General features: G+C 45.1%; 4 protein-coding genes across 10 annotated transcripts; 1 reads left to right on the forward strand and 3 right to left on the reverse strand.

Annotated features, from left to right (window-relative positions):
• Window positions 1–4,237: 4,237 nt before the first annotated feature.
• On the reverse strand, window positions 4,238–99,533 carry NHEJ1 (non-homologous end joining factor 1). Of its 3 annotated transcripts, none has more exons than XM_061385485.1 (8): window positions 99,513–99,533; window positions 92,846–93,022; window positions 91,706–91,918; window positions 84,134–84,272; window positions 83,147–83,205; window positions 6,418–6,535; window positions 5,502–5,620; window positions 4,238–4,752 (listed from the first exon to the last, which is right to left on the reverse strand). In XM_061385485.1, exons 2-8 carry the CDS (start codon window positions 93,020–93,022, stop codon window positions 4,678–4,680), a joined length of 900 nt encoding a protein of 299 aa, XP_061241469.1. In that variant the 5' UTR covers window positions 99,513–99,533; the 3' UTR covers window positions 4,238–4,677. The 3 variants fall into 3 exon arrangements, with proteins under 3 accessions (XP_061241469.1, XP_061241473.1, XP_061241467.1); XM_061385489.1 differs by lacking the exon at window positions 99,513–99,533 and adding an exon at window positions 96,255–96,356 and having other exon boundaries at window positions 91,775–91,918; XM_061385483.1 differs by lacking the exon at window positions 99,513–99,533 and adding an exon at window positions 96,255–96,355.
• Window positions 96,567–104,565, reverse strand: SLC23A3 (solute carrier family 23 member 3). 3 transcript variants are annotated; one of them, XM_061385393.1, is made up of 12 exons: window positions 103,585–104,565; window positions 103,313–103,470; window positions 103,111–103,208; window positions 102,853–102,926; window positions 102,317–102,498; window positions 101,875–101,998; window positions 101,614–101,728; window positions 100,586–100,839; window positions 99,981–100,086; window positions 99,513–99,680; window positions 98,148–98,243; window positions 96,567–98,053 (listed from the first exon to the last, which is right to left on the reverse strand). In XM_061385393.1, the coding sequence occupies exons 1-12, from the start codon at window positions 103,747–103,749 to the stop codon at window positions 97,767–97,769; spliced, it is 1,827 nt and encodes a 608-aa protein (XP_061241377.1). In that variant the 5' UTR covers window positions 103,750–104,565; the 3' UTR covers window positions 96,567–97,766. The 3 variants fall into 3 exon arrangements, with proteins under 3 accessions (XP_061241377.1, XP_061241388.1, XP_061241398.1); XM_061385404.1 differs by having other exon boundaries at window positions 103,087–103,208; XM_061385414.1 differs by lacking the exon at window positions 100,586–100,839 and having other exon boundaries at window positions 101,614–101,659; window positions 101,875–101,967.
• Window positions 104,566–105,710: 1,145 nt separating this feature from the next.
• CNPPD1 (cyclin Pas1/PHO80 domain containing 1) lies at window positions 105,711–111,046 on the reverse strand. Of its 2 annotated transcripts, none has more exons than XM_061385452.1 (9): window positions 110,261–111,046; window positions 109,936–110,022; window positions 109,373–109,481; window positions 108,744–108,825; window positions 108,461–108,581; window positions 108,247–108,375; window positions 107,613–107,674; window positions 107,131–107,248; window positions 105,711–106,914 (listed from the first exon to the last, which is right to left on the reverse strand). In XM_061385452.1, the coding sequence occupies exons 2-9, from the start codon at window positions 110,002–110,004 to the stop codon at window positions 106,369–106,371; spliced, it is 1,236 nt and encodes a 411-aa protein (XP_061241436.1). In that variant the 5' UTR covers window positions 110,005–110,022; window positions 110,261–111,046; the 3' UTR covers window positions 105,711–106,368. The 2 variants fall into 2 exon arrangements, with proteins under 2 accessions (XP_061241436.1, XP_061241446.1); XM_061385462.1 differs by having other exon boundaries at window positions 110,256–111,046.
• A 17-nt stretch (window positions 111,047–111,063) lies between these two features.
• On the forward strand, window positions 111,064–116,702 carry RETREG2 (reticulophagy regulator family member 2). Of its 2 annotated transcripts, none has more exons than XM_061385437.1 (9): window positions 111,064–111,139; window positions 112,047–112,153; window positions 112,928–112,958; window positions 113,320–113,455; window positions 113,865–113,949; window positions 114,238–114,381; window positions 114,537–114,631; window positions 114,804–114,939; window positions 115,194–116,702. In XM_061385437.1, the coding sequence occupies exons 5-9, from the start codon at window positions 113,931–113,933 to the stop codon at window positions 115,814–115,816; spliced, it is 1,017 nt and encodes a 338-aa protein (XP_061241421.1). In that variant the 5' UTR covers window positions 111,064–111,139; window positions 112,047–112,153; window positions 112,928–112,958; window positions 113,320–113,455; window positions 113,865–113,930; the 3' UTR covers window positions 115,817–116,702. The 2 variants fall into 2 exon arrangements, with proteins under 2 accessions (XP_061241421.1, XP_061241411.1); XM_061385427.1 differs by lacking the exon at window positions 111,064–111,139 and adding an exon at window positions 111,370–111,766.
• Window positions 116,703–142,143: the final 25,441 nt, after the last annotated feature.

A 142,143-nucleotide genomic window follows, 5' to 3' on the forward strand; every position in this document is an offset into this window, starting at 1 on the left:
AAATTAAAAGACAGAAAAATACTTCTGGGTAGAGCTCAGAAAAGCATATCATGATTGCATGAAAACCCAGTTAACAAAAAGCGGCACCCTTTAGTAGTGTAATACCAGCACAGTGCTATTTTTTGAGTTAGCATTAAAAACTGACCCTGTTCTCAAACTTATACTCTTGAGTATAACCCAGTGTAAGGATGGAAACAAAAAGCCCATAGGAAATGTGTATATAAATGCCGATTATGTTAATAGCACAGTGAGGAGGTGGCAAGAACAGATAAAATGAGCGTACCACGTCACGAGGAAGGTTAATTAAGAGGATTTTAGGTTTCCCCAATACTCTGTGGAGCAAATCCCCTTAGCTTTGTAAATAGGAGGAAATGAAGGACAGAATAATTGAGAAGAAGGAAATGCCCCTGATGACAATGTCAAGTGTTAGTTGCTCAGTCATGTCCAACTCATTGTGATCCCATGGACTGTAGCCCGCCAGGGTCCTCTACCCATGGGATTCTCCAGGCAAGAATACTGTCAAGAACGAGACCAAATCTAGGTGGCACGGCCTTTCCCATTCCCATTCCCACCACCTCTGTAGAGAATGAGACCCAGGCTCCTGCTTATCTCCCAGCCGACCAGGGAGGAGGAGGTCAGGAGGTTTATGTGAACAGGAAGGCAAGAAAAGGGAGTTCAAATGGACCACAGGACAAAATTTAAAAAGCATTGTGCTGAATGTTCAGGAGACTTGAGCATCTCTTCCTCCCCCAAGTGCTCCTTGAAGGTGAACCACATCAGACCTGTGGAAGGATACAGTCCAAGAGGAACAGATTCTTTCCAGTCCAGAGTACAGGAGCTCAGATCTCACTCTCTGCCACCTTACACCCTAGGGACTCTGGGATTCACTGGGCAGAGACTAGAAGCTCCTTCCTTCCTTTTCCCTAACTTTACTACCCTATGGAGACCCTTCTTTGATTTGGAGGTCCACCTTATACCCTAGGGACTCCAGGATTCAGTGGGCAGAGACTAGAAGCTCCTACTTCCCTTTTCCCTAACTTTACTACCCTTTGGAGACCTTCTTTGATCTGGAGGTCCACCTTACACTCTAGGGACTCCGGGATTCAGTGGGCAGAGACTAGAAGCTCCTTCCTCCCTTTTCCCTAACTTTACTACCCTTTGGAGACCCTCTTTGATCTGGAGGTTGGTTGAACGGTGACAGAACAGAGAATGACCCTCGTGGGGTTTTCCGGGTTCTGGCTTGGGCTCTGCCTTTGGGGGGCTGCTGGGGAAGCCCTCAGTGAAGCCGGAGGGGAGGAGGTGCTGCCCAGCTGCAGTGCTAAGGGATGAAGATTTGTCTTCCAGCAAAGAGCTGGTCTGCCTGGGCTGACTGTGGGGGAGGGGTGAACCACCAGCAAGGCCAAGAAGGCCTTGCAGCCTAGGTGGCGCTATTTCTCTACTTTTTAGCTCAAGTTCCTGCAGGAACTTCCTCGAGGTCCCTAGTCCTGCTCCTGGTTTGCTGGCTTGCTGCTGTAAACCACCTTATATTATTTTTTTTTCTAAAAATACTCCAAAGCAATTGAAAGAGTCCCTTCTCCCACCAGCCAGCCCTGGCCCCAGCCCCGGCCCCGGGGAGCGGGCGGGTAGGCGGGGAGGTGGGCCACTGCTTTATTAAACACAGGGAAAACTAATATTTACGGAATAAAATTTATGGAGCAGCCACGAGAATTCGACCCTTTTATGTGCATGCGGAGTGGGGGTTGGGCCAGGCTGGGGGCCTCAGGGAGGGGCCCAAGCCAGGGGGCAGGGCTGGAATACAGCCTGGCTAGGCCAATTTGTCAAGGCAGGGGTTTCCCTGGAGTTGCCCTGGGATGAAAGATTTTCAAACACCACCCCTTGCTTTGGGGGGCAAGGGCTTCAGGGCAAGAATGCCCGAGGCAGAGCCGCGGGGAGCAATGTTTCTCCTAAGGATGTGCCTTTGGGCAATAGTCCCATGGGGGCAGCAAGCTTTGGGGATACAAAGGGCAGTGGGCAGGGAAGTCATTAGGCATATTCTCATTTAACCTTTTTAAAAAGTTACACATTCTTTTGAGAATATGAAAAAAAAATGCTCTTAGGATTTTATTTATAATTTTAGGGGATTCACAAGCCCCTGATCCCCACTCTGATTAAAAAATGCCTTCTCTTGAGACTGTGCTTTTAGGGCAGAGGGATTACCTAGCGTGAAGAACCCTTATTTTCTTCCAGTTTGCTGGGGAAGTCTCTCCATTTTCCATGTGGTCTCATACCTTGAAATCTGTCTATCTATACTATGCCAAGGGAAACTAAACAACAAAGTGAGTCATCTGATAGATTGTTTTTACATAGTTCCCTATGTACTTCAATGACAGTCACCACCAGGGCACAGACGGGGGCACTGGCCTAGAGGTAAAGAAACTTATCAGCAGCAACTGGGAATGAGCCATGGTGGAGCTCTCAGACTCTGCCAGCAGGTGAAGGCCTGGGGTAAGTCCTGGAGTCTGCCAAGGCTCCTCTCTTGAAGAGCTAATATGCTTAGTCGCTCAGTCAGGTCCACTCTTTGCAATCCCATGGACTGTGGCCTGCCAGTCACCTCTGTCCATGGGATTTTTTTTTCCCCCCCAGGCAAGAATACTGGAGTGGGTTGCCATTTCCTACTCTAAGGGATCCTCCCAACCGAGGAATCGAACCTGCGTCTTCTGCCATGCAGGCAGATTCTTTACCACTGAGCCATTGGGAAAGCCCTGAAGAGCTAACTGGGAGTGGTAAGAATATCCTCTTAAAAACAGGCAGGGTCATGGGAAAAGAATGGTCACAGCTGAAGACAGAAAAGAATGACTTTACATCCTTCCTGGAAAATGTTTTCAGTGAGGTATATAATAATGCAGTTCAGAACTCAGCAGTCTGGGCTCAAATTCTGGCTGCTACTTATTAGCTGTGTGACCTCTCATAGGGGGGTTTCCCAGGTGGCACAAATTCAAAAGAACCCACCTGCCAATGCAGGAGAAAAGAGAGACGCAGGTTGGATCCCTGGGTTGGGAAGATCCCCTGGAGAAGGAAATAGCAACCCACTCCAGTATTCTTGCCTGGGAACTTATGGACAGAGGAGCCTGGCAGGCCACAGTCTATGCGGTCACAAGAGTGAGACACACACACTAAACCACCACTGCCACTTAGCAGAGTGGCTGGTACTCATGAACTGCTCAGTAGATGGTAACTGTTTGTTGCTGTTATTATAATCATCATTACTTTCTTATTACTTGGATGGTCCTCTTCCTCCCAAGACTTGACCTGGGGACAGAAACTCCAGTCCTATGTGCTTCTCTCTCAGTGCCAAGAGAGACCATGTGACTGAGGAGCCTTTGACCATCATAAGCAAATAAACCAGAAAAGGCCTCTGTGGGTTCTGCCCCGACCCCTTCCTCTACCTAACAGCTCCCAGTGAACGTCTGAGTTCTACTTTCCTTCCTGTCTCTCCAAGGTAAAGATTCAGATGGTATTACCCATAGAGGAAAACCTAGTAGAAGGCCAAGGAGCTTTACGAATGCTGGTCTGTTAAATCCTTTTTTTGGCTGAGCCATGCAGCTTGTGGAATCTTAGTTCCCTGACCAGGGATTGAACCTGGGGTTGTGGCAGTAAAAGCACGTAGTCCTAACCACTGAACCACCAGGGAAGTTCCAAATTTTGCTAGATTTGTCCAAAAAATTGACCTTATAACTGAGAAAGTCTATTTCATACAGGCTTTATATCTTTTCCTGCTAAGCACTATTCATTCTATAAGTCAATTCTGTTGGTCCCAGAGAACTGTGGCCATTTCCTATTCCCACTCATCCTATCTTTTCTAGTTCTTCTATTTACTCTGCCATCTGAAGTGAAGGATGGGAGAGCAAAATTCTTTTTTCTCCCACTCCAGGAAACTAACTTGGCCCTAGGGCTCACAGTTCTTTGTCATTTCAATCCCATGTTGTGCTTTAACCTGTTGTCTATGCCTCAGAAACAGATTAAAAAATACCCCATATCAAGCTGGACCAAGAAGCACAGAAGCCATAGGGCACAAGACTATGGAAAGAGGTTTCAAGATCAGTGCTCCCCAATGGAGGCTTAGCACAAGCCACAGAAGAGAAGCATAAAAAGAATCCTGAAGGATTGGACAAGGGCCTTGACTTCATCCAGAGACATCAGTGGGCTGGGATCCAGTAATGGGTTGGTTATATGTTCCACAGGTAAGCAATCTCAAAAGCAGGAGTGTGAGCGCTTTTTATTCTGTGCTAGAGAAAACAGTGTCTCTGAGGAGCATCTGGGAGTAGCTAAGGACTCTAGAAAGACAGGCAAGACTTCCTTAGTATGTTGTGCCTTTTTGCTGACCTGCCCCATATACCTAAAATCCATGGTAGATCCTAAGTCTAGAGAACCTTCCCTAAAAGAAAGGAGGGTGTGGGATTCCCAGAAACTGTCTTCCACTCAGACAAGGAAGGCCAGTGCCCAATGGATTGGAGCCAGGATTCCCTTGTTAACAGTAGCCATGCCTGTCAACATGAGCTTCAGTTATCTGGCCCTTACGGTGGAGTCTCTGACTGTATAACTCTGTGTCAAAGATGCTGCAGCCACAGGAGCTCCTTCCAAGGTAACACTAGGAAACTACTCTCCGAGTCCATCCTCAGCAGTTGAGATGGTGACAAGTTAACTGAAAAGCCCCCTTAGCTTCTTCCTCTTGACTTTCAACAGCTGAGGTTTCTGCATAGGGCCTGAAGAGACCTAGAAAAAAAAAGGAATCCAAGTTAATAGTGGTTTTGAACAGTTGCACTTAAGTTAGGAAAAGAATTTCCTTGCTCCCATGGCTCTGGCTAAGAAGGGGGTTTTGATGTCCATGTCAGGCTGTGAATGCAATGGAAGAGTCTATGCAGGAGAGGCACACCGCATCCCTTTTCCCCTAGGGAAAAACTTTATAGACCATCACTGGAAGTGCAATAAGGCTGAAAGGGTGCCAAGGTCCATCATTCAGAAGAACTGCAGAGAGACGACAGCAAGGGAACATGGAAAAGACCATGACTCTCCATCTAGAAATCCACAATCCACAATTTGGACGCCAGGTCACAAATATCCCCCCATGTTGGGTTAAGGCAGGGTCAACTAGGTGACAATTCCAGGGACCACCAGCTTGGGAGCTATGGATGCAGATTCTCCCAACTCTTTTTTTTTTTTTTTTTTATTCGTTTATCTGGCCGTGCAAGGTCTTAGTTGTGGCACACGGGGTCTTCAGTCTTCACTGCGGCACAGAGGATCTTTAGCTGCAGCCTGTGGAATCTTTTAGTTACAGTGAGTGGGGTCTTCAGTTGCAGCATGCAAACTCTTAGCCGCAGCATGTAGGATCTAGTTATCTGATCAGGGATCTAACCTGGGCCTCCTGCATTAGGAGTGAGAAGTCTTAGCCACTGGCCCACCAGGAAATTCCCCAGACACTCTCAACTCCTGAAATGCTATCTAGGAAGCTGCTCATGACTTACTGTGGGCTCTGTCTCAGGTCCGGGGAGGGATGGTGTTGAGGAGACGGGCTCTTCTAGCTGGTTCAAAAGTTGGTTATCAGTTCCCTGTGAGAAAGCACTGCTTGAGGTGTGGGGATCTCCTGAAACCAGAAAGATCAAAGGAAGATAGTGCTAAATGCCTTCTTCTTACCAGGAAGGCATTAGCATTTACAAAGCATTCTGATAAAGGCCTGGCCTTGGTTGTTGTGGTTGTTTAGTCACTAAGTCATGTCTAACTCTTTGCAACCCCGTGGACTGTAGCATCCCAGGCCCTTCTGTCCAAGTCTTGGTACTAGAATGTAAACAGACACAAATTCACTTCCAATTAACTTTTGGAAAGCTGTTTCTACTGTGAATATTCCCCAGGCCAATTGTAGCCATGTAGGACAAGAGTCTCTGTGATTCAAAACAGCTAACTGTTCTCCGTATTGCCTGTCACATCTCAGGTAAGGGGATTAACTTTTTTTCCTGGTTCTCTAATTCTCCATTGGGTGGCATCACTGATTCAATGGGCATGAACTTGGGCAAACTCCAGGAGATGGTGAGGGACAGGGAAGCCCGGTGTGCTGCAGTCCATGACGTTGCATGTGAAGAGTTGGACACAACTTGGTGACTGAACAACAACAAAATTCTCCTAGGCATGTAGACTAGTCCTAATAAAACTTTCTATAGTGATAGAATGAATACTTGTGATCTGTGTTGTTCAACCTGGTAGCCACTGGTCATATGTGGCTACTGAGCACCTGAAATGTACAAATGAGATGAGCTTTTCATTTTATTTAATTTTTATTTATTTAAATGTAAATGGTCACTATTGCCTAGAGCTACCATAATGGACAGCACAAACCTAGACCCTAACTCTAACCCCAGGGAGACCAACACCTCTAGAGCTACGTACCAGTGTCATGATGCTTCTGTCCCACCTGGATCGCTTGTCTGGCAACTGCCATATACATACTCTGCAGATTTGCGACGAAGGGTCTTCCATCACCAACACTGCATGCCTCTGGTAGTTTCTACAGGGGAGAGGAGATGCTATCATGGGTTACATGGGATTGCTAGGGAAAAACTCGATATCCCACTGGCATTAACCCCAAAAGAGTTTATATACAAAAGTTAGATCCAATATGGGGCTTCCCTAGTGGCTCAGTTCAGTTCAGTCACTCAGTCCTGTCTGACTCTTTGTAACCCCAGGGCCTGCAGCACGCCAGGCTTCCCTGTCCATCACCAACTCCCGGAGCTTGCTCAAACTCATGTCCATCAAATTGGTGATGCCATCCAACCATCTCATCCTCTGTCGTCCCCTTCTTCTGCCTTCAATCTTTCCCAGCATCAGGGTCTTTGCTAATAAGTAAGTTCTTCGAATCAGGTAGCCAAAGTATTGGAGTTTCAGCATCAGCATCAGTCCTTTCAATGAACATTCAGGACTGATTTCCTTTAGGATTGACTGGTTTGATCCCCTTGCAGTCCAAGGGACTCTCAAGAGTCTTCTCCAACACCACAGTTCAAAAGCATCAATTCTTCGGTGCTCAGCTTTCTTTATAGTCCGACTTTCACATCCACACATGACTACTGGAAAAACCATAGCTTTGACTAGATGGAAATTGTCAGCAAAGCAATATCTCTGCTTTTTAATATGCTATCTAGGTTGGTTATAGCTCAGATGGTAAAGCTATGGCTTAGATGGTAAAGAATCCTCCTGCAATGCAGGAGACCAGAATTCGATTCCTGGGTCAGGAAGACCCCCTGGAGAAGGGAATGGTTACCCACTCTTCTATTCTTGCCTGCAGAATTCCACAGACAGAGGAACTTGGTGGGCTACAGTCCATGGGGTTGCGAAGAGTCGGAAATGACTGAACAACTAACACACTAGATCCAATACAGACATACATAGCCAAACCCGTTGGGACTGATATAAAGACCTCTTGGGAGGTCGTCTCTTCTGAAAGGCAACTCCAAACGAATATTTTTATTTCTCTCAATACTTACATCTGTTATGCCTCCCCATGAATACCTCATAGGTTTGTAGGTTCTCGCCTCCAAAAGGATAACCTTTTAGAGAACGTTCTTAGAAAATCACACTCTTTAAATTATCCCTGAGTTGTAGATTACTATATTATTTATTTATCTGGCTGCATCTGGCCTTAGTTGTCATGTGGGATCTCCCATTGTAGTGCATGGACTCTCTAGTTGTGGCGCATACCGGCTCAGCAATTGCAGTGCACAGCCTTAACTGCTGCATGCCATGTAAGATCTTAGTTCCCTGACTAGGGATGGAACCCCCGTCCTCTGCATTGCAAGGAAGATTGTTAATCACTGGACCACCAAGGAAGTTCCCAGACTACTATTTTAATCAAATTTACTCTGAAACTTCTACACTGGAGAGAAAAAAGAATGAAATCAAGGAAAAGGGAAAGAGAGCAAAATGGAAATGACAGACTGAAAGACAGGAATAAATGATGGATAATGATGTTCAGTCAGAGGAGATGGGAGAAACAAAGTTTACAAAGTTGGGAGGCTTGCCTGCCATTTTACATTACTTATGCAATCCCATTGTGCTTTACTATAATCAGTGAACTCACCATAGGGGTGATATTCTCCCCCCAGGGAGGAGCAAATTTGCTTTTGGTGGGAGGGATAAAAAAATCGTACTCTTTTCATGTAATGGCACAGATACACAAACAGTACATGAACAGAGTTCTGGTATACCCACGGTATTACCATTCTCTTAGGGGAGATAATTAGGGGGAAATGTCTTAAAAGGTTCCTCTGGAAGTTGATAATGAAAAAAAGTTGAGAAACCCTGCCATAATCACACCATATTTATCTGTTTCCTTCACTATGGAAGGAACTCTGAGTTTACATTCACAGCAAAATGTTTTGCCTAGTTCAAGTTTCATACACTTGGCTGAACTGAATTTAAGTAATGGCTGAAAACTGAAGAAAGTACAATCAAAATGAGATGAAAGAGTATGGTGTCCAGTGGACCTAAACCTGGCTGTACTTTAGGATCTGGGAAAAGGCCCAGAGCCACTTCATCTGTCCTTGTGCATGCAGATTGTCATGGTTCCCAGTCAGGTGAGCAGGTCTCAAAGGAAAGCCATGCCAGCAGCTCACATGGGAATAAACCCGAGAATCTTGGATTGCCCACATCTCACATCGAGGGCACTTCTGTTGTGCTAGAAAAGCATGCATTTCTGCAAACCCACGGTGGGAGAAGGATGGAAGAGAGAGTGGGAGAAGCAGTGAAGTAGTTGCTGAACCATGGTCAAGATTACACAGCTCTTTCCCCCAAGCATGGTGGTAGCTGAAAAACTGGTTGATTCCAGGAAAGATTTCTACTCCATAGATTTCTATTCCAACCCAACCTGCAAAACACTGTGTCAGTCTTGACCTTTCACTGGAAACCACAGACAGTGAATCAGGAGCTGCATGCAGACTCTGCTTCCAGCAGCAATCACACTCAGAGTGTAACGTCCTCTTCAGCAGCATTCCCTAAGGAATGAACTGAAATAGGTCACGGACCTCTGCCTCACCTCATTTTCGTTCCTAAGTTCAGCTCTCCAACCCCCAAGCCATCTGCTCCAACAGAAATCCTCTATCCCATGGCCAGAGAGCCCTGACAGCAGAGAGACAAACAGGTGTTCTCTGTCCTCACATCTCATGTCTCTGGGATGTCCCTTCATGCTGCGCAGGAAGCATGGCCTCTCTTAGAGTCACCCACACATGGCTGGGTGGGCACTGTGCTGTCTGTACAAAAAAGCCAGCCGGAATCTAGGTAGTCCATGGGGGCATCTTCTCCTGCCCTTTCTACAGAACTAAACAGACTCATACAATTTCCAGAGTGACCTTTAACCAGTGCATGTATTTAGTCTCAAAAGAAAGTGCAAGAAATAAAAGGCCATTCAAGCTATTGCTATCCTGGAACTAAGTCCAAATCCAGAACCTGTATCTTAGCCCTTCCTCCAACCTTCCCCTTCTCAGAGAGATCTGATCCTGCAGCTTCTGCCAAAGGTCATCCCATCTGAGTATCCCTTCTCAGAAAAGCACTAGGAAGAGAACACATATTTACTATGTGCTAGACACTGTTCTAGGGCTTCCCTGGTGGCTCAGCTGGTCAAGAATCTGTCTGTAACGCAGGAGACCCTGGTTCAATCCCTGGGTTGGGAAGATCTCCTGGAGAAGGATATGGCAACCCACTCCAGTTTTCCTGCCTGGAGAATCCCTACAGACAGAGGAGCCTGGCGGGCTACAGTCCCTGGTGTCACAAAGAGCTGGACACGACTGAGCGACTAAGCACAGCACAGACACTGTTCTAAGTGTTTAAATGTTCAATCCATTTTGTCTTATTCACTGCTATCTCCTTGGCACCTAGAACAATCTGGCTCACAGGAGTGGCTCAGTAACCACGTGTGAATGAATGGACATGGTAGGCATGAGGATGACCCTACCCTGCTGAGAAGTTACTCAGTCACAGATAGTAACTGGTGGGACAGGATTAGAATCCAGACCATGAGGCTTCAGGGCCCTCACATATAACAACTACCCTAGGGACCTCTCTGAAGCATAGAATTTCAGTCCAATGGACAATACAACCTTCCCTAGGATTACAGGCCCTTATTCCTGGCATCACAGATCATCTGTATATATTCCCTTCCAGCTCAGAAACAAGATCCCTTGGGGGACAAGGAAAAGAAAAAAGTGAGCAGATAACAAGGAGGCAACTGGCCCTACCTGGGACCCTCAGAAGGCTGAAGGGTCACACCCATAATCCTGTTCTATCTGTTCCCCATCATCAAGGATTCCTTGGGCATCATTCTCAGAATATTCGAGGGAAGAGTTGGTGAGGCCTGAGCCTGGGAAGGAGAAACATTATTTCCCTGGGCAGGACAATGGGAGGGGTGAGCTGGGGCAAGCAGCACAGATCAAAGGGAGAAGCTGGAGTCAGGACTAAGAAAAGCAAACAGCAGTGCCTCCTGCTATAGTACACTTGAGCCAGGAGCAAGGTGTACCAGCCACAAGCGGGTCACTGCCCAGAATGGAGAGGGGAAGAAGAGCCAGGTCAGTCTACTGTATAATGTGTTCATCTGATTAATCCAGAATCAATCCTACTTGGCAAAAAGGCTACTTAGATTCTATCATGAGCCAGTTACTACAGGACTGGGGGAGGGGAAGTGGATGCAGTCCTTCCTGCCTCAGAACAGGACAGAGTTAGTACAAAGATAAATAAGTCAGAAGCCCTGCCTCCAAGAGTTTACAGTCACACATAGGAAATAGGACGATTCAGGTATCCCCCACTTTTTGTAAATTTGCTTTCTGCCACTTTGCTTTTGGCTTCCCCAGTGGCTCCACTGTTCTTGCCTGGAGAATCCCAGGGACAGGGGAGCCTGGTGGGCTGCTGTCTACGGGGTCGCACAGAGTCGGACATGACTGAAGTGACTTAGTGGTAGTAGCAGTGGCTCAGAGGTAAAGAGTCCACCTGCAAGGCAGGAGACATGGAGACCCAGGTTCGATCCCTGGGTTGGGACGATCCCCTGGAGGAGGAAATGGCAACTCACTCCAGTTTTCTTAGGAAATCCCATGGACAGAGGAGCCTGATGGGCTACAGTCCATAGGGTCGCAAAGAGCTGGACATGATTCAGCAACTAAACAACAACTTTGCTTTTAGGAAAAGCCTACATTAGTATCTGTTTTTGCTAACTAGAAGACATCCAAAAAAGATTTTCACTTTTATGAAGAAAGGTAAGTACTTCTTCACTTTACACTATTTCAGTTTATGAAAGTTTCATAGGAATGCTCTCACTTTCAGATAGAAGGAAACTGTATGTGTTTTTTTTTTTTTTCTTTCAGGCATTATGCTATAAGGGAGCTATAAACAAAGAGCAATAAGAACCAGCGAAGAAGAAATGGACAAAGTCTCACTGAGACTCCTGCAAAACACTTCAGAGGTGATGGAGTTAAGCCTTTGCAAGGTTAGACTTTGCAGTGGAAGTCTTTGAGGCACAAAGGTGTGAAAAGATAGGCCAGGTGGGCATGTGCTCAGTCATTCCGTTGTGTCCGACTCTTTGCGACCCCATGGACTGTAGCCCACCAGGCTCCTCTGTCCATGGGATTCTCCAGGCAAGAATACTGGAGGAGGTTGCCATTTCCCACTCCAGAGGATCTTCCCAACCTGGGAAGATCTGTGTCTTGGATCTGTGTCTCTTGCATCTCTTGCATTGGCAGGTGGATTCTTTACCATCTGAGCCACCAGGGAAGCCCATACATAGGTGGGAATATCTGATGGGAAATGAGACTGGACAGCTAATTCATAACCACCAAACTGCAAAGGACTTTATTTTCTGAATTAAGGATATGCCCATAGGAATTCCTTTTGTTTCATAAAGTGGATTTCTCTGCTCTACAACTACTTGCCGAGGCTTCCCTGACTTCGAACTGTTACTGATACAGGGTAATATAGTATTGCAGATGTCACATTGAGTAATCAGGCGTTTCCTCTAGGTTTGCATTTCTAGGTTTTCTGCTACACTAGAACCTCTTCTCTACTTCCTGCTAGTACTATGACTAAGAGCCACATCACACTCTAGTCCCAAGAGCTCTGTCACTCTCTTACCTCCAGCCCACCAGGACTTTGGCCCCTGCTTTATGGCCATATCAAAAGCGTTAGGAAAACCAAAGTCACAGAAATCACAAAGGGCATTTGATCGTCCTTTCTTGTCCCTCTGGCGGCTCCTCTTCGTTGCTAGGCCCCAAACTTCCCCCCTGTTTAACAATAACTCCCACCTTCACTGAGTCTAAAACTCACTCCCAGTGGTCTGGAAATTCTAAGACTCCCTCCTACCCCCTGACCCCAACAGGATGTTGGAGCCATCCCAGTTACCACTTCCAATTAGAAACAAAAGGTTTGATCCGACCCTCAGACCTCACCCCCATTTCATCCACTCTTTCCTCTGAGGCTGCTTCAGAAAAAAAAAAAACAACAACATTTAGAAGTCTGGGTCAGGAAAGGCTGGACCTTGAGACACTGCTCACTCTACTCTATATGGACCCACAGGTGAAGTACACAGGCTTATAAGACAGAGGAGAAAGAGGAAAGGAGCAAACTGGAGCTCCCAGGACCAGCTGAGTAGGTCCTTGGTTCTGGCACAGCCCCAAGATCTGACACTGCCTGTCTCAGTATCATAACTTCCAGGGCAGGGCCCCAAACATGTGACTTCCCAAGGGTAAAAATCCTCTTCTCCCTCTTGTACAAACTTCCCTCCCTAGGGGGCCCAAGTCAGGTTAGGAAAGCATGGTGTGTGTGTTCCATCATGACTCTGCAACCCCATGGACTATAGCCCCAGGCTCTTCTGTCCATGGAATCTTCTAGGTAAGAACACTGGAGCGGGTTGCCATTTCCTATTAATTGCATCATTAGCTCCTCATAGGGGTAAGAGCACACTGGAAAACCATTCTAAGGTCTCAATTTACTCAAAAACCATTCTAAGGTCTCAATTTAAGGTCACCAAAATAAATAGAAAGGAATAAGAAAACTGGTTTAGGAAGAGAACTCCAAGGAGAAAGACTCTTTAGAACAGAATTCTTGCTTCCTCATCCATTCATTTGGCAAATATTTACTGGTTATCTACAGTATTTGGGATTATGTAGATGCTGGGGATACAGTACATTGAACAAAAGAAATAAAAATCCCTTGTCCTCCTGAAGTTTACATTCTAGAGAGGGGAGAGTAACAGTAAATATAACTAATTAAAACATATAAAGAGGAGAATGAAAAAACTGGAATGATACTCAACATTAAAAAAACTAAGATCATGGCATCCAATCCTATCTCTTCATGGCAAATAGAAGGGGGAAAAGTGGAAGCAGTGGCAGATTTTATTTTTGGGGGCTCCAAAATCACTGCAGATGGTGACTGCAGCCATGAAATTAAAAGATGCTTGCTCCTTGCAAGAAAAGCTATGACAAACCTAGACAGCATAGTAAAAGGCAGAGATATCACTTTGCCAACAAAGGTCCTTATAGTCAAAGCTATAGTTTGTCCAGTAGACATGCACAGATGCGAGAGGTGGACCATAAAGAAGGCTGAGTGCTGAAGAATTGATGCTTTCAAATTGTGGTACTGGAGAAGACTTGAGGGCCCCTTGGACTGCAAGGAGATCAAACCAGTCAATCATAAAGGAGATCAACCCTGAATATTCATTGGAAGGACTGATGCTAAAGCTAAAATTCCAATACTTTGGTCACCTGATGCGAAGAACTGACTTGCTGGGAAAGACTGAAGGCAAAAGGGGAAGCAGGTGGCAGATGATAAGATGGTTGGGTGGCATCACTGACTCAATGAACATCAAACTGAACAAACTCCAGGTTCAGAGGAGCCTGGTGTGCTACAGTCCATGGGGTTGCAATGAGTCGGACACAACTTAGCAACTGAACAACAAGCAACAATTAAAACATATACTCTTAGAGTAATGAAAATAAAAATAAACAAATGGGACCTAGTTAAATGTAAAAGCTTTCGCACAGCAAAGGAAAACATAAACAAGATGAAAAGACAATAATTGCAAATGAAGCAACTGACAAAGGATTAATTTCCAAAATATACAAGCAGCTCATGCAGCTCAAAATCTGAAAAACAAACAACCCAATCAAAAAATGGGCAGAAGACCTAAACAGACATTTCTTCAAAGAAGGCATACAGATGGCTAGTAAACACATGAAAAAATGTTTAACATCACTTATTATTAGAGAAACACAAATCAAAACTACAATGAGGTATCACCTCACACTAGTCAGAATAGCCACCATCAAAAAAATCTACTAACAATAAATGCTGGAGAGGATGTGCAGAAAAGGGAACCCTCTTGCACAGTTGGTGGGAATGTAAATTGATACAGCCACTATGGAGAACAGTATGGAGAGTTCTTAAAAAAATCAGGTATAAAAAATACCATGTAGGTTTGTATGTGTGTGTATGCTCAGTCACATCCAACTCTTTGTGATCCCATGGGCTATAACCCACCAGCCTCTTCTGTCCCTGGAATTTTCCAGGCAAGAATACTGGAGCAGGTTGCCATTTTCTGTATGACCCAGAAAACCTACTACTGGGCATATACCCAGAGAAAACCATAATTCTAAAAGATACATGTACCCCAGTACTCATTGAAGTGCCATTTACAATAGCCAGGACATGGAAGCAACCTAGATGTCTATCGACAGATGAATAGATAATGGTACATACATACAATGGGATATTACTCAGCTATAAAAAGGAATGATTTTGAGTCAGTTCTAGTGAGGTGGATGAACCTAGAGCCTAATATACAGAGTGAGTAAGTCAGAAAGAGAAAAACAAATATTGTATATTAACTCATATATGGAATCTAGGAAGACGGTACTGATGAAGCTATTTGTGGGACAGCAATAGAGACACAGACATACAAAACAGACTTGTGGACACAGTAGGGGATGGAGAGGGTGGGACAAATGGAGAAAACAGCAGATTCAGATTGAAACTTATACATTACCATGTGTAAAACAGATAGCCAGTGGGAATCTGCTGTATGATAGTGTTCTGTGACAACCTAGAGAGGTGGGATCAGGTGGAGAGTGGGAAGGAGGTTCAAGAGGGAGGGGACATACGTATACCTATGGCTGATTCATGTTGATGTATGGCAGAAACCAATACAACAGTGTAAAGCAACTATCCTCCAACTAAAAGTAAATTAAAAAAAACTCTAGGGACGTCCCTGGTGGTCCAGTGACTTAAGGCTCTGCCCTCTGAATGCAGGGGGCCTGGGTTTGATCCCTGGTCAAGGAACTACTAATAGCTCCTACATGCCACAACCAAGATCCAGCGCAGCCAAATAAATTTTAAAAACAACAACATACACTCTATCAGATGGCGTCAGCACCACAGAGGAAAATAAATCAGCACAGGCAATATGGGGTTGGGGCAGGAACGTGTTGCAATTTTAAACAGTGGTCAAAGAGGGCCTCACTGTGAGGTGACACTATAAAGACGTAGGGGAAGTAAGAGAATGCTCCATGTGGCTCTCTAGACCTGGTGACCAGATTCCTCCCAGTTTGCCTGGTCAGCCTCAGTTTGCGTTTACTGTAATTTATCAGTAGAGCTCCTTTTCTCTCTTACGAGTGTCCCAATTTGAATGAAAAATTAGGTGGTCCCCCTATTATCAGAGGAAGAGCATGGCAGGTATGTGGACACATGTTTGTGTGAAATCATAAGATAATACAGCATATGATCTTTTATTCTGTAAGATGGGAAGCCACTGGAGGTTATAAAGAAGAGAGTAAAACGATCTGACATACATTTTTAAAAGATCACTTTGAGTGCAGAAAGACAAGTGAGCAGATCTGTTAGGAGGCTGTTGCACTAACCAAGTGGGAGATGACGGTAGCTTGGGCCTGGGTGGCAACAGTGGATCTGATCAGATTCTGGATATATTGAAAGTACAGCTGTTCATTGTCACCCTGCTTGTTTAAACTTCTATGTAGAGTACATCATGCAAAAATGCTGGGTTGGATGAAGCACAAGCTGGAATCAACATTGCTGGGAGAAATATCAATAACCTCAGATATGCAGATGACACCATCCTTATGGCAGAAAAGAGCCTCTTGATGAAAGTGAAAGAGGAGAGTGAAAAAGTTGGCTTAAAACTCAACATTCAGAAAACTAAGATCATAGCATCTGGTCCCATCACTTCATGGCAAATAGATGGGGAAATAATGGAAACAGTGATAGACTTTATTTTTGGGGCTCCAAAATCACTGCAGATGGTAACTGCAGCCATGAAATTAAAAGACGCTTGCTCCTTGGAAGAAAAGCTATGACCAACCTAGAGAGCATATTAAAAAGCAAAGACACTACTTTGCAAAGATCCATCTAGCCAAAGCTATGGTTTTTCTAGTAGTCATGTATGGATATGAGAGTTGGACCATAAAGAGAGCTGAGCGCTGAAGAATTGATGCTTTTGAACTGTGGTGTTGAAGAAGACTCTTGAGAGTCCCATGGACTGCAAGGAGATCCAACCAGTCAATCCTAAAGGAAGGACTGATGCTGAAGCTCCAATACTTCGGGTATCTGATGCAAAGAACTGACTCATTGGAAAAGATCCTGATGCTGAGAAAAAATGAAGTCAGGAGAAAAAGGGGATGACAGAGGATGAGATGGTTGGATGGCATCACTGACTCAGTGGACATGGGTTTGAGCAAACTCCAGGAGATGGTGATGGACAGGGAAGCTGGGCGTGCTGCAGTCCATGGGGTTGCTGCAGCCCATCGGCATGACTGAGTGACTGAACTGGATGAATGGCTGATAGGATTCAGTGATGGATTGGGTATATAGAATGTGAGAGGAATCAAGGATAAGTCTATTCCAGGACATAAGGCAGAGGCTACAGAGTGATGATCCAGAAACCTAAAATAAAATCAGAGATAACCTGAAATGGCCCCTGGATCAATAGCACAGACACAGTGTGGATAATAAAAGGGGGAGACTGAGTAAGAAAGGTGAACCCAATGACCAATGCAAGTATCAGAAAGTTTAAAAAGAAGAAGCCCAAAGTGGCTTCTCATTCAAAGAAGAAGAAGCAAAACTATTAGGAATTAGGACAAAAAAACTCTCTAAAAGAAAAGAGAAGTAAAAACAAGATTTAAGTTCTGGCTTTAGAGCCCCAAAGACTCAGATTTGTACCTAAGTTCTTCTATTTGTTGGCTGTGACATTTTGGGCAAGTTGTATTTAATCAATGTCTTATCTTGAGAGAGAAACAGATGGAGGGATGGGTAGATATGGGGGCTGGGAAGGGAGGACTGAGACAGACAACATCTACATCACAGAATTTGTGAAAGGATTAAAGGAGAGAGTAGAATAAATTGCCAAGAAATGCTGTTCTCTTCCTTTGCAGGACAAAGGAAGCTCAAGAAATGCCCTAATGCTCTAGGACATAGAGCAGCCAGCGTCTCACCCAGTTATGAACCTCTCCCCAGTGCATTCCAAAATATATGATCTTCCAACAATTCAGTGACTAGTCAAAGCTTAGGTCATGGGGATACAGTTAGGTCAGTAACCTAGCTCGTAACCTCTGGGGAGCTCATCGTCCACTATCACCACATAAGCCCAATCCTCAGTCTCTAGTAAGGACCAAGGTTCTGGCTTTAAACCCTGGTCTTGCCAGTTAGCAGCTATATTATTAACCTCTTTTAGCCTCTGTCTCCTCACCAGAACAATGAGGAGACCAGTATCCACTTTTATGAGGCTGTTAGAAGGACTGCATGAGATAACACATGTAAGGGTTGCCTGCTCCTTGTAAATGATGTCTCCTGACCTCCCCCCAAATGCTCTCATTGCCTCTCAAAGATCCCCCTTACTCTCCCAATGTACAGGACCTACCCACAAGGCTAGGTTTCACTTCCATTCTCCTTACCCTCTTTTTTGGGGAGGTGGTGAGTATAAGAGTATAGAATAAAGCTTCCTACTTCAGAAGCACACAAAGCACAGTTTACTCTCTGAAAAATTTTAGCTAAAGTATTCTACATGGCCCAACCTGTCCAACAACGGTTCCACCAGGAACCTTTTCTCACCATTGTTTCCTGCTCCCTAGTGAGGCCTGGGCAAGAGGATCTGCTATGGTGTTTCCATTGTGAAGCAATGTACACTCACAAAAGGCTATTTGGAAAGTAGAAAAACATGATCTGCAGATAGGTCATCCAAATATGGGGTTTTTTAAAAATATTTTTTAAATTTATTTATGTTTGACTGCACTGGGTCTTTGTTGCTGAGTGGGCTTTCTCTAATTGTGGCGAGGAGGTGCTACTCTGTTGCAGTGCGTGGGCTTCTCGTTGCAGTGGCTTCTCTTACTGCCGAGCACAGGCTCTAGGTGCATGGCTTCAGTAGCTGCAGCACAAAGGCTCAGCAGCTGTGGCTTTCGGGCCCTAAAGCTTGGGCTCAGTAGTTGTGGCCCACAGGCTTAGTTGCTCCCCCGCACTGTTGAATCTTCCTGGACCAGGGATCGAACCCATGTTCCCTGCATTGGCAGGAGGATTCCACTGCGCCACCAGGGAAGTTCCAGTAGTCATATATATATATATATTTTTTAGTCATATGTTTTTGATGGGATTAATCTCACAGTTTCTTCAGAGTTTGAGGGAAAAAAAAAAAAACAGTAATAGGGCAGAGAAAAGAGAAGTGGTGGTGATGTCTAGGTTTTTATTTTTCACTTTTTTTGGTGGCACTGTGTGGCATGTGGGATCTTGGTTCCCTGACCAGGGATTGAGCCTCTGCCCCCTGAATTGGAAGCATAGAGTTTTAACCACTGGACCACTGGGTAAGTCCCATTTAAAAAAAAATTTTTTTTTTATTAATGTCCAGGTTTCTAAAAGACAACCAGCTCAATCTCTGTTCGCCTCCCTTGAAACGTTTCCACAGCACTGTGGAGTGAGCACTTGGATGCAGTGTTTCAGGCGATTCCTAGCCCAAGGGGTCCCTGTGTGTGTTGACCCTCACAGAATACCCCTCTGAATTCCCTCAGTTCAGTGATCACAAACCTTGGTGACTTGGGAGAGATCCGGCACACTATGGATACAAGGCAAGCTGCCCTTGAGATCGTCTGTGAAGTTGTTGAGACAGCTGACCTGCTCCTGTGTTTGGTCTGGTCTGGTTTTGTTGGGTCTGGGTCGCCTGACCACCATGCCCCACCAAGACTGACCTCGCCAGGCTCTCCTGTCGGCCTCTGGCTCCTGTGCACCCACCCCCACAGCACGGGGCTTTGCTAAGGAAAAAACACAAATAGGCCTGAACCTAATCTTCTGTTTGAGACCTTACACATTCATTATAGCTCACCTCTGTCCTCCCTACCTTTACAACTAGGTGGGAGAATGGACACATGCGTACACTCACCCATCCAAGCATGGATATAGTCCAGTCAAATCTACTTCACTATCTTATGTGGCCCGCTCTTCAAAATGGGGTCATTTTGTGCCTCACTCTCCCTCACGGAGCTGGAAATGCAACTGAGATAAAATAGGTACAGAATTCAAAACAGTTTAAGATAAAGTCTAGATTTTTCTGGTTTTGCTTAAGGAAGGCCTAGGTATCTCCCTGAACTGCACAGTCAGAAGAGAAGGGAGATGGAAAGCAAGACTATAAAGAGAGGTCCAAACAGAAAGCTTGAATTTTATTAGTAAGATTAACATTTGGGAATGCTTTAAGTGTACTAGGCACTAGGCAAAACAGTAAAAAAAAATTTTTTTTACTGTGGTAAAAGTCACATACTATAAAATATACTATTTTAACCATATTTAACTATACAAATCAGTGGCACTAAGTATACTCACACTGTTGTATAACTCTCATTTATGTATAACATACGTGTATACATACAAATATATAACATACATTTCCTGAAATTTTTACCTTCCTAAACAGAAACTCTGTCCCCATTAAACAATGACTCCCCATTCCACCCCCCAACCCCACCGCCCCCACCCCGTCTCCTCCCAGGCATCTACCAGTGTACCTTCTAACTCTATGAATTTGACTATTCCAGGTACCTAGTATAAGTGGAATTAAATAATACTTGTCCGCACCTAATGTATATTGGGATGCCTTTTCAAAGTTAATACATGTCCTACAAAGCATTTTAATGTGTTATTTTAATTAATCTTCACAGTAAACCTATTAAGTAATCTGTTAATCTAATAATCAGTCTCATTAATTTATACAGGAAAAAAGAAAGGCTCAGAGAGGTTATGAAACTTGACCAACGCCACAGCTAGAGAGTAGCAGAATGGGGCAGCAAAAGGCCCAGGAAGCTGAACCTCAGAACATACACACACTTGCACCACTCCACTATGTGGCTTCTTAAAAATCACCCCTGGAGGAGGATCCCACATACCTTGGAGCAACTAGGCCCGTGTGCAACAACCATTGAGCCTGGCAGCCCTAGAGCCCATGGTCTTCAAGAAGAGAGCCCTCCCCAGTGAGAGGCCTACATGCTGCAACTAGAGAGCAGCTCCCGTTTGTCAAAACTAGAGAAAAGCCTTCGCAGCAATGAAGACCCAGCACACCCAAAAATGAATAAATAAAATAATATTTTTAAAAAATCACCCCCAGAAATAGCCATGTGTCCCTCCCATCCCCCACCTGCCATTCCCCAGGAGGAGCTTGGTCCCCCCTGGTTCTGAGACTCATAGTACTAAAATGTACCTCTTTTGCCTTCTTTCTTAAATCTCCAAATAGCCCAAGAGACTGACAGAGGGGAAAGACAAAACACCCTCCAAAGAAGAAACACCTTACTTATTAACTCCTTGACTGTCCTCTAATGGGACTAGAAAATCAGAGAAATGAATCTCTGGTACGGGGAGGCTCTCAACTCTAAATCTCCTTTTCAAATAAGTACAGCCCCTCAAAGTCATAGCAGGAAGGCCCCTCAGCTCTGCCCCCAAAAGAAAAATAATGGTAAAGGGAGTGGAAGTGAAGGTGGGGGCAGGGGCCGCTGCTCTCATAAGAGCCCTTTGTGGTGGTGCCTCTGAAAGGAGGTTTTGCTAGACAAGGTGGAACTTCTCAAGGTGACAAGCAAATGGTACAGCCTAAGCGGTGACCCTTTGCTCGCTCCATAACCACCCCCTCCCCTCTGGAGAGCCGGAGCCTAAACTGTCCCTGAAGCCCCACCCAGCCCCAGCACAAACCCCGGCTTTCTAACTAACAAGCAGCAAAGGGGCTGGAGTAGGGGGGGACGTGAGTGGTTTCCTGGGGGGAGGAATCCTCAGAGCCCCTCAGAAAATGCAGCAGCAACTCTCATTCCTTCTCTCTCTACTCCCACTCCTTCTCCAGGAAGAACAAGCAGCTCCTGTCAGCTCTGGCTCGGGGCGGGGGCACCGACCCGCCTCTCCAGGACAACCAGTCTGAAGGATAGTTTAGCTCCCCTCTCAAGTCAGCCGCCTCACCATCCTTTCTCCAAATGGAAATGAAATGAGGAGGTGAGAACCAAAAAGAGAAAAGCATCAGGCCTAATGACAGAAAGAAAATCACAGCCATACGGCAGGCATCTGACTGAAGCGCGTGACCCTTGCACTGTGCCCCCAGCACCCCGCAGGAGCACATATTTCATTTTCCCCCTGTTTTAGCGGGGAAGAGAGGACAGTCAGCTGGGTCTGCAGGGCACAGAGGTGATTTAGAGGACCTGGTAGTTAGTATCATCTGTAGGACCTCTACCACCAGAGGGATTCTCTTTCACTCCCCATTACATGCTTGACAGCTGGGAACACAGATCACGGCGGCTGTGATCTCAGGGCCTCCCCACCCGCACCCCGCCCATCCTCTGCACCTCCTGAAATCTTCCTCTATAGGGTGATGCACCGTCCCATAACACACACATACACACACACAAGCGCACACACACATGCGTGCTCATGATAAGGGCCTGACCTTCATGACCTTAGGTAGGCAAAGATTTCTTAACAGGACATAAATCATAAGAAAAGATTGATAAATTGAACTATATCAAAGTTAGGAACTTCTGTTCATCAGAAGATACAATTTAGAGAGTAAAAAAGCAAGCTCTCAAGCGGGAGAAGATATTTGTAAAACATATAATCAACAAAGGACTGACTCATTTTCAGAATATTTGAAGAACTCCGAGAAATTAATTGGAAAAAGTCAAATAACCCAACAGAAAATTGACAAAAGGCTTGGTCATAGCTAAATGATCCATAATGACATAAAAATGTTCAGAACCTCATTAGTTACTGGGGGAGTTAAAAAGCCACAATAGGATACCACTACACATGCACTATAAATGGCTAAAAGGAAAAGGCAGATAATACGAGTGTTGGCAAGGATGTGGTACAAACCAGAACTCTTATATATTGTGTGTGTGCGTATAAATTAATGTAGTCACTTTGGAAAACTGCTTGGCGGTATCTATGAAATCTAAATATATGCGTAACTATGAAGCATCCAGGGCTTCCCAGTTAGTTCAGTTGGTAAAGAATCAGTCTCACCAATGCAGGAGACCCAGGTTTAATCCTTGGGTGGGGACAATCCCCTGGAGAAGGAAATGGCAACCCACTCCAGTATTCTTGCCTGGAAAATCCCATGGACAAAGGAGCCTGGTGGGCTATAGTCCATGGGGTCACCAAGAGTCAGACATGACTTAGTGACGGATGAATAAATTGTGGTACAGTCTTACAATAAAATACAAAAATGAAAATTAACAAAGTACTATCAACATGGATGAATTTCAAAAAAATTTTGTTGAGTAAAGAAGTCAGACACAAAAGAGTATAGACCATATAATTCCACAAACAGACAAAATTAACCTATCGTATTAGAAGTCAGGACAGTGACCCTTTGGAGACAGTAGGTACTGAGTACCAGGAATTTTCTAGTTCCTGATTTGGGTGCTGGTTACACAACTATGTTCATGCTGTAATTCTTCAAGCTCTTTGTTTGTGACAGAGGCTCTTTTCTATACGCATCTTATGCTTTTATTTTAAAAGTTTACTAATAGGAGAAAAACAATTTGGCAACTCCCCTGAAAGTTAAATAATAGAGTTATTATATGACCGAGCAATTGCACTCCTAGGTATATACCCAAGAGAATTGAAAATGTATGTTCATACAAAACTTATACACAAATGTTCATAGCAGCTTTATTCATAACAACCCCAAAGTGGAAAACAACCCAACTGTCCATGGATGAATAAACTGATGTGGTATATCCAACTGATGAATGAATAAACAAATGTGGTATATCCATATAAAGGGATATTATTCTGCCATAAAAAGGAATAAAGTAGATACTTGCTTCAATAGATGCACCTTGAAAACAATGCTAAGTGAGAGAAGTCAGACACAGAAGACCATATATTGTATGATTCCATTTGTATGAAACATTTAGGAGAGGTGACTCCAAACAGAGATAGAAAGTAGATTAGTGTTTTCCAAGAATGGGGCAGTAGGGAATGGAAAATGACTGCAAGTGGGTACACTGTTTCTTTTGGGGGGGTGTGATAAAAATGTCCTGGAGGTAGATAGCAGTTGTAGTTATACAGTCTTATGAATATTGTAAAAGCACAGAATTGTACATTTTCATTGTATATATTTTTGGTAAATATTATGGTATGTGAACCATACCCCAATTTTTCAAAACAAAACTGTTATTTTTATTTTTTAGAAAAGATAAAGTCTCAGGGAGGGAGGAGGGAGGAGGGTTCAGGATGGGGAACACATGTATACCTGTGGCGGATTCATTTCGATATTTGGCAAAACTAATACAATATTGTAAAGTTTAAAAATAAAATAAAATTAAAAAAAAAAAGAAAAGATAAAGTCTCTATTCTCCCACTCTCCTCTGTCTATTCTCTGTTACTTCTTTCAGGAATAGACTCTCAGCCTCCCAACAGACAGGCCTGGACAACTGTCAAAGGATTTTTTTTTTTTTTCTCTTTCAAAAGACTTTAACAGTAGATTCTTGCCTAGTGGCCAAGTGACTGGCATTAGCACCAAATGGGGACAGAGGATGGGCTCTAGAGTCACGTAGGCTTAGCCTTGGAAATAAGCCCACCACTTACATATTTTTGGCTAAGTGTCTTTATATTTTTTTTAAGATTTTTGTCTTTAATGGGGACCATTTTTCAAGTCTTTACTGAATTTGTTCCAATGTTGTTTGTCTTGTGTTTTGCTTTTTTTGCCCACAAGGCATGTGGACCTTGGTTCTCCCACCAGGGATCGAATCCACACCCCTTGCACTGGAAGGCAAAGTCTTAACCACTGGACCTCCAGGGAAGTCCCCTTTTCCATGATTTTGGATAAGTGTCTTAATCTCTTTGAGCCTCAATTTTCTTTCTATAAAATGAGTAGAATAATTCCTATCAATCAGGGTTGTTGCAAGGATTGTTAAATGAGATCATGTATGTAACATATTAATTCCACTCACCTGAAGTTCTAAGCAACCTCAGCTACTTGAATACAACCAACGTGAAAAGTGAAAGTGAAGTCGCTCAGTCGTGTTCAATTCTTTGAGACCCCGTGGACTGTAGCCTACCAGGCTCCTCCATCCATGGGATTCTCCAGGCAAGAATACTGGAGTGGGTTGCCATTTCCTTCTCCAGGGGATCTTCCCAACCCAGGGATCAAACCCAGGTCTCCCGCATTGCAGGCAGACGCTTTACCCTCTGAGACACCAGGGAAGCCAGGAGCACTTCAATTTGGCAAAACACTCAGATCCCAAGTCCATCACTTTATCTTTCTAAGCTTTAATTTCTCCAAGTTCAGAATGGGAATAAGAATACTGCCTGCATTTTAGAGTAATTTTGAGGATTAAATGAAGTAATGTATGTGAAGTGCTCACCAACACTTTGCACATAGAAAAGTGTTAGTCACTCAGTCATACCCAATCCTTTGCGACCCCATGGACTGTAGCCCACTAGGCTTCTCTGTCCATAAAATTCTCCAGGCAAGAATACTGGAGTGGGTTGCCATTCCCTTCTCCAGAGGACTTTGCTGACCCAGGGATTGAACCCGGGTCTCTCACATTGCAGGGGGATTCTTTACCATCTGAGCTACCAGGGAAGCCCAGAAAGTACTCACTAAATATTAACTGTTATTATTAATTGTCATTAAACAAAAAAACTGTTGACTGTGCCAGATAGTATGCTGTGTCCTAAGGATAAGAAAGAGTTCTCTGCCTTCAAGGAGCTCATAGTCTGGTTGGGGAGTCAGTCACATAAACAAATAATTGTTCTCATTGCTGGGCACACACTGGAGTCTTTGACTGCCAGTCAGAAACACTAGGTCTGAGGTATTATAAAATCAAGCTGGATATGTGAAGAACGGGGGTAGAGTGGGGGCAGTGGTGAACAGACTAACCATGAATCAACAGTAGACCCCTTCTTTTTTCTACAAACAGCCTACAAGAATCTAGATAAACAGGCAGGCAGACTTTGACTTCCTTCTAAGCATTAATACCAACCAGGCAGGGGCTTATGGGCATCTCCTATGTATCTATCTCCCCTACTCTTCAATGGCTGGTTCTTTCTCATCTTTAAGATCTCAGTTTAATGGCACCTCTCCTGGCACCCTTACCTAAAGTATTTGTTCTTAGAGCACTCTATTCTTTTTCCTCAAAACAGTCATAATAAATTTCAATTATTTGTTTACTTGTTTCCTATCTCTCCCAGTAGATTGTAAACTCCTAGAGTTCAGGTTCATTCAGCAAATATTCACTGAGGACCTCTATGTGCCAGGCTCTGAAGTACGCACTGGGAATTCAGCTTGGGGATAGAGACATGGCTGCTGCCCTCATAGAGCTTATAGTCTATATTTGCTGCAGAGCTTTGGGATGGACGTTTATCCCAATCCTGGCTGAGAACCTCTTCAGACTAGCCCAGTCAGGAATGAGTCCTGGGCTGCCAGTCTCTCACTGAGTCCAGAAACAAGAGGCTGCAACTCTAGGGACATCTTATCCTTTTGCAGTCCCAGATTCCCATGCTCACAGCCCAGCTGAGGTTAAGTGAAGCCAAACAACACAACCTCAGAGCCATTCCAGCAAATTCTCTCCTTGTAAAGCTACTCCTATCAGCATTTGGGACTAGGGGATCAGGGTCACAACCATCTCCTGCTATTAAAGGATTGAGACCATGTATGTGTATGTATGTGTTTGCATACACACCTTGTTCATTTAATAAAGAATCTGAAGCAGATTTTAAAATAATTCTTTCTATTTTATTATCTCCCAGTCCTGGAAAACAGTGTTCCCTTGGCCTATTCCCAGAGAATTTGCTGCTGACTCTATTAACTAAAGCCTCGTGGAGCATCCCTTGCTCACGCTCAGGCTGGCTTTTGCAAGAAGCCACCTTGGGATGGTCAGGTTCAATGTTAAAGAAGCTCAGACTACTGGAAGCAGGCATAGTGAGAATCTTGGAGCACTGAATTTGAAAAGTGCTGAGGACTCTAGTTATTCCTTCTCTGTAGGACTTAAAAGGAGACTCTCACCTCCCTATCCCTACCTCCCACCGCACCCCACCCCAGACATATATCCTTTGCCAGAATCGACTGTTCTTGCTTTTAGAATGCTTACATGTACATCTTTATTAACACATTAAATTATAAGCTCTCACAGTGGATCAAATAGCCACCAGAATTTCAAACAGTGATGAGCATAAACTATATTTCACGATATCTGTAAACTATAAAATGATCTGTGATTTCTTTTGGTGACAAAGTCACAGAAACTGCTAATGACATGGTGATTTTCTGCATATATTTGTTTAGTTTTTTAATTGAAATACAGTTCATTTACAATAATTGTGCTAGTTTCAGGTTACAGCAAAGTGATCAGATATAGATAGATATTCAGATTATTTTCCACTGTAGGTTAAGATATTGAATATAGTTCCATGTGCTATACAGTAAATCCTTATTGTTTATCTATTTTATGTATAGTAGTTTGTAACTGTTAATCTCATACTCCTAATTTACCCCTCCTACCCTCTGTTTCTCCTTTGATAGCCCGTAAATTCGTCTTCTATCTTTGAGTCTGTTTCTGTTTTGTATATGAAAAGTAAAAGTGGCTCAGTCAAGTCTGACTCTTTGCGACCCCGCGGACTGCAGCCTGCCAGGCTCCTCTGCCCATGGAATTCTCCAGGCCAGAATACTGGAGTGGGTAGTTGTTCCCTTCTCCAGGGGATCTTCCCAACCCAGGAATCGAACTCAGGTCTCCTGCAATGCAGGCGGATTCTTTACCATCTGAGCCACCAGGGAAGATTCTATACGTAAGTGATACATGATGTTTGTCTTTTTTGTGTGTGGCTAATATTGCAATATATATGTGTGTGTGTGTGTGTATATATATGATGTTTTCTTAAACCAATGATCTGTTGATAGGCACTTAGGTTGTTTCCATGCCTTGGCTATTGTAAATAATGCTGCTATGAACAGTGGGGTGCATATATCTTCTTGAATTACATTTTTCCTCTTTTTGGAATATATGCCCAGGTGTGGGATTGCTGGGTCATATGGTAGCTTTATTTTTAGTTTTTCTAGGGAATCTCCATACTGTTTTCCACAATGCTGCTGCTGCTGCTAAATCGCTTCAGTCATGTCCGACTCTATTTTCCACAATAGCTGCACCTATTTACATTCCCACTAACAGTGTTGAAGGGTTCCCTTTTCCCAACACCCTCTCCAATATTTATCATTTGTAGGCTTTTTGATGATAACCATTCTAACCTTGCTTACGTTTATAATAGAAAGAAATGCTAAATTTCAGTTACAGGTTAATGAAAATAAAGATGCAACTTTCCTCCTATCCATTTCACAGAACTCTGAATCCTAAGCATGAATTCTCAAAGGATTCATGGACCAGGGTGAAAAACTTCTGCTATAAAGATTCTCATTGGGTAACAGTGCTTGCTTACTTATCAACAGAAAGACCACGCAGACCTAGTCAGAGGAACAAGGCAAGCCAAAGCCACATGTCAGTCAATAACTTTTAGGATCGGAAACAAACCAGGCAGCAGGTCACTGTGAGGTGCAGAGATGGGAGGATCTGGAGATCTCCGGGAAAGACACTGCCTTTCCGGTTTCTGTGAAAGTTTCTGTGTCGTCGTTGTTGCTGTTCACTCAGTCATGTCCGACTCTCTGAGACCCCATGCACTGTGGCATGGAGGCTTCCCTGTCCTTCACCATCTCCCGAAGCTTGCTCAAACTCACGTCCATTGAGTCAGTGATGCCATCCAACCATCTCATCCTGAAATTAGGTACTGACACATCTTCTTGTGCCTTTTCACTAAATTTCCTTTTTACTTAAACTAATTGAGGGAATTTTTTTCTTTACAATTAACTACTGAGATAATCCTTTAAACAAATGAGTGTATCGAACCATGTTTATAATACATTGTGTTTATTTGTATACATTAACATCCTACTGGATTATGAATTCCTTTAGAGCCCAGAGTATGTACAACCTTAATTCTGTAAAGCCCATGGCTGCTAATGTACACAAACCCACTATAGCAGATACTGACAATATCAAAGCCTCTGAGGAGGAGGGAAACATGCCTTTCTTCTTCCTATGTGGCTAAACCTGGCAGGCAAACCTGGGCAGTTTACAGAGTGAGCTCGTAGGAGCCTGATGAAATGGATTAGGATGACAAATCACCGAAGACGTTTTGGTATCATCTGAATCATTGTAGAGCTCTAGGTTTAGGGAGGGCAAAAGCAAGAAAAAGGTATAAATGGCCAGAAGAAGAAACCAAAGTTGTCAGAAGGCCTCTTAGAAGATGTATCTTTAAGCGATATTCCATTTTATTGAGGGGGAAAACTGAGGGGGATAAGTTGTGTCCTGAACAACTTTCCTATTACAAAAGCAATGCTGATGGTCAACACTTAACTCCCCCTGGACAGATGTAGGCCTGGGGCCACTTCTGTGGAGAAGAGAACAGAATGACCTCCAAGGCGTCTCCCGTTGCTGTTCCCACTGTTTTTCATCCCACTGGGGGAAAAGAGGAAAGGAGAAGTGCGGGGACAAGGGACTGAATGTTACTGTCAATTGTTTAAAAATTCAGATGGTATTTGTTTTATTATCCTTTATATACCTCTCAAGGGGCTTCCCTAGTAGCTCAGCTGGTAAAGAATCCACCTGCAATGCAGGAGATCCTGGTTCATTGGGTTGGGAAGGGATAGGTTACCCTTTCTAGTACTCTTGGGCTTCCCTGGTGGCTCAGATGGTAAAGAATCTGCCTGCAATGTGGGGGACCTGGGTGTGATCCCTGGGTTGGCAAGCTCCCTTGGAGGAGGGCATGGAAACCCACTCCTGTATTCTTGCCTGAAGAATCCCCATGGACAGAGGAGCCTGGAGGGCTATAGTCCAAGGAGGCAAAAAGAGTCGTACACGACTGAGCAACTAACAGCACAGCATACCTTATATATATCATATATTTTCTAATAACATTTTATAGTAAGAGTATTGAAAAGATAGTGAAAACCAAATCAAATCAAATATCCAAATGAAAAAGTAAAAAATACTTAACATAACATTGCATCAAAGTCCAAGCATAGTAAACCCATTGAGAGACATGTTCTTCAGACTTGTACCAGTGCCTGGCACCCCTGGACTCTAAGTTTCAAGATGGGCACAGATTCCAAGAAGTCTGAGGTTCTAAGAAAAAAATTCTGGATTCAAAGTCATTTTCCAGAAAATCAAGAGGCCTAGGAAGCCTCAGGGTTAGAAAGCTGAAGTGCTAGCAGGTTAATTGCTAGCCCTCAGTTTCTTGCTACCAGTTCAGCTCACAACAGAATACTCACAACAGGGCACCTGCCTAATGCATGGCTGGGGTGGTGATGGAGGGTGTGACCCAAAGTTGTCCAATGATGACTCTGCAATCCAGTGTCTGGGGAAAACTAAGCAGGCCTAACGAGGATTAAAGAGATATCAGTAAAAGATGGAATACTGGGAAAAAAGCAGAGGTTAAAAGATGCACTTCAGTCAGACCACAACTCAGGAGTGTGGTCATGCTATGGTGGAGTCGAGGGTGATGGTGGGAGAAGGGGGCTGAAAAAAGAGAGAAGAATGACTCTATGGGGGGATCAAGGCAGGCTTGATTAGGAGGGAATTTTCCTAAATGGATATAATCAGGCTTGAGGCTAAAAGCTGTTTCCTGAGGCTTTCTAGTCCCTCAGCCTGGGGTTTTTGCACTCCTTGTCTGCTTTCCCGGGTGTAGACCAGGGACTCATTTCTAGGTACAGTACATCTCATACTCCTTAGGATACAGATTTCATTGAGGAGGAGAGAAAGCCCTAGTTACCTTATTAAGCGTTTCCTAACTGATACACTCTCCACTTCCTTGCAGGAAGCCATAATCTTGTGGGTTTAAGGTTCCCACTGAGTTTGCTAAACCCTTACCCTCAGGTTCACTTAGGAGGCGAGAATAGACAGCCCTGACACCAGGCTGACCCAAGGGAATAGAACAGCTACTTCAGGGTTCATCTCCAGGTGAGGGGATGAAGGAAGGACCAAATCTAAGCTCTGGTTACAGGGCAGTGGGAACACCTGCCGATCATAAAACATTATCTGTCAAGGCTTTGGCCCTCCAACCCACAGAAACACAGGAAGAGGGTAGGAGAGGAATTTTATTCCTTCTGATACCCACCCCAGAGAATAACAATCCCCATCCCCCACTCCATCCCAAAGGCCACCAGCCACAGTAGAAGAGCACCAAAGGGAGGGTCTAAAAGAAAAGATTGACCAAGGGTTGTGAAAGGCTGTACTAGTCCCTTTCTAGAAAGGAAAGGTGGGCAGTGGATATGAGACAAAAGCTAAGGAAACACTTGGCCAAATCAGCTTTCTTCCTTCCCCACTTCCACTGAGTTTAGTTCCAGAGTGGCTTTTTAAGACTTGTGGGAGCACAAAGCAGAGGAAATATTCAATTTGAACAGGTTGAGTTTGAGAGGTCTATTAGACATTTAAGTGGAAATGTTGAACGAGCAATTGGAAATGCAGGCGGGGGGTTTAAGAAAATCCAGGCTGGAGATACACATGTAAAGATGGTGTTTAAAGCCATGAGATGGAATGCAATCGCCAATAAGAGTGAATGTGGGTAGAGAAGAGGACCAAGGACTGAGCCCCAGAGAGAGTGCAGAAGAGAAGGAATCAGCAAAGGAGGTGTGAGGAAGTAACCAAGAAGCTGAAGATAAAGCCAAGAAAGGGCACAGCTCTGGAAGCTAAAGGAAGACAGTGTGTCGAGGACTGGATGACCAACTATATCAAACACTTCCTGTAGATCAAAAAAGATGAGGACCTAGAACTCACTATTGGATTTTGCAAGGAGACAGTCAGCAATGACCTTTTCAAGAACAGCTTCAGTAGAGGGGGAAGTCAAAACCCCACTGAAATGGTTTTAAGAGAGAACAAGAGAGAGATTGAACATCATGAAAACAGATAGCTCTTGAAAGGAGTTTTGCAGCAAAGGGGGCAAAGAAGTACAAGAGTAACTTCTGGGTAAAGCAAGATATCAAAGGAAAGATTTTTAAGATAGGAAAAATAGGGCTTCCCTTTCCTTTTAAGATAGGAAAAATATCAAAAGAAGGATTTTAAAGATCGGAAAAAACTAGAAAAATCCTATCTTAAAGGATTTTTAAGATAGGAAAAATAGGTGGCTCAGTGGTAAACAATCTGCCTGCCAATGCCACAGACACAGGGTCAATCCCTGGTCCAGGCAGATACCACCTGCTGTGCACCAAATAAGCCCATGTGCCACAACGATTGAGTCTGTGTTCTAGAACTTGGGAGCCACAACTATTGAGCCCATGCTCTGCAACAAGAGAAGCCACCATAATGAGAAGCCTGTGCTCCGCAACTAGAGAAAAGCCAGCACAGCAACAAAGCCCCAGCACAGTCAAAAATAAATAAAAATTTAAAATATAGAAAAAATAATAGCACATTTGTACACTAATATGATAAACTTATACAAGGCAAAAAGTTAGAGAGGGAAGAATTACTGGAGCAATTTCCTTATTAGATGACATGGCATCTAACTGCACAAATAGAGGAATTGTTTTTGGATAGGAAGATGGCTAAGTTATCTATGCAAACAAGCAGAAAGGCAGTGGATGAGGATATATATGTTAGTAGTAAGTAGAAGACGTAAGTCTGTTACAGTTCACTTTTTGTTGATTCTTCCCCCAACCCCAACCCCCAGCAAATCAGAAAGCAAACCTAAGGTGACAGGGACTTAAGCAAAGAGAAAAAGGCATGAAACAGTCATTTAGAATGATGGGAGAGTGAATGAATTAGGGAAGTATGACTGCCTGGCAGTATTAAGAGTGCATCTGAAGTTCTTGGTCAAGAATCTAAATTGAGGAAATTCCCTGGTGGTCCAGTGGTTAAGAATCTGCCTTCCAATGCTGGGGACATAGGTTCAATCCCTGGCCAGGGAATGAGGATCCCATATGCTGCTGGGTGACTAAGCCTGAGCACCACAACAACTGAGCCCATCCAGCCAAAAGTAAGAAAAAAAAAAAATTAAACTGAAATTAGTTTGGCATGCTTTTTTTTTTTTTCTCCCTGACTATACTTGGCTGCACATGCAGGTATGAAAAAGTAGAAAAGTTGGGTTTAACTGTATATAACACTTGAGATGGGCAATAGAATCAAAAGTGCATATAAGGAAGTGGTTATAATGATTGACCATAGAAACTGGGTAAGGAAAGGAAGCAGGACATCAAAGGGCTCAGGACAATGAAAGGAGGGTTAAGATCAATGGACTGGAGGTCTCTGTGGAATTAAAGGAATGTTGAGTCAAGGTAGAGCGAGAGAGCCAGAATGATAAGAAAAGGAAATGGTTAGAAAGTAGGATGTATAAAATTGAGATTACAGAGAGGTTGCGATTACTGGCTGATGACAAAGTCCACAGTAGATCCTAAGGTAACTTCTAAGCAGTGGCACTACTGACACTTTGGGTTAGACATGTTTTGTCATGGGGGCCATATCCTGTGCACTCTAGGATGCTGAACAATGTTTCTGGATGCTGCACACTACGCTAGATGCCAGCAGCACCCACACCACAAATGGTAACAACCAAAAATGTCTCCAGATGTTGCCAAATGTTCCCTGAGGGCAAAAGTCTCCCCTGGTTGAGAACCAGTGCTCTAGAGTACGTCCACAGCAATCAGGGAACGAGAGAGAGCAGAAGTCAAGATAATTTGCAGAGTTCCAAAGAATAGCAAGAAGAGATGAGAAAGCCTTCCTCAGTGATCAATGCAAAGAAATAGAGGAAAACAACAGAATGGGAAAGACTAGAGATCTCTTCAAGAAAATTAGAGATACCAAGGGAACATTTCATGCAAAGATGGGCTTGATAAAGGACAGAAATGGTATGGACCTAACAGAAGCAGAAGATATTAAGAGGAAGTGGCAAGAATACACAGAAGAACTGTACAAAAAAGATCTTCACGACCCAGATAATTACGATGGTGTGATCACTGACCTAGAGCCAGACATCCTGGAATGTGAAGGCAAGTGGGCCTTAGAAAGCATCACTACGAACAAAGCTAGTGGAGGTGATGGAATTCCAGTTGAGCTCTTTCAAATTCTGAAAGATGATGCTGTGAAAGTGCTGCACTCAATATGCCAGCACATTTGGAAAACTCAGCAGTGGCCACAGGACTGGAAAAGGTCAGTTTTCATTCCAATCCCAAAGAAAGGCAATGCCAAAGAATGCTCAAACTACCGCACAATTGCACTCATCTCACATGCTAGTAAAGTAATGCTCTAAATTCTGCAAGCCAGGCTTCAGCAATATGTGAACCGTGAACTTCCAGATGTTCAAGATGGTTTTAGAAAAGGCAGAGGAACCAGAGATCAAATTGCCAACATCTGCTGGATCATGGAAAAAGCAAGAGAGTTCCAGAAAAACATCTATTTCTGCTTTATTGACTATGCCAAAGCCTTTGACTGTGTGGATCACAATGAACTGTGGAAAATTCTTCAAGAGATGGGAATACCAGACCACCTGACCTGCCTCTTGAGAAACCTATATGCAGGTCAGGAAGCAACAGTTAGAACTAGACATGGAACAACAGACTGGTTCCAAATAGGAAAAGGAGTATGTCAAGGCTGTATATTGTCAGCCTGCTTATTTAACTTCTATGCAGAGCACATCATGAGAAACGCTGGGCTGGAAGAAGCACAAGCTGGAATCAAGATTGCCGGGAGAAATATCAATAACCTCAGATATGCAGATGACACCACCCTTATGGCAGAAAGTGAAGAGGAACTAAAAAGCCTCTTGATGAAAGTGAAAGTGGAGAGTGAAAAAGTTGGCTTAAAGCTCAACATTCAGAAAACGAAGATCATGGCATCCGGTCCCATCACTTCATGGGAACTAGATGGGGAAACAGTGGAAACAGTGTCAGATTTTATTTTTTTTGTCTCCAAAATCACTGCAGATGGTGACTGCAGCCATGAAATTAAAAGACACTTACTCCTTAGAAGGAAAGTTATGACCAACCTAGATAGCATATTCAAAAGCAGAGACATTACTTTGCCAACAAAGGTCCGTTTAGTCAAGGCTATGGTTTTTCCTTTGGTCATGTATGGATGTGAGAGTTGGACTGTGAAGAAGGCTGAGCACCGAAGAATTGATGCTTTTGAACTGTGGTGTTGGAGAAGACTCTTGAGAGTCCCTTGGACTCTAAGGAGATCCAATCAGTCCATTCTGAAGGAGATCAGCCCTGGGATTTCTTTGGAAGGAATGATGCTAAAGCTGAAACTCCAGTACTTTGGCCACCTCATGCGAAGAGTTGACTCATTGGAAAAGACTCTGATGCTGGGAGGGATTGGGGGCAGGAGGAGAAGGGGATGACAGAGGATGAGATGGCTGGATGGCATCACTGACTCAATGGACATGAGTCTGTGTGAATCCCGGGAGTTGGCGATGGACAGGGAGGCCTGGGGTGCTGCGATTCATGGGGTCGCAAAGAGTCGGACACGACTGAGTGACTGAAGTGAACTGAACTGAACTGAGAGAAAGTGATGGTGAGTCAGGAGCTAAAGTCCTCAAGAAATGAACTGGGATGACTCAGAGTCAGTGTGTCACAACAACAATGAAGAATGGATGATACAATCTGATGACATGAGATTCAAAGCCAGGCTTTTTAGGGAAGAGGAGGGAGAACGGTCAGAAAGCAGTGATTAGAAGAACCAAGGACACGTATCCCCCATCTTCATGTGTGTGTCTGTTAGTTGCTCAGTCGTGTCTGACTCTTTGGGACCCCATGGACTATAGCCCACCACGTTCCTCTGTCCATGGGATCCTCCAAAGCAAGAATACTGGAATGGGTTGCCAGTCCCTTCTCCAGGGGATCTTCCTGACCCAGGCATTGAACCCAGGTCTCCCACATTGTAGGCAGATTCTTTACCGTCTGAGCCACCAGAGAAGCCACTCTGCAGTAAGAGGACTATGGGAGAATAGCCACCATGTGAGAGGGGTGGAAAAAAGAATCCTCAGGGGAAAGCCAGGTTTCTGAGCAGGAAGGAGAAAGAAATGCCCAGATAAGAGACTGATGATAAGGAAGAGTCTGCTGTGTTGTATTGTTAATCCTAGAAGGCACAGTGGAAGCATTCAGAATTGTGGAAAGGTGGGAAAAAAGGACAGAATAGGGAAATGCAAGATGTGCTCCTCAAACTGGAAGGAAGAATCCAGTGGGAGGTCCACTAAGGGGAGTGGTGGTGTAGAGGACACAAATCTTCAGAACAAAGAAGAAGGAAGGCTTCTGTTATTTTGTTAGCAGACTAGAACTAGCCTAGAGCAAAAGGATAAATTTCTGCAACAGTTTTAATATTAGGAAGTCAACCAACCAGATGCATATCTCTCAGGAGATGAAAAGGGGGTTTTCAAGGGTCCAGGAGCTAAGAAGGGTGAAAGTGATGTAAGGTTAGTCCAGATAGGTCTAAAGAGGTAAGTAGAATTCTTAGGGCCGATTAGGAAAGTGCTTTCCTCATTAGAAGATCAGAAATTAGGGTGATCTATGAGGGCCAGAGGGGCTCTAAAGCTTACACTCTGGAAGAGAATTAGAATGTAAATTCCCAGAGGGACTGAGAATTACCCCCACAACACACCCACCCAACCAGACAAGACTGAGGAAAGGAACAAGGACCAGTGAACCCTGAAAGCTAAACTGATTGGACTAAGAAAAAAAAGGCAAAGAACTCTCTCAGGATAAGGAATTGGTGCTGGGTAAACTCATCAATTTACTTTTTCTTCCTTTTAAAAAAATTACAAAGAAACATATTGACAATATCTAAGTTCTACACTAAACACTTAAATTTAAATGCTACAGAAGTACAGAAGTAAAAGACTCTCTCTCTTCACCTCCAATCCATTCCTCAGAGGCAATCACGGTGAACAGCTTTGTGTATATTCTCCCAGAATATGTTTATATTCTTATATAAACATACAGAGATGATTTTCCCCCTAAAATGGGATTTTATGTTTTTTCCTTTGGTCACTTAACAGTATATCATGGCCACCTTTTCAAGGTATAGAAAGGTCTACCTCATTCTTTTTAATGACTTCCTTGTATTACATTGAATGGATAAGCCATAATTTTCTCATATCTGCATAACAATAGGCATTTAAACTGTTTCCAATTTTCCCTGTTACAAATAAGGCTCCTTTGAATATACTTGTGCACATCTTTGCATGTTAACTCTGCAGATTACATTCCTACCTGCTCGATTAAAAACTGTCCTGCCAAAATAATGTATCAAGTTACCTTCCCACTAAAATTGTGTCAGGAAAGCCCAATTCCCCACACTCCTGCCAAAGTTATAATAATCAATCTTAATTTTTGTCAGCTGATAAAAGAAGATCTCATTCTTGATTTAATGTGAACTCTTTTTGCTTTGTTTTTCTGTTTATGCGGGGAAGGATATTTCAGTTTAAGGATAATGGGAACCAATTTCAAATTCATTTATATACATAAACATTGAACCAACAGGATACCATCCTTATTAAATATACTGATTCCTAAATGGGAAGAAACATGAGAATAGTCTACACATAAGCAATATTTCTGAGTGTTTATTGCATGCCTAGACACTATGAAAAGTACCTAAGTATATTATCTTATTGAGCTCTTACAACTCCATGGAGTACATTAATATGCCCATGTTAAAAATAACATGGAAAAATAAACTGAAGGCAGATAGGTTAAGTATTTTCTTAAAGTCACATAGCTAATAACTGAGTAGAACCATGTTTTGGACCCAAACCACCTGAACTCTGGAGCCCCTATTCAGAAAAGTTAAGTAACTTGCTCAACCAAAATTACATGGCCAGTAAATGGTACAGTCAACCCCGACTGTCAAACCCAGACCTGTCTAACTCGCAGAGCACACATACGTAAGGTATTTGTTTAGTAGAACTTGCATTATTTATATGAATAATGTAGTGATGGTGTGGGAAAGAATTTATTCCTAACCGAATGTGTTTTTTGTTTTTTCGATTCTGGTTTTGGTATTTTGGGTTCTGTTTTGTCTAAGGTTTTTTTGTTTTGTTTTAAGTGAAATTGCCTTGGCTGAACTAAATGCAGAACCACTGCATCCCATGATACCAGGGCATCATACCTTATTTGTGTAGTATACAACCCACAGGGCTGAATGTGGTGGCCCCAGGACCAGACACCAACTGACTAAAAGTGAAAGTGAAAGTCACTCAGTTGTGTCCAGCTATTTGGAACCCCATGGACTATACAGTTAATGGAATCCTCCAGGCCAGAATACTGGAGTAGGTAGCCTTTCGCTTCTCCAGGGGATCTTCCCAACCCTGGTTTTGAACCCAGGTCTCCCACATTGCAGGCAGATTCTTTACTAGCTGAGCCACAAAGGAAGCCCAATTGACTAAAGACAAGGGGATATTTCTCCCACAATTAGGCCAAAAGAGCCAAGGGAAACAAAGTGTCCCCTAGTGGCTGAGAATGGTGTTAACAACTGCAAAATCTAGCTAGAGAAGTCCAGAACTGCTGAACAAGGGTAGTTGCTATAGTGAAATCGAGACATGAAAACTAATTGCTGCTCTCTGCCCAGAAGTGTCCGTTTTTAAGAGCATGCAAGACATATCAAGACTACTCTTTAGACAATCAATGGTTCTATAGGAAACAAAGTGGAAGAGACAATAAACCTCACCCACATCTTGGGTCTCAAGAGTAAGATACCTACAGAGTAAATGAAAAAAGGAAAGGATTTACCTTTTAAAATTTTAGAATTTACCAAACTAGAGAAGGTGGTAGAGAAGGCGGGGAGAGTTCAGGATGGGGAATACATGTACACCCATGGCCGATTCATGTCAATGTATGGCAAAAACCACTACAATATTGTAAAGTAATTAGTCTCCAATTAAAATAAATAAATTAAAAAAAAGAGAGAGAGAAGGCAGGGAGATATACATAAATAGACTCAAGACTAGATAATCAGTCCTGGAAACTTCTTAGTAATCTTATAAAAGGCGCCCCTCCTCCGCCCAAAAAAAAAAAAACTAGAAAATTGGGAGAACCTTGAAAATGTTCTCAAGAGGAAAAATGATGCTAAAAGAAACCCAGATGTGGTGAATGTAAAATGAATGGAATTTTGGATTCATTCCTGCTGTCAGCCTCTCTTAGAATTGAGGCAAAGGCAATTGCAGACTTGGGAAGAAAGGCTTAACTGGACCAAATTAAAATGGCCTAAAGCCATGAAAAGACCATGGGTAAAACAGAAACATACATCAGTGGGCAGAATATGGGCCCGGAGAATCAGTACAGTAACTGAAAGAAACGGAGAAGATTCAGCCAAGGTAACTATGATTATACTATCAATCATCTGCTTGACTGAGAAGGGGATATTCTAGGTAATCGCATTTTCTAGTTTAATATTTACTATTTGTTACATATACAGATTATCAATTTTCAAAGAATTTGAAAGTATATTTTAAGATAAAAATAACACTAAAATAAAGACACCTTATCACTTTCTAATGACATGGTGGTGGTGGTGGTTTATCTGCTAAGTCGTGTCAGACTCTTGAGACCCATGAACTGTAGCCTGACAGGCTCCTCTGTTCATGGGATTCTCCAGGCAAAAATATTTGAGTTGGTTATCATTTCCTTCTTCAGAGGATCTTCCCGACCCAGGGATTGAACCTGGGTCTCCTGTATTGCAGGCAGTCTCCTGTATTACAGAAGGATTCTTTACCAGAGAAGCCCCTCTAAAGACACCCTCTAATGGGTGTTTATCAAAAGTATCAGTCATCATTACTGTCTAAGGATTGTGCAGAATCTGGTCCCTGTTACTGATATATCATAACTCTAGCTAAAAAGAAATAATATAGAAAGACGTAGGTGACACCAAATAGATTACAAAGTCCATAGAGTTGAAAGACACGATCTTTCTCAGTTCAAAGAACTTAGCACAGTAGGAAGCATGAGGAATGATATAGCAGTGGGACAGAGGAAAAAAGACCACATTCATTTAGACAACTCATCAAACTATCAGTTCTCTGGGAGCTAGGACTTTGTTTTGGTCATTGCTCTGTCACTGCCACTAGAACAGTGACTGGCACACAGCTGGCACTAACAAATATCTAAAGAAGGAATAGGTGCTGTTCTGGTTAATATGTCCTTTTCCCATCCTCTCAAAAAATATTTCTGGGAACAAAGAATGAATGTTGTTCACTCTGTCTAATATCCCTTTCCACATTCTTTACTTAGGGAAGTTCTTATCCTTTAAGGTCCAGCTCAAATTTTTCTCTTTTTCAAAGTCTTCCCTGATCCTCTCCTGCTGCCCACAATTCCACCTCCTTCAAAGAGCCAAAATCAAACCTACTTTATTCTTTCCTTCCAAAGCTCATTACTTAGACCCACATTTGCTCTCATGTCATTCTGCATTACATTATAGTTCAGTATATACATGTCTGGGACCCTTCTAATGGATTATAAGCTCCTTGAGGGCCAAGTTCTGGATTCAGTTACTCTTGAACTCCCATCTTCTAACATAATACCTTGTAAATAGTCATTACTTAAATGTCTGCTAAGTTTAATAAAACAGAATTACGTTCTTGGTGTCTAATAAGAAGAAAGCATATAATATGTGCTCAATAAATGTTTGTTACATGAAGAACAAAACTAAGTTCCTGGCCTCAAATCCCAGGGTTGGGAGGCATCATGCCTTGGGGTTAGAGAAACGGTCTCTTTCTTGCCCGGTTCATGTGGCAAGTATTGGGCATTCTGGCACCAAAACTGTGGAAATAAGTTTGGGGGAGCTCTAGAAAGAGCCACGTAACTGACTTGGGGTGGGAGAGGAAAGGATGAAAAAGGAATGATTAGGGGCTTAAGCCAGGCAGACGGCCTCAGTGACGCCTGAGACTGGACACGATAACCTGCTGCTGACTTTGGGAGAGTGTAAACACCCAAGAGGGGAGGGATTGTTTAGCCTGGTCCAAAGAGCTAAAAGTAGGAGAAAGGATGAAACAAAGGACTGAAGATCAAAGCCCTGGGGCAGGAAAGCTAACCAGGAGAAGCACTGGTCTCCTTGGACGGAGAAAACAATGTCACATACATTTTCACAGATATCAACAAGTGTTATTATCCTCATCTTCAGGCATACAGGTCTACAAACAGATGGACTGCTGAAACTAGAAGAACTGAAACCTAACACAAAGAGCCTATGCTTGGAACAGAAAGTCCTTTTACCCTTATGCAAAATATAGCCCCATACTCAGGATTATATTAAAGCAGTGTCCAAAAAAACCATTGCTTCAGACTATACCCATAAGTAAAAGCTCCTCCAAGAGAAAATAAAAGAAGAAACAGTAGAAAGAAAGAGAATCAACAGGACTGGAATCCTGTGGTTCAGAAAAACACATACAATCTCCTATCCATGCTCTAAATCGCTGTTTTCCATTTTACACTAACAAAGTCACCTCTCAAAGTGCAGTTTGCTGAAAACAGATTCATTGCTTCCTGTTTCAATCCCCTCCAAGTCTGCCTGCTAGCTTCCCAGGAAAGTGGTAGTGGGCTTCAATGCCGCCTACAACATTCATAGTAAGTGCAGTGAGTGGTAGAAATAGAGAAGATAGGGCTTCCTGCCTCAAAGAACTTGTAATCTACTTGAAGAGACAAAATATAAATATGTGAATATAGTAAGAAAATAGCTTCAAGGAAACATATGATATATGCAAATGAAGAAGAGATATACATTCTGGAGAAGAAAAATAGAAATGGACTGACTGAAATCAATATATGGGTTTATAAAAGCTAGAAGAAACCTTAGGGGGTATTTTATTAAAATTGCTCATTGACAGGTGTATTAAACAGAAGCCCAGGGAACTTAAATATTTGTTAGTTCAAGTGACAAATGAGTGGAAGAACTGGAATTCAAGTCAAAGTAACACTAATGTTCACTGCAGCATTAAATACAGGAGCCAAGTTAAGGAAGCAACCTAAGTGTCAACAGATGAATGAATAAAGAATATATACATATACATATATGTACATACACATACATAATGGAATATTATATATATGTTATATATAATATAATAGGATATTATACACACACATATGTATTTATATACACAATGGAATGTTATTCAGCCACAAAAAATAAAATCTTGCCATTTGTGACAACATGGTTGAATCTAGAGAGTATTATGCTAAGTGAAATAAGTCAGACAAAGACATACACTATATGATCTCACCTATATGTGGAATTTAAAAAGTAAAACAAATAAAGCAAAATGAAAACAGACTTATAAACACAGAGGACAAATGGGTGGCTGCTTGAGGAGAGATGGGTGGGGGGGGGCAAAGTAGGTGAAGGGGATTAAGAAGTACAAAATAAAATGTTATTATAAAATGTTTTATAAAATGTTATAAAATAAATAAGCCATAGAGATGTCATCTATAGCATAAGGAGTATGGTCAATGATACCGTAATAACTTTATATGAGGACAAATGGTTCCTAGACTTAAATGGTGATCATTTCATAATGTATACAAATGTCACGCCACACTTGAAACTAACAAAACACTGTATATCAACCATATTGCAATAATTGGAAAAAAAAAAAAAAAAGTATTCTGCCTTCAAATCCAGGGCACATGACAAGAACTCAAGCAGAGAAGCAAGAATTAGCAATGCCTGTAAGGAGGAAGGTGAGTAGACTGGCTTAGCTGTGACAGAGGGCTTGTTTCATAGAGTCCTGAGAACTAAGAAGCCCCCCTCTATTCCAAAATAATCTGGGTGGCTCCATGTGAGACCACTTCTCTCCCTCTTCAGGAATGCTCACCATGCTTTAGGGAGCTCTGCGTTTCCCATACTACGTGTCCTGCTCTGAGATCTTATCTTCTGGCAGTCACCATTTTTAGTCCCAGATGCCTACAAGTCTAAGGACCCCCAAAGCACCAAGATACATACATGGCAAAACTAACCAAGAAGCTACTCCACATATGAACTTCTGGTTCTGCTCACAGTCCCGCCCTCCTCCTTTGCCCCCACTAACACTGAGGAAACCAGATGTACAAATAGTTAACAGAGGGGAAAAAAAAAATCCCACCCAGACCACTTGAAACGCGGCTAGTCTGGCTGGGCTTCGAGTCCGCTCAGCTACTGCTCCATGCCTGCTATTTATAGCCTCTGGGTGCCCAGCCCAGCTTCCAGGTCACTAATTGTGGCCCAGCCCTGAGCCAACCCCCACACCTCCTCCCCCGCCCAGGGAACAAGAAGCAAACCCAGCTTTGTCCAGCCCAGGAAGAACAGCCTGGAGTGAGATCTGAATCCAAGACCCTATTTTATAGGTTTTGTGGAAGGTATCAAAACTGTTCCAAGGAGTCTGCCCGCCTACTGCATATCTTGGGGAGCTGAGCTATCCCTTCCTTCTACACCAGTATCCTTTCCTGAATTCTTTAAGATCATCCAAAAATGAATCCTGAGTTCAGGCTAATCCATTCAGATACTAGGGAGATACAGGTTTTAGCTATCAAGGACATTAGCCAACAGGCCATAAAGAGTATGTCTCTTGAGTAAGTGTCCAAGCATTTGTGGATTGCTATGCTTGCCCCTTCTTGGGGTCTATCTGTTAGATGATCTACCCATTTGTTTGTATTACTACCCCACAACAAGACAAGTACCTGGGTACTTTTTAGTTTTATTAGAGTTCCATCTATAAACAATCCCTTCTGATTCCAAGATGCTATTACTTGAGTATTATTCTATCCTATGGCTTTTCCCCTAGGAATTCAGATGATTCTGAGGTGGGTAATGACCATTTTTGGATATATGAAGCTTTGTGAAGTTACCCTGAGTGGAAAAAGGTTTTTGTTTCATTGTTTTGCTTTTTTAAAAAATAAAGGCATACAGATTAACGGCAAAAAGACTTGGCAAAAAGACTCAGTGAAGCTTTCTGTGTTAGGTCTATATCCATGCTACATTGAGGCAACCAAAATGGGCCACATTCTCAACTATCAAGTATACCTGACCATTGTCAATGATGTTCATATTCAGAGCAAAGGATTACAACTAGAGGTGAAGGAAGAGGTAAGGGGCTTAGAATTAACGTGAGACATCTCCTTCCTTTCCTGGTTCTCCAGTGCCTAAACTTTGGTTGCTCTTCTTCTCAGACCGCCCAACAAGCTCCCAATCCTCTATGTCCCTCAACTGATACTGCCCAAGACTATACAGTCCAATGTCAGTCTTCCCCTTTTCACTCTGGGGTTCACTTGGGCCTCTGGATAATATGCCAGAGATTCTGGTTATTGGAGCCAGAACCAGAATGCTGCTGCTATGTTATCTCATCATCACCCACAAATACCAATTCCCAGCCCCAAATGGCCCCAAATCTTTCCTCCCAAGACCACAAGGGGAAAAAAGTTTCCAAATTAAAAAACTAAAACTGGCAACAAAGGTGCCCCATGGCAGTAACCTTTAAAACTGGCCATTAAAGTTTATAAGTCAGACGGGCACCAACGTGAACGATCAAGAAGAGAAAAACAGCCCCCTCCCTTGGGGACCTGGAGCCACAGCCTTCCCCCTAAAGCCACAGAGCTGATGTCACATGAAGTGCCTGCTGCCGTCAAGGGCCCTCTGTGTCCTGACTGCAACCACTCACGATGTAGGCAGCCTCTGTGTGCTGGAGGTGGGTGGGTGTCTGGCTGAGAATAAAGGAAAAGGGAGGGGAAAGGGGCACAGAATGGGGGTATATAGGAGGTAGGGAAAGGTGGGAAGGAAGAGAAAAACAGCAAACAACAAATCTCCTATCACGAGGGCTGTCTGCAACACCCAGGCCAAGAAGGGGCACGGCTGTCAGCCTGCCTAGGACAGTGGTTCTCGACCTTTTTTCCCAACCAACACACATGAGCCATACCAAATATTTTCATCAGCAACTATAGGTCATCATGCAATGACTCTTAACCATCCTGGGGTTGGTGGGGCACATAATGGAATTTTTTCGGTAAGGGTATGAAAAGGCCTCCAAGCATTCTCCTCACCTCCCCTATGGGTTATGTACCCCCTGGGAAGAATCATCAGTTTACAGAAATTACTCCTTCCCTCCTCCTCCATCCTTCCATGTATTCAACAAATACACATGCCAGGCATTGTTCTAGGGGCACTGGTCAGATGGCAATGAACACACAAATGAGATCCCTGCCCTCACTGAGAATCCATGCTTCCACAGGGGAGGAAAACAACATAATAAAAAAAGTAAGAAGTAAAATCTGGGGTATGTTGTGCATGCTAAGTCGCTTCAGTCGTGTCCAACTCTCTGCAACCCTATGGACCATAGTCCACCAGGCTCCTCTGTCCATGGGACTTTCCAGGCAAGAATACTGGAGAGGGTTGCCATGCCCTTCTCCATGGCATCTTCCCAACCCAGGGACTGAATCTGGGCCTCCTGCATTGTAGGCAGATTCTTTACCATCTGAGCCACCAGGGTATGTTGGGTAATGATAATTGCTAAGGAAAAAGAGCAGGGAAAGGGAACAGAAGGTACTGGTAGGGGTGGGAGTGAAATTTTAGATAGGGTGGCCAGAAAGTCCTCAACCAGAAGGCACAGGGAAAAGGCCTGGAGGAAGTGGAGGAACCAGCTAGGCAGGTATCTGGGGAAAGAGCATTCTCAGAAGAGGGACCAGCAAGTACGAAGGTCCTAAGGTGGGGCACATGTCTGGGATGTCCAAGGAACGGTAAGGAGGTGGCCACTGAGGCTGAAGCCCACATTCCACTGATCACAAGCAGGAAAAAAAAATGTAAATACCTTGGTGAAAGGGGACTCAGGTAGTTAGGTAAGATGAACTTAGTATTAAAATGTTTCTCTTTATTTAAACAGTTCAGAGTTCTTTGAAATAAAATCTCACCCATTAACACAAAATCCTTCCAAGGAACAAAGGTCATTATCGCCTTAACTAAGGACTAGAGCGGGAAATGGCTAGCTCAAGAATTAATTGCTAAATTATTTTAAAGCTAGAAAGTAGAATAGAATTTACTCTTGATACCCAAGCTGATGCTCTATTATTCAGGAAGTCATAGCATATTAAAAACTGGAGGACTTCCCTGGTGGTCCAGTGGTTAAGAATCTGCCTGCCAATGCAGGGGACACAGGTTAGATACCTGGTCCAGGAAGATTCCATATGCTGTGGGGCACAATGACTGAAGCCCACTTACCTAGAGCCCACCCTCTGCAACAAGAGAAGCCACTGCAATGAGAAGCCCACCCACTGCAACTAGAGTGTAGCAGCCCCTGCTCGCTGCAACTAGAGAAAGCCCACACACAGCAACGAAAACCCAGCACAGCCAAAAAAACATAATTTTTTAAAAAACTTTTAAAAAAAAACTGGAGAAGCCTTAAGAGATTATCTTACACATTCCCCTCACCTTATGCAAGAAGCAACTACCAAAATTAGAATCCAGGGTTCTTGCATGAGGGTTAATACTCCTTAGAAAGCAAAGGAGGGGGATGGTACAGATTTTAAAAGAAGGGACCGTTTCTCTCAAATCTCACATTTCTAGAATTTTTCCTGCAGAGGAAGGTGACATCCTAATGATGATATTAGGATTACTGAAGGCTCAATAGTGTTCTCTGTCCCCTGACCCCCTAGAAAAAAGTTTGTTATCTCCACATGAGAGGCTCATTGCGCTTTATCTAGCTGCCTTCAGTTCAAGTGTCCTTGGTGAGACAGAGCCTGGCTGAGCCAGTGGGCTGCAGGTCTGAAGACCAGACCAAGTCTACAGTGTGGATACAGATAAACACACACACACAGACGCACACAGTCGGGGGGAATGAAGGAAAAGGAAAGCACACACAACACAACACACCAGGGCAGCTGCAGAAAACAACTGCTTGTTAAGTTAAAATTAAACTCTGCACAAATATTGACCTTTGGAGGGGACAGAAACTGGTCCCATATTTACCAGTTTTATAAATGGGACTGACCACAGCTGCCCCACGCGCTTGGCCGGCGTGATGGCAGGATGGGGCGAGGCCACGCTTTGGGGGTGGGGGATGAATGAGAGGGGCAGGAGACATTTTAAACACTCTCTTAAACGTAGTTACTACTGGTAGGTCAAAGTTCCCAAAAGCCTTAAAAGAGGAATTTCTAGGAAAGCAAATAAAACTGTCTCTGAAAGTGGGGGGTCAGAGAAGTAGGGATAGAGAGGGGAAAGGAAGTATCAGGAAGGAAAAACTGCTAAAAATAGTGAAAAGTAGAACAGAGATTGAAACTGAATGGAGAAAACACTGGGGAGCTTATCCTTTTGAACCCTGGCCCTTAGTCAAACCAAGAGTCATAAGGTAGAAGACCAGGTGACCAACTTAACCCAGTGGAACAACCTAAATGGACTTGGATTGAGTCTTGGCTCCGCTGCTCACTTGCTATGTAACCTTGGGACATTTGGGGACCCCAGCTTCCTCATCTATAAAATAGGGGTGGTAATATAAAAACATTGCCCTAATTTGTGAATTATACGAAGCCCACAACCAAAAGACAATGTGAGTGTAAGCACTTTGCCAACTATAAATACCACACAGATATCAATCATAATTTTTATTCATTCTATTCCAGCTAACTGTGCAGCTTTATGCTCAAACTAGCCAATAAACTGCAGTCTCTAAGAGCAAAGTCAGGGGTCAGAAGGGAGAGCCTAAGCTTCTTCTGGACTTGTTTAAAAGCCTCCTAAAGGCATATACCTACAGGCTTCCCAGGTGGCTCAGTGGTAAAGAATCTGCATGCCAATGCAAGAGATGTAACAGACTCGAATTCCCTGGGTCGGGAAGGTCCCCTGGAGGAGGAAATGGCAACCCACTCCACTATTCTTGCCTGGAGAATTCTATGGACAGAGGAGCCTGATGGGCTACAGTCCATGGGGTCTCAAAGAGTCAGACATGACTGAGCAACTAACACAACAACAAAGGCACATACCCAATTCTTCCCTTGCTACAGGATGACAAGGAGGTCAGCTTGCTGAAATAGCCCCCCAAAGCCACACTCTCAGCTGCAAAGCATCTAGATAAGCAAGAGGAGAAAGGACTCATCAATATTATTTCCCTGAAAGCTGATCTCTGACAAACTAAGGTTTTTCAGGAACAAACATCACAGATGCAGGGTAACTTAGTTCTGTTCCAAACCTCTGATGTGTTTTTTACACTTTTCTTTACACTTGTGACTTTCATGACCAATGCTGCTGCTGCTGCTAAGTCACTTCAGTTGTGTCCAACTCTGTGCGACCCCACAGATGGCAGCCCACCAGGCTCCCCTGTCCCTGGGATTCTCCAGGCAAGAACACTGGAGTGGGTTGCAATTTCCTTCTCCAGTGCATGAAAGTGAAAAGTGAAAGTGAAGTCGCTCAGTCGTGTCCGACTCCTAGCGACCCCATGGACTGCAGCCCACCAGGCTCCTCCGTCTGTGGGATTTTCCAGGCAAGAGTACTGGAGTAGGTTGCCATTGCCTTCTCCGTCATGACCAATAAGAATACACAAAAAATTCCTGGATCCAATCTCTACATAAGGCATGACAACACCTTCCCCTCTAGTTGTGCCACCAAGAATCAGAACTCTGAAAGTATTTCAACTTTGAACAATACATGAATAGATTTTGCTGAAATTAATCACCAGTTTTATAGACAGCTCCTGTGCCTTTATGTAGCACACTATTTGTACTGTTTACACTCCACACCTTAAAAGCATGGAGCAAACCAGTATCTATCACTTACGGCAAGTGAGAAAGGCAGTGATAAAATGGAAGTCCTTTACCTCCTCTGTGCTAAGCAAACACGTCACTGGTATCTTTCGACTCTGCTTCTCTTGTTCAATGTTTTACCTTAATATATTACAGTTTATATTGTTAAACGAGTGTCATAAAACATAAACAATGTACAGCACAACCATGTCAGCAATTCAGGAGGAATTTCCAACGCTGCAGTCTCTGTGGTCACAGGACAGGAAGATGACTTGCATTTGGTAGACCAAACACGTGCTAAGGCAGAGACTCCAAACAAATTGGGGAGGGGGAGACAGGAAAGAAAAGAAGAGAGTGGGGAAGTTACACTCCTTGTGGGGAATCAGTTTCCCTGGATTGTGACCCAAGAAGTGATTTTAAAATGGAATCATTGTGAATTTCTGTAACACTCTGGATTTACCCTTCTGCAGGGACAAAGAGAATGCCCCCAGGTCCAGCCACTCAGGGCCTCTAAGAGCTTGTGTTATTCTTTTGTCAAAAAGAGTCCTTTCTTTACTCCAGCCCCATCCTTTCCATAAGCAAAGGATTCCCCCCTGGAAGTTTTAGTTCCATCTTCTGTGAACACAGAAGAATCTAGGCTAGCTAAACTAGCAGATCTTCTTTGTAGGGGCTTAAGATTCCTTACCTGTTAAGCTATAGCCAGAAATGATATCATTTTCAAGAATTCTCTAGTTCCAGAAAAAGGGAACTAGGCGTTACCATAATTACGAGTGTCACCCATTTAATACTCCAAAAAATCCATCTTCACTCTAAGTGCCAGTGTTCCCAGGAGAAGCCTGAACAGAACGTGCCAGTCTGTCACGCTTCAAGATCCTCCTGCCTCAATGTTCTCATCCAGAGTAAAACCAGTGCTTCAGACACAGGGGGTGTCTTGGCTCAGAACATGGTGCAGGAGCTGAAAACAAGATCTTCAAAAGCAAACTGTTCTTAAGGGAAATTCACAGCTAAGTAAATCTCCAAGAAAATAATAAAGGTCACAGTGGGACAAATGATTATTATCCAGCAATTAGAAGTGACATGTCCAGAGGAAGACAAGTACATGATATCACTTCTATGTGGAACCTAAAAAAAAAGGGTACAAATGAACTTATCTTTTTTATATTCTTTAGGTACAAAACAGAAATAGGGTGACAGATATACAAAACAAACTTAAGGTTGTTGTTCAGTCATTGTGTCTGACTCTTTGTGACCACATGGACTGTAGCACACCAGGCTTCCCGGTCCTTCACTATATCCCAGAGTTTGCTCAAACTCATGTCCATTGAGTCAGTGATACCATCCAATCATATCATCCTCTGTCGTCCCCTTCTCTTCCTGCCTTCAATCTTTCCCAGCATGAGGGTCTTTTCTAATGGAGTCGGCTCTTTGCATCAGGGTGGCCAAAGAATTGGAGCTTCAACTTCAGCATCGGTCCTTCCAATGAATATTCAGGGTTGATTTCCTTTAGGATTGACTAGTCTGATCTCCTTGCTGTCCAAGGGACTCTCAAGAGTCTTCTCCAGCACCACAATTCAAAAGCATCAGTTCTTCAGTGCTCAGCCTTCTTTATGGTCCAAAAACCAGGGGATAAGAGGAGGGCAGGGATAAATTGGGAGATTCAGACTGACATACATACACTACTATATATAAAATACATAACTAATAAGAACCTACTACATAGCACAAGGAACTCTACTCAGTACTCTGTAAACAGTATATAGAGTATACCCTATATACTCTAAAAAAAGACTGGATATATGTATAACTGATTCACTGTGCTGTACACCTGAAACTAACACAACATTGTAAATCAACTACACTCCAAAAAAAATTTTTTTTAAACTGACATGTTCAGAGATGCTTGATGAGGGGGTCTCTTAACCCTACCCACAGCACAGCATCATCTGTAAGAACCTCTAGATCCCCTCCCAGACTAAATTCAGGCTGTCCAAATTCAACAGAATGCAGCCCCACTGAGGACATGCAGTTGAACACTGGTTGTTTCCATGATCTTCTGCTCTCTCCTAGCCAAACTGGGAGACTGACTTCTCAGGGCAGTCCCGCAGCAGATCATGTTCAGTTCAGTTCATTTCTGTTGCTCGGTGGTGTCCGACTCTTTGCGACCCCAAGGACTGCAGCATGCCAGGCTACCCTGTCCATCACCAGCTCCCAGAGCTTGCTCAAACTCATTTATCAGGGCAGATCATGTATCAGGGCTGATTTCCACTGAGAAGGCCTTCACCTGACTAAGCCAGCAAAATGTCTTTCTGGGAGCCTTCAGGACAGAAGGGCACTTTTAATATCAAAGATGACAGCTCCAAAAATGTTCCGAGGGCTGTAAGAGGTAATGCTTATTCAGGCCTAAGAATTACAGATGAAGCTAGGGTTCCCAGAAACACTCTGATGTAGCCCAACAGTAAGGACAAGCAGGGGACTCTCACACAGGGCCTAGATAAGGCTGGGAGCAAAGAGAAAGCACAAAGAAGGGACTCACAGACCTGGAGAGCATTTCCATACACAAGTGCATATCTCTTCCCTATCTGAGGCTCAGACACTGCAGGAGTTTTTGACTGGGTAAGAACTATGTCTGTAACCCAGAAACAACTAAATTTCAAGCACATTTCTTACATGAGGAAAGATCCTTCCCCCTGTAATCTCTGAAGCCCCTAGAGAAGTAAATAAGGAAACACTGCTCCTGGGTACCAGTGAGGGCTGCCCACTCACCAGCCCTAGGAAATGTCTGAACAGAGTCTTATTCAAGCCAAGGGAAAGCGCTGTTAAAATACACAAAACTCCTTTGACTAATGTGAGAGGGGGAAAGAGCCTCTATAATTAACAGAAACTGTCACAGGCATTGGGGGCTCCGACGTGTTCAACGCAAACCACTTGAAAAGACTCGGTCTTCTAGGAGAAGGCTGGGGTTTGTGAGTGGGGATCCAACAGGCTGGGGACAGCTTTTCCAAAAGAATCCACCATATTAAAAAGAAGAAGAAGGAAAAAGGAGAAGAAAAAAAACTGGGGGTGGGGAGCGGGGGGCGGGGGAGGAGAAAAGAAAAACCCAAACCTCAGCTGAATATTTTTCCACCACTGGAACTAAAAAGCTGAACAGAAGAAGAAAAGTCCAAATACAACCAGTTTTCAATCAGGGCCTAATTAGAAAGAAAAGTGGCAGTGCTATTATTACAGATCTGGGGAGGAAGAAATGCAGTCAATGACTTTCGTTTGGGCTGAGCCATCCACTTGAAAGCTGTGATGATTAGAGGGACAATTTATGCTGAGAGATGCTGAGGGGGAAGAGAGCAATGGAAGAAGGGGCTGACTGCTCATGCCAATCAGGAGCCAAAGCACATAGTCAGAAACATTTATTGATCACTTGCAATTTGTAAAGCATCACATGAAGGGCTGTACAAATAAAGAGGAAGGAATAAAGAAGAATAAAGATCGTAACAGATGTAGCTCTGACCTGAAGAGGCTTCTAAACACTACCCCTGCATAAGCACCTACCTCCTAACCCTCAGCCACTATATACACATGCACACGTCTTCAGAGAAAATTTAACCTTGACTTCTTTCACACACAAAGTCCACTCTGACTGCTCATGTGGCCTGACTCTGCATTGCTCCCAGCTCCCTCCTCATTTCCATACATGAGACACAGAGACTCCATGAGGAAAAGAGGCCATCATCCAATATAATTCCTGAAAGAAGCAATCTGGATTTGCCTGAGCCCTCAAAAGAAGCCTGTCAAGGTCTACACCCTGGCTCAGACAGGCCAAGATCTTACATCAAGATGGGTAACCTCACAAGAGCTGAAAGTGTATTTTCTGCTTTCTTTACGATCCTAAAGGAATCAGGTCCATTTTCTAGGTAAAAGTCATAATACATGAGAACAAGCAGAAGGGAACTCAGGATGGGCACCCTGATATACACATGGCTATAGAAAGGAAAGCGGCAGCCAGTTCCATTCCGTATTTGCAATAGAACAAAGCAGTTTGATTGGTGGAAGCATGAAGGACTTTCTTCCCTTGCTCTGGGGTACCCTCTTCTTTGTTGATTTAGCTCAGGCAACTTGGAGGAGGGACAGGAAGGGCTACGCAAACATGTCACAGCCTGCAGTGAATAGGGCCAACAGAAAGGAGAGGCAAAGAACAGAGCTGAGAGGAGAGGAAAAGAGGAGAGGCCTCTCTTCCCATCCCACAACCTGGGCTCCATCCAACACAAAGTTAATTCCTAACCTCGGCTCACCACCCTGCCCACTGCTTGCATGATTTATCCCCCTATCTGCCTGCATCGCCTTTACAAGCCTCCCAGCCCTGCACACCATTATAAAAGCTGTCTGTGCTGCTGGCTCGACCTGGCCTGGCCCAGGCTCCTGCCACTGTAACCCTTCCCCACCCCTACATTTTACAAGCCTTCCGCCATCATGGAAATCTGAAATCCCACGAAAGAACAGTAAACATCGCAGGGAAAAGAAAATACCTAGCCAGGCCATTCTGGACAGCAGAGTCACAAATGGACCGATGTCTCCAAGCCAGAGGAGAAGGCCCGGCGGCAACAACGGTACAGTGCGCTGCCTGCTTGCCTGAACTCAGCTGGATAATAACAAAGAGATGCACACACAGATGGGCCAGTCCTTCATGGGCACAGCCAAGCGTCCCGGTGCCCTGGGAATTCCCAGGCTGGAAGAATCAGCCAGAATGTCAGGGAAGCTCACAAGTAAACACAGGTGTCAGGTTCAGAGAACCACGTGGAAATGTGAAGTTTTAAATAACGGAAAGAGACTAAACATTTTTCAGACCACAGACTAAGTCAGGAGCAGCTCTGTCACCTGCTTATATGGGCTCCTTAGGGAGGCAGCACGTTGCAGCGGAAAGAGCATGGGTTCAGATTTAGCTGACTTGCTTTGAAAGCTGGCTTCATCCCTTATTTATTAGCTAAGTGACTTTAGGAAGCTTATACTCTCTGAATCTCAGTTTCACTCTCTATACCATGAGAAATACCAACTCATAAAAAGGTGGTGAAGAGTCCTAACAAGGTTTATAGGCAGAGGGCCCAGCACTCAGAGGTACCCCCCAAAATGGTACCTGTTATGATTCCTGGGGATGTTAGACATCCTAAAATGGGGGGAGGGTCTATTGCTTCCTCATGCAAATTTTAGCCTGCTTAACAAGTTTCCCCTTTGTTCTAAGAAAACTTTCTCTTTCTAAACCAGATTCCACCAGTTCATCTCCTGGCCAGAGAATGAGCCAAAAGGGACGCCCCTGGAGGAGCATCTTCCCTACCCACTGGGTTGAGTACCCTTTTCATCACTCTGAACTCATATGACCCAGGTATGCCTCTGATCCTCACACTAGGCCCCCATTGGCTCCTCTGGCCCCAGTTCATAAGGCTCTTCTTCTTCCTTTTTCACATGCCTCAAGAGAACCTGCCAGCAGCTGCTAGATTCCATTCTGTTCGAGAATGCCCACCTGCCCTATTACAGCAGAGTCTAAGCCAGATGTCAGGGTTCACACCTTCCCCAGCTGAGTAGAGAAAGTGGACACTCAAGAATTCTCCATGAGTCTCTTGAGTTCCAAAACGCTTTGCCAATGAGGCTGAGTGCTCCCCAGAGCTCTGTTATTCACTTGGGGGTAGGCAGTAGGGACACAGAGGGGGAGGGCGAGGGAGGGCAGGGAGAGAAGAGAGCCTTGATTCAGGGGCCAGACTGAGTCCGCCACAGGCCAGGCCCCGCTGAGGTTTCTCGGGTGAAACACGCCTCTGTGATGGCTGTGCCTGTGAAGCGCATGGAAATGCCCATAAAGCCGTATCAAACCCTGCGCAGAGAAGGACAGGGATATATATAGAACCAGGAACCAAAGGGCCCACAGGGGATTCAGGCGGACAGCTCCGCCCAGCCCTTAAGCCCGCCCCGGGGAAGCAGGGAGGCCCAAGGAACAAGCTCAAGGAATGAAGGTTGGAGACAGCCCGGCGGGTGTGCGCAGGGAGTGGGGAAGGCAAGGGGCACTGGGGACAATGATGGAAGAGAGCTGGCGACGGGGCTGTGGGAATTGGTCAGGGCCGGGGAGCCGTGCCTGCTCCAGCACCTGGACGCCAAGGAGCCGGCCTCTGAGTTCTGGCAGATCCCGAGGTGACTCGTAACACTCGCTTTGGTGTCCCATGGTCTGGACAGTGTCCTGCAGCCTTCTCAGAACCAAAGAGCCTCTCATGAAATAGCTTTCCCTGTCCTTCTCCACCCTCTGGGCAGTACCTCCAGTTTAAATTAGTCTGGGAGCCAGTGTTCCCCAGTCACCACTCCCTGCCTCTCAGAGAAACTGGGGTCGAAAAAAAAAAAAGACATCTACCCATGAGGAAAGTGTCCCGAAACAAGAAAGGTATCCTAAGATGGACATCTGTCAAAAGATAGAATGAAATTCACAGAAAGGAAAAAATAGAGGATCACAGAATGAGGCAAGAGCCTTAGGAACCAGGGCATCTGGCAGCATCGGGCCCTGAAGGAGACCCAGTCTTCCAGGGACAGAAAGTTAATGGGCTCCTCCACTCTTGGGTTTGCTGGGAACCCCCTCTCCTCACCAGTCCTCTGGCTGAAGTAGGACAGTGGAGGTCCAGACCCTGGGTGAGGGGGAGGGAGCAGACACGGAGTCCGCAAGGATTTCTTACCTGAGCAACAACCAAGGTAACCAGCCCCCATCCCTGTCCCTGAGAGAACCCTCTCCACCTCGAGTGTTCCCCAAGCCAGTGCCAGAAGTAGGACAATGTTTTGGCGCCACCTGCTGTCTTTTTCCTGACAGCTGCGTACACTACATCCTAAAACTGGATGGACCTCAAATTCACCTTCTTTAATTCATCACAAGCCCTAAAGGAATGGAATCCAAACAATGGACAACTTCAGGACTCCACGCTTCTCCTGGTTCCCTTGGACCAACATCGTAGGAACTCCAGTTAGCCAGAACCATCTTACTGGGTTCTGAGTTCCAGTCTTAACAGCCATGGGTCTCTGAAGTTCCTTCTCCAAGAGTCTTGCTGATGTGAGAACTGTGAACACTCAACAAGCCCTTACTCTAGTCAATAAGTTCTATATAGTTTTAAAATATTTCTGTATCATACTGGTTTTCTTGGTTTTGGTAGAAATTCTAATTTTGCACCAAGATGACATGATCCTTTGTCATCCAACAGCAGAATGAAAGCAGTGTCACCAACAAGCAATGACTTAGATACTTCGCATTGCTCCACCATTCCTGTGGTCCTCACTATGGTCTGGGCAAACATTCTAATAAGCAACATGCTCATTGAGCAGTCAGTTCATCTTACAAATATAAACATTTGTTCATCCATTTAACAAATATTTCTGTAGCACCTAGGAGGCACAAGCTGGAGGTACAGTGGTGAATAAGACATACAAGCACCCAGTTCTCAAGGACCCTTCATTTTAGCATCATTTATTTGATTCTTTAAGGTAGTCTAGCAATTTCTCACCCATCTTAAAGAATATCTGGGTGAATAGCAAAGATCAAGACAAAAATGTAAACAGACTTTGTAAACAGAATGAAGAAATATAAGAAGATATAAGGAGAAAGATACACAGAGTGGGACAATGAATGTGTACAGAAAGAGAACTGTTAATATTATTCCTTCCTCATATTCATTATGAAGAAGAGTTTTTTTCCTAAAACCCATTAATGGACCTAACTCTAGGAACTGCATGCCAGCTTCCAAGGTCAGCTTCCTCAGACCTCAAGAAGGATTTAGTAGGTCTTTAGTAGAAAGTATGGAGGGCTGCCTGGGATTGACAGCTTAAATTATATGCAAGTATTTCCCCAAATGTCACCACAGGAAATATGTGGGGCTCCATAAAAAGTATTGTCATCTTGTAGAAGAGGAAGAAGCTTCTGCGGGGCTGTAGCACAAGCCAGCAAATCGAGGGGAATAGAGTTAATCATAGAATCTTAGGGTTAGCCATACCCTCTCCTATTGCTTTCTAAGCAGGGCTAGATGACACCTGTTGTTAGGGAAACAGTCTTAAAGAATTCTAGCAGGGTAGTTTCCAAAGTTTCCCTGGTAACATTCTAGTCAGGTGAAAAATTGTTCTTTCTACTTCAACTATATCCTTATTGCTATAATGCAAGTTCATCCTTTCTTGTAATATAATTTTGAAATGCCAAAAAGCACATCCTACAGGCACTAATTTTTCATATGTAAAAGAATGAGCTATGACTCAATCTACTTCTTAATTAATCCTATTTTCCTTGGATTTTTTAAAATTCTATTTCCACCACTCTTACTACTGTTCTGATTTTCCTATGGGCACTAAGGCTCTGTGCATCTTTCAAACATGACACCAAAATCCTGTAATAGAAGGGTGGCCTCAGGCTCTCCTCCGCTTCTTTTAATTACATAATTTGGAATTCTGTTCATGTTTTTAAATAACCAAACTATGCCAAAAATTACGTTGCAGTCGGGAACTCTTACTAGTTAAATCTGAAAGAAAAAAAAGGGGGAAATTTTCTCACCTAGGAAGTACAAGGATACTTTATAGAGAAAAGAAGTTCTATTGAATAAGATACTGGAATAGCCAAAGCATCCGACAAAAGGTGTAGCAGGCAAGGCTGGTAAGCAGGGCGCCCAGGGCGAGCATTTAGAGGGGCTTTACGCCTCGTTGAGGGTTATTAAAGGAACCACAGGAAATTCTACTTTCCTTTCCTTTCAAGAGCTCCCAGGGAATCCTTCACTAATTTCCCCACAGAGAATGACTTCCTCGTTTGTCCTAGCTCAGTGTTTTGTGTGTAATCTCCAGAAGAGCACTCTCACTTTGGATTCGTGTACACCTAACCATCTCCCCTTCTCTTTGACGTGCTTCTTGGAGCAGGAATCATGTCAGTTATTGCTGTATCCCTAGCACTCACTAAATATTCACCACTGCTAGTTTCCTACCCCCCAAAGCACCTCGTGCAAGAGCCTAAACCCAGCAGCACTCGACACACTGGGACAAGGACAAGGGCAGGAACAGCAGCCATCCAGCACAACTCCCCTGAGTCGTCAGACCAGTTCAGGATATTGGCATGAAAACTCCTTTTTCTCTTGGCCCAGACATTTACTCTTAAGATTTGCCTCCTCCTCAACAGACTCCAGGAAATAGGGTTAGTTTTAACTTCTAGAAACTCTAATCATTCTTGTTTTCTCCAAGCTAAGGGCCCGAAGGAAGGCTGCAGATACCTCATGAATATGGATGAGCCTCTGCGGTCACATGAATATTAACAACACCCTGTGGCTTTCGGGAACAGCAGCCCAGCTAGAAGGTCTAATATTAACCTTGGCTAGCCCCAAAAGGTGGGCAGAGCATATGCCCATACGACTCCATGCGGAGTAAAGACTGAATGGCAGAGTCTGGTTGGGGGTTGGCCCCTATGCAAACACTGGGCACAGGGGCAGTTAAGAAAGGACTAAACACTGTGCCCACGTCCCTGGCACTGAAAGCACTGCCAGCTGCTATCCAGGCAGAAATCCCAGTTCACAAGCTCTGCAGAAGTAAGGATGCAGAAAGCTCAAGTCATCCTCAATGCACAGAACAGGTAGGGATACCCTTACCTAGTTCAAGAGCCACCGTAGAGGGCTAGGGAAGGTTCAAAGTCAGATTTCGTTGGACAAAAACCAGAATCAAACAATCAGGCTCAAAAAAAAATAATAATAATAATCAGCCTCATTTAGACAACAAAATACAGTTAGCAGGTCACACATTAACAGTAATGAAAGACCTGCAGGCTGCAGAATTTCCAGCCCACATCTTCCGTGAAAAAGCGGATATAGAGACCAGTGACTTGGGCTTAAGGGCAAAGATGTTCTAACACCAAAGGAGCAAGAGATAGAGAGACTGGGTTCTTTCAGCACCTACAGATTCTGAACCCAGGAGACACCAGAAAGAATGATGAGTGTTATTAAAAATAAAGGAGAAGTACCCTGAATCAGAGTCAACCAAAGAAACCCATATACTCCTGGCTCTGGGTCTAAGTTCAAAACCTACTGCCAAGATTTCCCTGGTAGTCCAGGGATGAAGAACTACCTTGCCAATGAGTGGACACAGGGTTTGATCCCTGGTCCAGGAAGATCCCACATGCTGCAGAGCAACTAAGCCCGTGAGCCACAACTACTTACGCCTGTGTGCCCTAGAGACTATGCTCTGCAACAAGACAAGCTACTGCAATGAGAAAGCCCTCACACAGCAATGAAGACCTAGTGCAGCCAAAAATAAATAAGTTATTCATGTTGATGTACGGCAGAAACCAACACAATATTGTAAAGTAATTATCCTCCAATTAAAAAATAAATAAATTTCAAAAAAAAAAAAAAAGCCTACTTCTATGGCACATGACAATACTACTGAAAGGCAGGTTAAGTGCCCCATGCAGGGAATTAATGCTAATCACTGGATTCTTGCTGAACTCCCACCCCAAAACAGACTTTGTTTAAAACTAGAAAACACCTCTTTACTCCTCTTGCCTGATCCTACTTAAGGCCTTGACCCCTTAGTTCTGTCTGCAAATCTGACCCAGCCCCCTTTACACACACATGCAGAAGAACAGAGAGGCCTGTGGGCCGAGCCCCAGCTGAGGTGGTGAGAGGCCACACCTAGGAAGAGGGTGGCGGCTGCTCACGGAGCTGTGTTCTGTCACACAATTACCATATTATGCAGCTCTAATAAAAGAAATACTTGAAGTTTTACTAGTGCCATATAATAAAGTATTTATAGAATCCGGGGGTAGGGGTAGGCAGAGGTAGAGGTGGGGAGGGAAAAAGGAGGAATCAGAATTGTTCGCGAGAGCCCTGGCGACAACAACCCCCAGCATTCATCGTGTAGCACTCGACTTCAAAGCGTCAGCCTGGGCTATCAGGCTGGCTCCCACTGGCCCAGATCAGTGTGGCTCCCCATCCACTGCTTCTCCTGAATAGTCTGTCTCTAACTTCTTCCTTGTTTAACAAAGAAAGAGATGAGAAACTGAAAGGAACAGGAAGAAGAAGAAGGAATGTCAGCAACACTGGAGGCCTGAAAATGTTGGGGACCGGAGGACAGGGGATGGCAGTCAAAGAATGAATGGAATGTGAGCTTTAAAAGGCTAAACTTCTAGTCTCACCATCCAACATATCTGACAGCTTTGAAATTTGCCCAAACAGGGTTTTCCATCAATGCACTGGCCCCTCTGCACACCTCTCACACTCCCCATTCCAACCATACACTTCACTTGTAGCCACCATGAGCAAGCGCAGTGTGCTCCACACCTACAACAACCACAGTGTCTCCCACACCTCCCCTTCTCCTGCATGGTCCCCAGAGAAACAGCATCTCACACACAACAGACTCGCCACAGCACACTCCTCCCCACGAGCACTCACTGGCTGCCTGGATTTCCCAGGCATCTTCCCAACTTAAGGCACATCATAGATAAAAAAGGTTTTCTGAGTCTACCACCCTCTTTAACATTTCAAAATTTTCTATTACCCAGAAAATCTCCCCAAAGAGAGCACAGTGAGGGCTGTGGCATTATTACAGAGGAGACTATAAACAGAACAAATATAGAGCTGCTTTATTACAAGGCAGTGTGGGGTTGGTGGCTGGCTGATTACAGGGACACTCCCCGGAGCTCTCTGCAGTCCCAGACCTCAATAAAGCCCAGACTAGAGTCGCTTTTCAACTGAGGGGCAATTGGATTCGGGGGGCCCCTAGAATCTCTTCAGATCCAATCCAGGATATGAACCTGCCTTGGTGGAAGATAAGGAGGAAGAGCAAATATAGTCTAAGAACAACCATGCTTGGCAAAGAGCCACCAGGCCATCTTCTCCAAGGCAAACACAATTAGTAATGCTTTGGGTTTCTGGAAATCAACAGATATCAAACTTCGGATTTAAAAAAAAAACTATAAAAATCAAGAGCAAATTGATTTAGAATCTCCACACGTCAGGGATGATGCAGGGGGACGAGACAGAATGGATTCGAAGACAGAAAGAGAAGCAGTGCAGCTTGAGTGACTAAACCAACCCGTATTACGCATAAAATCATAGAAGGAAAGGGTGGGAAATCCACAAGGCCTCTCCTCTGGGCTCGGGCACACGGCGTCCCTTCCGGGGTGACTCACAGTGGGCTCACCTTCACCCCTGCTTCATGTGGTAAGGGCCTCTTTATAAGGAGACATACCCGCGGAGCCTTCTCCTCCTCCATCGCTGCAAGCCAGGGGAATTGCGTCACTGACCTCCACACACACTCACTCCCTCCTCTTTCCAGCCGGCCACCACACAAGGGATCTTGTCTTGTGGTCCCCGCGATCCTTTCATCTAGGCTCCAAACCCACTGTCACCTTGGCCCTGAATCACTCCCCAGGAGACACTGGGAAAACATTGCCGGACAAAGAGCGTCTGGGTCCTGCATGGCTAGAATTCACTGATCCCTGCTGGCCAGAGAAGCCAGCCGTGCTCTTCCCAACCCAACAGCTAGGGTGCAGGGATAATTCTGAAACCTGGCCTTGTGGCCAGCTCTGCCTACAGACGAGGTTTCCACTGATTTGGGTGATACCAATTCCCTCCAGCTCCCAAGAGCTGAAGGATAAAAAAGGACCAAGGGGCAGCCTGAATGGTTCCAGCTCTGCCTTACTTGTTCAGTGGTTGAGAAATTGTTAGAGCTGGAAGAGGGTGAGCAAGAAAGTATCCCACCCCATTCTCTTCTCATCCCACTCGGCCATCCTATTCCCAGGGTAGCCCCAAGGAAAACATTTTAGCAGCTGAAAATGTCAGTGTTTCTTAGATCCCTCTCCAGATAGAGAGATTCCCCTCTAGAGAGAGGATTCGCCTTTGTGTCTCAGGTCACGTCCACATCCTATGGTCCTAACATTTTTCCTTGACCTTCTGTGTGATAATGCTCGGGTTTGGGGCTTGGCTGCTTTTCTATCATTTCGGACCAGTGTTTCAGTGGGCATATATAAGGGGAGTCACAGGAATGCTTTTTACTCTTTGAGTATCCTCTCTTCTCAAATATATTTCATTAGAACAGAGTCTCTGAGACAGTGTGAGATAGTGGAAAAGCTCTGTCCTAGAAAGTCAAAGGATGAGGTCTGGCTTCAACTGCAATGACCTGTGGACACAAGGTCATTAAATTTCTCTGAGCCAATCCATCATATTTCCTTATCCTGAAGTGGCCAGAGGGGCGTGAAAACAAAATTTTTATACGTAAGTTTGTTCTCTCTTTTTATAGCCTTTTAAAAAATCTGAGTAGGTGATCAATATATTTATGTTGAATTTTCCTCAATGAAACCTGCTTATTTCACCAGATAGTTATGAGAATCAAATTAAATAAAAAAGGCAAAAATTCTCTGCAAAATACATAGTACCAAAAAATTTGCTGAGTACTTAAAATGGACCAGACAGATTAAACAAGACTGATACTATCCCTGCCCTTGGGGAACTTACCATGTAGTAGAAGGAGCCAGAAAAACTAGTACTTACAGTGCAGTGTTGATAGGGCCTATGATAGAACAAATAAAGTCACACATAAGAAGGGCAATAGAGAATTCCCCGGCAGTCCAGTGGTTGGGACTCCATGCTTCCACTGCTGGGGGCCCAGGTCAGGGAACTAAGATCCTACAAGCCACACAGTAGCCTTAAAAAAAAGGGGTGACAACTAACTTTTGCTCCCTGGTAACTCAGCGGGTAAAGAATCCGTCTGTAATGCAGGAGACCCTGGTTCGATTCCTGGGTTGGGAAGATCCGCTGGAGAAGGCATAGGCTACCCACTCCAGTATTCTCGGGCTTCCCTGGTGGCTCAGATGGTAAAGAATCCGTGTGCAATATGGGAGACCCAGGTTCAATCCCTGGGTTGGGAAGATCCCCTGGAGAAGGGGATGGCTACCCACTCCAGTATTCTGTCCTGGAGAATTCCATGGACTGTGTAGTCCATAGGGTTGCAAAGAGTTGGTCGGACATGACTGAGCGACTTTCACTTTTCAACCTGAGCTCAGAGGGCCAGGGAAAATTTCCTGGCAGAAGTGACATCCCCTCTGAAACCCAAACAATGAACAGCAGTCATCCAGATGAGAAGGCTTTGCTGCTGATTGGCAGGGCACTTCCAGAAGGAAGAGCACATGCCCAGGACTAGAGACAAGACAACAATGAGCTCGAGGAGCTGACCATAGTTCACTGGACTGAAGTGAAGATTGGGGATGGGTTTAGGGGTACAGATTTGGAAGTGTAGATTTGGGGGTGAGTGTGGCCTAGCATAAGGAAAGCTGAGCACCAAAGAATTGATGCTTTTGAACTGTGGTGTTGGAGAAGACTCTTGAGAGTCCCTTGGACTGCAAGGAGATCAAACCAGTCAATCCTGAAGATCAGTCCTGGATGTTCATTGGAAGGGCTGATGCTGAAGCTCCAATACTTTGGCCACTTGATGCGAAGAACTGACTCATTAGAAAAGACTTGGACGCTGGGAAAGATTGAGGGCAGTTGGAGAAGGGGGCAACAGGGAATGAAATGGTTGGATGGCATCACCAACTTGATGGACACAAGTCTGAGCAAACTCCGGGAGTTGGTGATGGACAGGGAAGCCTGGCGTGCTGCAGTTCATGGGGTTGCAAAGAGTCAGACACGACTGAGCGACTGAACTGAACTGTGGCCTAGCAAAAGAGTGGGAGAGGCAGGCAGAGGCCAGATCATTACAGGCCTTCATGGTTTCACTAAGGAGCTTGGACTTTATCCTAAGGTCAATAGTGAGCGACCGATTAATTTTCAGCAGGCACACGTGACCAGATTTACTTTAATCAGGAGCTTCCATCTGGTTTGTTGTCCTTTCTTGAGTATCGTCCCTGCCCAGCCCCCACTCTCCAATGAGGACTGTCGGGTCACCCAACCAAGAGTTCACATTTCTAACCCAAGGCCCATTTCTTATCTCTTACTCGAATTCCACCAAGTTTGCCAATATTTACTTTCTCCTCAATCCTAGATCTTTCAACCTCTAGAAACAATTTGGGGGCCTCCTAACAGAAGACTAAGATAATACTGCCCAGACACATGATCAATCTGTATAAGAAAGACCTTATATCTGGATGATAATGACAGACTAGCAAATGAAGTGTATGGAAAACATCCCCTCCTTTTCTTTCTTTACCTCATTAAGTCACATAGAGCCACAGTTTAAGGCTTAGGATCAATACCCTAAGGGGAAAGCATCATGGCCATTAACTTTATCTCCTGGCCTTAGCATTTAACCTTAGGATAGCAGAACCTTGGCACTGGGAAAGAAACCTTTAATCCTCCAGTCCAGCCTTCCACCTGAGTATCACTGGCAATTGAAATCAGATTATTTCTTACTGCCTGAAATTTCCTTCAGAATTTATTTTTATGTTCATCCCCCACTGGACAGGTCTAGGGTAGGACCTCTATGTCCAGTAGAGAACGGCTGTAACTCACTAGGTCTTCTGGTTCTAGAATAATGCTATTCAAAGTGTTATCACTAAACTGGTCCTGGTCCATGGACTCCTTGTTACCACACACAGGCTAAGTACAAAAGTTAAGTGTAAGCATTTGGAAGTCTGTATAGAACCTGATATTGCCATGACAGCCAAACACAAGTTCAGAGGACTCACCTCAGTGAACAGGGTATAAAACGGTTCGAGCACTGCTGATCTTGTCATGTGTGGCATGTGCTGCAGTGAGTTATGCACAGTAAGACCAGGTTACTTTGAAAAGCACCATTCTAGAAGGTTTCACGGGAAGAGAAGAGGAGAGGTCTGGAGGTAGGAGGACCAGCTCTTTCCCCTCTTCTGGTTACAATAAAGAGTGAATCTGCTGTGGAGGATGAGGAACAGGAAGCTGCTCCCCCTAGGCCACTGGCTGTGTGGGGTGAAGAGGAGGGCAGGAGTTGGCGGCCAGGTTATCAGGCAATAACAAACTCAGCATCCAAGCACGCGACTTCCAGCAATGCAAGGAGCTTCCTTTGTTTTGGGAAAACAAGGGCTGCAAGAAGCCTCTCCTTGACACGTTCTTGCCCGGCTTCGGGAGGAGCCCAACCACCCGTAACACACAAACAGGACAGTCCTGGCCAGTGAGAGACAAGCCGGTACCCTGACCACAACCCCTGTTTGCTTTTCCTTTTCCACCACTTCCTCAGTTGGAGGGCCACTGTGGGGCCATAGGGAGCTGCCAGCCTAGGTCACTACTCAAGAACTTCACCCCCCATGACCCAGTACGTTCTCCATACAGCTCTTCCTATGCCTTTTCTACAGTCTACTTTCTCTTCCCAATATGGTACTTTTGGTCTGAGACCAAGGAAATACTTCTGGGGAGTGGTAGGTAAAGCTAGGCCTCAGAGCACCATTCCAACAAAGCCCATGGTATGCTCTGGCCAACGATGCTAGCTTAACTCTAAAATCAAGAAGATTAGCACCTCTCCAAGGGCCCAAGAAGAACGATATCTGAGGTTTCAACAACTTATTCTCAACATGTATTTTTAAGTTATCTGAAGAGTCAATTATATTAGAGTCTCGGCTTCAAGAACCCAGTTATCACCAAGACTAACGTATATAAAACAGTGCACCACTTCATGACACAGAATGTTGTTAAAACTAAACTTCTAGCTGCCAGCTAGGGAGCAAGGACCAAAGACCCAAACAAACATCTGACAGCACCTGCTAGTCTAGCTCTCAGGGTATAAACAGAGTAAGAGTGTCAACCTCCCAGACTCACAGGAGACTGTCTTCTAAGACCAGAGACTTCGGGACATTTTCTCCAAGAGCACTCTGAAGTAGGGCTGGCAAGTCCTACTTATGACTTTATGAGGATCCATCAAGAGCCTGGGGGACCAGGAAAGCTTCCTCCCTTTCTGATTCATCAAGGGAGCTTACTCTTTACCCTGATGGCTCAAGAGTCCAAGTTTCTATGAAGACTTATTTGTCCAGTAAGAGGAGGGGTGTGGGGGCGGGACTCCCCCCCCCACTCCAAGCCTCCTTCATGCCAAAGAAGGAGGAAACAGAATAAGCAAAATAAAATTCATAAAGCGAAGCAGTAATTATGGTGTGGTCAACAAGAGGCTATCCTCAAGCCCATCATTATGTGGCTAAATTTAACGCCCCGCGCGGCCAGGGGAGCCGTGCGCCCGGGGCACCGTGTGTCCACACAGACGCCAGCTCTGCCACCTTCACCCGCTCAACAGCCGCCAGGCCTGCCAGAAAGCAGGTCACAATTTTTTTTATAGTCTGTTTACCAAGATGCTGTTTTTACTGCGAGGTTTCTCTCATTTTATCTCTTTTTCCCTTTTCCCCAAACAGACTGGCCTGTATTTTCTGTCCTGGGTTTTTTTTTTTTTTCTTTCTCCCTCTCTCAGTACTATTTTCAGAACTCTAATTTTATATGGTATGTCCCTTTTTTTTTTTTTTTTTTTTTGGTAAATATTTGCCATGACTAAGCCAGGCACATCCAGTTTAAAAGGCTCCATCCCACAAAACATCGGGTCTTTAATGATATGCATCTCATTAGCTTTCCCCATGAAAGGGGGTATAGAAAAAAAAAAAAAGCAACTTACAGACTCTCTCACTTTTTATATCTAGAGAGACCTATATTTATATATGAGGACAAGCTTGAAACTGACATTCCGAGCCTCAATACGAGGTTAGTACAATGGCCATTTGATTCAGTAGAGAGAGGCTATGGGGTCTGTGTGTCAGCTGATTGCTAGTTGAGCCAGGCAGTTCTGACCAGATCAGTACAGAACCAATCCTCGAACTCTGAGGTATCAGGGTTCGATAGTTCAGGGGAACAAAACTCCAGGAAGTCCTCTGACACTAAATTTCCTAAAACAGGCATGAGAGGACAGAGCGAGACAATGGGGCCCCAATATTTTCCCCATCCCCTGGTGCGTGAAGTCAAAGAAAGGAAAGCTACAAGTTAAGGGAGTGCTGAGAGAGACCCCCTTCCAGTTAGCATTTCATACCTGCCATTCACCATCCAAAGAGCTTCTCCAGCTGGGCAAAGCCTCAAAACTGATGGGAGGATTTCTTACTGTACATGTTAGGTTCAATGAAAGGGGCCACGTGTCCATCTATCGCACTGAGCAAAAGGCAGAGCGTTCAATAAGCATTCTCTGAGGACTGATCTATGGTGCATTTAAAATCACCCTGATACTCCAAGAGAGAGTTAGAGGAGCCCCTGAGATTGAGGGCTTTCAATAAGAAGTGTCGAGGCAGGGAAAGAGATATACAGTTTGAGAGACCCTGAATGGCTGCTAAAGCAGCATCTTGTGGGAGTCTATACTTTGAAGGCATCACCAAAGGTCCAGAGTCTCTAACTTGGTCTTCACTGGTTAATTTAGGGATAAACAGACTCCAGAGGATTGACTGATACTAACTAAAATCACAAGAGACCAATTTAGAAATTAAAATGCCAATTTATTAGTTTATAAGGTAGGGGCTATAACCATTCTAGTGGCTGATACACCTTGTGCTGATTTTTCCTGAGAAGATAGATAAAAACCGAGAGCCCTCCTTACTAAACACACAAAAAAAGGCAAAAACAACAAATGACTTAATGGAATAGTTCATATACACTGCAGAAAAAGCTGGCCATTCATCCTTATTCTACACTAGCATTGCTGCCGCACTGGGGTAGACAAATTAATCAACTGTCACTCCCTGGTTTTTCTCTTCCTGCATTCTATACAATGAGGCAGTTCTTGGGGCAGTTCTCTAGCCATGGCCACTTCCCCATCTTGTAATTAAGTTATCAGATAGTTAGGAGTCTCCCTCTGCTCGTAGATGGGTCTCAGTCTTGCCTAGTGCCCACATGAAGTCCTAGGTGAAGCTGTGTAATATGTAGCAAGGCAATGGGACACGATGGAAGAATACTGGGTGGCAAGCTCAGAGCCCTGGGTCCTGGTGCCAATCTACCACCGGTTTCCCAGTACATTCTTTTATCTTTGCAAGCTCTAATTTCCTTATGAGTAAAACAAAGAGCCTTGATATATCCTTAGATTGATAAAGCCCCTTCCAGCTCTTAAAATTCTACAGCTCTAATCTTCTCAACAAGGTATCTAAGACACCATGATTTCCTTCTTAAGGTACTGGCCTGGGCCCTTGAGATTTGTAACCTCATCTCAGAATCAATACATTTACAAACAGATGGGTGGGTTCCTTCTGTAAACAGCTAATCTCACCCATGTTATATTGATTATTATTATCTCAGTATCAGAGATGACCCCAACCTGGGGGGATATTCTGCTTGAAACTAGCATCTCGTTAGGTACCCACTAAATTCAGCAGTTTCACTCTGCTCTTTCCCCAGCTGCCAGGCACTGCAGAGAACTAAATGCTAAGATGCTCATTGACTATTTCTTCTTTTTATTATTATTATTTATTTATTTGGCTGTGCTGGGTCTTAGTTGCAGCATGTGGGATCTAGTTCCCTGATCAGGGATCAAACCCAAGGCCCCTGCATTGGGAACACAGAGTCTTAGCCACTGGACCACCAGGGAAGCAGCAGCAGCATCCTTGTCTCAAAACCTCCTCTTCATTCCTAGCCTCACTTACACCAAGCTGGAAGGATTTCGTTGGAGTAAAAGATTCAAAGCAGCATTAGAACTGCTCAGCCTTCAAGTTTAAGAGTTAAGAGACGCCAAAGAGTTTGAAGAAAAAGTGAAAGTGAAAGTTGCTCAGTAGTGTCTGACACTTTGTGACCCCATGGACTATACAGTCCATAGAATTCTCCAGGCCAGAATACTGGAGTGGGTAGCCTTTCCCTTCTCCAGGGGATCTTCCCAACCCAGGGATAGAACCCAGGTCTCCCACATTGTGGGCAGATTCTTTACCAACTGAGCCACAAGGGCAGCCCAAGAATACTGCAGTGGGTAGCCTATCCCTTCTTTAGCAGATCTTCCTGACCGGGCCGGGGTCTCCTGTATTGCAGGCAGATTCTTTACCAACTGAACTATGAGGGAAGCCCGTTAGAGTTTCTGCAGGACTCCCTCAAACCACCGTATCCAGGGAGAGCTTCTCAGATTGCATAACTGAATAAAGTCCCTAGACATGTCTTTCCTTCAACAGCCTGCTGCTGCTGTTGCTAAGTTGCTTCAGTTGTGTCCAACTCTGTGTGACCCCATAGACGGCAGCCCACCAAGCTCCCCTGTCCCTGGGATTCTCCAGGCAAGAACACTGGAGTGGGGTGCCATTTCCTTCTCCAATGCATGAAAGTGAAAAGTGAAGTGAAGTTGCTCAGTCGTGTCCGACTCTTAGCGACCCCATGGACTGTGCCATACAAAATCCCTCTGAACTTTTAGCTCAAGATTTCCCTCTTCCAGAAATACCTTACCCAAACTAGCCTGGTATGAAACCCAGATGCCACCCAAATGAATCTATTGCTCCTCTCAGACAACACATATTTTATGTATTTAGAATATTCTTTGCATATGTGTAAATATGCCTAATCTCTCAAAAGTCCAACTTTCAAGGACAGAGACCATGTTTTAACTTTTCAGTATGACTCCATGTTGTTTAATATTTTCACTGGTGCTTAAAAAGTACTGCCCACATAGAGCTTAAATTTCCAAATTAAAAAACAACAACAACAAACAAATAGACCAAAGATCTCCCATACAGAATGAAAAAAATGCTTTCTGGGACTCTGGGGCAATTTCCCCTTGACAGTTTTATTATAGGAGATAGCAAGGACACCCACGAATCCTGCCGTCTGTGCCCTAAACACTGGACAGGTGAGCTGCCAACCGACAGACCTCAGTCTCACTCCCATGCTTCAGTTCAGTTCAGTTCGGTCGCTCAGTCATAGCCGACCCTTTGCGACCCCATGGACTGCAGCATGCCAGGCCTCCCTGTCTTATGTTTCACTGTGGCTCACTATCCAAAGGAGGTTTCACCCACAAGCAAAAGCCATCATAAGAGAACATGGGTATAAGGCTGAAGTTATAAAGTCAATAGATCAGGCAAAGCTTAAAGGTAAGTCATTTGATACTTTTGTTTTTTCTCTTCATTTCTATGACCAGAGACATTGAACAACGGGAGAAACTTCTCCAATGCCAAGACCTCTGAGCTACAAGCATTCATTATTTTGGACCTCCTACTACTGGGCACTGCTGTAGACTCAGAAGGGAAACAAAATGAGCAAGACAGTTTTGCTCTTGAAGGAGTTTATCACCCAAAAGGGGCAAGAAGTATAGAAATTCTCATATACAAGGCCAAACTGAGATGTGGCACAGGAAAGATACAAAGCATTGTGGGAGCTCAGACGAGGGAGAGTATAGCTTATACTTTGACTTCTGTCCGTTTCACTATTTCTGGCATTACAGAAACATCACAGAACCATCTGATGCTCTTTTTAAGTTAGGAGAATTAAATGCCCTTGGAAAGAACTGCAAAATTCCTAGATGAAAAGGCTATGTCTCCTGGGGAAAGAAGATGGAAATAGGCAGAAATCAAATCCTCAATCTTCAAAATGTCACCTGTGCCTTCACTCCACCTGCAAATCCCAGAGCAAGGCCTAGCCCCTCGCTCTGTCCACTCCGCAGGTCCATTTTCACACCACCAGCATAAATGTCTCCTTCTCCAGGGGCTTATCCTTTGTTTTCAAACACATACGTGTTTTCCCATCTTAAAAAGGGAGGTTGTTGGACCACTTCTAGCTCTCCAGCTAGCTCTCATTACCTTCTCACTGTGAAACTTCCCAGTGAAAGTTCTATATTCACCGTCTCCATCATATCAATCAACCCTTCTTTAGCTGCCTAGAATCTGCTGATGTTGCCCAAGATCCCGAACAGCATGATAATCTTCCTTGGGCAGTCAGTCTGGCCTCTCTCCTGTGCGTAGCACAGTGGATCACCTCCCCAGTGATAGGAAGAGCAAGGGATTTGAAAAAAAAAAAAAAACAAATTCCATGACCTGAAGTGACCTGCAGCAAATTACTTAGCCTTTGAGCCTCTGCTTCTTTAAAATGAGGATAATATCACCAACCTCATGGGTTTGTTGTAAGGATTAAAAGTTATACCTTAGCTAAAGCACCTATCACTGTGTCTAGCACAGGCAGTATGTATTAGATAACTGCTAGTTCCCCTTCCTTAGCTAATTTACTCCTCTACCCAGATTCCCTTCCTATCTCACCCACATTTCCTTCACTGGCTCCGGCGACCTTCCAATTACGTTTGTTCCCCAAATTGAGAAAGATTGTTCTCAATCACTGGACTTTTGTTCTTTTCTCCACGCTGTTCCTAGTAAAAGATGCTTCCATACTAATGCCTTCAAATGCTGCTCCTTTGTACAATATTCCCAAATCTATTTCTTTTATCAACCTAAGCTTCAACTCTATTTCTTTTTTTTTTAATTTAAATTTTATTTTATTTTTAAACTTTACAGTATTGTATTAGTTTTGCCAAATATCAAAATGAATCCACCACAGGTATACATGTGTTCCCCATCCTGAACGCTCCTCCCTCCTCCCTCCTCCCTCCCCATACCATCCCTCTGGGTCATCCCAGTGCACTAGCCCCAAGCATCCAGTATCGTGCATTGAACCTGGACTGGCATCTCGTTTCATACATGATATTTTACATGTTTCAATGCCATTCTCCCAAATCTTCCCACCCTCTCCCTCTCCCACAGAGTCCTTAAGACTGTTTTAACTCTTTTCCTGAACATTTCCACTTCTATGTTTTATAATCAATTTAAATTCAACATGTATTAAAAAAAGATCCTCATCTCATGTTATTTTAATTAACTCTGATTATATATAAGGCATTGACTATTTTTTCAACAAGCTAAGGCTTATGTTAAGTGGTCATACTGAAATGAATGGACTTTTATGAAACTGTTCCTCTACAAGGGGATGAGGGGGGAGACTCAACTGTGTGAATTATGGTGAGATGTTCCAGAGGTGTGTGAAGCTTTTATTGTACGTGTGAATGTTCAGGCATGTCTAGCTCTTTGAAACCCCATGGACTGTAGCCCACCAGGCTCCTCTGTCCATGAGATTCTCCAGGCAAAAATACAGGAGTGGGTTGCCATGCCCTCTTCCAGGGGATCTTCCCAGCCCAGGGATCGAACCCATGTCTTTGCACTGGCAGGCAGGTTCTTTACCACTAGTACCATCTGGGAAGCCCATGAAGCTTATAGGTTAGGCCTAAAAAGACTTAATATTTGCCAGAAATAAGGCATCAATGATCATTGCCTCATGACTCAATTCTGAACTAAGTGGATTTCTCAGACCAGAGTTAAAACCAAATGGATTTGGCGAAGCTAAACAGAAAAAAAAAAAAAAAAAAAAAGTGGTTTTCATTTTAGAAGAGTGGGTAACTTCCTTTGAATGAAGCAAGATGCCCAACCCGGGCAGCGGTGTTTGTTATACTGTGTCAGCCAGTCTGGGTCTAGATGTATCTAGATGTGCACCATCTAGTTTCCCACAGGCCCCTACAAACCCTGCTGTCTTTTATCCAGTCTGACACACATGTTTCTATACTATACCTATCCCATGCAGTCATCTGGGTTTGAGTGTGTTAGGATAAGAGAGGGCTTCCCGTGTGGCTCACATGGTAAAGAATCTACCTGCAATGTGGGAGATCTGGATTCGATCCCTGGGTTAGGAAGATCCCCTGGAGAAGGGAATGGCAACCCACTCCAGTGTTCTGGCCTGGAGAATTCCATGGACAGAGGAGCCTGGTGGGCTACAGTCCATGGGGTTGCAAAGAGTCGGACACTACTGAGTGACTACACTTTCACTCAGGATAAAAGAATTTAAATGTGACAGAGCCCTTCACTATTGGGATTCCCAGAATCAGAGAGCCTATCTTCTAGAAATGAGTAATTTTAACCCATTGTATTTTCTATATCAATTTCCTTTTAGTTTTTTCCTCAGATTTTTGGTGTTTTTTTTCATATTTTTAATACATTTCCTTTTGAAAGTATAAGCCCTTATAAAACTTTGTAAAAGAAAAATAAACAAAGAGGCCTTTCTGTATATTCTTGGGACAAAAAGAAGTGGTGAGCCCTGATAGCAGGGCTCGATGGTGACTACAGGAATCCCAATGAGAAAACCCCAAAGAAAAGGCAAAATTCAGAAGAAATATGGCTGAGAAACATGTGCAGCCATCCCTGCCTCCCTGGAGATTTTAATTCCAGACCTCAAATACTGGTGGACTTGTGTTTTAAATAAGGAAAGCCATTCCTTTATAGGCCCAAGATTAGATTTAATTGAGCCCCACCCATGATTTTTCCAGTCTGTCAATGGCACCACTATTCCTCAGATCACATAGGCAAAGCACTGACAGCCTAATCTTCCTAAAAGATCACTTTCATATGTCACTTATATAGTCAAAACTTCCCATGGTTTCCCACTCTATAACAGTAGTTAACTGCAAGCAGGAAGCACCCCATCTCCCTCCTAGGAGACGTGCCCCTATTTGAACATCACTACATGTAATGACAGATGTTAATAACTGGACTGAAATGGGTAAATAAATGGATTACAGGCAGAAAAGAAATACAAAATATTTACCACTAGCACAAAGCATCAATCTTCCAGGCCAGCATCTAAGCCCCCTGCTCCACAACTCAAGTACTACCTTACTAACTTTATTTTCTACTGATCCTCACCCACTCTTGTTAATTTACATCCTTTGTCTATGTGTTTCCCACCTAAAATGTCTTTCACATAGTTCCCTAGGAAAATCTGAAAAAAAACCACAAAAAACCTAAAGTCCAATTCAAGTCCTATCTCTTATAGGAAGCTTTTTCCAATCAGTCCACTACTGTGGCCCCTATAACCACTCTTTAAGCACAGTGAGCTCTTTGATGGCAACATTATCATTTATGCTCATAGAACCTGGCATAGTACACATGCACAATACTGACTACTATAAGGATGAACTAGCTGCAAGGATCAGAGAACTGACACACGCAATCATAGGGAGGATGTGCTCATGCATCTAGACTTGCCCTTCTTCATGATGCCCATGAAGGAGACTGAAAAAAACATCCTCTGAATGCTATGTCTTCGTCTCCATACTGAAAGGCAGAAACATGGCAGAGGAGCAGCCCTTCCAACACTGGAAGCAGAGCCCAGAGAGAGGAAAGACTGAAGAAGGAAGAAACTTAATAACTTGCTTTGGGCTCTATGACTAATGTTCCTTCCAGGATTTTGTCAGGTTCTTATTCATTTGGTTTTTGAGATATTTAGTTTCTTAACTGGCTCTTAAAAAAGAGGTTCTAGGATCTCTCAATGGGCTTCCCTGGTGGCTCAGATGGTAAAGAATCTGCCAACAATGCAGTAGACCTGAGTTTAATCCCTGGGTTGGAAAGATCCCTTGGAGAAGGAAATGGCAACCCTCCAGTATTCTTGCCTGGAGGATGCCATGGACAGAGGAGCCTAGCGGGCTACAGTCCATGGGGTTGCAAACAGTTGGACATGACTGAGTGACTAACACACACACACACACACACAGAGGATCTCTCAATAATGAAAGATTCAAATTGGGACTATGTCCCCAAATTGGGACTATGTCCCAGTAAACTAAGTGCCAAAGAAACAAGGCAGGTACTAGAATGGGAATCTGACAGTGGTCCTCTCCTTAAGCTATTCATCTGTTCATAGCAGTACTGTCTAAGTCTCAGGCTACCAAAAGGTGATGGTCTCATGGTTTACTATTCATAAGAGTAAAAACAAGGAAAAGTGAGAAGATATGATTTCTTCACCCATTAACAAATACTGCCTGAGTGCCTACCATGTGCGGAAGCACTGTTCTAGGTACTTTGGATAAACCAGTGCACAAAATACACATCCGTGTCCTCACTGAGTTTAAACACTCTGGCAGGGGGAAGACAGGCCATAAACCATAAGCATAATAAAATAAAGTTGATGTTAATATGGAATATAAGTGGTATGGTGAAAAAATAAAAAGTAGAGCATGGTGAAGTGAAATGGGAGTGCCAGGTGCAGAAGGGTGGGGGTGTGGCTTACAATCTTAAATAGTATAATCAGGGTAAACCCACTGAGAAGGTGATACATGAACAAAGCCATGACTGTACTCCATGTAGATATGTCTACACATTTTTTGACACGCTTCCCCTTCAAGAAAAAACCAAACAAACATGAAAGTGTTACTTGCTCAGTTGTGTCTGACTCTTTGCGACCCCATAGCCTGTAGCCTGCCAGGCTCCTCTGTCCATGGAATTATCCAGGTAAGAATACTGGAGTGGGTAGCCATTTCCTTCTCCAGGGATCTTCCTGACCCAGGGATCTAACCCACGTCTCCCACATTGCAGGCAGATTCTTTACCATCTGAGCCACCAGGGAAGTCTCCTCCCCTTCAATTACCCTTCCCTGGAGTGTGACCTGGACTTGGTGACTGACGTCTAAGGAAAAGAATATAGCAAGATGGTGTCAATATGGGGGTGTCACTTCTGAGATTAAGTTATAAAAAGACTTCAGCTGCCTTCTTGGTCTTGGTCTCTCAGTCTGCCTCTCTGATTACTGGCTCTGGAAAGGCCAGAGCCGTGTCATGTGGGTGGCCTTATGGATAGGCCATGTGGCAATGAAATGGCACCTCCTGCCAAGAGTCACATGGGAGAGCTTGGAAATGAATTCTCCAGCCCCTTCTGATAACGGCCTTTCCAGCTGAGATCCTGACTTGTGGTTTCAGAAGAAACTCTTGAGTCCAGAATCACCTGGCCAGTCACTTCTAGATTCCCAACCTTCAAAACTGTGTGAGAGGATAAATATTTGTTGTTTTAAGCCACGATGTTCTGGAGTAATTTGTTATACAGCAATAGATAACTAATACAGGCAGAAAAGAAGGGAGGGTTTTGGCTGTTACAAATACCTGAAGAAAGAGCATTCCAGACAGAGGGAATAGGAATATAAAGGCCTAAAGGAGGTGATGCTCAAAATGTAGAAAAACAGCAACAAGTTCAGTGTAGCTTCAGTGAAGTGATGGGGGGAGAGAAGGAAGAGAGGTCTAGATCATGTAGGGTTTTGCAGACCGCCATCAGGTCTTTGGGTTTTACTCCATAAATAACATATGAAGCCAGCTTTGAACAGAAGAGTATCATGATGGGATCTGGTTTTAATAAGATCATTTTGTTGGTAATAAGCCCAGAAGAGAGAAGTGGCAACAGGGACACTAATAAAGAGGTTCATGTAAAACTTCAGGTAAGAGATGCTGGTGATTCAGACAAGAGTAGTAGCAGCAGAGGTGAAATTACAGATGCTTTGAAGGTAAAGCCACGAGGATATAGGATGGAAAAGGACAGATTTCACTCCAAGGATGACTCCAAGGTTTTTGGCTCTAGGAAGTGAATGGATGAAGCTTCCATCAACATGTGCTGTGATAGATATGCTAAGTCACTTCAATCATTTCTGACTCTTTGCAACCCTATGAATTGTCCTCTGTCCATGGGATTCTCTAGGCAAGAATACTGGAATGGGTTGCCTGCCCTTCTCTAGGGGAGCTTCCCAACCCAGGTATCAAATCCACGTCTCTTACTGTCTCCTGCATTGGCAGGCATGTTCTTTACCACTAGCGCCACCTGGGAAGCCCTTTCCATCAACATGAGAAGGGGGTTTTAGAAAAGCAAATTTGAGGGTTAGGATTAGGAGTCCAGTTTTGGACATGTTAAAGGTGAGATTCTATTAGACTTCCATGTCAAAATGAGCAGAAGAGAGAGAGCAGGCAGTCTGGAGTTGGGGGTCAGGTCTAGAATGAAGACTAAATTTGAGATTCATCAATGCAATGATATTTAAAGACATGCAACTAGATGAGATCACTAAAGGAGTGAAAAAAAGATCAGAGCATCAAGGATTGAGTCCTAGCGCACTCCAACATCAAGAGGTGAGGGAAAAGAACCAGAAAAAGAGTCTAGAAGGAACAAGTGAGACAGAAAAAACAGGAGAGTATTATGCTGTGGAAGCCATGTTACGAAAGTATACTAAGGAAAAGGAATTGACGAGCATTATAAAGGAAAAACCTAAATAAGAAAAGATCAGCCAACTCAATTGTCCTCTGCCTCCCTACCCTTCTTTTTCATTTCCACATCCTCCCTGTTGACAAATTTTACAGCAGTGGTAAGTACAGGGGGCTGTGGGACTTCCTTGGCGGTCCAGTGGTTAAGACTTGCACTTCCACTGCAAGGGGCGTAGGTTCAATCCCTGGTTGGGAAACTAAGATCCCACATGCCACGTGGTATAGTCAAAAAGAAAAAGTACAAGGGGCTGTAGGGATAACAGGGTAGTATACTTATGCCTAGAGAAAGGAGAGCAGACTGAGAGAGGGAAAAGTTGTCATGGGAGACTCAAGAAAAGGATGACACCAGTGCGGAGCTGGCAAAGCTGAAAAGAGATTGCCATGAGCATAAGAAACAAGAGACTACCAGGCTAATGGATCATGAGATGTATGGACAGGAAGCTGTCAATACTTGAACATGGTGCTACCGGGGAAAGACATAAGGTCAGGCGGAAGGTCATGATGAGGTCAGCAGGACCACATCATGAACCGTCTTGTGTGGCAGCAAGGAGTTTGAACTTTCCCTGGTGGCTCAGACAGTAAAGAAACTACCTGCAATGCAGGAGACCCACATTTGGTCCCTGGGTCAGGAAGATTCCCCTGGAGAAGGGAATGGCAACCCACTCCAGTATTCTTGCCTGGAGAATCCCATGGACAGAGGAGCCTGGTGGGATATAGTCCATGGGGTTGCAAAGATTCAGACACGACTGAGGGACTAACACTTTCACTTTCTGCAGGCAATTGGGAACCAGTTAAGGACTTTAAGCAGGAGAGTGACATCATCAGGTTTCTGTTTCAAAGAGACTCCTCTGACATAACTTCCAGTCCAATTGGAGGGAAATAAGTACTAACTGGGAGACAAATTAGGAAGCTGTGACACGGTCAAACCAAAAATGGGGCAGACGATGGCTAATCTTAGGCAATGGAAGTTGGAATAGAGAAGAAGAGTAGATTCAAAAAAGGGTTAACAAGGACTTCCCTGTTGGTCCAGTGGTTTAGAGTCCACTTGACAACGCACGGGACACAGGTTTGACCCCTGGTCCAGGAAGATTCCACATGGCACAGAGCAACTAAGTTCGTGTGCCACAACTACTGAGCCTGTGCTCTAGGGCCCGGAAACTGCAACTGCTGAGCCCACAGGACACACCTACGGAAGGCTGCTTGCCCTAGAGCCCTATGCTCTGCAACAAGAGAAGATACCATGATGAGAAGCCCGAGCACCACAACTAGAGAGAAGCCCCCACTGCCACAACTAGAGAAAGCCTGTGCACAGCAAGAAGGCCCCAGGGCAACCAAAATAAAGAAATTAAAAAAAAAATGTTTAAGGGGTTAACAAGTTAGGCTCTGCAAGTAAGGACAAAGAGAAGAGGGGATAACTCCCAAGTTTCTAGCTTGGAAAACTAAACAGATAGCTGTACAGTTCCTCAAGATAAGGAATATAGAAGAGAACTGGGTTTGGGGGAGTAGATGATTACTTTTGTACACGTTTAGGGTATTGCCTGTGGGACATCCAAGTGGAAATGTCAAAGATGCAGAAATATGAGCCTGAAACCTAATGGAGATAGAAAACCAGTACTCAGCGGTGTGCTAGCAATAGCTGGAGCTAGGGTCTGGATGAGATCACCAGAGAGAGAGTGAAGGGTGGGAGGATGGAGGGTTACCAGCTCCAGGGAACACCAGCATGTGAGGGCCAGTGAAAGGATGGAGAGCCAGCCAAGGAAACCAAGTATAAGTTGTCTGTGAACTTAACAGAAGAACAGTTTTCAGTTAAAGACTCCCCATCTTCCCCAAGCATCTTTGACATAAGCTCCAGCTTCATAAGAGCAGCCATGAAGATCTTCAGAGCTTGAGGTCTCTGCTCTAGAATCAGGCTGAAACCAGGCAAGGGATGAAAATACTACCTAAAGCTAGATAGGACACAGAGGACATGGCTGCATTCAGGATGCTGAGTCAAATCAATGTGAATTATAGCTGTAGAACTAGAACTATATAAAAGAAATTGGTCACATGGAACGCTGCTCAATGTTATGTGGCAACTGGGATGGGAGGGGAGTCTGGGGGAGAACGGATACATCTATGTGTATGGCTGAGTCCCTTTGCTGTTCACCTGAAACTGTCACAACATTGTTAACCAGCTATACCCCAATACAAAATAAAAAGTTTATTATCGAGCATGGTAGAAAAGCCTTTGTATACATATTTATAAATTACATGTGCAATATATATATTATAGAAAACACGAATGTTTGCCTAACTAAAAAAACTTATGACATTTGATTCTACTTGTTTGACTTAGTATGAATAGAATGGTAGATTTCTACTTTAAAAAACAGATATGCAACAAGCAACAAAGGTTTACTGTATAGCTCAGAGAGCTATATTCAATATCTTGTAATAACCTACAATGGAAAATAATTTCAAAAATAATATATGTGTATATGTATAACTTGGGGAAGGCAATGGCACCCCACTCCAGTACTCTTGCCTGGAAAATCCCATGGACCGAGGAGCCTGGTGGGCTGCAGTCCATGGGGTCGCTAGGAGTTGGACACGACTGAGCGACTTCACTTTGACTTTTCACTTTCATGCATTGGAGAAGGAAATGGCAACCCACTCCAGTGTTCTTGCCTGGAGAATCCCAGGGACGGGGGAGCCTGGTGGGCTGCCGTCTATGGGGTCGCACAGAGTCGGACACGACTGAAGCGACTTAGCAGCAGCAGCATATGTATAACTGAATCTCCTTGCTGTGCACCTGAAACACTGTAAGTCAACTCTACTTCAATAAAATATATATGTTAAGAAAAAAAATTTTTTAAGAAGTGGAAAAAAATAAAAAGTAAAAAAAAAAAAGAAATTGGTTAAGGTATTACATGGAACAGATTATAAGTCTGACAAGGCATTCAGAAAGCAGTCATGGGAGTAACTGCTATGCTGAATATTCTCCACTGAAGACAGAGAAGAACTGCAAAATCTTTATCTCTGAGAAGGCTCCACTCCCCGAGGAAGCCGACTTCACACAACTGCCCAGGTTTCAGAGTCCGGGGCTGATTCCCAGCCAGGGGTTGCCAGCTGCAGAGGGCGGGGCTCTATTTTGGGCTGCCTGCTGTCCCTGAGCCGGCCGCCTCTGGTTTGAGCAGCAGGCAGCCCCAGTGACTCACACACCCATGCAAACCGCCTGTGGCTCGTGGCATGGCCTCGGAATGCCAGCCTTAGGCCAGCTCCCTCCTCACCCCATTACACTGGGATAAATAAATAAAGAGCACGCCAGCAGCCGCACGGCCTGATGGCAACCAGATGAAGAGAGGGAGGCACGGACAGGGCCAGGAGAAGGAACTCCCTCCAGTGGACCCTGCTGAGCGAAGGCCATGGCAGCCCACTCATCCTAAACTTCCTCAACACCGTTCCAACTGGCGTGTAGTCGCAGCCCCCAGATCCTTGACGGGTCTACCATTCCTAAAGGGGCCTCTCAGCCCCTTGTCCTAGGAAATGCTCAACGTGGGGATGTTGCCCTCTGTGAGAACAGGGCCAGCCCTGACTTGAATGGGCATTGCCAGGATTCCTCCTCTAGTTAGATCACCATCAATTGGCCCCTTTGGGCTCCCTGGAAATGAAGATCAGGCTCTTAAGGGAAGAGGAAAAACAAAAGGTCTAAATATGGAGAGGTAACCCCTGTTCAATCCTTAAATATTTTTCCTGGACTTAGTGTCCTAGAAACCTCCCATCCACTGCCCCCTGTGCCCTATCTTGATGGCCTCTTGCCTAGCAACTGTCCCAGTGAGAACCAGGAAAACAGACCCCAGGCACTGACCGCTCAGCCCTCTGACATCGGCCCTGGCCCCCTGCACCTTCATCCCGAGCTCTCTGTCCCCGGTTTGTTTATCTTCCTATGTTGCTTATTTTGATGGCACATCCTTTCAGCTCAGTCTTGGGTGACCCTATGACCCTTCTGTGTCCTGTTTGTAGGACCCCAGGCAAGCAGAGTTGCTGAAAAGATGCAGTGGCCATAAGAAATGCTGCAGTCCTGGAAAGAAATCTTTCAGTTCTAGCAGCTCTGTAGGACATTCTGAGGACAGTGCAGTGATCCCAGAGGTCACAAGAATTCTACATTATCCCAGCCCTTGACTCTCCTCTAATTTGTGTGTACGACCAGTAAAAGCAGCAAAACAAAATAGGGATAATCCTAGACTATGAGTCAAGAAGTATGGATGGTCCTAAACCTACAGCTACCACCATATGACCTTAGGCAAGTCACTTAACCTTTCTGAGGCCCAATTTCTTTTATTTTATTTATCTATTTAATTGGCTGTGACAGGTCTTAATTGCAACATGCTCCATGGCACAAGGGATCTTTGTTCCCCAACCAGAGATTAAACCTGCATCCCCTGCATTGCGAGGCAGATTCTTAACCACTGGAGCACCAGGAAAGTCCCTGAGGCCCAATTTCTTAAGCTATGAAATGAAAAGCTACTATCTATCTCTCAGATATTTTCCAGATATAATAAAACTCTACAAGTCTATGCAGTTTGGATGTGATCCACCCAGAACCTACAGGACCAGTATTCTTGAAGCAGTTGGTTCGAAAACACCAATCTCCTTCCTGGGCTAAGACCTGTTTTCTACATGCTTTCTCATTCAGTTCCACAGTATTCCCCCCACCCCAATAGTGTGAAATGAGCCTCCAGTTTTACAAATGAGAAAATAGAGGCTCTGAGAGAAGTGATTTATCAAAGCCACAAAGTAAATCAGAAGAAAAACTGAAGATCCCAAATAAGAGTCTAACAAGCAACACTGGATCCACAGCCCACACAGCCACAATTTTCATAAAATCCCTTTAGCATAGGTTTATCAACATATTTATCCACAAACTCATTGAGAACCTATTACTTCCAGGCACTATGTTTGATGCTGGGAACATGGAAACACATTCAACATGGTTCTTGCCCTCAAAGAGTCCATGAAAGTGAAAGTGAAGTCGCTCAGTCGTGTCCGACTCTTTGCGACCCCATGGACTATAGCCTACCAGACTCCTCTATCCATGGGATTTTCCAGGCAAGAATACTGGAGTGGGTTGTCATTTCCTTCTCCAGGGGATCTTCCCAACTCAGGGATCGAACCCCAGGTCTCCCGCATTGCAGGCAGACGCTTTACCATCTGAGCCACCAGGGAAGCCCTTCAAAGAGTCCATAGCTCAGTGGAAAAAGACATACTCTTGCAAGCATACAAACAGCATCATTATAAAGCTATAACTGCTAAAAAACAGAGGCATGAACCCAGGCACTATCATCTCAGGAAAGCAGGATTATCTTTATAGGACAGTCTGTAAAGGTCTCCCAAAGAAGCTGAAGCTGACACTCGAAAGATTAATAGACGTTCACAAGGTAGAAAAGACCAGGGCATTGGGCATTCTAGATAAAGGAACAATGTGTGCAGAGACACAAAGGCAAGAGAAAACAGCATTTTTGGCAATTCAAACCCATTCTATATGGCTGACGCATAAAATATACAGAAAAAAAAAATGCTGAGAAACCAAGCTGAATAGGAATGCAGGCACTAGATAGGAAGGCACCTCCTTGATGAGCTAAGAATAAGCCTAACATTGTTTAACTAAGGGGCTGAGGCATGGAACAAGCATGTCATACCAGCCTACATTAACCTCCTTAATACATAAACCTATAGACAGGAGAAGCTATCTGAAAGAAAAATGGCCTAGGATATCTCTCTGTCCCAAGTTTTGGTTTAATGGTCTCTCTTTCCCCATGAATACCTAAAACCTGTTCTGCTTCAAAACTGAGCAATGCAGCTCTCCTCCTCCAGAATTACAACCGCTTTAGTAGAGGGACTGAGGGCTCCGTTCATGTTTGGTTCTCACTGTTAAGACCTCAAGCATCATGCAGCTACTGCTCAGTCAATAGACAGAGGCAGGACAGAAAGATCTGAATCAAGAACACCTGCCTATTGCCCAGCCCTGTGAAAAGCACGAATTTCAGGTTCAAAAGAAGTATGAGTCACAGTCCCTGCCCACAAGGAGCTGACAAATTAGCCTAGAAGACAAGACAGAAAATTGAATAATCCATACATATGATAAATACTATAACAGCATTATTTACTTACACAATAAAGTACCAACCTGGGTAACGTGTATAATTAGAAAATAGTGCAATAATACTAGGGTACTAACGGTACAACCAACAGCTCCCAGAAGAGTTAGAGAAAAAGATCAATATTGACTGGTACTATCAAAGGTCACTATTATTAATATTCCCCCTGCTTGGCATTTAATAGATGTTTCTTTTGGCCAAGCTCAATCCTTAGAAGGGAAACCTAGGAAGGAGCTTCTGACAGGCCACAATTATCTTCTCCCCATTCATTCCCTTGCCAGTCCCCTTGCATAAACACTGTGATTTTCCACAGCCTACTGCGCCCACAAGACCGTCCCCAAATGGTAGCCCTGTGCTTTTCACCATCCCCTACTGCAGGATGTACAAGGGGACAAGGAATAATGACTAGCCCCCCACTCCACAATCCAGACCTGGGATCAAATCTCAACAAGCAAAAACTTAGCAACTGGTCAACCAAGCCTTCCAAGAGAATACCAAATAAAATGCCTAGGTACTGCAGCAGAGATGTTTTACAAATGTTAATCAGCCCGCTTCTACCTTTTATATCTTTCCCCCTACTTCTCCCCAGTGTCTCCATCTTAAGCTTTTCAGACTTTCTATAGGTGACTTTTCTAGAAAATAGATTTTTCAATCATGCAATCAAACCCAATACCCAAAATGCAAGTCACTACTCAGGCACCTGGAAAGAGGAAGTAAAGTGAAGGCTGCACTAAGAGAAAGGAAATAACGAACATTTTACCTCTACCATAAATCGTTCCAAGAAGGAACTCTCTTCAAATGGCTCTGTCTTCAACCGATCTGTAACAAGAAGGGAGAAAGAAAGGAAATATGAGTCTTAGAACACGCTCCCTACCTATGAGATGGAAAGGGAACAGAGCCCAGGACTTCTTGGGGAAAAGGATAAAGATGCAACATCCCGAGACACCAAGTGGGAGAAGAGCACAAGCAGGAGGAGGACAGGATGATTAGCCATGACAACAGGTTCAGCGGCAGCACGTGCCCTCGAAGGTCTTCCCACCACAAAGACAGGCTGGATTGAATTTTTAATCTGAAGTTGGAGCTATGCAACCTTCTAAAGTCCCAAGTCATGTTTGCCCTCATGCAATTTTGTACAGCTGTTGGCCCCTTTCCAGAATCTTTCCTGGCCATTGCCTAGGGCATGTTTGACTCAGTTACAGCATCTCTTAGACACCTGGGCCCCAGCCAGATACTTGAAGCAAAAGAAGTGTCATCTAATCTCCAATTCCTGGTTAGCACCCAGCACCCGGGGAAGCACCTCCCTCATACAAATGAGTCTCCCCCTTTCTGAAGGCCCTTCAACCACTCCCCAGCCAACTCCCAAAAAATGTCCTGGGCTTCCCTGGTGGCTCAGTAGTAAAGAATCTGCCTGTCAATGCAGGAGACACAGGTTTGATCCCTGATCTGGGAATATCCCACATGACACAGAACAACTAAGCCCATGCGCCACAACTACTGAGTCTGCACTCCAGAGCCCAGGAGCTGCAATTACTAAAGCCCGTGTGCCCTAGAGCCTGTGCTCCTCAACAAGAAGCCACTGCAATGAAAAGTACATGCACCACAACTAGAGAATAGCCCCCACTCGCCGCAGCTAGTGAGTAGCCCACACAGCAACAAAGATCCAGCACAGCCAAAAATAAATAAATAAAATTATTTAAAACAAACAAATGAAAAACCCCACATGATGTCTAAAAGAATGTCCTCTCACCTCGGCTGAGTGTAGCCCCACTCTCCTGGTAGTCCTGGATCTCTAGATCTTTCATATGAAGCAACGTTGTTAGGTCCCTCACCTGGCACTGCAATGCCAGACTCATGCCCATCAGAGGACGAATCAAATGTTGGGAGACCTTCCATGGAAGAGATACTAATTAGTCAACAGATACACATTAAGTACTCCCTAATGCTGTATAAGGTATTAGGAAAAATACTAAAAAAACAAATGTTTGCACAGGAATTTATATTTTTATAAGCATGCAACATGTTTACATGAATGTAAACACAGATACAATAACTTAATAAGTCTGTGAAAGAGGTCCAGGGATTTTCTTTGTGCCACAGATAAGAGAATGGGAAGAATAAAGGATAGCACACATGAACAGATAACCTCAAGTCACGATGTAAAGAGAAGGCTGTGATACAGGTGATAAGAGGTAAGTGTGGACTCAACTCTCAGCAAAAATTTAGAGACAAAAGCAGAAGATCCAGGTAACCTTCAAGAAAGTGGGTCCAGCTAGAACAGAGTATGCTGGCTGGAGTGTAACAGAAGACAAACAACAGCAGAAAGTAGAGAACTTTGAAAGTCAAATCAGACCCAGACACTATGATCAGTTCAGTTCAGTCACGTCCAACTCTTTGCAACCCATGGACTGCAGCATGCCAGGCTTCCCTGTTCATCATCAACTCCCGGAGCTTGCTCAAGCTCATGTCCATTGAGTTGGTGATGCCATCCATCCATCTTATCCTCTGTCGTCCCCTTCTCCTCCTTCCTTCAATCTTTCCCAGCATCAGGGTCAGTTCTTCAGATTGGGTGGCCAAAGTATTGGAGTTTCAGCTTCAGCATCAGTCCTTCCAATGAATATTCAGGACTGATTTCCTTTAAGATTAACTGGTTTGATCTTCTTGCAATCCAAGGGACTCTCAAGAGTCTTCTCCAACACCACAGTTCAAAAGCATCAATTCTTTGGCCCTCAGCTTTCTTTAGAGTCCAGCTCTCACATCCACACATGACTACTGGAAAAACCATAGCTTTGACTAGACAAACCTTTGTCAGCAAAGTAATGTCTCTGCTTTTTAATATGCTGTCTAGGTTGGTCATAGCTTTTCTTTCAAGGAGCAAACATCTTTTAATTTCATGGCTGCAGTCACCATCTGCAGTGATTTTGGATCCCAAGAAAATAAGGTCTATTGCTATTTCCATTGTTTCCCCATCTATTTGTCATGAAGTGATGGGACTGGATGCCATGATCTTAGATTTTTGAATGTTCAGGGCTGAAAACAGCCCACAATGAGGCCAGAGTTTCAATCTGTCCCCACAAATGCAGCAAAGTCTAAGATCATTGTTGTAACTGAAGTAAGCCAGTCACCAAAAGACCAGCCTAGGAAGGAATAAGCCAGCCTTCCACACGGCTTGCTCTTAACCAGAGGTAAAGAAGGATGCAAGCATGGCCATATGGCAATGCAGCTAGGGTGATACTTATATGATAATGCATAGTTGTATAGAGTAACTATTCCATTCACCCACACATGGTGAATGTGTAGGTGACATTTTTTTGACAGCCAGTAAAAAAAAATAGCTAAATTCGATCATTTATTCCTGGGAAGTATCATGAAAGTTCCTTTCCTTTCCCTCAAGGAGAATTGTTTCTTTTAAGAGGCACTAAGAAGAAATGCCCTAAATCAGAGGTCAGCAAATTTTTTCTGTAAGGGCAAGATGGTCAATATTTTCAGCTCTGTGGCCCATACAGTCCCTGCCACAATACTCAACTCAGCTGTTGTAGCAAGAAAACCGCCATAGAAAACATGTACTAAATGGGGGTGGCTGGGTTCCAATATAACTTTACAAAAACAAGCAGCATGCCAGGTTTGGCCTGCTGACCACATATGCCAATCCCTGCCCTAGACCTGAACAGGAGAACTTTTAGACAAGAAAGTCCACACAGGCTTGAAATGAAGAAAAGGTACTGAAGTGGCCAATAAGATGTACAAGCCAGACTCATTTGGACCAGGATCAGAAGTCTGAATTCTTCAGACTCTTCTGTGTGTATTTCCATTAATTTTCTAGTAAAACTTATTACTAAAGGCTTCAAGCTTATTACAGCTCAAACTGAGAGGAAGAGATCTTTCACTACAGACAGGTTATAAGAGAAGACACTGGGTGTGTGATACTGTGGGGGAAGTTAGGGGTTAATGGCAACAAGCTTTTATATCAGCACCAGGACCCAAGAAATGCAGGGGTAACAGTGCAGCGTGGGAGGCCAGTAGTCAAGTCCAGCCATAGAGACCGGTCCCTGCTTTCTGTCACACACCACACCCCAACCAAGTACTATCTCCCAGCTCAGTCCTTAGTATGAACTTAAACCTCCAGGCAGTACTGTTCAGAGCGTGGCAGAAGTCCTGCTTTTGGAAAATGTATCTGTTCCAGACTCAACCCTCTTTCCTAAGAACTGTTTTAAGTTTGGACCTTTTCAAAGGAAACCAGGAGGAAAAATAGGTGAATACTTATCTGAAAGCAAGTCAGTGGTTGGTGGGCTGACTTGAAAATAACTGCCACTGCTAACTGAGCAGCGTCACCATCTATTTGGTAGCAGCACTCAAATAACAGAAACTCCTAAGGTTAATAATCAACCTTTCTCTGGGGGTTACTTTCACAGCAATTCCTTTGAGTGGTAGTAAATAAAACAGAATGAAACATGATGAGAAACAGCTTTTAATCAATGCCATGTCTAATTAAATGTGGTGATTATTTCAATTATTGATAGGACTCCAATGTCTACATAGCATTTTTAAAAAGCTTTTTATCATTGAGTATTTCAGCTTCTGAAATAATTTCACAGAGTTGGGTTACACCACTCTGAATCATTGGGGTGTAACTCATTTCGACATTAGCTGAACCCTGTCTTAGATCAATTAATTAGAATAAGACATTGTGGCTGAAGCAATAGATTTCAAAGCAAATTCACAGACACTACAAGGAAAAACGCTGAAGCACTGTACGAGGCCAGGGACGCTCCTTTCCCTTCATCTACGGACAGCAACATATGGAAAGATGCAGTTCAATAAGTCAATTCAATAAATACCTACCGGGTGTCGAATATGTGCTCTGACCCTGCGAGGCCTCTGCCCTTACAGAGCTCCCAACAGCTAAGGAAGTCAGGAAGTGTGGTGGATATAGAAGCAGGAGTTGCCAATCTTGTCTAGAGGAAAAGCTATTTATAATTTTCCCCAACGTCTTCAGATTTCCCATAGAAATGTTCAAGAGTCAGAAGAGCAGGACAGCAGTTATCAATCCCAAGATGAAACACAGCATGCTTGAATTTAATGAAAAAGGCAGTAGACTGGGAATCAGATTAACACGCTACCCTGGTTCTAACTACACCTGGATGTGAAAATGACTTCATCCCCAAGTACTCTCATGGTCTCTGTCTTTTTTAAAAAGAAAAATTATGGAATTGGAATATTTGCTCTCGTAGGTCCACTTTAATGCCAAGTAATATGACACATATTCTCTTATCTAATCCTCACAACTCTGTAGTAAGGTCATGATTGGTATCTTCATTTTACAGATGAAGAGACTGAGTCTCATAAAAATTTAGTAACTTATCCAAGCTGATACAAGTAGTCAAAGTGGTGGAGTTAAGTTACAAGTTCAGGTCTGCTGGTTCCAAACCCTGTGCTCCTTCCACTACGGGGAAAAAAAAAAAAAACCTTTGGATGTGACTCCTGGGAATCATAAAATTGCCAAAAAGGTGACAAATTTGAAACTCAAAATACGGAATATCAAGAATTACATTAGGGCTTCCCTGGTGGCTCAGTGGTAAAGAATCCACCTGCCAATTCAGGAGAGATGGGTTCGATCCCTGATCCAGGAAGATCCTGGATACCTTGGAGCAACTAAGCCCACGTGCCACAACTACTAAGCCTGTGCTCTAGAGCCCATGAGCCACAACTACTGAAGCCATAATGCTCTAGAGCAAGTGTTCCGCAATAAGAAAAGCCACCACTAAGAGAAGCCCGTGCACCGCAACTGGAGAGTAGCCCCCGCTCACTGCAGCTACAGAAAAGCTGGCACAGTGACAAAGACCCAGCACAGCCAAAACAAAGAAAATTATTTACAAAAAAGAATTACACTGGGAATAAAGATAACAACAACAAAAAAGAATTAGATAATAGAAAGACTGAACAGTGGGAAGGAGTGGGTGATGAAGAGAGGTTGGCCAGAAGTGGAAATGGGCTCTGTGTTAGAAAGCTTTATATATCCCATAATATCTTGCAGAGATAGGAAAACTATCATCAACACGTTACTAATGTGAATACACCATGTGGTAGAGGAGGTGGGGACACTCCCTGTATAAAGAGGGAAGCTCTCACTCCCTTGTATGATGAGGAGGAGTTATACTGCATAATCTCTCCAGAAAACAAGACGGCATTATGTTAGCGATTTATTAAAGATGCAAATATTCCTTGATTCAGTTATTCTACTTCTAGGAATTTACTCACACATTTACACATAGAAAAAGTAAATACAAGGGTGTTTATTACATATAACAACAAAAGAATGGAAACAGTTTAAGCGTCTACTGGCAGCAGATCAACTAAATACATGTTGATATATTCATTCATCAAAATGCTATGTGGCCATTAAAAAAATATTAAGGCAGGTCTTCTAAATGTATTACTGTGAATGATTTCCAAGTTCTAAAACTAAGTGAAAAAAGCAAGGTACTGGACACTGTGAACAGCATGTTAACATTTGTGAAAATACATACATATCCAAAGATCTGATTCTGACTGTATGAGTATATTCATATATATACATATATTCGTATATAAATGTATAGATACATACACACAAACATATATGTAGCTTTCCTTAAGAATTCACAAGAATGTGACAGAAGTAGTTGTTTTAGAAAAGGAAAATGAAGGACTGGGAAGGGAATAGAAAGTACACCGACTTCTTAACGACATACCCTTAAATGCCATTTGAAGTGTTTGCCTTTGGCATGAGTTACTCATTCAAAAAGAATTAAATAAGAACTATGACAAGAATGAGTGACAAACAAAAATTATGACTGTGTGACCTCACAGACACATACAAGCCTGAAATAGAATCCACCTACATCCTCGCCCATGTCCACTGGTTCTAAATTTTCCCCTATAAAGCTTTCTCAGGTACAGGGGTTTCCCTGAGATGGCATTCTTCTTCTTTGAATAATATATCTTGAAGCATAATTATTAATAAATTGTTCTCCCCATGGCCAACCAAGACTCATTCGACTCTAAATACTGCTGCCTCTTTTTAAACTGCCGCTCTCCAACTAGAGAAATTTGCCTAGGAGAGCTAAGTGTTCTTAACATACTACTTTCCATTATATTATCACGACAGAGGATGAGATGGCTGGATGGCATCACTGACTCGATGGACATGAGTCTCAGTGAACTCCGGGAGTTGGTGATGGACAGGGAGGCCTGGCGTGCTGCGATTCATGGGGTCGCAAAGAGTAGGACATGACTGAGCAACTGATCTGATCTGATCTGATACAAGTATCCTTTACTGTATTCTTTTGAAAGGAATAACTATTAGAGCTCATAAGCTTCCAACAAGAACTGCCTCTCCAGTCTCACTTGTCTGAATTTCCAGGGCTGTGTGATACAAAATAAGAGTAGCTATTGGGAGGGCTTCCCCAAGGCTGCCCAAATGTTTTGGTGCCACAACAAGCATTATTGAGGGAACAGTGCCCCCTGGTGTTACTTAGAAAAAGGTACAGGGGTTTTAAACAAAAACAAATTCTATCTAAAGCAAGGTGGAAATTTTCATAAACTCAAATAAAATCAACAAATGTGAGTGATGATTACCTGCTAAGCATTGCCAATGAGCCTTAAAAATACAGAAGTTAATGTGCAGTGGTTCTCCAAACACTCAAGTCTAGTTTGGGTCAAAAATACCAGATCAAAAACAGAACAGTTTATTGAAAAGCACTTTGTCCCATCACCCTATTGATGCCACAGCATCACAGCACCCCTGGGAGACTAAAGAAGGAAGGTAGGAAATGATGCCCACTTGTCTTCAGTTCTCTCTGCTGATAAAACTACAACCTTCAAATACCCACAGAAGATCCTGTCTTCTAATGTTGAAACAAGCTCTGTTTATATAGGATAGAAAGACTACCAGAAGTAATTCCTGCAAACTAGTTCTTCACTCTCAACTAACTAATCACTAATAAAAACTCTTGGGGAGACTTCCCTGGCCGTTCAGTGGTTAAGACTCCATGCTGCCAATGTACAGGCCATAGGTTCAATCCCTGGTCGGGGAACTAAGAACCCACATGCTCCACAGTGCAGTCAAAAGATAAAAATAAATAAAAGCTCTTGGGACCTAGAGAGCTACAAGTGAGCAGAGGACATTATCTCCCAAGTCCCTGAAAATGGGTTCATGAATCAGACCTAGCTGGGAATCAAATTCCAGCTCATTCATTCATAAACTGGATGACTTTGGACAAATTACCTTGAATCTCAGCTTGCTACTCTGAAAAATGTCAATAATAATACTTACCTTGCAGAACAGTCGTGAGGATTAAAAGATAACGTTCAGAAAGGTACTCAGCACTGGCATATACCCTACCCTACTCCCAGAGTAATCTTAATAAATTACAAACTGGATCAGGTTAAACCCCTGCTTAAAGTTTTTCAATGAATCCCTGTTGCCTTTGGGATCAAATCCAAACTGATTAGAATCTTTCAAGATCTGGCCATTGTTTACCTCTTTTCTCACAACCTTCTGCAGTCATGAAGTTCCCCCACTTGCCCCACACTTATACACCTCCACTCCTCTCAAAATGCACTCTTGCCTAGAATGATTTTTTCATTTTCTCCAATTAGTTCCTACTCATCTTCAAAACTCAGCTCAGAAGATCTTTTCAAAAATGTTTTCCAGATTTCTAAATCATCCTGAGCTTATCTTGACCAACGTATATACCATCCTTTATCTTGCTTTCTGTCTGTCTTCTCATTAGATTATGAATCCAGGAATAGGCTCAAGTGAAGTGAAGTGAAGTCACTCGGTTGTGTCCGACTCTGCAACCCCATGGACTGTAGCCTACCAGGCTCCTCCATCCATGGGATCTTCCAGGCAAGAGTACTGGAGTGAGTTGCCATTTCCTTTTCCAGGGGATCTTCCCGACCCAGGGATCGAACCCAGGTCTCCCGAATTGTAGGCAGATGCTTTACTGTCTGAGCCACCAATAGGCTATATTGTTTTAAATCTGAACACCCAACAATTAGCCCACAGTAGATGCTTAATAAATGTTCAATAAATCAAGTAATGACTAAAGATACCCAGTCAAGCATGTAGACCCAAACTCTGCTCCTTTTGTAAGGAAAGGAATACCAGTCAAGAAAACTTTATGCCTTCTTTCTAGTTAAGAAAAGTTTTCTAACTGGAGAACAATTTCAAATGGGGTTTACAAAGAAAAAAAAGAGAGTACCAAAAGCTTCATATGAGACGCTTTGAGAAGGAGCAGCTGGCACTCCTTTCCCTACCCCATGTTCAAACTGCACTTACCAGTGAAGGGCTAGCTAGGATGCAGTGGAAATTCCAATAGAATGGGAGGCCAGAAAGCTCACTCCGCACCTGTAGTATCAGTGCCTCTGCCACACGATCACAGGAGAATGTAGCCGTGCCAGGGCAAGAAGCATCCTTCAACAATGGGCAAAGCAGATCATCCAAATGATGAAGAAAAGCCTCGGGAGGAGCAGTCAGGCGCTTGTTCAGCTCCTTAAAAGACAGCAGGATTTGTACAGAGTGAGAAAGCTAAAAGGAAACTGACTCCCTTGTACACACATGCTAAGTCACTTGAGTCGTGTCCAACTCTTTGTGACCCCACATATTGCAGCCCGCCAGGCTCCTCTGTCCATGGGATTTCCCAGGCAAGAACACTGGAGTGGGTTGCCTTGCCTTCCTCCAGGGGGCCTTCCCAACTCAGGGATTGAACCCAAGTCTCTTACGTCTCCTGCACTGGCAGGCACGTTCTTTACCACTAGTGCCACCTGAGATTCCCTTATAGATAACTGCAAAGGAAAGCTCTGGTTAACAGGAAGACAGTGGGCAGGGGACTCCCCTGGTGGTCTAGTGGGCTAAGAATCTACCTTGCAATGCAGAGTATGCAGGTTCAATCCCTGGTTCAGGAATATCCTGAACCTTGAGGGGCAAGTGAGGGGCCCATGCTGAGGGGCAACTGAGCCCGTGTGCAGAAACTGCTGAGCCCGTGCACTCTGGAGCCCACAAACCACAACTAGAGAGGTCCTCAAGCCAGAATGAAAGATCCTACATGTCACAACTAAGACCCGATACAGCCATGTAAATGAAGACATATTTTTAAAAGAGAAGATAGTAGGCAGAAGAGGAAGGTGAGGGAAAATAAAAACATCAGAACAGGAAAGAAGAAAACAATTTTGGCCTACTTCACAATTCTTCCTTCTACTAAATACACTACAGAAATATACCCACACCCACACCCATATGGAAAGATCCCAGGGTTAGAGGCGGAAATGCAGAACACTGGTGGCAATTGTTTTATCCTGATTTAAACTTCCTTGGTAACCTATAGGCCAACAAGCTGGGAGATGGTAATGCTCCCTGACCTTCACTAGGGAAGAAATTATGTCCCCTGCCACCCACAGCAGTACTTCTCTTCACACTTACCTTGGCTCGCTGGCTGATCACACTAGTGTCCACCTGTTCATGCCACACCTGTTGAAGATCTGAAACCAGCAAGGCATAGCCCTGCCTGGTGATATACGCCTTGGCCAGGAGGGAGTTCTCAGCAAGCTGTAACCATGCCCATGGCTGCATCAGCAGGCCTTGCTCCAGTTCCTCCATCTGCAGCAGAGTCTTAATTTAGCAAAATGCCTCCAGGGTCCTGCAAGTCTGACACCACTCAGACAGTTCTGTATCAAATATGCTTCATGAAAATCCTCAGAAAACAGAAGGAATGGATTTACTTTCTTCTACCTCTCCTCCACCCTCCTGGTATGTAATAAGCTGAGCATCAATCTTACTACCTCCTATCACTAAAAATCTATCTAGAATTTTGACAGCTTTTTCCTCATATTAAATTCCTAGAGGATGTAAAATATCTCCTTCTTCTATAGCATTTAAGGCTCAATAAAAGGGTAATAGAATTTCTGCTTTCCAATGGTAAAACAATGTGGAAACCCACACCATTCTTGTCGCAACTTTATCACATTCCTAATAAATATGTCAGTGCTACCCTTTCCCAGAATTTCTAAAAGAGAAGAAACTGTTCTTTTTTATAAAACATCATAAGTATCATAAGCAGGAAACTCGAATTATTTGATCAATATCTAAAAACAAAACTCTGGAAGCTCTCAGAATTTTAAATATATGTGTGTGTGTGTTCTGACTCTTTTCGACCCTATGGACTGACTGTAGCCTGCCAGGCTCCTCTGTCCATGGGGATTCTCCAGGCAAGAATACTAGAGGTGTGTATATTCACTAAACATATATATATTCCCTAAATTACAGTATGCACATATATATATATATATACACTTATATGTCCCCTAAATACATTTTTCCCTAAATATAGATACATTCTCTAAGTCAGGGATTCTTAACCTAGAGTCAATGCATGTAAGTTCTCTGGAATTATACGCAAAATTTGTGCATACATCCATATACCCATTTGGAGGGAAGAGATTCATAGTTATGGTCAAATAAAGAGCTAATAACTTCATGTCCAGAAGCAAAGAGAAAAGCCCCAACTCCATTTCAAGAAGACCCTGAATGACTAAGAAGTCAATATAAGATACAGAACATAGCAAAGGTAGAGACCATGAAATAACTCCACTTCCCTCATCGCCTACCTCCCCACCCAAGGCACTGCCATCAATGATATCATGCCCTGCTGAACATCCTGGAAGCCAACCTTTCCACTTCAATAACTAAATGTGTAGCCTTAACCAAACAGATGTTCAGTAACTATGGCTACTTTACAGGCAATTTGATCATTTTTTCTGTGGGTTAAAAAAAAAAGTGATATACATATATGAAACGAATCGCCAGTCCAGGTTTGATGCATGATACTGGATGCTTGGGGCTGGTACACTGGGATGACCCAAAGGGATGGTACGGGGAGGGAGGAGGGAGGGGGGTTCAGGATGGGGAACACGTGTATACCTATGGCAGATTCATGTTGATGTATGGCAAAACCAATACAATACTGTAAAGTAATTAACCTCCAATTAAAATAAATAAATTTATATTTTAGAAAAAAGAAAGTGATATAATGAAAGTCTATAAATACAAACTGAAGTTGGGGGAGGTAGATCTTTAACAATATAAAGAAAACAATGAAAATCCTTGGATTTCATTAATATGGTTAACATGGCTCCGTTCTTCCAGTCATTTTCGTCTCAATCTAAGCCATTATTCTTCCAACCATAACCTAGTGCAGCCTTGTAACATAATTTGTACAGTCACTAGGCAGGTGAAATAGAAATGCATATATTGTGACTTTTATCTAAAAGCCTAAAAACCTTCTGTTTGGAGGACGGTATTTCAGTCACAGTTCCCCTGCTATTCCTACTCGGAGGAGATCTGGGAATGATGAAGCCAGTCCTCACCAGACCAGAGTCCCACTTTGCCGAAGATCACAAACCTCAAGTCTGTCACAAACAGCAAGTAGCCAAGCCATTCTTTCCTTTCTAGGCACACCCCAGTGTGCACTCTCAGTCACCAAAATTGGGCTGATTATCTGAGCCTGTCACTTTAGAAAGCCTGGATGCTCAAGACCCCCACACTGGTATGGTGTTTTGTGGGCGGGGGAGGAGTTTAAAATGCAGCTGGGGGGGTCAACAAGCCCCCCCAAAAAGTTTGAGAAATTCAGCACCACACCTAGAGTAAGCTGCTCCCACCACACACGTCCAGTTCTGAGGCCTCCTATATCTCAGCTTTTTCTTACTTCCTTCTAGGATGACTTCACATTAACCAGATTCACCCGTTTTTTATTCTTTTCCTTCTAATAATTTTTTATTTAAGTATAGCTGATTTACAATATTATATTAGCTTCAAGTGTGGTGGTGGTGGTTTAGTCGCTAAGTCGTGTCCGACTCTTGCGACCCCAGGGTCTGTAGCCTGCCAGGCTCCTCTGTCCACGGGATTTTCCAGGCAAGATTACTGGAGTGGGTTGCCATTTCCTTCTCCAGGGGATCCTCCCGACCCAGGAATCGAACCCGGGTCCCCAGCATTGCAGGTAGATTCTTTACCTACTGAGCTATGCTGCTGCTGCTAAGTCGCTTCAGTCGTGTCCGACTCTGTGCGACCCCAGAGACGGCAGCCCACCAGGCTCCCCCGTCCCTGGGATTCTCCAGGCAAGAACACTGGAGTGGGTTGCCATTTCCTTCTCCAATGCATGAAAGTGAAAAGTGAAGTCGCTCAGTTGTGTCACTGAGCTATGAGGGAAGTCAAATGTACACCTGTTACAATTACTGAATGAAGGGAGGGGAAGTGTGGAGGGCCAACAGCGGAGCGGGGTTGCCTAAGGCGGGTGGGCATGAACCCCTCTAGGCGCAGTTCCTCCGCCATCCTGCAGAGGGAAGCAGAACACCAACGACCTTCCGGGCTAGACCCCGCCCCGCCTCACCCCTCTGGGAGAGGGCGGACCCTCTTTCCCTTTACCACAGCCCCACCCCAGGAGCCCCGCCTGGTGGCAGCCAGTTTCCATTCGCCCTCGCTAGAAAGGCCTTCCAGTCCGTGTTTCTATTTTTACAGAGCCGGCTGCGTGAGGCGCGGCTCCGAACTCCCCAAGGGGCAACAAGGCCAAAAGCCGCTGCTTCATCGCAGCAAGTTGCCGGGTAGGAGTACCTCCGCAAACCCCGCCCCGCGGCCGGGAGGCGAGCTGCGCACGCGCGGCCCCCGCCCCCGCCGCCCATCCCCGGAGGCCTGGCCCAGAACCTTGGCCGCGCGGGTCCCTCCTGGCAGGACACTTGCGGGGAGGAGGCACTATTGCCAGGACCAGCCCGCAGGGCCCGAGAAGTCTCTCGCTGCCTGGCCTCGGCCCTGGCCCGGATTAGAGCTCGACCCCACCTACCGTGAGCGGCCGAGAGAGCTCTCACCCTCCCCGCGGCAGGCTGGCCCGCCCGCGCCAACGAAAAGGCCTAGAGTAGAAGCATTTCCCACCCCCACTACAGGGAGGTGGGGTCTTGGGACACTGGGGCGGAGCCCAGGCCTGATGTGGGCGGGGCATCTGGGCTCCAGGAGCTGATAAGTGGAGTGCTCGGAGCCGGAGGGCTACCGGGGCCCTGGTAGGGAAGTGGAAGGATAAAGACTCTCCTTAGAGTTGCCCTACGTCCCTGGTGACTCAGATAGTAAAGAATTCGCCTGCAATGCGGGAGACCAGGGTTGGGAAGATGCATTCCCTGGAGGAGGCATGGCAACCCACTCCTGTATCCTTGCCTGGAGAATCCCCACGGACAGAGGAGCCTGGCTGGATACAGTCCATAGGGTCGCAAAGAGTCGGACATGACTGAGCGACTAAGCTCAGCACAGCAGAGTTGCCCTGGCAGAGTAGAAAGAATGCCAGACGAAATGCAGGAAAGAGGACCACGAATTTGGATTTGTTGAAAAACCGAAAGTCAAATTTCCCTACCCTACGTGTCTTTTTTGTTTTGTTTTTAAATAAAATGAGGGGATTGAACGTCACTAGATAGTCTCTCTTGGGTCCCACCAGCACGCTGGTCGTTAAGAGATGAGTCTCCCAGGCATACTGTCCCTGGTCTGACCTTATCTTGTACCTTCCTGCCTCCTTTCTCCCTCCATCCACCACCATACTTATGCTCCATCACCAATCCAACTCATCTTGTACCTTGTGTAACTTACAGTTTTGCTCCATCTGGACACCCAAGTCTGAAAAATTCTCCTCATCCATGTTCCCCAACCCAAAGTCCTCTTGTTAAGACCAGCCCCAGTGCTGCTTCTATGTAAAGTCTTTCCCACTGTCCCCAATCAGAATTCATTGTTTCTTACTCTTTGCTCCCATAGCATTCTTTTTAATCTTTATTGAAGACTGACTTCCATTTTGGATTTTAGTTAGTAATTACATGTTTTTTATTGTTGTTGTTTCTTTTTGATGCACCACCAAGCTTACAGGATCTTAGTAGTTCCCCCACCAGGGATCGAATCCACACCACTTGCATTGGAAGCTCAGAGTCTTAACCACTGGACCGCCAGGGAAGTCCAGTAATTACATGTCTTTTTAAATCATAAGTATTAGAGAGGGGAGGGACCCTGTCTTATCCATATCTGTATTTCCAGGACCTTACACATAGGAGATACTCAATAAATATCAGTTAAGTGAATGCTAGGGTTCGAGTATAGATCGTTAACAGGCAAAATATCACTCATTCATTCACAGTCCCTGCTCTGGAACAGGCCTAACTAAGAAAAGAAAAGGCAAACACACCTATTGGGAAGTGAGACTTTGGGGGGGCCCATGTGAGACACACACATACATCCTCTCCCTAGGAGAAAGTGGAGCCTGCCATCTGATTCTCCAGCAAGCTGAAAGGTAGGACTAAACTAACCAGAGTAGGAATCCTAGTAATTACTGGGACTGTCCTCTGCTAGGCTGAGGGCACTGGTCCCCAAAGTCAGGCAACAAGTCAGCTGTCTCTCCAGGCTCAGAGGGCCCTCTTTCCTCATTCCCAGAGTCTTGGGGCAGCGGGCAGAGGCAACGGAGGGGTTGGGGAATGCAGGGACACAGGTTTTGGATGGAGAAAGGAAGCTCGTACTCTTGATCTGCCTTCTCCCTAGACTTCTGAGGCATCGGAGCCTCTCGGGCAGTAAAAGGAGGTGGCAGCCCTTGCCCTAGGCCTCGCTCAAGCCGTGTGCCTGCAAAAGACAAAGTGGTCAGGACATTGCCCAACCCAGGGAGTGATGACTTCCTGGCCACTCCCCAGTCTGCTGGGGCCTGGCCTCAACTTACCAGGGATGGTGTTCTCTAGGAGGAAGCCCAAGAGTCCCGCCAGGAAGATGGGCTCTGTGAGCAATGAGCGCAGTAGCACATCCAAAGGGCTCCAGCCTACAAGGGGTTGGGACCACGCAGGAGGGGGACTCTGACGCTATGCAAAACCAAGGGTCTAATACTTCCAACCTAAGCTTAAGTACTGGATGGAGGGCATATCTTTCTGAATTGTTCTATCTCTCCCTCCCCACTTTGTCCCTTTGCTCTCTATTTCCCACACCCAGACCCTTCCCACAGGACCCCTGCTTAACACCCTGTCTTCTGAGCATCCACGTACCCTCTAGATATGCTGTGATCATTCCAGGCTCCCTGTCTTTGGAAAGTTTGGTATTAAAATCCCCAACCTTATTTCCTACTTCTCACCTTCTATGCTCTAGCCTGAGTTCCTCAACCTTAGTACTACTGACATTTGGACCAGATAATTCTCTGTTTGAGAGAGGCTGTTCTGGGCACTATAGAATGTTTAACAGCATCTTTCTACCCACTAAATGCAAGTAACCTCTAAATGCAAGCAACCTCTCCCCTGCTTATAACAGCCAAAAATGTCTCCAGACACTGCTAAATGTTCTCTGTGGGGCAAAACCATCCTCAGTTAAAATCACTGCTGTTTGCTAAGCTGAGCTAACAAACTAAGTTATTTGCCGCTCCTGGAGCATATGCTATGACTTCCTACTTCAGCATCTTTGTTTACTGTGGTTCCTCTGCCAGGAATGACCTTTTCACCAATTGCGTTTCAATCTTACCATCCTTCGAGACCAGCTCAGTGTTACTTTCTCCATAAAAGTTACAGGGATCATCTCCAACAGAAGCCATCTCTCTCACTGCAGAGCATCACAGCTCTTTATCTGAACCTTTCTAGTTACATTTCTACACATCTCATCTCTTTTATGCTATGCTAAGTCACTTCAGTCGTGTCCAACTCTGTGTGACCTCATAGACGGCAGCCCACCAGGCTTCCCCATCCCTGGGATTCTCCAGGCAAGAACACTGGAGTGGGTTACCATTTCCTTCTCCAATGCATGAAAGTGAAAAGAGAAAGTGAAGTCGCTCAGTCCTGTCCGACTCTTAGCGACCCCATGGACTGCAGCCTACCAGGCTCCTCCATCCATGGGATTCATCTCTTTTACTAGACTGTAAATCTATACGTACCTTTGTATCCCAAGGAAGCTAGCATGGTGTTCAGTAAATATTTGCTAAACAAATGGACAGACTATTTATCCCCAAGCTCAGAGAAGGGTGTGGGGCCTGGAGTCCAGAGAATCTCAAGCCTTGAGCCCTTGCTTGCCCACTGCCAGGCAACTCCTCTTTCCCTCCCCTTCCTCCCACCTGTTTTCAGTAGGACTGAAGCTTCCCGAAACCACCTCGGCAGTAACAGGGCCATGAAGATGGAGAAGCCAACAATGAAGACATTCCGCCCAGAGTCAATGTCAGCCAAGTGGAAGCTGGAGAATCCAGTAGACAGAACCATGGCCTGGGTCACTCCCAGCACCCCACCTGTGTCGTACGGAAGTAATCGAAGAGGTTGGGAGAGGGCTGGCACAGCAGAGTACTTACTATAGGGCGGGGCAGGTTGTGATGGGCAGAGACCACCAAAAAGCCCAGAAGCCCAGTCAGGAGGCCAAGATGTGGCTGAGAAAATGCGGGCAGCTGCCACATACTCACAGCCATATACTAGGGAAGCTTCTCAGAAAGAAAGGGTGTCGACCACAAGCAACCAGTTGGGCCCTGCTGGGGGATCCTGGTTCAATACTAGTGCTGCTGAGACATCCGCTCACCAAGCACAGGCCCACTCACCAAGCACAGGCAGCGGGATGGTGGTGAGGAGCTGGGCTAGCCTCGGGGAGAGCCCCAGCGCCATGCAGAACAGCCCCACCAAGTGGGCCACTCGCCGAGGTCCAGCCTACGTGATGAAGAGACACTGGAACACACCTCTTCAACCACTCAAGCTTTGTGCTTGGCCAACCCCATCTCATCCTTTGGATCCCAACTCAAATGTTACTCTCCCAAGAAGCATCCTAAAGGGATCTCTCTTACTCAACCCCCTTCCCATCCCCTGCTTTGTTTTCTTAAGAGCACTTATCATTTTTGGAAATTATCTTATTTGCTTTTCTCCTAACGTGTCCGCCTCTCTCTCTCTTGAACTACTCAAGAGAACAGGGACTTCATCTGACTCCTTTCTCTCTAGAACCTCAGCCCTGGTACAAACGCCTGAGGCACAGAAGGAGCTCAGTAGTGACTCAGTGTCTCCCTCACACTCCTAGTCCCCACCACTTCTAGGTACCTCTCTCAATGAGATGGCTGCTGTGAAGAGCCCAACAGAGGGCTGGGCACAGCAAGCCATCAGTTCCCCTCCCTCTCTTGCACCTCCGGTTCCTCTCCCCACACCCCTGTTCACATACCTGGAGAAGACCCACTGTGCCCACGTTGGGGAAGCTGGATGCAGTGCCCATAGGGCTTCCCAAAAGCCCAGCCAGCACACTGCCCAGTCCTTCCAGGCTCAGCCCTCGGCTACAGGCATGCGGAGGTGGAGAAGGCAAACGCAGCAGCTGGCCACAGAGGGCATAGCAGCCCAGGGAGCTGGTGGAGGCTGCCAAGGCCATGGAGATGCCTGCAGCCAGAGCCCTGGGTGTCAGCAAGGGCCAGTCCCACTCAGCTGGGGAGGGAGAAGGAGCCACTTTGGGGCCAGACTCAAGTCTGAAGCATCCCCCTGCCTGCAAAAGCCTGTGACACAAGAAGCCTAAAGGCCTCATTGTCTTTGAAGATAATGTCCTGGGACAAAACCATCAAACTCAGAGTAAAAACCCATCCCTTTACTGCGATCTACAAAGTCCCTTTGGTCTGACCCTTACCTCTTTCTCTAGCCTCATCTACAACCACACTCTTCATCATTCCTTTCACTCCAGATACACTGGCCTTGTTTCAGGCCTTTGTACTTGCTGTGCTGCTGGCCACCACAGGGTCTTTGCATATGCTGTTCTCTCCACCTAGAATGCTCTTGTCTCTTGCCTTTCCCTAATAAGCTCCTACTTATCTCTCACATCTCAGCTCAGCGATCACTTCCTCAAGAATGCCTTTCTTGGGAAATCTCTGGTAGTCCAGTGGTTAGGGCTCCATCTCTCACTGCTGAGGGCCCAGGTTCGATCCCTGGATGGGGAACTAAGATCCCACAAGCTGTGTGGCATGGTCAAAAAGTAATATAAATAAATATAAATAAAAACCATTAAAAAAAGAATGCCTTTCCTAACCTCTCCAATAAAGTCAGATTTTTTCCCATTGTAAACCTTCATCATACAAGGTACATGTCCTTTGCTGTATTTACTACATGCAATTCTACATTCACTTAGGTAACTATTGAATTAGTATCTGTATTCCCTGACATATTATAAGCTTCCTGAATGCAGGCTCTGCATTCTAGGAGAAAGCCTACCTGGATGAGGCAGCCAAAACCATGGTGCCTTGGTGGGGGCAGACAACTCCCCGGGGATGATGCTGAGACCCAGAAGGGCAGAGACAATCCACACACAGGCCACTGGGATCAGCACCTGAGGGACAAGACTCAGAAAAGAACCCCTCCCCCAGAACCTTCCAACCTTCTTAAAGGGGTAAGCAACAACCAAGTAGGGGCCAAGTGAGCAATCCATGCCAGCCCTCCTAACTCCAACTGCCTCTCACCCAAACTCCCACATACCGAGAGGAGCCTGAAGGCCAAGATGTGAGTATGGGTTGAAGAGGTTGAAGCTGGCCTCCAGTGGCGTGGGGGTAGCAGGCAGGAGCCCAGGTGCTGAGAACAGACCACCATGAGCACAATCAGCCTAGAAAAGGGAAGGGGCTTTAGGGGCAAGAGGAAGCTTGCCCCTGAGACAAGGAGTGGAGATGGGAGGGGCAGAATACCACGAAAGGTTGTTCCAGAGAAGAATGCCCCCATGGAGAGGGCAGGAGGGCACCTTGGGGATCAGTGGGAGACAAGGTACAAGTCAAGGTGAACAAATGAATCCAGTAAAAGTCCTGGATTCCAAACCCACAAGTGTTATCCCTGCTGAGACGGCTGCTGGACTGGTAGAGTAGCAGCTCTCCCCTCTCCCTGCTCCCACACAACCCACTGGGCATCATGCCTCTTAGGACTTACGTACAGCGATGCCAGGCCCCAGTGAGTGGAGCAGAGCAGAGCTACTTCCCTGTAGACAGAGAGCCCTGCCACAACCAGGCTGGGGGCCAGCACTAGGGGCCCACAGCGGGGGAACAAGTGGCCAGGACCCCCCAACAGCCCCAGAATGGCCTGCAGCAGCCCAGAGACCACCACAGCCCCGGACACCTGGTGGAGAGGAGAAAAGGACAAAGAGAAAACATTCTCCTTTATCAAGATGACCTCAGCCTGGACTTCTTAACTAATTCCAGGGAGTTCGCTGGAATCCTCGTGGTTAGGATTCCAGGCTTTCACTTCCATGGACCAGGTTCAGTCCCTGGTTGGGGAATTGAGATCCCACAAGCTGCATGATGTGGCAAAAAAAAAACCCAAAAACCAACAATTCCAGGAGAGGTTCCCCACCACCACCTCTTTCCCCTACAAAAACCTCACCTCAGTTCCTACAAAATGGAAACAAGAACCTCCCCAACCCCGGGAGCACTCTTAGTCCAGCCCTCCTCCTCCACATCCCCAAGCACGTACCTCTCGGATAGAAGTGTTCCAGAGCTCCAAGCCATGGCAGCCAGGCCCCCCACAGAGGCGCAGCACAAGGGAGGCTGGGAGAAGTTGGGGGCGTGGAGAGGAGAGATGGAAACAGGATGGAGACCCATCGCTCTACAGTTCTGGCTGGTGCCTGGCCCTTTCATCATTGCCCCATCTCAACCCTGCACCCAAGTCCACCTGTGTGCTCAGAGGAGCACCCAACTCCACCCTCGCCCTGTGCCCTTGCTCTGTGCTCACAGTTTCCAGGTGTCCGGAGAGCCAGAGGTAATTTCTGACTGGTCAGCACCAAGGCAGGGATAAGAAACTGTAAGGATGGAGCCTGGACAAGAGGCAGCCTGTAGGAACAGCAGGTCTGGTAACGTGGGGCAGTCACCAGCCTCCCTGAGCCTCGCCTCCCCTCTGGGACCCTGTCACCTTCTCTCCAGGGAATTCCTCTCACCTGCTGCCCATCCAAGTTTGCAGGGAGGTAGACACGCCACATGCAAAGAGGCTGGAAGCCAGGAGCTGGGCAGGGGAGAAAGAGAGTCCTCCTGCTGGGAGACTTTGAAGCAGGAGCAGGTGGGAGGCGCAGAGTAGAGAAGCCAACACCAAGATATGCTGCGGGCGATTAGGCAGAAATACGTATTTCCAGAGGGTTTCTCATGCCACCACACCTACACCCTCCAAACACCCTCTTCAGCCAACAGCGACCCAGGCACCTCTGCCTCCTACCTGCAGAGCCAGAAGACAGCTGAGGCCCCAAGGAGGAGGCCCACACAGAGAGGCCCAAGAGTCAGAGGAGGGATTTGGGACATCGGGTGGCCGTGGCAGGGTAGCCAGGGTGCCCTGGGAACCCACAGACTGGAGCTGTATGGCGTTGGGGGGTGACTGGCTCATGCTCCCTGCCTTCTGTCTCGTCCTGGCCACCCTGGGCCAGAGTTAAGTAGGGAGAGAGAGAAAGAGGTCAGAGTTTGTGTGAAGTTAGCTGCCTGGAGCAGGGAGGGGGCGGGAGTGTCAATGAAGCAGAGCGAAGAGATGAGGGATTTGGGGCAGGACGCAGCCCTTTCACCTTTGCCCAGCTCTTGTGCAAATTCCATCACCCATTAACCGGGGAACCAAGTTCCGAGTCCCTCCCCCTCCCAAGAATCTCCATCTGGGTCTCCTGTCCCAGGATAGGAGTGGTGGGGAGGAAACCCCCCCAGCATAGCCAGGGCAAGTTTGGTAGACTGTACTGCCTCCTCACCACTGCCATTTGGAACCATCGCAATTACAGTAGTTCTCAAGCCTTGTACATCCTTCGTCATGTATGACAACTGTGATCACAACTCTGTATACAATGTCCTCATTGTAATATAAAGAAGAAATCAAAGTGATTTATTTTTTAAATATTTATTTGGCTGCTCCAATCCTAACTGGGGGAAGCAGAATCCTCAATCCTTGCTGCAGCATGTGAGATCTTTAGTTGTGGCGTGCAAACTCTTAAGTTGTGGCATGTGGGATCCAGTTCCCCTGACCAGGGATGAAACCTGGGCCCCCCGCATCAGGAGGACGGAGTCCTAGCCCCGGGACCAGCAGGGAAGTCCTCAAAGTAATTTATAATGACTTATTTCACCGTGGGAAAGCTTGGGTCCAACTAAACTAGAAGACAATGAAGCAGCCCAGTGCCCACCCCTCAAGTGGAATTGCCACAGATGTGACAGCTACAATCCTAGCTGATACTGGTGCTTCCCTGATGACAGGTGTACCCCCAGCAGCGCTGCCATTCGTGACCTGATGTTCCAAAAGAGTGAACAAGTTCTTTGTAAAGTACTGAACAAAGCATAGATTTAATGTATACGAGATGCATTCCTGGGAAACAGAGTCTTTCCAAATGGGAAAAATCTATTCTGTGTTTACATGCTTAGAGAAAATAAGTAGTTCCAGGCTCAGATAAACAGTCATACATGATATCCACCCAGTCATTCAAAAGTTGCTCAGGAATTCTTCATAAGGGAATTCTCGAGCCTTTCTGGATGTGTAGCTTCCCATATAGGCTGACTAAGTGCCAGTACGTCCCATCCCTTCAAATTTTTGTCAACCAAAAAATGACCCATAAGTTTCCAAGATGCCCCCTAGGTGGCAGTACCACCCCTACTGTGTCTCTTCCTCTGTGGTACCAAATCATCTCGGTTCAGCTGGCTGCTCTTCTTCTTCCAGTGATAACCCAGCCTTGGTCTTCTCTTTGGTGGTGGTTTAGTCACTAAATTGTGTCTGACTCTTGTGACCCCATGGACTGTAGCCCACCAGGCTTCTCTGCCCATGGGATTTCCCAGGCAAGAATACTGGAGTGGGTTGTCATTTCCTTCTCCAGGGTATCCTCCCAATCCAGGGATTGAACCCGGGTCTCCTGCATCGCAGGCGGATTCTTTACCTGCTAAGCCACCACAGAAGCCCTTACGCTAATTACCACCATTTGTCAGCCCAGAAAGGAAGTCAGGAGACAAAGTGTCCTTGGGCTTGCCCTCAAGGAGCTCACGGGGCTCTGCTGGATATGCTCTCCATGAGATGGCCTTGGGATCCACAAAGATGGTGCTCACTCAGAACTTGTGACAGACAGGGCTACCCCTAGGCACCGCACAGTCACCATCTGTGCCCCACTGCACTAGAGTCGAGGAGTGTTAGGGGCCCCAGGGTGCTGGGAGCAGGAACGAGGGAGCAGCTTGGTATGAGAACCTATGACCATCAAACAAGGACATTCTGGAATGGGGGTCAGAGAGAATGAGCAGCAGGACGGTAGGATCAGGGAGTAGGAGGCTGAGAAGGAAGATCTGGGGAGGAGAGTTCTTTGAGGGCTGCTGCAGAAGGAAGAGTCCAGGCCATGCAACTAAAACTGTTTATTGAAACCTTAGTTCTACAAAAGCGTGAAAAATCCAGATATAAAGCAGTGGCCAGAGAGGCCCGTGAAGAGAACACCCAGGAGAGGAACTGGAATAGAGAAAAGCCCAGGAGCGGGGGACTAAGAAGAGAATGTTGGAAGACAAAAGGGCTGGGGTGAAGGTCCCAGAAGCCCCTGGTTCTTCTAGACTGGGCATGGGTATGGGAGGCTTCCCCCCTCCCACTTCCCTCAGCAACTCCCACCATGGGTGGCCCTGTCAGTCCCTGCCTCTCCTACCTCAGGGACATCAAACAGACCCTGGTCAATGTTTCCTCCCTCCCTTGCCCAATCCTAGGAAACTCAAAAGCAAAAGTCTAGAAGAGCCCAGGGGACATGGAGAGACAGGAGCCTTGCCCCTGTCCACCTGTGACACGCTCCTGGTCACTGAGCTGAGGCTTTCCCTGGAACCACCACTGCCCTGGCCAGGCAATCAGCCACTGAGGGACAGAAGAGCAAGTGATCTTCAGTCCTTCTGCCACACGACCCCCTTAAGCTCCATCACCCAGGAGGACAGGAGACCAGCCAAGGACCCAGATCAAGCTTTGCCCCTCCAGGCTCTCAGGGACTCCCAAATCCTCTTAACACATTCCTCAGAACCCTACCTAGCCTGGGAAAATGAAAGACTTCAGGCGGGCCAGTTCCATGATGCTGAAAAGGGAACATTGCTGGGGCTGTGGAAGCAGAGGGGGCATTGGGCTCCAAGGCCAGGGGGGAGCCAGGCCATGGGAGTGGGACCAAGGACTGGGGGGCCCCGTGGGGACAGTATGGTTGAGGTGGTGGCAGGCACGGCAGGTTGGGGAGTCCTTCTGGAGCTTCTGGCAAAGGGGGCAGTTGTGAAGAAGAATGGGGGGAGCAGGAGGGTCCGGAGGAGGCAATGGTGGGGGAGTCAGCGAGACTAGCAGACTGCCCCACAGTGAACGCAACACTACATTGCCTTCCAGGCAGCCGGAGACATTAGCAGGAGACGGCAGGCACTGTGGCATGGGAGAAGGTATGCAGGGTTCCAAAAGGCACCTGGAGGCCAGTCCAAGGTCTGGAGGGCCAGGCGGGGGGCTGCAGGACAGCCCTAAGGACTGGTGTATTACAGCCATCGATGCCACGGCGAGGGCCACGCTGCTCACATATGCCATAGCCAACAGGCAGGACAGCTGGGGGAGAGGGGTTAAGAAAGGTCAGTGCCCAAATCCCCTTCCTCTGAACCCTCTTCTAAATGTCTTTAACACACCCATCCCTTATCTCTGGACATGTGGACTCAACTTAAGAGATCTCAGTCACCATCTACTTCCAACCCCATCTCCTGAGCCATTCTGTATTTGCTTGACATCAGCCAGCTCAAGCTCCGTCTGCTTCCTGACCTGCCTCACCTTTGCCAGCTGCTGGCAGAGGGAGCCCAGCACCAGTTGCCAGGCAGGCTGCTCCAGCAGCACACACAGGTCTGTGTAGGTGTACCAGCCCCGCCGGCGCCCCTGCTGCTCAGCCACGCTGCAGGGATAGGAGAAAAGACAGAGAGGGTCTGCAATCTTCCTGCAGCTGGCCCACCGGCACCCTCATTCCCCCAGGGACCTACCAGGGAACACCGGGGAACTTGTTAAATGTACAGGCTCCTAGACTACCCGTTGATTCCAAAGATAAGGGTGAGACCAAGATCTGTATTTTAAATAAGCTTCTCCCACTTTTCCAAAGGTGATTACAAAGAGGAGAGCAGACTCGTTTCGGAACCATGACCTTAGGCAATTCTCTTTCTCCTTTTCTCCCTCCCCCCAGACCCTCACCTCTGTTTAGCTCCTATGGCTTAGGCCTCAGCCTCCAAATCCTCAAGTCCCTCTTCCCAATTCCTAGAACCTACCAGCCCTCCAGCCAGCTCAGCACCTCAAAGATTTCCCGAGGATCAGTGTAGAGCCGCCAATCCTGTGGATAAAGAGAAGAGCATCCAACCAGACTTGGACATGAGCCACAGTCAATTAATAACCAGACCCACAGCAGCAACTACAACCTCCACTACAGGTAACACGTGGCTCTTACCATGTGCCAGATACTGTTCCAAAAGCTTTTATGTATTAACTTATTTAATCACCACATATCTGGTTTCACATTGCACCCTCCAGTAAAAGCAAGGGGAAAAAAATAATCCTGGGAATGGTTCATGCCCATAGGGAGCCCAGAATCTAGGGAAAGGCAAAGTCTGGAAGCAAATACCCAGAGCCCAGTAAGATAAGCTCTGGCTCAGAGTGTACTCTGTGGGACCTGGAAGACTGACAATGGGAGATCTCCACTTCTGACTTCACCATGCCAGGAACCTCCAAAGACTGTGCTTATTCCAGAAAAGCTAGAGGGGAAGATGCTAATAAGGGAAGACATAAAGAAGACAAACAGAAAGATAAATGAAGAGACCACAAGAAGCTGGGAGATAAAAAACAAAGGATGAAAAGAACATAAAAGCAGGTCAGGAAAACAGAGCAAGAGAGAGAAGAGCTATTCACCATGGCACTCAGGAAGCCCCTCTCCAGGGCATTGAGAGTGGGCACGGCCACACCCCCAGCAGCTCCCCATTCATCATTGAAGACCTCTTCTTCCTCCCCTTCATCATAGAGGTACTTACTGGCCACCATCTGCAGAGGAACCAGAGGTGGTATCAGTAGAGCTCACACCTGGCTCCGGGCTTACCAGGGAGATAAAGGGAAGGGGGCATCTTACCATGGAGATCAGGAACAAGTCAGAGGATGACACATGCTGTAGGTAGTCTGGGTTTCTATGCCGGAGCCGCTCAATGTATACCAGAGCCAGCATCATAGCACACGGAGAGATGCAAGCCTCTCTGGGTATCAGAAAGCATTAGGAATTAAACGCAAGGATCTTTTGGTTCTTGTAACTTATGATGCTCATCCCTGTTTCTTTACAAGTTCTCTTTAGAGGTAACTGTTCCCCTCTCTCTAGAACCCAAACACTCTCACTCTGTATCTCTCAATTGTGGACTCACCGGGACACGTGGGCTACATATTTCTTCTGGAGCCGGCGAATAGGACTGGGGGCTGCCTTCTGGAGGAGTTCCACAGCAATATCTGCAGAGGCAGAAGGATAATAGAGTGAGCAAACAACTCCCCCACAGTGGTGCCCACTGCTATCAGCAGAAGACCCAGATCTACATTCTTTGAGGTCTTGGAGACAGGACCACAGTAACAAAGTGGAGATCCAGTTCTCCCACGCTGAAACAAAAGGCCTATTCCAAATTTGAATTCCAGCTCCTTCCAGCAGGAAGGCTTATTTCCCTGTCACCTGCAATTACCTAGGTGCGTCCTTCACTGTAGCTCATTTGAGAAGATAAACATGCCTTGTTGATGGGGGAAATATATGATAGATATGCTTCGAAAATTAAAAGTTTCTAGTACATAGATCAAGAATAACATAAATTTGTAAGGCAGCAATATTTCCTACTCATTTGGATTTAAGGAAAAAATGAAATACAAACCTAGTCCTTACACCTGTCAAACATACTAGCTACCAAGAGGCAGTGTAGTTCACAGGGTACACCTAGAGTCACTTTGATGACAGCTGACAACCCCACTTTCAGGCTTCTCACTTGTCCAGTCGTACAAAATACTGTCTAACCTGCCACCGGGCTGGAGAGCTCCTCCAGGGTACAGTCAGTTTCCCAGTCCCAGCCATAGTAGAGTCTCCTTCGGATCCGGGCACTCAGCTTCTGGTGTCCTGGGAGGAACTGAAACAGGGCAGGAGGTGGGTGGAGGGTGAAGGGCAGGGAAGCGTATGCTGGAGGATCCTGGCTCCTGACTGGAAGGGGGCTACGGGGCGGTAGGCCTGCCTCAGGGCTGGTGGGGCCCGTGCCCCACCCAGCCCCGCATTCTCTGGATTGTTTGCTAGCGGCACTATGTCCACAGGGGGTGGAGTCCTTCTCACCGAGGGCTCCGGAGGAGAAGTTCTCCAAGAAGGGGCCGGGCTGGTTACCTCCTACCCCATTCCTGTACCCCGCGGCTTTCCCCATGGGCCCAAGGAGCCAGGGCCTCGAGTAGGCACGGGTCGAGCGGCTACCGCCTAATTCCCCAGCAGAGCCATCAGGCGAGCTCGCGGCCCCGCTCGGGCTCCGGTGGGGGGCGCGGAGGGAGCGCCCGCGGTCGCGGCTCCAAGCGCTGGGAGGTGGCGGGCCGCGTGCTCACCGTGAAGTCCTGGAAGCCGGTGAGGGAGAAGGTGCCTTCTTCGTCTAGCAGGAGCCCGGCCAGGTCCATCGCGGCGCCAGACACTGCCTTACGATGGGAAGGGAACGAGTTCTAAAGGGGCCGCGGAGCCGTCCCTGCCCGCCTGCCCACCTGTCCGCCGGGCTCCCTCCCGCGGGCCACCGCCCTTGCCGGTGCAGCCCCCTCCCCTCGCGCCAGCCGCGGCAGGCGGGGCCGGGCAGCAGAGCCTCTTCCTGTTCCGCTCCGGGCGGGGCTCCCGGCTCCGGACTCGGGGCGTGGAGCCCCAAAGCCTGGGCGCCCACCTCACCGGGTAGAGAAGAGTCCTGGCTTCGAGGCGCGTGCTGTGCCTTTGCCGCGCCGCGCGTCTGCCCGGTGTTTACAAGCCGCGGGGGCGTCGCGGGCGAAGTCAGCGCCGGGCACTTCCTGCTGCCAGCTGGGCCGAGCCGCTGGCTTCGACCGCTGGGAAGGAGCTGGGCTAGAATTCCTGATATCGCTGAGCCCCAGCGTGTCTGAGAAATCGGGACAATTCCTAGGGGACCGTGGCACACTTGAGGACGAGCGAGCCCGGCTGACCTTTTCGTGCCGGTGTAGATATAAATGTAAATAAAGACTCGGGACAGGGAGTTGCTCGCAATTGTTTTCTTTTAAAGGGGAGATGTATGCACACACAGAACAATATACATTTAAAAAATAAAGTCAGCAAGAGTACACAAATTTTAACTGGTGAATTGTGTACAAAGTAGCAAAGGCACTGATTTTTGGCTGTAACTTTTGTAGGATTATTGCCGAGATTAAATGTTGTTGAGGGAACACGTTAACAACATGCTTGTTACGTTGTAAGCCTCAATAATAGGTGTTAACGCCCCCGCCAAGAGTAAATAGCACCTAAACAGAGTTTTAGACTTCGAGACCCCAATATCTCGCTTAAGTATTTGAAGGAGTTCCGATGCATGAAAGGAGGGAGAGTTTACAGAAAGTTGAGACGGAAACAACTTTTCTGTTTTTGAGTCGATCGAGTCACGCGCTGGTGTTTGTTTATTTGCTGAGGGGAAGGAACTGGGAGGACCAGTACGGCGAGGGTTGAGTAAAGGGACGGCCGCCGCCCTAACCAGAGCAGAAAGATCCCACGGGGTCATCTGGAAGCTGACTTCCTGCCACTTCGGGCCGCCTCACACCAGCAATCCAGGCCAGGACCGGCCTCCCTAGCCGCCCTGCCCACACAGTGGGAAGAAAATTGGCTGGGGTGGGCAAAAGCGGAGCTACAGCCCCTCTAGGAAAAGGGAGACACCGCCCAGCGCCGCCAAAACACACACCTGCGTAGGAGCAGGGTCACCGGCAACCCCCTGCGCGCAGGCGCCGGTCACCCTATCCCGGCGGTTAGGGCACATCACGTGCCGGGCTCGTCGCTCCGCCGTCACGTGACGCCCGTCCGCGGCCTGGGCGGCCCTCTCCGCGGTGTGCGCCCCCTTCCGCCTGACGCGCCCCAGGCGGCGGCCGCGCAGCCCTGGCTCCTCGCGGGCTCGGGCGGCGGCTGCGGCGGGGCTATGGCGAGTGGCGGTGTTGGTGGCAACACCGGCACTGGTGGGGGCCCGGGGCTGGGCCTGACCCTGGGCCTGGGCCTGGGCATGGGTGAGGCCACCGGCGAGGCGGAGGAGGAGGCGGCCACGGCCGAGGCGGTAGGACGCCTCGCCACGACGCTGTGGCTGCGGCTCCGCGGCTGGGAGGCGGTGTTGGCCGCAGCGCAGCGTCTGCTGGTGTGGGAGAAGCCGCTGCACAGCCTAGTCACGGCGGCCGCGCTCAACGGCCTCTTCTGGTAACGGCCGGGGAGGAGGGGGCGGGGCCGGGCAGCGCGGGAGAGCGGGGGCGGGCGAGCGCAGAGTACCATTCCCCTTTCTGGGGAAGACGCTTGTCCTGGAGGGCTGGTCCACCTCCTGGGGTTTAAAGATCGTTGTCAGCCTGGGTTGCCCCTTTCCTCTGTCTTCGGGTGTCGAATTCGGCCTGGAGGTTCCCATTCCCCCCATCAGTGGGCCTTTCGCGATGGGTGTAGGGGCCTCTCTCACTCACTCACCGCTGAGTGCCTGTTTCTCCCTAAGGTTGCTGTCTTCGTCCTCCCTACGGCCCTTCTTCCTACTCAGCATCTCACTTTTGGCCTATTTTCTGCTGGATTTGTGGCAGCCTCGCTTCCTCCCTGACATCTCTGGTGAGTGTGACTTGATTCATTCAGCAAGCCCCAGTGAGCACTTGTTTTGTGCCTGACCCACCCGGCTTGGGTTGAATGGTGAGATGCATGTACCGCAGGCCACCTGCCTCCCAAAGCGTGACTGCTTACTTCCCCAGATGGGAAATAAATTTCCCCTTTCTCAAAATTCATGTTATTGTGTGGTTGTTCAGTCGCTAAATCGTGTCTGATTCTTATACATTGAGTGGTGATGCTATCTAACCATCCCATCCTCTGCCGTCCTCTTCTCCTCCTGACTTCATTCTTTATTGTATGTAGTAGTAGTAAAGATTGTAGACTCCGCTTCCAGATTGCCTGGGTTCCATTGCCTGCTTCCCGTTTACCCTGTATGTGACCTTATAAAAGTCACTCTATCTCCAGTTTCATAAGGAGGAGGATATTCTTGAATTTGTGAATACACTTCATATGCTTATGGTAGGGCTTCACTATTCTTACCAGGGTTTTCTTGTCCACATGTTTACTTAATAGACAGTTTAGAGAACTGGGTGCCAGGTTGTGTGTGAGCTGTTTGGGGTGTATGTACATGTGAATGTGAATAAGATGGGGTTTCTATTGTTGAAAAGGGTAAAGCCTGAGGAAGGAGACATGCAAACAGCGTAACAATGTAATACTTCCTGCAAATGGCATTTGGAGAAAGCACTTTGGGACTGCAGAGGAAGGGCAACTGTTTCTGGCTTGGGGAGTGTTTCCCAGAGCTCTGCCCCTGAGTAACTTGTCTCTCTTCCCTCTCTATAGCATCATCCCCAGAGGAGCCACACTCTGACAGGTGAGTGCAGACCACCCCTTGAAGAACAGACAAATGTCCAAACCCTGTCTTGCTTTGGTGCCAGTGTCACCGCCATGGTGCAGAGCAATTTGGAGTTCCTGCAAGCACAGCCCCCAGGATAGTGAATGCACTGTAGCAAGTTTGCTCCCGGGTTCTTGTGTAGGTGTTTGTGTGCCTGCTGTTTTCAGGGCAAAGGGTTGGGAGCCCCGGGCTTTATTTCCCAGGAGCCAGACAGCCTCCTTTTGGGAGGCAGGGTTGTCCACTTTCTTAGACTACAGAGCTCATGGGCATTCTCAGAGGGATTTGAGTGCCTAGGAAGCTGGTGTCTGAGGCCTCCAGGGGTCATATCATGTCTCCCCAGTGAGGGTGCGGGGTCAGGAGCCCGGCCGCACCTGCTCAGTGTGCCCGAGTTGTGCAGATACCTGGCTGAGAGCTGGCTCACCTTCCAGATTCATCTGCAGGAGCTGCTGCAGTACAAGAGGCAGAATCCAGCTCAGGTAACCTCCCCCTCATCACACAACAGTGCTCTACCCTGTGGAGAAATGGAGGTGGGGATGGGGAAGGAGTGACTCACACTCCTTGACTGGAGACGAAGGATATGGCCTGGGGCCTTCTTGAGGCAAAACTTACTGCTAGTAGCCTGATACAAGAGGCAGAGTAAGCTTTTGGTGTCCTGACACTATTTCTTGCCAAGAGAGACCAAGTTTGAATTATAGGTGTTTGGCTATGTCAGTTGCAAACTTCCTAAATCAGTGATCCTGGGAATCTTCTTGACTAAACTGGATCACTGCGTTCTTAGAGGACATACCCTTCCTTCCACCAGTGGAGCAATAAGAATTCTTTCCCCGGATAAGTGGAACGCATACCTCAGTCCCCTGTTCTTAGACCCTGTGCTCTTCTCTGCAGTTCTGTGCTCGCGTCTGCTCTGGCTGTGCTGTGCTGGCTGTGCTGGGACACTATGTGCCAGGGATTATGATTTCCTACATTGTCTGTGAGTAGCATCTGGCGCCTGCCCTTTCCAGAGCTCTTTCTTTGTCCTCTTTTCTTGGACTGACCCAAGGGGGGTTGTTGCACTCTCTTTGCCCATCTACCCATTTACAGAGATCTTCAGGAGGATGCTGTGGGATTAGTGGAAGGAGGACAGTGGATGTGGGAAGAAGTTGGCACAGCCTCAGGAAGGGGCTTGGTCTCCTTCAGCCTTTCCTGTTTAGGCATCAGTTGAATGAGGGCTCTTAGGTAATAGGCATAGGGAGCTCTGAGTTGACTCTCTGACCCTCAGTGCTGAGTATCCTGCTATGGCCCCTGGTGGTGTATCATGAACTGATCCAGAGGATGTACACGCGCCTGGAGCCACTCCTCATGCAGCTGGACTACAGCATGAAGGCAGAAGCTGATGCCCTGCATCACAAACACGACAAGAGGAGTAAGGGGATCCCATGACCCAGGAGGGAAAGGCGGGGAGGACCTTGGTTTGAGGCTTGTGAAATGCCCTGGGATTTAGATACTCTCCAGAACTGTGGCTATGTTTGTCCCCCACCTCCGTTCCTGCTTGGTCACTGCCCTGCTGTTGTTCTCCAGAGCGCCAGGGGAAGAATGCACCGCCCGGAGGTGATGAGCCACTGGCGGAGACAGAGAGTGACAGCGAGGCAGAACTGGCTGGCTTCTCCCCGGTGGTGAGGTCCAGGGGTCCAGGGGCGATGGGCTGTCGAGTAGAAGGCTGGGGGAGAATCTGCTTTAGAGCAGCCACCTCTCAAGGGGATGGGAGTCAGTGGCAGGGCAGGGATGCTCCTGGAAATGGGCTCTCTCATCCCTTTGTCTGTTGCGTTCATCGTGGTTCCCTTGCAGGTGGATGTGAAGAAAACAGCACTGGCCTTGGCCATTACAGACTCAGAGCTGTCAGATGAGGAGGCTTCTATTTTGGAAAGCGGTGGCTTCTCTGTCTCCCGGGCAACCACTCCACAACTAACTGACGTGTCGGAGGGTATGGGAAGTCCTTTGTCCCTCCTAATCTTCCTGTTCCCTGTCGGGATGCTGGCTGTGCTCTCTGGTGGTTGCCCTCATAAATGTTTTCTTTGGGGAGCTCATCCCCTAGTTGTACACCAAGTTCCTGAAAGACCTTAACACCCAAGGCCTGGCCTAGTATCCTATGTCCTGAGTTCTCATCCTTGAACTGAGTGGCCCGTTGCAGCTACTCAGAACAGCAGGCCCATTCCTGGCCCTTTGTTTTCTGCACAGATTTGGACCAGCAGAGCCTGCCAAGTGAACCAGAGGAGGCCCTGAGTCGGGAGCTAGGGGAGGGAGAGGAGACAGACCTGGCCCCTCCCGAAGATCTGCTGGGCCCCCCTCAGGCCCTCTCACGACAAGACCTGGACTTGGAGGAGGAAGAAGATGCGGCATCCAAGGAAGCCTTGCTTCAGCTCTCATCCCCCCTTCACTTTGTGAACACGCACTTCAATGGGGCAGGGTCTCCCACAGATGGAGTGATGCTCTCCCCTGGAGGACCAGTGGAGACACTGAGCCCGGAAGCAGTGAGTGGTGACCTCACCACTCCTCCCAGCACCCTGTTGCCCCTACTTGGCCTTGCCGAAAGTGACCCAGTCCCCTCCCCCTCCGTACTCCCATCTCTGCCCCAGGACTCACCCCAGCCCCTGCCTGCCCCTGAGGAAGAAGAGGCACTCACCACTGAGGACTTCGAGTTGCTCGATCAGGGGGAGCTGGAGCAGCTAAATGCAGAGCTGGGGTTGGGTCCAGAGACATGCCCAGAGCCCCCTGATGCTCCACCCCCTCCACCCCTAGGGCCCGACACCCCGTCTCTGGTACAGTCAGACCAGGAGGCTCAGGCCATGGCAGAGCCATAAGCCTGGGGGAAGGAGTTGCAGGCACAGTAGGGCCTCCTGGCTAAGGATGTCACTGTTGGCTCCTTTCCCTGCTATCCTGGGGAGGAGCAATATGTGGGGAAGCTGGCTATCAGATGGAGCCAGTCCACCCTCCACCTGCCTGCCTGCCTGCCTGCCTGCCGTCCCAGGCCTGGGACAGTACCTGGGATTTGTTTTAAGTTTGTAAATAATTTTACATTTGGGTTTAGTGGTTATGAACAGGGCTAGGGGAGTCCTTCCCACTTGCCTCCCCGCCTCATCTCTAGTCTCATTCCACAATGCCCCAAGCCCTGACGGTCTGTCCTTTTCTTTTTCCTCCTTTCCTCAGGGACCTGTGCTGCTCTGTCCTCGTGTCCCACTCGGTTGTTTAGTTCAGGCACTTTATCATTTTTCTTTCCTATCCCAGCCCCTCTCCGCTTTACTTCCCTGCTGTGTCCTGTCCTTAGCAGCTCAATCCCCACTCTTTACCAGCTCTTCCTCCCCAGCTGGCCCCAGCTAAGCTTTAGGGAGGCTCCCGTCTGGGAGGTACAGATGAAACCTGGGGTGGTGGGTCGGGTCAGTAGTTAATGCACTTAAGTCACTGTAGCCCGTGGAACCTCCACTGCACCCTTGCCCTCGTTCATCCTGGCCCTTCCCTATACAGGATGAGAGCAGGGATCCCACAGCACATACGCCAGCGCTGTGGTAGTGAGCAGGACCTCTGTCTTGTGGGGTGAGGGGCTTTCTTATCTTAGGGAGGAGTAAGAAGATCTGTTTCTCTGGGCCATGGTCCAAGTGTGGTGGGACCCCCTACTAGGGTCAGGAAATGGACAGTAACATCTGTGCAGGTGTTGACTGGAAAAATAAAGTGTTGATGGTTAGAACTGCTGCTGCCTGCCTCACTGTGAGCTCTGTCTCCCTCTGTGCTCTGCCCCTACTGCCTTGTCCCCTATTTGCTCCTGGCTGTTAATTTACTTCGGTGCAAAACAAGGCCAGAAGCAAGAATTACCCTGACAGCTCTAACCTGCCCTTAGCCGAGTTCTCTGTGATATGCTTAGTAAGGTTTAGCATGTGCAAGTAAGTATGTGCAGGAGGAGACTGCTTCAGCTTCCCAGTCAGAAATTTGAGACCACTGTGCACCACAATAGTTGTTTTCTAGTGTTGTCCACAAACTTAACACTTATTGTCAGAAGTCCTTACCTATCTATGTACTGACGGTTAACTCCCTCAGTCCTCATTTGTCTCTCCTGATAGAAGCAAACAAGCAGGACTTAGACCTGTGTTAAAATTGATTCCAAGGGGCTTCCCTCATGATCCAGTGTTAAGAATCCTCCTGCCAATACAGGGGACACCGGTTTGACCCCTGGTCTAGGAAGATCCAACATGCTGCAGGGCAACTATGCCCATGTGCCAAAACTACTGAGCCCTTGATCTTCACCTACTGAACCTCTGCACCATAACTGCTGAAGCCCTCTCACCTAGAGCCTGTGCTCCACAACAAGAGAATCCTGTGCATCACATCACAACTAGAAAGGAGCCTCCACTTGCCACAACTAGAGAAAGCTCATGTGCAGCAACAAAGACCCAGTGCAGCCATCAATCAATAAAAGAATATTAAAAGAAAAAACTCCTGGCAGTCTGGTGGTTGAGACTACGCTTCCACTAGAGGAGGCGAGGCTTAGATCCCTAGTCATGGAACTAACATTCCACATGCCATAGAGCATGGTCAAAAAGAGACACAAGACTGATTGCAAGCCCAGGAACATGAAAGAAACAGTGTCTACACTAACAATGCAACATTCCCACTCAGCACTCCTCTAGGTGATCTATACTAACTTTTTCCATCAGGACCCTGACATAAGATACTGTTATTTTATGGAAGTTACCTTTCACAAAGCCATGGCCTTAGTTCACGATGGAGCCAGAATCCAAATCCAGGCAGTCTGGCTCCAGCAGTCACCCTATAATAGGGAGCCCCTGTCCATCAATAGGGCCCAGATGGGAAGATGCTCAAGGATGTAGGAATGATACAGGAGCAGTCTGCTTATCCCAGCTACACAAAGACTGGTGTCAGCAGTCCTTGCTCTTTGGGGAAGAACAGCATTCAGAGGAGAGCCCAGAACTGGACAGATGGCTTTTTTCATGAGTTCACAGCCTTGGCCTCCATTCAGCTGGAAGCTGGATCTGGCAGTGCTGCTTGGCTCCTTGAGGTTGACTTCTGTGCTGCATCTCTTCTAAGTGTGTGAGAATTTTTTCCTTCCATTTGCCTGAAAGGCTTTCAGGGATTCAAGGGTCCTCCCTGTCTTGCTGTTGGAGGAACATGAACTTGTAATCATCTAGAAATGTCTGAAGAGAATGGGCAAACAGTTCTAATCATCAAACAGACAATTCAGGAAAAAATAGAATTAATCCAAAAAACAATTGCTGCCATGGCCCCACCTTTATTTCCTTGTTTAACTTGCAGTTTGAAGACAGAGCCAGAAGCTTGTACTGCATCAGAACATGAACCAAATGTTTGGAGTTCCATGAGAGTCCATTCTTGACACTTGCCCTGGTCCGCTGGCTGTTAGATGTTTGTCTACAGTTTTTCATTACCAGGTGTTCTGGCCATTTCCTGCCTCATGATGAAAGGGACAAGAAGAAAGCTTTTCATATGAATGAAAGAAAAATTAAGCAGAAATATGAAACCTACAGTTAGGCTAAACAAAAACTAGAAGTACAGGCGGAAAGAAGGGTTCAGTCCAGTTCAGTCGCTCAGTCATGTCCGACTCTTTGCAACCCCATGAATCACAGCACGCCAGGCCTCCCTGTCCATCACCAACTCCCGGAGTTCACTCAAACTCACGTCCATCAAGTCAGTGATGCCATCCAGCCATCTCATCCTCTGTCATCCCCTTCTCCTGCCCCCAATCCCTCCCAGCATCAGGGACTTTTCCAATGAGTCAAGCATGAGGTGGCCAGAGTATTGGAGTTTCAGCTTCAGCATCAGTCCTTCCAATGAACACCTAGGACTGAGCTCCTTTAGGATGGACTGGTTGGATCTCCTTGCAGTCCAAGGTACTCTCAAGAGTCTTCTCCAAGACCACAGTTCAAAAGCATCAATTCTTCAGCGCTCAGCTTTCTTCACAGTCCAACTCTCACATCCATACATGACCACAGGAAAAACCATAGCCTTGACTAGACGAACCTTTGTTGGCAAAGTAATGTCTCTGCTTTTCAATATGCTATCTAGGTTGGTCATAACTTTCCTTCCAAGGAGTAAGCATCTTTTACTCTCATGCTGCAATCACCATCTGCAGTGATTTTGGAGCCCAAAAAAATAGTCTGACACTGTTCCACTGTTTCCCCATCTATTTGCCATGAAGTGATGGGACCAGATGCCATGATCTTAGTTTTCTGAATGTTGAGCTTTAAGCCAACTTTTTCACTTTCCTCTTTCACTTTCATCAAGAGGCTTTTTAGTTACTCTTCACTTTCTGCCATAAGGGTGGTGTCATCTGCATATCTGAGGTTATTAATATTTCTCCTGGCAATCTTGATTCCAGCTTGTGCTTCTTCCAGTCCAGCGTTTCTCATGATGTACTCTGCATATAAGTTAAATAAGCAGGGTGACCATATACAGCCTTGACGTACTCCTTTTCCTATTTGGAACCAGTCTGTTGTTCCATGTCCAGTTTGAACTGTTGCTTCCTGACCTGCATACAGGTTTCTCAAGAGGCAGGTCAGGTGGTCTGGTATTCCCATCTCTTGAAGAATTTTCCACAGTTTATTGTGATCCACACAGTCAAAGGCTTTGGCATAGTCAATAAAGCAGAAATAGATGTTTTTCTGGAACTCTTGCTTTTTCGATGATCCAGCAGGTGTTGGCAATTTGATCTCTGATTCCTCTGCCTTTTCTAAAACCAACTTAAACATCTGGAAGTTCACGGTTCATGTATTGCTGAAGTCTGGCTTGGAGAATTTTGAGCATTACTTTACTAGCGTGTGAGATGAGTGCAATTGGGTGATAGTTTGAGCATTCTTTGGCATTGCCTTTCTTTGGGATTGGAATGAAAACTGATTTTTCCAGTCCTGTGACCACTGCTGAGTTTTCCAAATGTACTGGCATATTGAGTGCAGCACTTTCACAGCATCATCTTTCAGGATTTGAAAGAACTCAACTGGACTTCCATCACCTCCACTAGCTTTGCTCATAGTGATGCTTTCTAAGGCCCACTTGACTTCCCATTCCAGGATGTCTGGCTCTAGGTGAGTGGTCACGCCATCGTGATTATCTGGGTCATGAAGATCTTTTTTGTACAGTTCTTCTGTGTATTCTTGCCACCTCTTCTTAATATCTTCTGCTTCTGTTAGGTGCATACCATTTCTGTCCTTTATCGAGCCCATCTTTGCATGAAATGTTCCCTTGGTATCTCTAATTTTCTTGAAGAGATCTCTAGTCTTTCCCATTCTGTTGTTTTCCTCTATTTCTTTGCATTGATCACTGAAGAAGGCTGTCTTATCTCTCCTTACTATTCTTTGGAACTCTAGTTCAGATGCTTATATCTTATCTTTTCTCCTTTGCTTTTCTCTTCTCTTCTTTTCACAGCTATTTGTAAGGCCTCCTCAGACAGCCATTTTGCTTTTTTGCATTTCTTTTCCACGGGGATGGTCTTGATCCCTGTCTCCTGTACAATGTTACGAACCTCCATCTATGGTTCATCAGGCTTAGTTACATGTTTATGTTTGCAGGGGAGGGCAGTGCACTTTATGTGTTCTAACAGCTAATAGTATAACATTGCTGCTCATAAACTTAATTTTAGGCTGTATTACTGGGAAGAATATAATACCTAAGGTGTACTGTGCACAAATTAGAATACATCCATAGGGTGCCTTGCTACGCTTGTGGACAAATTGACAAATTGAAGACTGCCCAGAAGAGAATCACCAGAAATAAACGCTGAAAATACCATCACATGGAGCAGATGGGGAATTGTGAAGGAACAGAGAATGTTTAAGCCAAGAAAGGAATGTAAAATTAAATCACTTCAGTGGCTATCACACTTTGCAGGGTTATCTGTAGGTCTTCTGAGTGTAGAAAATCTTTGAGAAGAGTTTGACTAATAATCGTGTAGGCAGGTCCATCGACAGATGAATGGATAAAGAAGTTGTGGTATCTACACACAGTGGAATTTTACTCGGTCATAAAAAGGAATGCATTTGAGTCAGTTCTAATGAGGTGGATGAATCTAGAACCTATTATACAGAGTGAAATGAATCAGAAAGGGAAAGATAAATATTCTAACACATATACACAGAATCTAGAAAAATGGTACTGAAGAATTTATTCACAGGGCAACAATGGAGAAACAGACATAGGGAATAGACTTATGGACATGAGGGGAGGGGAGGAGAGGGTGAGATGTATGGAAAGAGTAACATGGAAACTTACATTACCATATGTAAAATACATAGCCAATGGGAATTTGCTGTACAGCTCAGGAAACTCAAACAGGGGCTCTGTATCAACCTAGAGGGGTGGGATGGGGAGGGAGTTTCAAAAAGGAGGGGCTATATGTATACCTATGGCTGATTCATGTTGAGGTTTGACAGAAAACAGCAAAATTCTGTAAAGCAATTATCCTTCAATAAAAAATAAATTAAAAAAAATAACCGTGTGAGCAGAATTTCTCTGTTCAAGGGATATTGCAAAACAGATTTAAATGATCTTTAGAAGTACAAAGATCAAGGACAGAGAGTGTAAGAATTTTCCATCATGCAAGGACAGTATATCACCATGTTATTTTGCTTTTAGTGTCTGAAGTCTCACGGATTTCCTCCTAATCCCTTAAGTTTTGGTTTTACACTGAGTCTATCCCTGGCTCACTTTTTCTTTGCACTCTACCCGGACAGTTTCACGTGTTCACCCATTTAGTTTCCACTCATATGCTGATGACTTCTAAATCTTAGCTCCTTTCACAGAACTTTTGACTAGGCATCTCCGTTTTAATGTCCCATGGGCAGTTCTGCTCAACATACCAAAAACTGAACACATGCTCTTTCCCCTCACCTTCCGCCCCCCATCTTCCCTACACAGATAGGCTTTTTCTATGTTTTTTATCATGCCTGTTTCCATCACTAACTCTAAAGACCTACTTCCTTCTCTCTCATCCCATACCCAGTTAATCCCAAGTTGCTGCTAAATTGATGTCCTAATTATTTCTTGATTCAGTCCCCCCCATAGCCCTGATTCACACCCTCCACATCTCAACAGTTTCTCTGCCCAAACTCTTGTCTCCTACCAAAATTTATGCCCAACCATGTGACTAAATAATTGAAAAATACAAATTAGATGATCTTTCTGCTGTTTAATAGTAATTAAGGCTCTCCTACAAGGTATCATTCAAGCTTCCTAATACTGTTAAGAAGCCTTCTGAGATCTGCCCTGTCTTGCTCTTTACAGCACCAACCCCCAAAAGATTATCCTTTCCTCCACTCAGCTGCACTGCCCTCCTCCACCCCTGCTCTACACTCACACCTCTCATTCCTCCACTTGCTAAACACTTGTCTTTTAAGATGTACTTCAGACCACACCCCACATTTGAAGGTTTCCCTCATGTCCCACATCATTCCCCCATAGCAGACCTGTATAATGCTTACTCAGTATACTGCTGTTTTTGCAAAAATCACACAGAATCTTCATATGAGCACAGTGTATGGCACATAGAGGTGTATGTGTATGTGGATAGATTGCTCCCATGATACTTGCTGTTGACAAGAGGCTTCAGTTCCTCATGATACTAACCTCTCCCTCATCATACTAACCTGGTTGCTTGGAGGCTTCCCTGGTAGCTCAACTGGTAAAGAATCCTCCTGCAATGCAGGAGATCCTGGTTTGATTCCTGGGTTGGGAAGATCCCCTGGAGAAGGGATAGGCTACCCACTCCAGTATTCATGGACAGAGGAGTAGGGCAGGCTATGTATGATCCATGGGGTCGCAAAGAGTCGGACATGACTGAGCGACTAACAGTAGCGCAGCACATGGTTGTTTGAGTGTCATGACAACACGATAGCTTCCTTTGCTAGAGCAAATGGTCCAGGAGAGCAAGAAGAAAGCCACAGTGCTTTTTATGACCTAGTGTCAAAAGTCATGCTTTATCACTTCTACCACACTATATACATTAGAAGCAAGTTACTGAGTCCAGCTCATGCTCTTTAAGGGAAAAGTAGGGGAAAAAATTGTGGACTTTTTTTTTTGGGGGGGGGGGGTGGGCATGCTGATTGCAGGATCTTAGTTCCCTGACCATGGATTGAACCTAGGTCACAGCAGAGAAAGCACTGAGTCCTAACCACTGGACTCCCAGGGAATTCCCTTGTGGACATATTTTAAAACAATTACACCAAACTGATCTGGAAATTATATTCAATAATTTGGGCCAACAAGCTACACATTATAAAAATAAAGACAAATAAATGAACAAATTTGTAACAATATATTATACACAGGATATAAAAATATACATATGTTAAATTCGTGTATCCTTTTTTTAATCGTCACCATCCTGCTTTACTGTACGAACCATCCACCCTACCCCCATTTTACAGATGAGGAAATTGAGGCATAGTGGTAAAATGGCTTGCCCAAAGTTGCATAGCTGGTTGTGATTAAAATACTGGTTTTTAGCATTTTGTTATTCTTACATATCTTCATATCTTAAAGTACCAAAATAGAATTTTAGTTGAGGTTGAAATATTCTTTCAACATTGGAAAAAGAAATCTGAATTCTGAATGATTTATAAATGAGGTATCAGTTCAGTTCAGTTCAGTCGCTCAGTCGTGTCTGCTGGATCATCAAAAAAGCAAGAGAGTTCCAGAAAAACATCTATTTCTGCTTTATTGACTATGCCAAAGCCTTTGACTGTGTGGATCACAATAAATTGTGGAAAATTCTTCAAGACATGGGAATACCAGACCATCTGACCTGCCTCTTGAGAAACCTATATGCAGGTCAGGAAGCAACAGTTAGAACTGGACATGGAACAACAGACTGGTTCCAAATAGGAAAAGGAGTACGTCAAGGCTGTATATTGTCACCCTGCTTATTTAACTTCTATGCAGAGTACATCATGAGAAACGCTGGACTGGAAGAAGCACAAGCTGGAATCAAGATTGCTGGGAGAAATATCAATAACCTCAGATATGCAGAAATGAGGTATAGCCATGTTAAAATTTTCAACACACAAAGGTTTGTTTATAAAGCATTGTTGCCTCCCACAGACTTTAAGAGGAATCAAAAGATGTCAATTCTATTGCAAGAATAATTGTTCTAGTTCAAAGACACTTTAAACAAGTATATTAGGAACAAGACACTGTCAAAATTAATATAGGGACTTTCCCAGTGGTCCAGTGGCTAAGAATCTGCCTTCCAGGACTCCTTGGTGGTTCAGTGGCTAAGACTGAGCTCCCAACACAGGGGCCCTGGGTTCCATTCCCAGCCAGGGAGCTAGATCCCACAGGTCGCAACTAAGAGTTCAAATGCTACAACTAAAGATCCCACGTACCGCAACTAAAGCCCTGGAGCAGCCAAATAAATAAGTAAAATTAAAAAAAAAGAAGAAGAATCTTTCTTCCAATGCAGGGGAAGCTAGTTCGATCCCTGATCTGAGAAATAAGATCCCATATGCCACAGACCAACTAAACCACAATTGGAGAAAAGCCCAAGAACCCCAACAAAGACCCAGTGCAGCCAAATTTTTAAAAATTAATATAGGTCCTCTGCATCAGAATCTCAATCTAGAGTCAATGAAATTGAAGAAGATGGATACAAATCAGAAATTTTCCACTTGAAACAAAACTATACTTTGCTAGAAATTAAAAATATATTTATATATATCCACCTGGTGGTGGTTTAGTCACTAAGTCATGTTCAACTCTTGCTGACCCCATGGACTGTAGCCTCCTAGGCTCCTCTGTCCATGGGATTCTCCAGGCAAGAATACTGGAGTGGGTTGCCATTTCCTTCTCCAGGGGATCTTCCTGACCCAGGGATCGAACCTGGGTCTCCTGCATTGCAGGTAGATTCTTTTACCAACTGAGCTATGAGGGAAGCCCTTATATCCACCTAGAGAAACAAAAATAACTCAAAGTTACCAAATGAGGTGAAATTATTTGAATGAGGAGAAGTTGGGGAACTATATTTGAAGTTAGATATATAACCATCTCTTCACATTCCTTTGAGAAATACAACACCAGAAAGAGCTTTTTTAAAGCAGCTAGAAAAATTGGTACCAAAAATACACTTACAATTTAACAGTGATATCTTAATATACTTCTTTAAGAGATCACTATTTTTAAAAAGAGCAAATAGGGAATTCCCTGATGGTCCAGTGGTTAGGATTCCATGCTTCCATGGGCTCAGGTTTGAGCCCTGGTCCAATGGCTAGATAGCATCACCAACTCAATGGACATGAGTTTGAGCAAACTCCAGGAGATAGTGAAGGACAGGGGAGCCTGGTGTGCTGCATCCCATGGGACTGCATAGAGTAAGACAGAACTTAGCAACTGAACAACAAACAACCAGGAACTAAGATCCCACAAAACAGGTGACCAAATTAAAATAAAATAAAGATGTAAAAATAAATTTCACTTAAAGAGCAAATAATTTTATTTCCAATTATTTATAATTATATTTTTACTTTTATTGGCATTTAGTTTTTTTACTCTAAAATAATACTTCATTAATTTTATATCCTAACAACCATATTAAAATATTAATGTATATTTAGCATTCGTGGTTTTTAAGCTTACATTTTTACATTTAGTTGTGTGCGTGTGTCTTTCAAAGATATCAATAAATTTTACTTTTTAAAATGCTTAACATTTGGCTTTAAAAGTAAATTATTGTTTTCTGTAAAATAAATACTGAAACACTGGTGAAGTCATTTTGCCAATCTGTCAACCTCTAACAGCTAGTGGTTATTGGCGCTGCAATTTGAACTCACTCAGAACTCCAGTTTTATACTTCATCTAAATCAGGCTTTATCAGTACTATTGACTATATGCACTACTGACATTTTGATCCAAATAATTCTTTGCTGGTGGTGATAGAAGCTGTCCTGTTCATTGTCAAATGTTTAGCGGCATCCTACCTATTAGATGCCAGGAGCCCCTCTCCCTCACTATCCCCCTCCTCCTCTGCACATTGAACAACCACAGGGTAGAGACCTTAAGTTAGTCACCTCTATGCCCAGGGCCTTGTATAAAATCTGATAAGTCTTGGATTGAATCAAATACATGTAACCTGTAAAATCATATGAATTTGAACTATGTGCCTAAATTAAGAGTCTTCAATTAATCCATGGGAGAGCTAAGGCACTTCAGGACAAGTAACTGAATGTTATCACAAAGTTTGTTTTACTGTATCATATACCTGAGAAAGCAAGGCAAACCTCAGTGAAGGGAGAGCCAGGCCCATCTTCAAATCTCCTGGGATCTGGTCATTTCCAATCGAAGAACGTCCACACCTGGTTATTTAAATAGTGATAGATATTTGAATAATACCTTGCTCCAAATCATGGCATTAGTTTTACACCTCGTGTTTTCCTTTGGGTTTCCCTGGTGGCTCAAGAAGCTGGCTGCAATGCAGGAGACCTGGGTTTGATCCCTGAGTCAGGAAGATCCTCTGGAGAAGGAAATGGCAGCCCATTCCAGTATTCTTGCCTGGAGAATTCCATGGACAGGAGAGCCTGACAGGGATTGATAAAAGCTCTTTCTGGTGTGGTACTACTCAAAAGAATGTGAAGAGATGGCTATAAATCTAACTTCAAATACAGTTTTGCAACTTTTTCTTGTTCAAATAGTTTCACCACATTTGGTAACTTTGAGATCTTTTTGTTTCTTTAGGTGGTTACATTTGTTGTTGTTTTTTTTTAATTTGTAGCAAGGTAAAGTTTTGTTTCAAGTGGAAAATTTATGATTTGTATCCATCTTCTTCAATTTCATTGACTTTAGATTGAGATTCTGATGCAGAGGACCTATTTTAACTTTAAAAAATTTTTGGCTGCACTGGGTCTTCATTCGAGTGCTCAGGCTTTTCTCTAGTTTCAGCTCATGGCTTAGTTGCTCTGTGGCATGTGGGATCTTAGTTCCCAAGTCAGGGATCAAACCAGCTTCCCCTGCATTGGAAGGAGTATTTTTTAATATATTTAGTTTTATTTATTTATTTGGCCACTCCAGGGCTTTAGTTATGGTATGTGGGATCTTTAGTTGCAGCATTAGAACTCTTAGCTGTGGCCTGTGGGATCTAGCTCCCTGACCGGGAATGGAACCCAGGGCCCCTGTGTTGGGAGCTCAGAGTCTTAGCCACTGAACCACCAAGGAGGTCCTGGAAGGCAGATTCTTAACCACTGGACCACTGGGGAAGTCCCTATATTAATTTTGACTTTATCCTGTTCCTAATATACTTGTTTTAAAGTGTCTTTGCTCTAGAACAAAGACACTATTATTCTTGCAATGGAAGTTTATTTTGTCCATTGACATCTTTTGATTCCTCTTGAAGTCTGTGGGATGCAACAATGCAAAAAGTTTATAAACAAACTTTTTTGTGCTCAAAATTTTAACATGGACAAAGGAGCCTGGCAGGCTATATAGTCTGTGGGGTCAGAAACAGTTGGACACAACTGAGCGACTAACACACTTCACTTGCACTGAAAGGGTGTTTGAATATTGATAACCCATGTAGAGATTTGGGATTTTCCACACTCTGAGAAAATCACCACTTGAGATCTTTTCAGTTACCGAGGAGGTTACAGAGTCGATGTGGGAGAGGCAGTGTTGTTTAATGAAAGAACATGGGACTCAAGGCTATGCCCAATCTTGGATTCAAAGTCCATCTCCATAAGCCAATGACTTCATCTCTCCCAATCTCAGTTTTCTTTATCTACAAAATGGGAATGCATAATATCCACTTCAAAAGGTTTTCATGGGGATTTAAATAAACTAAGAGATGAGTAATCGTAGGACAGGACAGTCAGTAAATGGTTTTTGTTTCCCTTTCAGTATGCACTGTTTCTCTAAGAGTCAACAGTTATTGTTTAGTTACTAAGTCGTGTTTGACTCTTTGTGACCCTACGGACTGTAGCCTGCCAAGCTCCTCTGTTCACGGGATTTTCCAAGCAAGAATACTGGAGGAGAGTGCCATTTCCTTCTCCAGAGGATACTCCTGACCCACGTCTCCAGTGGCTCCTGCATTGCAGGCAGATTCTTTACCACTGAGCCACTGGGGAAGCTCGCTAAAGAGTTAACTGAGGAGGAGGAAAACCACTAAAGAGAAAATTGTTAAATTAATATTCGAGTAGATTTGGGCCCAAGACATCCTTACTGACATCCTCACTTTGACCTTGTCTGCTTTAAACCTGCTGAAGCTGATACAGGAAGTGTCTGGCTGCGGCTCCACCTGCTGATTTGTAGAGGAGCCGATTCCTGCTGTGCCTGTGGGAGGCTGCAGCTCAGCTGAAGCACAAAGCTGCTTAGCAAGTCTGCGTGTGGTTTGTTGATCCACAAGACAAACGACTGAAGCAATGCTCAATTGCTAATTGATATCTTTTGACACAGCCCTTTCAATGTGGAAAGTGTAATTGGATTTCTCACTATTCCTCCTTATTCTTTTATTCAGGACACAAGGAATCTACACCCTCACTATGTAGGGAGGTGGTAGCTTTGGTCTGTTCATCATCCTTTCAAATCTTGGGAAGCTCCTAGGCTGCTGATTGGCATGAATAGCTTAATCTGGACTATAACCCATCAGTCAGGAAAAGTGTGGCCTGAGAAAAAAGAAACTGTGAGGGCTTCATTCTCTCTTGTGGTCTCTGGGGGTCCCTGGCAGTTAAAACACTCTGGCTCACGCTCAAGACAGAGCTGCAAAGAATTTACTTTTAGGGTTCTCTAAGCTTTGGACTATCTGAGCATTCATGGAGTAGGAGAAGGGAGAGAGGCAGCATTTCTCTTTGTTTGTGAAGTGAAAGTCGCTCAGTCATGTCTGACTCTTTGCGACCCCATGGACTATACAGTCCATGGAATTCTCCAAGTCAGAATATTGGAGTGGATAGCTGTTCCCTTCCAGGGGATCTTCCCAACCCAGGGATTGAACCCAGGTTTCCTGCATTGCAGGTGGATTCTTTACCAGCTGAGGTCTGTTCCAAATAAGGTTTCAAAAATTGAAAGCCAACAACTCTAAAGTCATGAGTGTAGAGGGGAAAAAAATGAATAAATAAAATTCTTAAAACCAAATGATTATATTTTAATATGAAAAAAAAATTAGGCCTTCCCTGGTGGTTCTGATGGTAAAGAATCTGCCTGTAATGCAGGAGACCCAGGTCTGCTCCCTAGGTCAGAAAGATCCCCTGGAGAAGGAAATGGCTACCCACACCATTTTCTTACCTGGAGAATTCCATGGACAGAGGAGCCTAGTGGGCTATAGTCCATGGAGTTGCAAAGAGTCACACTTGACTGAGCGACTAAATACTTTTGCTTTTGGTGGTCCAGTGGTTAAGAATTAGCCTGCCAATGCAGGGGACATTTGTTCGATCCCTGATCTGGGAGGCTCCCACATGCCATGGAGCAACTAAGCCTGTGTACTACAACTACTGAGCCCGGTTCTAGAGCCCACTCTCTGCAACTAGAGAAAGCCCACACACACAAATGAAGACCCAGCACAGCCAAAAACAAGAAAATAAATAGATAAATAAAATTTTAAAATATTTAAAATCAGACAGCTAGGGCTTCTCTGGTGGCTCAGTGGTTAAGAATCTGCTTGTCAATGCAGGAAACATGGGTTCAATCCCTGATCTGGGAAGATCCCACATGTCACAGAACAATTAAAGCCCATATACCTCTACTATTGAGCCTGTGCTCTCGATCCCAGAGGAGCCACGACTACTGAAGCCTCGACACCTAGAGCTTGTGCTCTGCAACAAGAGAAGTCACAGCAATGAGAAGCCCCTGCACTACAACTAGAGAGCTGCTACTCTCTCACCACCACTAGAGAAAACCTTTCACAACATAGCCAAAAACAAATAAATAAATATTTTCTTAAAAATCAGACAGCTATATATTAAAAGTATTTATAAAGCCCTGGCAGTAATTTAAAATTAAAAACAAGTGAACAAAAATAAATCAATAAAAATAAAAACAAGTAAACAGAATATGAATCCACAGAATATGATGTCACTGTATCAGGAGTCTTTCCAGAGCTGTGAGGGGAGGCTCTCTAAAGTTGATTGGGAAGTTCAATGATCATTCCACTGCTACCATCACAGCTACCTATATATGTTGCCAATACATGGCAAAAATTCCAACTTGGTGAGTCAAATGCTCATTTTTATTAAGATGAGCTGCCACAACAGGTGTATCACCAAGAGAGCTTTGGGTTGCAAAATGTAGAAAATGTTGCTAATAAGGACATTTACTCTCTTACATAACAAGAGGCCACATGTAATATCCCCAGGCTGGTTAATATATCAGTGACCCTGGAACTTTCCCATCTTTCTTCTCTAAATCTTCAACATGTTGGCTTGTCCTCTCTACTTGGCTCCACTCATGGTCACAAAACAGCTGCCTGAGTGCTAGATGTCACAGTTAATGTCCAGAGCAGAAACAAATTTTCATCCAGATTGTATACACATATAAAGATTTCATTTAAATGATTAATGAGGGAGCTGACAAAGAATACAAAAAGTTAATTCTCTGAGTGTTTTCAGGTAAGAAATGTATACATATCAATAAATGAACAAAATTATTAGGATAGATACAGAACTGATTAACATTCCACAGGGCTAAAAAATAACACCTTTCAGGTTAATGTTTCTTCAAGGCTATACAAGAACAACACCTTATCAGTTTCTACAGGTTAACGTTACAGAAGCGTAAACTCTGTGCTTTCATTGGTAGTGGATTCTTAATCAAATATACCGTGACAACAGTTATATTCCCAAGAGTATCAGGTAAAGGTTAAGTTGGCTTATTAGGAAAACTCTAGAAGTATGTTTTAAAAAGAATGATCAATTTTTTTCTTCTCTAAAGTTTGGGATAAATTTTTCTTCCAGACACAAATTGTTTTACATGCCTCAACAAAGGGGAAGTTTTGCTGGCTTAGAAAAGTTGCATTTATTTTTTTTTCTTTCTGCAAACTGAAGGTTATCAGTTCAGTTCAGTTCAGTAGCTCAGTCCTGTCTGACTCTTTGCGACCCCATGAATTGCAGCATGTCAGGCCTCCCTGTCCATCACCAACTTCCGGAGTTCACTCAAACTCATATCCATCAAGTCGGTGATGCCATCCAGCCATCTCATCCTCTGTTGTCCCCTTCTCCTCCTGCCCCCAATCCCTCCCAGCATCAGGGGCTTTTCCAATGAGTCAACTCTTCGCGTGAGGTGGCCAAAGTACTGGAGTTTCAGCTTCAGCGTCAGTCCTTCCAATGAACACCTAGGACTGATCTCTTTTAGAATGGACTGGTTGGATCTCCTTGCAGTCCAAGGTACTCTCAAGAGTCTTCTCCAAGACCACAGTTCAAAAGCATCAATTCTGGGCTCAGCTTTCTTCACAGTCCAACTCTCACATCCATACATGACCACTGGAAAAACCATAGCCTTGACTAGATGGACATTTGTTGGCAAAGTAATGTCTCTGCTTTTCAATACGCTATCTAGGTTGGTCATAACTTTCCTTCCAAGAAGTAAGTGTCTTTTACCTCATGGCTGCAGTCACCATCTGCAGTGATTTTGGAGCCCCCCAAAATAAAGTTTGACACTGTTTCTACTGTTTCCCCATCTATTTGCCATGAAGTGATGGGACCAGATGCCATGATCTTAGTTTTCTGAATGTTGAGTTTTAAGCCAACTTTTTCACTCTCCACTTTCACTTTCATCAAGAGGCTTTTTAGTTACTCTTCACTTTCTGCCATAAGGGTGGTGTCATCTGCATATCTGAGGTTATTGATATTTCTCCCAGCAATCTTGATTCCAGCTTGTGCTTCTTCCAGCCCAGCGTTTCTCATGATGTACTCTGCATATAAGTTAAATAAGCAGGGTGACCATATACAGCCTTGACATACTCCTTTTCCTATTTGGAACCAGTCTGTTGTTCCATGTCCAGTTCGAACTGTTGCTACCTGACCTGCATATAGGTTTCTCAAGAGGCAGGTCAGGTGGTCTGGTATTCTCATGTCTTGAAGAATTTTCCACAGTTTATTGTGATCCACACAGTCAAAGGCTTTGGCATAGTCAATAAAGCAGAAATAGATGTTTTTCTAGAACTCTCTTGCTTTTTTGATGATCCAGCAGATGTTGGCAATTTGATCTCTGGTTCCTCTGCCTTTTCTAAAACCAGCTTGAACATCTGGAAGTTCACGGTTCATGTATTGCTGAAGCCTGGCTTGGAGAATTTTGAGCATTACTTTACTAGCATGTGAGATAAGTGCAATTGTGTGGTAGTTTGAGCATTCTTTGGCATTGCCTTTCTTTGGGATTGGAATGAAAACTGACCTTTTCCAGTCCTGTGGTCACTGCTGAGTTTTCCAAATGTGCTGGCATATTGAGTGCAGCACTTTCACAGCATCATCTTTCAGGATTTGAAAGAGCTCAACTGGACTTCCATCACCTCCACTAGCTTTGCTTGTAGTGATGCTTTCTAAGGCCCACTTGACTTCATATTCCAGGATGTCTGGCTCTAGGTGAGTGATCACACCATTGTGATTATCTGGGTCATGAAGATCTTTTTTGTACAGTTCTTCTGTGTATTCTTGCCACCTCTTCTTAATATCTTCTGCTTCTGTTAGGTGCATACCATTTCTGTCCTTTATCGAGCCCATCTTTGCATGAAATGTTCCCTTGGTATCTCTAATTTTCTTGAAGAGATCTCTAGTCTTTCCCATTCTGTTGTTTTCCTCTATTTCTTTGCATTGATCACTGAAGAAGGCTTTCTTATCTCTCCTTGCTATTCTTTGGAACTCTGCATTCAGATGCTTATGGGATGGTAGATGGAAATCAATGTAGTGTTTGGCAACTAAAATTTTTTAAAAATGAAATATAACAGAATTTCAAAGTATATCAAGCACAATAAGATCAAGTATTAGGTGTGTGTGTGTGTGTTAGGTTATAAAATGTAATTCTTATTGTGAGCAATGGTTTAAAAGTTTGAAAAATATTGACTTAGATCATTTAAGACTCCTCATGGGAGCAGGAAAGGGACCCATGTGAAACACAACTGCTTGGAAAACGATGATTAAAATCAGAGTTTTGTCCTCAAGGAGGGAACTGGGGAATGACTTTTTGGTCAAGTAGCCTACAACTGAAGACTGACCAAGCACTGCTTGGTCTTGTTGTTCTCCTCCTCAAACCCCCTGAGCTGAGAGAAATGCCTTCTGGCTATTGTATACCTGTGTTTCACTATCTGCTTCATTATTCCAAGCTCAGGATGGCTCAAATATCATAAAAGTCACCCTTCCTCCCTCCCCTGCTTTTTTGACACTAGTTGTCTCCCAAATATCTGTTCCCCTTAACTGACATAATTGAAATTTTATCTGGGAACATGGCTACCCAGCTAAAGACTACCTTTCCCAGTCTCTCTGGAGCTAAGTATGATCATGTGACTAAGTGCTGGGCTATACTAAGGTCACAGAAATCATGTAGGCAAAATCAGTGTCATACCTTTAAATAGCGGGGGACGGGGTCCAGGGAGAGGATGGAGGAGATGCCTTCTTTTTCTTCTCCCTCATTCTGCTGCCTAGAACAAGGACTCATTTGGGACCACGTAGACAAAGGCAACACCTTAGGGATGGTGATGCAACAAAATAGGAGGTGTCCAAGTCCCTGACAGGTGGTGTCAGACCAGCCAGCCCTGTATAATTACGTAAGGAAGAAATTAAACTTCTTTATTCTTTATGCCACTATTTTTGAGTCCCTGTTATGGCAGCTTAACCTATATCCTAACCAATATGCTCTCTTTATACACTGTTAGCAGAAAACAGTACAAGTTTGAAGAGGTAAGGTACACAGACTTATTAAAAAGCAGAGACATTACTTTGCCAACAAAGGTCCATCTAGTCAAAGCTATGGATTTTCCAGTAGTCACATATGGACCATAAAGAAAGCTCACTGCCAAAGAATTGATGCTTTTGAACTGTGGTATTGGAGAAGACTCTTGAGAGTCCCTTGGACAGCAAGGAGATAAAATCAATCAATCCTAAAGGAAATCAGTCCTGAATATTCATTGGAGGAACTGATGCTGAAGCTGAAGCTCCAATACTTTGGCTACCTGATGCGAAGAGCTGACTCATTGGAAAAGACCCTGATGTTGGGAAAGATAGAAGGCAAGAAGAAAAGGGGATGACAGAGGATGAGATGGTTGGATGGCATAGCCAGCTCGATGGACATGAGTTTGAGCAAGCTCCGGGAGTTGGTGATGGACAGGGAAACCTGGCATGCTGCAGTCCATGGGGTCGCAAAAAGTCGGACACGAGTGAATGACTGAACTGAAGGTATACAGACATTTGACACATCTGATTTTAAGGTGTGTGGACTTTTTTTTTTTTTACTGCACTGGGCAGCATGTGGGATCTTAGTTCCCTGACCAAGGATCAAAACTGCACCCACTGCATTGGAAGCACAGTGTCTTAATTGCTGAATCACCAGGAAGTCTCTAGACTGTACATCATACTCTCACAGTGCTAATTTGTCTTCTTATCTGGGCTCCAAAACCCAGCAGGGTGAGGATTAGATAGAAAGTCAGAGGAAAAATAATTCATGCCCGTGACATGTGCTGCTTATTAATAGATTAAACCACATGTAATTGTTTTGGTAAAAAAAAAATTGTCAAGTCTTAGCAATTTCATAAGCTTGTATCTATCAGAACTGTCGCTGGATTTCACAGATTTGGAGTCTTGGAACTCACAAACAACAAGCTCTTCAACAACTGTCTTTTCTAAAGGGCCTAGGCTGAAAGTTGAATCCCCATGACAGGTGCATAGCCAGATCAAGAGTCTCCCACACATCAACAGCCTGACTTCATGGTATGACCAGAGAGTGTGATAGTGCCTTGAGAAATACTCTGAATCAAAGGAGATGGCAACCCACTCCAGTACTCTTGCCTAGAAAATCCCATGGACAGAGGAGCCTGGTGTCCATGGGGTCGCAAAGAGTTGGACACGACTGAGTGACTTCACTTTGACTTTGAAGGAGATAACTTATAACTATCTTAAAAGGGACAATGTTAAACTAATGCAATAATGGCAGTTAGCCATAGTTTTGTTGGGCAGTGTAGACTTTGGGAGGAGGCAAGAGTCAGGTAGTGATATGACTTAAAACCCTTGTGTAAGCTACAAGATCAGCCTCTTTTTATGGGACTGTGTTCCATCAGTCAGAGGATGGTAGATAACAATCCCTCCCTGTCCCTCAGTCAGTATGACAGTATGGTAGTATGGCAGATGGCAAGCCCATAGCTTATATGCTACAGATCCAATGGCTTTATGAATACTGATTCTTCTGGCCTTTATTTCAAATTCCCAGGAAGGAATCTGATTGTTCAAATATAGCAGATGCCCCTGGTGCCTTGCCTGCTTGGTGCATCTTGGACTTCAGATGTCACTGTGGACAGCTCCTATGAGTCCTGATGGCTTCCCACTTCCAAGCCAAGCCAGATTCAGAATTTCTGCCTCCAGGATTTCCCCCAAATCCCTCATACTTCAATAAGCTTGAATCAGCTTGCACATAGGTACAGGTTCACTGTGCCAGGTGAATATGGGGGAGCTATCATCTCCTAGAGAAACTTTCAACTTGAAGACAGGAGTCAGCCCATCCTTCTGTCTTTTAGAAGGATGATTCTTAGGCATATTTTATATGCCTTCTCCGAGGGTTCCCAGTGGAACTGGGAAACACAGTAGTAACCAGTTCAATAACTCTTCATTGGTTTTCCTTCCTTCCCTGTCTCCCTCTTCCCTACTCTCTTACTCTGGCTAGGATTACCTCCTATATGAATTATCTGCATCAAAATCCTTGCTTCAGGTTATGCTTTTGGGGAACACAAACTCAGATACCCAGTGTGGGTCAGATGACCACTCCCAGACCAATCATCTTTGGCAGAAACACTGCTGCCCAGAGCCTATCCCAGGGGTGAGGATGGATTTAAGAGGAAGCTGCCAGAATTTCCCTGAAAGACTTGATCTCAGTGTCAAGGGCTGGGGCTCAATTCCTTATTGGGGCACTAAGATCCTATAATCCGTGTGGTGTGGCCAAAAAATTTTTTTCTTTTTTATAATCATTTATTTATTTTTATTTTGGTTGTTGTGGGTCTTTGTTGCTTTGCACGGGCTTTCTCTAGTTGCAGCAAGTGGGGGCTACTGTTTGCTGCGGTGCAGAGGCTTCTCCTTGTGGTGGCTTCTCTTGTTGTGGAGCACGGGCTCTAGGCGAGGGCTCAGTAGTTGAGGCTCATGGGCTCTAGAGCATGGGCTCAGGAGTTATTGCGCTCAGAATTAGTTGCCCTGTGGCATGTGGAATCTTCCTAGAGGAGGGATTGAACCCATGTCCCCTGCACTGGCTGGCAGATTCTTATCTACTATGCCACCAGGAAAGTCCAAAGAGTTCTTTTCTTTTTTTTTTTTAACCATTTTATCTTCTCAGTGATACACTGGAAAGCTACTTAAAGATTTTTGATGTGGACCATTCTTAAAATCTTTATTGAATTTGTTACAATATTGCTTCTGTTTTAAGTTTCGACTTTTATGGCCCCAAGACATGTGGAAGCTTAGCTTCGCGACCAGGGATTGAACCCACACCCTCTACATTAGAAGACAAAGCCTTAACCGCTGGATCACCAGGGAAGTCCTGAAAGTTACTTATTTTAAAATATCTGTCTCACATCTAAGTTCTATACTGAGCTTTCATTAATTCTAAGTATCATCCCCACCTAGTTCAGGCCATCATTATCTCTTGCTTCTATTAATAGCAACAGCCTTCAGCCTAGCCTCCCTTCTACCAATCTGTTCTCCACTCTGAAGCCAGAGTGACTTTCCCAAAATACAAATCTGATCATATTACTCTCCTTCTTAAAGCTATCTATAGTTCATTTATTGTTCTTCAGTTCTTGTGACCCCAAGGACTGTAGCCCGCCAGGCTCCTCTGTCCATGGGATTTTCCAGGCAAGAATACTGGAGTGGGTTGCAATTTCCTTCTCCAGGGGATATTCCTGACCCAGGGATCGAACCCGAGTCTGCCATATTGCAGGCAGATTTTTTACCACTGAGTCACAAGGGAAGCAGATATTATGTTTATGTTAAAATTCTCAACAACTAATGTGGCCTCCATGATCTGAGGAGATTTTACCCCTGCTAACTCTCCAGCTTTATCTCCTGCCAAGCTGTTTCTTACACTCTAAGATCCTGATGTTATCAGCTTTTTAAAAGTTTTATCTAAAGGATCTTGTTCTCTCTTATCTCCAGGTCTTTGTCCCTGCTGATTCCTCTGCTTGAAATAGCACCTACTTCCACCTGCTTCCTTTCTCCCTTGGCCTTCACCTAGCCAACATCTACTTACCCTTCAGGTTTTGCCTTGTCAACTCCAGAATGGGTGTACCTGAAATGCACTGCCGTCTTGCCTAGTCCTTCCTAGTCTTTGCCTATGGCATCCAGTGACAGCACATGGGAGGATACTCAGTATATTGCTGAATGAAGGGAGGAATGGAATGGACTCTCTCGGGTTTTCTAGGATTGTCCAAGCCAGTTTGGTAATTTTCACTTTAGTGTTGCTGACTCCCTTCCCCCAAACATGAGACTCAGACCTGGCACATCAGAACATCACATACCCTGACCCCAGGCCACAGGTCAGAGCTTGGCGGACAATCCAAGTCAAGGCAAATGGGCATAGTAGGAACTGAAATTAGGCCTTCTGCTTGAGGAACCAGGAAAAATGATTTTAATTTCCAGTAGCCTTGCGGCTGCTGCTGCTAAGTCACTTCAGTCGTGTCTGACTCTGTGCGACCTCATAGACAGCAGGCTCCCCGATCCCTGGGATTCTCCAGGCAAGAACAGTGGAGTGGGTTGCCATTTCCTTCTCCAATGCAGGAAAGTGAAAGGGAAGTTGATCAGTCGTGTCCGACTCTGTGCGACTCCATGGACTGCAGCCTACCAGGCTCCTCCATCCATGGGATTTTCCAGGCAAGAGTACTGGAGTGGGGTGCCATTGCCTTCTCCATCCAGTAGCCTTAGAGCTGTAAGGATGTAAGCAGCAGACACAGAGGGAAACAAAACCAAAAGCTGGAGGGAGAGAGGGAGAAGAGAAGAAAGCTGTCTCATTCCCAGTTGTAGCTGGTTCTCTCTCCATTTTGGAGGACATTTTCAACTCTAAGCATTTCATCTGTTTACTTATCTCCATGCCCAAATTTATGGGAAGCTAGGCCAGGGGCGGCCGGGAGGACCAACCCCACGACCAAGGAGCAGTGGCTGCGCAGGCGTAGGAGGGCCTAGAGGAGCTATCCCACTTTGAAGGTCAGGAAGGGTGGCAGTGAGGAGATTCCCCTCATCCAAGGTAAGGAGCAGCGGCTGTGCTTTGCTGGAGCAGCCATGAAGAGATACTCCACGCCCAAGGTAAGAGAAACCCAAGTAAGATGTAGGTGTTGCAAGAGGGCATCAGAGGGCAGACACACTGAAACCATACTCACAGAAAACTAGTCAATCTAATCACACTAGGACCACAGCCTTGTCTAACTCAATGAAACTAAGCCATGCCCGTAGGGCAACCCAAGATGGGCGGTTCATGGTGGAGAGATCTGACAGAATGTGGTCCACTGGAGAAGGCAATGGCAAACCACTTCAGTATTCTTGCCTTGAGAACCCCATGAACAGTATGAAAAGGCAAAATGATAGGATACTGAAAGAGGAACTCCCCAGGTCAGTAGGGGCCCAATATGCTACTGGAGATCAGAGGAGAAATAACTCCAGAAAGAATGAAGGGATGGAGCCAAAGCAAAAACAATACCCAGCTGTGGATGTGACTGGTGATAGAGGCAAGGTCTGATGCTGTAAAGAGCAATATTGCAATAGGAACCTGGAATGTCAGGTCGATGAATCAAGGCAAATTGGAAGGGGTCAAACAAGAGATGGCAAGAGTGAATGTCAACATTCTAGGAATCAGTGAACTCAAATGGACTGGAATGGGTGAATTTAACTCAGATGACCATTATATCTACTACTGCAGGCAGGAATCCTTCAGAAGAAATGAAGTGGCCATCATGGTCAACAAAAGAGTCCAAAATGCAGTAATTGGATGCAATCTCAAAAACGACAGAATGATCTCTGTTCGTTTCCAAGGCAAACCATTCAATATCACAGTAATCCAAGTCTATGCCCCAACCAGTAACACTGAAGAAGCTGAAGTTGAACGGTTCCATGAAGACCTACAAGACCTTTTAGAACTAACACCCAAAAAAGATGTCCTTTTCATTATAGGGGACTGGAATGCAAAAGTAGGAAATCAAGAAACACCTGGAGTAACAGGCAAGTTTGGCCTTGGAATACGGAATGAAGCAGGGCAAAGACTAGTAGAGTTTTGCCAAGAAAATGCACTGGTCATAGCAAACACCCTCTTCCAACAACACAAGAGAAGACTCTACACATGGACATCACCAGATGGTCAACACCTAAATCAGACTGATTATATTCTTTGCAGCCAAAGATGGAGAAGCTCTATACAGTCAACAAAAACAAGACCAGGAGCTGACTGTGGCTCAGATCATGAACTCCTTATTATCAAATTCAGATTTAAATTGAAGAAAGTAGGGAAAACCACTAAACCATTCAGGTATGACCTAAATCAAATCCCTTATGATTATACAGTGGAAGTGAGAAATAGATTTAAGGGCCTAGATCTGATAGAGTGCCTGATGAACTATGGAATGAGGTTCGTGACATTGTACAGGAGACAGGGATCAAGACCATCCCCATGGAAAAGAAATGCAAAAAGCAAAATGGCTGTCTGGGGAGGCCTTACAAATAGCTGTGAAAAGAAGAGAAGCGAAAAGAAAAGGAGAAAAGGAAAGATATAAGCATCTGAATTAGAGTTCCAAAGAACAGCAAGAAGAGATAAGAAAGCCTCCCTCAGCGATCAATGCAAAGAAATAGAGGAAAACAACAGAATGGGAAAGACTAGAGATCTCTTCAAGAAAATTAGAGATACCAAGGGAACATTTCATGCAAAGATGGGCTTGATAAAGGACAGAAATGGTGTGGACCTAACAGAAGCAGAAGATATTAAGAAGAGGTGGCAAGAATACACAGAAGAACTGTACAAAAAGATCTTCATGACCCAGATAATCACAATGGCGTGATCACTCACCTAGAGCCAGACATCCTGGAATGTGAAGTCAAGTGGGCCTTAGAAAGCATCACTACAAGCAAAGCTAGTGGAGGTGATGGAATTCCAATGGAACTCTTTCAAATCCTGAAAGATGATGCTGTGAAAGTGCTGCACTCAATATGCCAGCACATTTGGAAAACTCAGCAGTGGCCACAGGACTGGAAAAGATCAGTTTTCATTCCAATCCCAAAGAAAGGCAATGCCAAAGAATGCTCAAACTACCACACAATTGCACTCATCTCACACACTAGTAAAGTAATGCTCAAAATTCTCCAAGCCAGGCTTCAGCAATACATGAACCGTGAACTTCCTGATGTTCAAGCTGGTTTTAGAAAAGGCAGAGGAACCAGAGATCAAATTGCCAACATCCGCTGGATCATGGAAAAAGCAAAAGAGTTCCAGAAAAACATCTATTTCTGCTTTATTGACTATGCCAAAGCCTTTGACTGTGTGGATCACAATAAACTGTGGAAAATTCTTCAAGAGATGGGAATACCAGACCACCTGACCTGCCTCTTGAGAAATTTGTATGCAGGTCAGGTAGCAACAGTTAGAACTGGACATGGAACAACAGACTGGTTCCAAATAGGAAAAGGAGTACGTCAAGGCTGTATATTATCACCCTGCTTATTTAACTTATATGCAGCGTACATCATGAGAAACGCTGGACTGGAAGAAACACAAGCTGGAATCAAGATTGCTGGGAGAAATATCAATAACCTCAGATATGCAGATGACACCACCCTTATGGCAGAAAGTGAAGAGGAACTAAAAAGCCTCTTGATGAAAGTGAAAGTGAAGAGTGAAAAAGTTGGCTTAAAACTCAACATTCAGAAAACGAAGATCATGGCATCCGGTCCCATCACTTCATGGGAAATAGATGGGGAAACAGTGGAAACAGTGTCAGACTTTATTTTGGGGGGCTCCAAAATCACTGCAGATGGTGACTGCAGCCATGAAATTAAAAGACGCTTACTCCTTGGAAGGAAAGTTGTGACCAACCTAGATAGCATATTGAAAAGCAGAGACATTACTTTGCCAACAAAGTCCATCTAGTCAAGGCTATGGTTTTTCCAGTGGTCATGTATGGATGTGAGAGTTGGACTGTGAAGAAGGGTAAGCGCCGAAGAATTGATGCTTTTAACTGTGGTGTTGGAGAAGACTCTTGAGTCCCTTAGACTGCAAGGAGATCCAATCAGTCCATTCTGAAGGAGATCAGCCCTGGGATTTCTTTGGAGGGAATGATGCTGAAGCTGAAACTCCAGTACTTTGGCCACCTCATGCGAAGAGTTGACTCATTGGAAAAGACTCTGATGTTGGGAGGGTTGGGGGCAGGAGGAGAAGGGGACGACAGAGGATGAGATGGTTGGATGGGATCACTGACTCAATGGACGTGAGTCTGAGTGAACTCAGGAAGTTGGTGGACAGGGAGGCCTGGCGTGCTGCGATTCATGGGGTCGCGAACAGTCGGACACGACTGAGTGACTGAGCTGAACTGAGGGCAAGCAAGCCCACGCACGAAGGGCCAGAGAGGCATGTGAGAAAATGTGTAAAAATGGAAGTCTCAACCTGGGGCTCCCTAGGGTCACGCAGGACACCAATCCAGCGACTCTCTAGCTTCATTCAAGAAACATTAAGTAAGCATTCAGAATATTCCAGGCATGTGTTTTTCAAATTGTAGTAAATGGATAATCTGTCTGAATTCTCTCCCGTGCTTCCGGGGGTGGGGAGGGGGCGGGAGCTCAGGAATCCGCATTTTAAAGCAGGTGATTCACAGTTCCAGGCACTGCACTGGGTGCTGGGCCCGACTCAAGGGAAGGCAGACGTGGTTCGTCTTACCACTATATTTATGTGGGAAGGGGGCAGCGAGGGAGTGAGAGAAGAGATGATTACAATAAGGTGATAGGATGCTAGAAAAGAACGACAGGAAACCACAAGAGATGCACTGGGCTCA

This window comes from Bos javanicus, chromosome 2, assembly GCF_032452875.1.
Source record: "Bos javanicus breed banteng chromosome 2, ARS-OSU_banteng_1.0, whole genome shotgun sequence".
NCBI lineage: Eukaryota > Metazoa > Chordata > Mammalia > Artiodactyla > Bovidae > Bos > Bos javanicus.

Excerpts from the sequence above, each read along its gene's own strand:
- NHEJ1 (XM_061385485.1), bottom strand. The coding sequence starts at position 93,022 with ATGGAGGAACTGGAGCAAGGCCTGCTGATGCAGCCATGGGCATGGTTA. Across the intron at positions 91,919-92,845 it reads TGATCAGCCAGCGAGCCAAG|GAGCTGAACAAGCGCCTGAC; the intron begins GTAAGTGTGAAG and ends CTGTCTTTTAAG. Across the intron at positions 84,273-91,705 it reads TCCTAGCTAGCCCTTCACTG|GTCTCCCAACATTTGATTCG; the intron begins GTAAGTGCAGTT and ends CTTCCATGGAAG.
- SLC23A3 (XM_061385404.1), bottom strand. The coding sequence starts at position 103,749 with ATGAGCCAGTCACCCCCCAACGCCATACAGCTCCAGTCTGTGGGTTCC. Across the intron at positions 102,927-103,086 it reads GCACAGAGCAAGGGCACAGG|CCTCCCTTGTGCTGCGCCTC; the intron begins GCGAGGGTGGAG and ends AACTTCTCCCAG. Across the intron at positions 100,087-100,585 it reads GCACAGTGGGTCTTCTCCAG|GCTGGACCTCGGCGAGTGGC; the intron begins GTATGTGAACAG and ends TTCATCACGTAG.
- CNPPD1 (XM_061385452.1), bottom strand. The coding sequence starts at position 110,004 with ATGGACCTGGCCGGGCTCCTGCTAGACGAAGAAGGCACCTTCTCCCTC. Across the intron at positions 107,675-108,246 it reads GGGGCTTCCTGAGTGCCATG|GATTGGCGGCTCTACACTGA; the intron begins GTGAATAGCTCT and ends CTTTATCCACAG. Across the intron at positions 106,915-107,130 it reads TCTGCCAGCAGCTGGCAAAG|CTGTCCTGCCTGTTGGCTAT; the intron begins GTGAGGCAGGTC and ends CCTCTCCCCCAG.
- RETREG2 (XM_061385427.1), top strand. The coding sequence starts at position 111,498 with ATGGCGAGTGGCGGTGTTGGTGGCAACACCGGCACTGGTGGGGGCCCG. Across the intron at positions 112,959-113,319 it reads GAGGAGCCACACTCTGACAG|TGAGGGTGCGGGGTCAGGAG; the intron begins GTGAGTGCAGAC and ends ATGTCTCCCCAG. Across the intron at positions 114,382-114,536 it reads TCACAAACACGACAAGAGGA|AGCGCCAGGGGAAGAATGCA; the intron begins GTAAGGGGATCC and ends GTTGTTCTCCAG.